This window comes from Lepidochelys kempii, chromosome 24 (genome assembly GCF_965140265.1).
Source record: "Lepidochelys kempii isolate rLepKem1 chromosome 24, rLepKem1.hap2, whole genome shotgun sequence".
Classification (NCBI taxonomy): Eukaryota; Metazoa; Chordata; order Testudines; family Cheloniidae; genus Lepidochelys; species Lepidochelys kempii.
In genome coordinates, this window is record NC_133279.1 from 7,900,709 (window position 1) to 8,039,098 (window position 138,390).

At 55.5% G+C, this 138,390-nt stretch overlaps 4 protein-coding genes across 11 annotated transcripts; all 4 read left to right on the forward strand.

Annotated features, from left to right (window-relative positions):
- Positions 1-1,768: 1,768 nt before the first annotated feature.
- Positions 1,769-5,336, forward strand: C2CD4D (C2 calcium dependent domain containing 4D). The gene has a single exon (XM_073322682.1). The coding sequence runs from the start codon at positions 1,874-1,876 to the stop codon at positions 3,029-3,031; it is 1,158 nt and encodes a 385-aa protein (XP_073178783.1). The 5' UTR covers positions 1,769-1,873; the 3' UTR covers positions 3,032-5,336.
- Positions 5,337-14,705: 9,369 nt separating this feature from the next.
- On the forward strand, positions 14,706-82,006 carry RORC (RAR related orphan receptor C). 2 transcript variants are annotated; one of them, XM_073322962.1, is made up of 11 exons: positions 14,706-14,850; positions 35,373-35,402; positions 66,029-66,114; positions 66,587-66,728; positions 69,366-69,890; positions 70,446-70,567; positions 73,334-73,466; positions 74,287-74,394; positions 75,525-75,635; positions 76,667-76,776; positions 77,580-82,006. In XM_073322962.1, exons 1-11 carry the CDS (start codon positions 14,805-14,807, stop codon positions 77,739-77,741), a joined length of 1,575 nt encoding a protein of 524 aa, XP_073179063.1. In that variant the 5' UTR covers positions 14,706-14,804; the 3' UTR covers positions 77,742-82,006. The 2 variants fall into 2 exon arrangements, with proteins under 2 accessions (XP_073179063.1, XP_073179064.1); XM_073322963.1 differs by lacking the exon at positions 14,706-14,850 and adding an exon at positions 16,188-16,244.
- A 5,527-nt stretch (positions 82,007-87,533) lies between these two features.
- LINGO4 (leucine rich repeat and Ig domain containing 4) lies at positions 87,534-105,704 on the forward strand. 5 transcript variants are annotated; one of them, XM_073322619.1, is made up of 4 exons: positions 87,534-87,687; positions 97,855-98,452; positions 100,609-100,741; positions 102,942-105,704. In XM_073322619.1, the coding sequence occupies exon 4, from the start codon at positions 102,954-102,956 to the stop codon at positions 104,763-104,765; it is 1,812 nt and encodes a 603-aa protein (XP_073178720.1). In that variant the 5' UTR covers positions 87,534-87,687; positions 97,855-98,452; positions 100,609-100,741; positions 102,942-102,953; the 3' UTR covers positions 104,766-105,704. The 5 variants fall into 5 exon arrangements, with proteins under 5 accessions (XP_073178720.1, XP_073178716.1, XP_073178721.1 ...); XM_073322615.1 differs by lacking the exon at positions 97,855-98,452; XM_073322620.1 differs by lacking the exons at positions 87,534-87,687; positions 97,855-98,452 and adding an exon at positions 94,683-94,933.
- A 7,603-nt stretch (positions 105,705-113,307) lies between these two features.
- On the forward strand, positions 113,308-136,798 carry LOC140902489 (semaphorin-7A-like). Of its 3 annotated transcripts, none has more exons than XM_073322613.1 (14): positions 113,308-114,195; positions 116,855-116,994; positions 117,728-117,790; positions 118,470-118,568; positions 118,990-119,098; positions 119,886-119,984; positions 121,117-121,256; positions 121,609-121,784; positions 122,515-122,623; positions 125,166-125,370; positions 126,282-126,397; positions 126,987-127,159; positions 130,044-130,096; positions 131,726-136,798. In XM_073322613.1, exons 1-14 carry the CDS (start codon positions 114,117-114,119, stop codon positions 132,061-132,063), a joined length of 1,899 nt encoding a protein of 632 aa, XP_073178714.1. In that variant the 5' UTR covers positions 113,308-114,116; the 3' UTR covers positions 132,064-136,798. The 3 variants fall into 3 exon arrangements, with proteins under 3 accessions (XP_073178714.1, XP_073178713.1, XP_073178715.1); XM_073322612.1 differs by having other exon boundaries at positions 113,309-114,195; positions 130,041-130,096; XM_073322614.1 differs by lacking the exon at positions 130,044-130,096 and having other exon boundaries at positions 113,309-114,195; positions 131,726-132,056.
- Positions 136,799-138,390: the final 1,592 nt, after the last annotated feature.

The following is a 138,390-nucleotide window of genomic DNA, read 5'->3' on the forward strand; positions in this document are numbered from 1 at the left end:
CGGCCCATTCGGCTGCCAACGGACAAAATCGCAACAGAGGTTTTCCAACGTGGCCGCCTGCCCATGGCGTGGGGGCTGAGACCCGGCAACTTCTTTCCCTGAGCAGCCACCGGCCAGCAGGGCCTTCCCATCGCTGCCAGCCGGGGCCGGATTCAAATCCAGCCGCCAACGGCTCGGCGCGGTGTCTCGTTACGAAGCCAACAAATTCTGCCAAGGAACCGCACTGCCCTGCAGCGCCCTACTGTTTGGCCAGCACCGCCCTCAGCGAGGCAGGATGCAGCTCCCTTTGGTGTGAAACCGGAAGGAGCGGGGCCAGGGGATCAGCCTCAGGTAAACAGGGAACCTTCTCTTTGCTCCTTCCCCAGAGGATTATCCTATTAGTGCAACTAACCACTGCCAGCCGGGATTCAACCCTGAGCCTCCTCAGCCAAAATAAGTTATGTAGAGATTACAGGGATTTAGGCCATTATGTTTGGGGGAAAGGGGGAGATATTCACCACTAACTTCAAAAGCTGGGACAAGTGATGTTAGCATGCGGCTAATGTCAGCATGCGGCTATAGTAGGCTCTTATCCTCTATGAGAGTGTGACGTAACTGAGCCGTGCGCTCCATTCATAAGGGCCGTGGAGCCCTGCGGGGAGGGTCAGGAACGCCGCCTTGTCCGATGGCCTCCACCTTGCAGGAGAAGCGGCATTTCAGGGCATCGGGATTGGAGTGGGGAGATTTGAACCCAGCGCCCTGGCAAGCGCAGCAAGCGACTCCAGCAGGGGGAAGAAAACACCCTTTGTACCGCTCCTCCCAGCCATGTTGCCTGAGGCACCCTTCCCTGGTAACACAGGAGAAACAAACTTGATAAAGTGCTCAGCCACGAACTGGAAACAAAGGCATCTTGCCTGCCGCAAGTGGTATCCGTGCTGAGCCAGGCTGCGGCCAAGGGGCTGCTTCCTTCCTTCCTCAATACATGCGTCATCATAAATATCCAGCGCTTACTCTTTATAAAGGAGCCCCCTGCTGGGGAGTGAATCTGCAAGCACTGGGCTCCTTGTCTTCCTTCCCAGCAGCTGGCTAACTAAGAGAGTGGCGCTGGGAGCCAAGCGCTATAAACCCAGTGGCAAAGGCTGGTGGTTCCCAGCTGCTCTGGCGAGCGTGAAGCTGAGCTCCCTGCTGAGGAGAGCAGGTAAGGACGGGGGATGTAGTTCTGGGCCAAGCTTTGATCCCACTTTGAAGAGGGAGCTGTTTACACCAGCGAACTTTTCCAGCTTGGCTTGTACAGGGGTGGGAGAGAAAACCGGCCAGGATGCAGTGCGGGGCTTTGATGGCGGGTAATTCAGGCCTGGGGTGGCAGGAGAGATGGGGATGGCGGGTGCAGTTTCTAAGCATTTTTTTTTTATATTAGTGACATGACTGATTGCCCTTTGGCGAGGGAGCGCTGGCCGCTCCCCCGGCCAAGGTGTCTGGGGGAGACACACGGCCTTTTAGAGCAGTGCCGCCCCAGGGCTCAGCAGTGCAGAGGACGGAGGGCTCTCCCTGTGGGTTTGGGTTGGGAAACGGAAATCGGGGCCTGCTGGCTTTGCAGATGTGTGTTTGGGGGGGGGGGGGGAGCAGGATGTGTGGTTTAAGAGCTTTTAAAAATCTCTCATTGCTATTGACAAAAACAGCTCTCTAGGGTGAGGAGAGGACAGGGGCCTCCAGGGCTGGCAATCCAGCCCCTTGCCACCCTCCAAGGCTTTAATGTGCTACTTCTGGTTCTCCCTAGGAAGCTTTTGACTCCAGGCCCGGGATCAGGTTTCCTCTGGAGGGGGCAGCTGCCCAGCGACCTGCTCCCCGGTGGCTGACTCTCTGCCCCCGCTCCCTCAGCCCCTGACTCCACCGAATGTTTCTCTCCAGACAGAGGGCCACGAGCAAGAAGCCGGGTCCACTGCCCACCTGTCCCAACGTCCTCACCCCCGACCGGATCCCCAAGTTTTTCATCCCCCCCAAACTCTCCACCTTGTATGGCAGAGCCCCGGGCGGGAGTCCCGGTTCCCAGCAGAGTCCCCAAGGGACCGGGAGCCCAGAGACACACATTGCTCTGATCAGAGCCGCCGATCAGCATGTCATCTACACACAGGGCCGGCAGCAGGACTCTGCGGCCAGGGCAGAGGGTGAGGCTGGCCAGCAGCTCCCCCCTGCCTGCTCCACGCCCCACCTCCTCAGCCCAGGGGGCTTCCCCCTCCTGCCCGAGAGCCCCCACACGCGCCGAAGGGAGTCCATCTTTCACACCGTGTGTCCATCCCACCGCATCTCCCTCGACCTCTCCCCAGAGCCCCACGCCAGGCTCTCGCCCCCGGAGCTGCAGCCCTGGTGGCCCGTCTCCCAGCCTGGCGCCTTGGACAGCGACATGACCTCCTCTGCAGGTGCCTCACCCTTCGGCTCCCCGGTGCTGGGGCACTCGCTCGCCTGCCAGGCCCACTGGGGCCGGCCCCTCTGCAGCCGCACCCCGGATGCCCAGGCGATGGGCCGGGCCAGCTCGCTGTCTGCCGAGGAAGCCAGCTCTACGGACGACAGCCCCAGCTTCCCACGCCGACAGGCCAAGCCCAGCTGGGGGGCAGCGGCCAGGTTGGCCCCGCCACCCTTCTTCCCCTTGTACTTCATCTGCCGCCCCACACCAGTGGCCCAGGAGAACACAGTGGCGCTGAGCCGAGGTGGGCGCCTGCATCTCTCCTCCGAGTACGTCCCGGCCAGCAGGCGCCTGCGTGTCCGGCTGGTCAGCGCCGAAGGCCTTTACCCGCGGCCCTGCGACCCCCGGCACGTCGGCTGCTGCGTGATCCTGCGGCTGCGACCGGGCAAGGCGCAGAAGCAGCGCAGCGCCGTGGTCAAGAGGAGCCGAAGCCCCATCTTCAACGAGGACTTCTTCTTCGAGGGCCTGGCGCCCCATGAGCTGCCCAGCCGCCGCCTCAGGCTCAAGGCGCTCAACGTGGGCTGCGGCGTGAGGCGGGACGCCGTCCTGGGCGAGGCCGAGGTCCCGCTGCCTGCCCTGCTGCCCCCCTAGGGCCCGGCGGGGCCACACGGCCGCAGCCCAAGGCCCGGCACGCTGGCCCTGGCTCCCAGCGGGGGCCTGGGAGGAGGGAGAATGAGAGAGCCAAGGTTCAGGGGGCTGGAGGAGCTACGGCTACGGCCCAGCTGCCCACCCGTCCCTCCCCTCTGCCCCAGCCCCGGCCCTGGATGGACAAGGGCTCGGTGCCCCTGTGCCCCTGGCCCACCAGGCGTGGGGGCGCTCGGCGGGGCTGCACGCTGGCCCGCAGGCTCCCTGTGCAGGGCGCACAGCGAACTGATTGTTTAGTTTTTGATAATGAAAAGGAGCCTGCACTGCATGGGATCCCAGCCGTGGCTGCATGTGGGGCGGGCAGGGGGGGCAGGCTGCAGCGGAGCGAGGGCCAGGGCTTCATGGAGAGAGTGCGTTGCAAGCCACCCCTTGCCCAGCCCCCCAGCCCCTCCCCTCCCTTTCAATTGCCTGCCTCCTTCCCATTCCCCTCCCATTGCCCATCCCCGCCCCATCCCCTCCCCTGCTCTGACTCCAGCGGTTTCTCTCCACCTGGCAATGGGGGGAGGTGTCTCGCTCTGCCCACAACATGCCCCACCTCTGGATCCGCTTCCTGCTGCAGGGAGGGGTGGGGGGGGGGTGGGGAGAAGAGACATGACAGCCGAGTTTGGAAATAGAAGAGAAAGCTGACAGCCAGCAGCCCCCTCCTGCCCCGGGGCTCTGAGCTGGGGGAGAGCACAGCCCCTCCTGGCCGGGGTGTGAACCTGGAGCCTCCAGTACTACACGCAGGAGGCCCGACTGCCCGCGCTGCAGGTGATTCTCTAGCAACAGCTCCCCATAGTAGGTTCTTACCCTCTTCTGTGGATCGGCCACTAGAGGGCGACCTGACTCACGCTGCAGGTGCCACAAGGGTAGAAAGCAACAGCCTCTCTCCCCCCCCGCCCCCCTGGGGTGGCTGAGCCGGACAAGGGAAGAAAAGGGCCCTCAGGCTGCAGGGGGAGAGGCAGGTGCAGGACGATGTGACGTCTGTGACCCCCCCTCCCCCCCACGGGATGTCAGTGTGCCCCACTCCCGCTCGCTGGGCCCAAAGGGAACGCTGTGCCTGGGGGGCACATGTGCACCCCAATGGGCCTGGCTGGCATGAAAGGGCCAGCCCCCCTCGCCCCCCCATGGGGCCTAAGTGAGGTAAATGGAAGGGCTCCAGCAGGCTTTGGCTCAGGCACCAAGGGGCCTGGGGGACCCTGGGGGACCCCCACCCCCCACCACTGAGAGCCACCCCCTCCTTTATTCCCATCAGTGGGTCTGTGGGGGAGGGCGTGTGGGGCTCAGATTGGAGCTGGGCTGGAGGGGATGAGAACCAGGGCGTGGGGAGGCGTGGCCGGTTTTGTCCCATCCTTTCTGGCGCGAGATCCTTGTGCTGCCCCCAAGCAGGGTGCGACTGCGACATACGGGTAGATCTATGGGGCAAGCGAGGCCCCTAAATCCACCCCTGGAGGGGCAGGGCGTTGAATGGGCAAGATGCCAACTGGCTGGGAAGGATGGAGTGGCTCAAAACCCCAGACTACAAGTAGCTGGCCCATGGGCCGGGCCTGGTCTGGCCTGGCCTGGCCACAGGATAGCTGCTGGCCTAAGGGGGGTCTGGTGTGCCAAGCCCCAGTGGAAAAACGGCAAAAACGGCCTTCAGTGGGATGCCCAGCAGAGGGCACTGCTGGGCAAAGGATCGGCCTGGCTGCAGCTCCGTTCGCCACAGTCTGCCTCGGCCCAGCGAAGGGGAATCAGGTGTGGGGGCTCTTCCTTAATCTGCGGGGGGCAGAGTGGGGCACGGGGAGTCAGGACTCCTGGGTTCCATTCCCAGCTCTGCCACCGGTTTTCTGTGTAGTACTGGGGAGGGCGGGAGAAAGACTCTCTGTGCCTCAGTTTCCCCTCGTAGGCGTTTAGGAGCCAGGACAGGTTTCTATTCCTTGTTCTGGGAGGGGAGAGGGGTCTAGTGGTTGGTGGAGGTGACATGGAATCAGGACTCCCATTCCCACTTACTCACTGTGACCTTGGACAAATTGCTTCCCTTCTCTGTGCCTCGGTTTCCCCATCTGTAGAAAGGCATCCTCGTATTGGGGTGATGAGGCTGAATTAATGAAACCCTCCAGTGGAAGATACTAGCAAAGTCAAAGAACACTTGATTGTTTGATTCTCTTTTGAAACCTGTTGAACTGGAAGGAACTGGGCCCCATGAATTCTTGGAATAAACACAGGTAAAGCTGGGGGAATGTTCTCTAACAATGGAGCTAGATCTATTGTGCAATTAGAGAAGAAGAAATCAAGGGAAATAATTTTTAATACCCACTTGTTGCATCTTGTCTTAGCTTGTCTGTGGCTTCTTTGGGGCAGGGACTCTCTCTCAGTCTGTCTGGGCAGCACCCAGCATGACAGGGCCCCGATCTTGGTTACTCTGCATCTGGGCAGCGCCTGGTGCGATGGGGTCCTGATCTTGGTTACTCTGTGTCTGGACAGCGCCTGGCACAACGGGGCCCCGATCTCGGTTACTGTGTGTCTGGGCAGTGCCCAGCACAATGGGGCCCCAATCTCGGTTACTGTGTGACTGGGCAACACCTGACACAACGGGGCCCCGATCTTGGTTACTGTGTGTCTGGGCAGCACCCGGTGCGATGGGACCCTGATCTTGGTTACTGTGTGTCTGGGCAGCACCCGGTGCGATGGGACCCTGATCTTGGTTACTGTGTGTCTGGGCAGTGCCCAGCACAACGGGGCCCCGATCTCAGTTACTGTGTGACTGGGCAACGCCTGGCATGACGGGACCCCGATCTCGGTTACTCTGTGACTGTGCAGTGCCCGTCAGAAGGGGGTCCCTGATCTCAGTTGGGGCATCTCAGCGCTACTGTAATACAAAGGAATAACAATGGAGAGTTGGCTGGAAAGCGCTTGCTTGCTTTCAGCGGTGCCCAGGAGACATACACTCTGCCCCTACCACTGGCTCAGAGGGGTGGGAAGGGGATATGGATCCACCCAGCCCCACAGCATGAGCAGCGCCCGGCTCTGCCACCTGTTCTGGGTGAGGCTCCAGGCTCTTGGGAGTTCCCACGAGACACGGATCGGGAAGACACCCAAGGGGGTGATGGGAAGGAAACAGGGCTGCCCTGACAGGCCAAATCAAGGCAGGGATTGGGAAGGCTCCTCCCTGCCGGATGGCCCCAGGGAGCCCTGCTATCTCCCCATCGCTATGGCAGAGCCTGGAGGACACAAGCACCAAAGGTTGCACCAAGTCAGGAGACGGATTCCAAGAGACGCCGACCTCCAGTGCGACGCATTAACGCCGAGCCTGCACTCTGGGACAGGAAGGCTGAACCTAGAAGAAGACCAGAGAGATTGCTATTATGTGTAGCGGGCAGTACCTGGCTGAGATCAGGGCTCCCTATGGTGCCCAGTGCTGCCCTGACCCCAGGGCCACTCATGCAATTCCATGCTGGCTTGTAAATCTGGCCCACCCATTTCACCTTCTCTTGTTTAGTTGCCCCATGGATGGTTGTTGTCCGACTACAACTGGCCTTTTAACATCTGGTACTAGGCTGGCAGCTGTAGGGGCTATGGGGCCAGGTAAGCTGCCCAGGCAGGGGGAGGGATCCCAGAACTCATGCCAGCACCTGGTTAGCCACTGGCCCCTAAGATCTTCTGTCAGTGAGGAGGGCCAGTGCAGGGCACGGAAGGGAGTGGGAATCATTCTGGCAGGGCTGGAAGCCAGGTTGCTGGATTTAATTGCCTTTAAACACAAATGGGAGCTGGTTTCTAAAGGAGGGTCTGCCCAGCTCACTGCTACCCGGCACTGACCCTCCCAGAGGTAACAGAAGAGATCTGCTGAGCAAGTACAGCTGTGCACATCTGGCTCACACATGCCTCTCCACTTCTAGAATGCTGGCCCCAGCTGGTACGCACATGGCTACACACTGCTGGCCTCTGGGCACAGCTGGGATGCCTGTGCCACATCTGGCACAGGGTTGGAGCCTGTAGCCTGGCCAGGGCTCACCTGGGTGGGTGAGCAGGGAATCCTGTTGCCACAGAGAAGGAGAGAGGCCTTGAGACTGGCTGCAGGAGCTGCCCCGGGCCAGGCAGGAGCTGGGACATTCAGTGACGCCCCCAGGATCACACCAAGAGCCTATGGCCACACTGGTCACAGAAGTGAGAGCTCCTGGAGCCCAGTCCAGGGCCTGACTCACAAACCCACCCTTCCTCCCGGGGGGGTGGGGGAAGTTCAGCTCCCACTCCCCCCAGAGCCACTGCATTTAGCTGGGGCGAGGGAGAGGGAGCAGGGGACCCAGCCCCGCAGGGAGTTGGGAAAGGGGCGTTTAGCAGTGTCTGACTTCAAGTGGTGGCTGTGGTTTCCCACAAGCAGGGCACATGAGCCAGACAGGAGCTTTGCCGAGTGGCCGGCCCGAGATGCCAGGGGCAGATAAAGGTCCAGGGCTGTTCCTGTAACCCTGTGCGTGCCTAACACCATGTGGGCAGCACTTACCGTCAACCCTTATCGCAGCCCTCCTGTGACGTGCCGGAGTCTGGTGCAAAGCATGCACGTGAGATTGCTGCATGGCTCCACTCTGGACCCTGGGGTGTGGAGATGCCCCTCAATCCCCACCCCCCCTGCTATTCCAGCCCTGAAGGTGGGGAGCTGTGGGTCAGGATCAAGGGGTGTCAGGAGATCTGTGAGAGTGTGGGGAGAGGGGAGGGGCTGGGATAGCTGGGGGCTGTGGGTCGGGATTGAGGGACACACCCCTCTGTATATGTCCCCCAGAGCAAAGCTGGTTTGCGTGTTACTGAAGCGTAGCCAGGGAGGAGGAGGGGGTTAGCACATCCCTGCCCCCACAGGCTGGAATCTCTGATTCACGTCCGACCACAGGTTCTCAGCCCCTCTCAGGAGCGTAACAGTCAACACGCAACTTCCTCCACAGCCCCCGCCCCCCACCCTACCGATCAGCCCCAGGCCGTCTTGTTTGCAATCTGCCCTCAGCCTGCCCCCAAACTCAGCCCCATGCCCGAGCCAGCCTGGCAACTGCAATGCCCCTGGGGCTGGCAAGGGAGTAAATAGTAAATCAAGGACCGACAACCCTACTGACACATCTCATTCCCTGCCCCTTCTAGGCCAGGCTCTGGGAGTCATGCTGCCCTTAGCACCTCTGCGGGCAGCACCAGCCAGGGACAATCACTGCCAGTATTTGCAGCCCCATAACGCTGCACAGGGACAGCTGCCCCAGTGCTGAATTGCAGCCACTTCTCGGGGGGAGCCTGGCAGCTGGTTCAAACCCACACTGCACTGCAGCACGGGAGAGTAAGAGAGCGGCAGGGGCTGGGCTCAGATGCCAGCTGTCCAGGGCCAGGGAGTTGCAAGCTGCTAGGATCCCCGGCCACAGGCCCATCACTGCACTCAGCCAGGTAACTCCCCTGTGATACAGCGGCCAGAGCTGGAAGGAGGCAGGGGCAGGGCAGGAGCTGAGCCCTCAAGTTCAGGGCAGTGGGGTATATCAGAGAAAAGACATCAACCTCTGCAGGGCCTTGGGGCCTCTGCTCAGCTCCAGCGCCCCATCCTCCATTACCCAGAATCCCCCGGGGATCCCACAACCAGCAACCCGCTCCTTGTTACTGGGGTGCTCTTGCAGGGCCCCTGTCTCCACCCCTTGCCGGTGGCCCTGCCCTCAGCAGAGCCAGCCCTGTCTGCCACCCCCCCGTGGCACGCCCAGTGCCCGACCTCCTGGGCCTGTTCCGTGCCAGGAGCCAAAGCAGTTTGGCCAGAGCTCTGATGGCCCATTACCAGAGACGTGAACCTCCACGCGGAACCCCACAGGGATATACCACAAACCCACCCCCACCAGTCACAGCCCTCACAACTCCCCCCCCCCGGCCACACCCACCAATCACAAACCCACCCCCGCCCACACCCACCATCACAGCCCTCACAAACCCACCCCCCCAGCCACACCCACCAATCACAGCCCTCACAAACCCACACCCAGCCACACCCACCAATCACAGCCCTCACAAACCCACACTCAGCCACACCCACTAATCACAGCCCTCACAAACCCACACCCAGCCACACCCACCAATCACAGCCCTCACAAACCCACCCCCGCCCACATCCACTAGTCATAGCCCTCACAACTCCCCCCCCGGCCACACCCACCAATCACAAACCCACCCACACCCACCAATCACAGCCCTCACAAACCCCCCCCCAGCCACACCCACCAATCACAGCACCCACAAACCCACCCCTGCCCACACCCACCAATCACAGCCCTCACAAACCCACCCCTGCCCATACCCACCAATCACAGCCCCACAAACCAATCCTGGCCACACTTGCTAATCACACCCCCACAAACCCACCCCCAGCCACACCCACCAATCACAGCCCTCACAAACCCACCCCCTCAGCCACACCCACCAATCACAGCCCTCACAAACCCATCCCCCCCAGCCACACCCACCAATCACAGCACCCACAAACCCACCCCCGCCCACATACACCAATCACAGCCCTCACAAACCCACCCCCCCAGCCACACCCACCAATCACAGCCCTCAGAAACCCACCCCCCAGCCACACCCACCAATCACAGCCCTCACAAACCCACCCCCCCAGCCACACCCACCAATCACAGCACCCACAAACCCACCCCCGCCCACACCCACCAATCACAGCCCTCACAAACCCACCCCTGCCCACACCCACCAATCACAGCCCCACAAACCAATCCTGGCCACACTTGCTAATCACACCCCCACAAACCCACCCCCAACCACACCCACCAATCACAGCCCTCACAAACCCACACCTGGTCACACTCACCAATCACACCCACCAGTCACAGCCCTCACAAACCCGCCCCCAGCCACGCCTACCAATCACACCCCCATAAAGCACTGCTGGCCACACTTGCTAATCACACCCCCACAAACCCACCCCAGCCACACTCACCAATCACACCCCTCCACAAACACACACCCCAGCCACACCTACCAATCACATCCCTCAAAAACTCACCCCAACCACACCTGCCTATTCCACCCCACAAACCCATCCCTACACACCCATCAATCACCCCTCCACAAACCCACCGCAGCCACACCCACCAATCACATCCCTCAGAAACCCACCCTTGGCCACACCTGCCAATGACACCCGCACCCCATGCCACACCCTGCCCCACAGCAATACCCACCAATAACATCCTGCACAAACCCACCCAGCCACACCCATCCACATGGTGATGCCTGGGGAATAGCTTGTAGCTGGGGCTGGTACAGCTTGAGACGAAGAGCCAAGGCCCAGAAAGGGACCCGTCACGCACACTCCCCAGTGGGTGTAGGTGACACCCCCAAACCACACACCCCAGTGCGACACAGCTCACCACAAGGGGACACACAAACACACCTGAGGCCCAGACACAGCCCCTCCGACACACCTCCATACCCCCTAGTCCCCCCAACACCGCCAACCCACGTCTTGCAACCTGGCGCTTGTGGCCACCCCACAGACACCCCCTAAGTCCCACTGAGAGACACCCCCCCCCCACAGCCCAGGCCCTTTCCCTCCTGCTCTGTGCAGCCCTCCCCTCTCTCCCGGGCTGGGTGGTTCAGGGCCAGGAGCCCGCAGCACCGCCCGGCTGGGTGCCAGCTGCGACTCTCGGTGGGCGTAGCTCCGGCAAGCGACTCACCTGACGAGAACCAGGAGACTTGCCCCGACGCCACCTGGCTGGCCCGGCCTGTCCCTGGCTGACTTGGCCCGGGGGAGGGATGCATGGAGAGGTCCAAGTCAGATTCTGCTTAGCCAAACCGTGGGGGCATGCAGGGGCGTGGGACTGGGCAAAGGGCATCGTCCTAAGGGTTGTTCCTGGGAGACCCCCCTTTCCCACTCCTGAAGGAAACAGCAGTGCTTTGTGCGAGCCTGGACTCAGAGACCGTCCGCAGCAGGGAGCCAGAGAGAACCACAGGGTCTGTCTGCGTCCAGCAGCCTCAGTCCAGAATCCCCCTTCGGACCCAGCCCAGCCCTGGCTGTTCAATAACATGAGGGACACTGAGGGAGGCAAGTCGGGATTGAGGAGCATCACAGAGCAGTAGCGAAGCCAAGCACAGGAACAGTGGGGGAGCGAGAGCTGCAGGTTGGGACCGGGGGACGCTGGCAGAGCTGTGGGCTGGGGCTGGGTGGGGGAGAGACCACGGCTGGGGGAGCAGGAGGCTGCAGGTGGCTAGGATAACAGGATAGGGGGTGGCGGATTGAGTCTCCTGAACAGACAGGTGATCCTGATTATTCCAAGCAGCCTGGTGGAGTAGGGCCTGCCCCCCACCCTACCCCAGTCCACACCTGCTGCCCCATGTTACACTGGTTGCTCTTTGGGGCTGAGACAGGGCAAAGGACCATGTCAGCTTTACTGGGACACCTAATTCCCTGGGACTGGGTGCCACGCTGTCTGTGAAGGGGTGGGGCAGTGCAGGACTATTCCCAGCCCTGCACAACCTGGGGCAAATGTCTAAAGTTACATGTCTGTCTGGGAGGGTGGATCCAAGGGCCTTTCCCCAGCCATTTCAGTGCAAATTTTACCCCAAGGAAAAGACAATTAAAACCAAAACAGTAGCGCTAACGTGGGGTAACTTCTGTGGCCTTTTGTGTCACTTCCTAGGGTCCAAATCCTGTTCTCAGTTACCCTAGTGTAAACAAGGTGTAACTTGCTGGAAGGGACGGGAGGGATGTGGTGTAAATCAGGAGTAGCTCCCTGAAAATGAATGGGTAGCTTCATGGAAGTCAATGGAGGGACGTGGTGTAAATCCTGAGTAGCCCATGGCAGGCAATGGGGGACGTGGTGTAAATCCGGAGTAGCCTATGGCAGGCAATGGGGATGTGGTGTAAATCCGGAGTTGCTCATGGCAGGCAATGGGGGACGTGGTGTAAATCCGGAGTAGCCCATGGTAGGCAATGGGGACGTGGTGTAAATCCGGAGTTGCCCATGGCAGGCAATGGGGGACGTGGTGTAAATCCGGAGTAGCCCATGGCAGGCAATGGGGACGTGGTGTAAATCCGGAGTTGCCCATAGCAGGCAATGGGGGACGTGGTGTAAATCCGGAGTAGCCCATGGCAGGCAATGGGGACGTGGTGTAAATCCGCAGTTGCCCATGGCAGGCAATGGGGGAGGCGGTGTAAATCCGGAGCAGCCCTTGCCCACGCTGCCCGCACGTGCCGCCCGGGGGCGGGTCCCGGCTGGGCAGGGCCCGACACGCGGCGGCGGCGTGGCGCGCGGGGGGAGGAGCGGGCGGCTCGCGGGCCGGTCCAGCCTCCTGCACCGGCGGTGGTTGTGTAACAGGGCCGCCCAGGCCCGGCTAATCGAGCCCTGCTCCCGGGAGCCACGCGTGGAAAACAGTCAAGGGGCCTGGTCCCTGGGGAGGATCCCGGGTGCGGGGGCAGGGGAGGCTGTGGGTGCTCAGCCCCTCTGGAAATCAAGGGTGCTGCCGGCGCCTCGGGTCATGGGGGCTGGAAAGGAGAGGGGGCGACCAGAGACATTAACGCCCCCCAGGCCCTCCTCTAGCCAAGGATCTCAAAGCACTTTTAAAACACCCAGGAGCTTCCCCTCCCCCATGCAGGGTGTTACTGTCCCCCCACCTTCACATCTGGGAAACCGAGGCACAGTCAAGGCAAAGTGACTTGCCCCAGGCCATGAGGCTGGGAAGGGAACCCAAATGTCCTGCCATGCAGCCCTTCCAGCGCCCCTCTCTCCCAGCGGCCTGGGGAGTTTGCAGTGGACAGGCCATGAGTGGGAGCACAGCGAGGCCATGGGGCGGGGAGGGGGATTCCCTTGAGGATGTAGGCCCCTATGCCTCTTCCCTTAACTCTGCCCCCTACTAGGTTGCAGTGCCCTGCACTGCCACTGGGGGGGAGTTTCTGTGCCCCCTCCCCGCACCTCTGCCTGGTGAACTGCCACCCCTTTCCCCCTAGTTAGGGGGGCTTTTGCTGTTTTGTCCCAGGAGCATCCCCTTCTGGAGGGGGCCTGGACTCCCTCCCCGCCACGTTCAGAGCTGCGTGCTGCCCTGCACAGGATGGGGGTGACCTCTGAACCCCACCCTCCAGCCCTGTGGGGAGAGGGTGGGAGGATGTCCCTAGGGGAGAGCTATGGCGGGAAAGCGGCAGGGGGGCAAGGGGGAAATGGAGTCGGGGTGAAGCCCTGCCACTCGCGGCATTTACACGTGGGTCCTTCAATGCCCTGGAGAGGTGATTGCAGAGGGCAGGGGCAGCAATGTGGGAACCAATGAGTCGTAGCCCCCATTGCTGCCAGGCAATCACAAGACTCCGGCAGTTTCGCTCCTGTCCCTTCTGCAGGTTGGGCTGGGGCGTGGAGGCTCCTCATGAGTTTTGTCCCACCTCTCAGGGCCATGAGTCAGGGCTCTGCGCAGCATGAGTGCCCAGGCCTGGAAGCTGGGGGTGACTGGCACTAGGGAAGACAGCAAAGTCTGTCAGTGCTTTGCCATTCCCCAGCCCCTCCGCAAGAGGCTGTAAGCAGCAATGTCTCCATGGGGGGGAGGGAGGGGAAACTGAGGCACAGAGCCAGGCTTTCCCCCAAGGTCACATGGAGAGCAAGAAATAGAACCCAGGAGTCCTGACTACCAGCCCCCCCCCCCCGCTTTAACTATTAGACTTTTTTTCTCTTTCCAGAGATTGGACTAAAACCCAGAAGTCCTGACCCCCCCCCCCCCTTCGGTGACCACGAAACCGCAGCTTCCCTAGGAAGCTCACGCAAACCACGTTCCCAGCATGGGCAGCGCCTGCAGCTTTATATCCAGGGAACAGAGAATTGCCGGGGGGGCGGGGGGTGGACTTCCCCTACAAAAAATCTGAGCTGGGGAGGCAGGCAGGAGCCTTTCTCTGAGGGGTTCTTGGGCCACACTCCTGCTCAGCCCCAGGTTCTGCAGGGGATGCGATGGGAGGGTGCAGGGCTGGGCTAAAAGGAAGGCGGCTGTGGGGTGCAGGGGGCAAGAGGAGGGATAGGAGGTTGCGAGGGTCATGCAGGGCTGGGGAGATGCTGGGGTGGGAGGAGGCTGGGATGCAGTGGGGAGACGCTGGGTTGGGGGTGCAGGGGGGTGCTGGGTTGGGGTGCAGGGGGGATGCTGGGATGGGGGGGAAGGGATGCAGCGAAGAGATGCTGGGGTGGAGGATGCGGAGCTGGGGGCAATGCTGGGAGGGACAGGGATGGGAGGATGCAGGGGAATGCTGGGGGTGCAGGATGCAGTGGGGGAGATGCTGGGGTGGGAGTGGTGTAGGGCAAGGCTGAGCTGCGGGGCTGGGCTAAGGAGATGCTGGGCTTGGGGGTGCGGAACTGGGCTGGGGCGCGGGCCTGGGGCAGACGCTGGGCTGGGGGGGGGGGCTGGGGAGTATGGGGCGGGGCGGGGGCAAGGGTCCAGCGGGGAGATGTTGGGGTCGGGGGGCAGGGCTGGGGGGACAGGGCAGGGCTGGGGACGCGGATGGGGGGGGTGCAGGATGCAGCTGGAGACGCTGGGGTGGGAGGGACCTGGGCAGCGCAGGGATGCGGTGGGGCGATGCTGGGGGTGCAGGGGGGCGGGGCTGGGGAGCCGGGGTGCCGGGGGCGGGGCGGGGCGGGGCTATTGCAGCCGCCGCTCCTCGGGGAGCGACTCCTCTCCCCTGCCCGGCGCGTCCCTCCCTCCCCAGCGGCTGCTGCACCCGCCTGCCCGGGCAGAGGCGCCGAGGGTCCGGCCCCAGCGCGCAGCGGAGCCCATGGAGCCCGGCGGCGGCAAGCGGCCGCGGGACGGGGCAGGCAGAGGTGGGGCTCGGGGGAGCTCGGCACGGCGGGCCGGGAGCGCCCGGGGAAGGGGGCATCGGGGCAGCTGGCGAGAGCGGAGCCGGGGGCGGGGGGGTATCGGGGCAGCTGTCAGGAGGGACCCCCCGGGGGGTATCGGGGCAGCTGTCAGGAGGGATCCCCCGGGGGGTATCGGGGCAGCTGTCAGGAGGGACCCCCCGGGGGGTATCGGGGCAGCTGTCAGGAGGGACCCCCCGGGGGGTATCGGGGCAGTTGTCAGCAGGAGCCGGGGGGGAGTATCGGGGCAGCTGTCAGGAGGGATCCCCCGGGGGGTATCGGGGCAGCTGTCAGGAGGGATCCCCCAGGGGGTATCGGGGCAGTTGTCAGGAGGGATCCCCTGGGGGGTATCGGGGCAGCTGTCAGGAGGGACCCCCCCGGGGGTATCGGGGCAGTTGTCAGCAGGAGCCGGGGGGGGGTATCGGGGCAGCTGTCAGGAGGGACCCCCCGGGGGGTATTGGGGCAGCTGTCAGGAGGGACCCCCCGGGGGCTATTGGGGCAGTTGTCAGCAGGAGCCGGGGGGGGGGTATCGGGGCAGCTGTCGTGGGGGAGCGGGGGTATTGGGGCAGTTGGTGAAGGGGAACAGGGGGGTAATGGGGGCAGCTGTCAGGAGGGAACCCCCGGGGGGGGTATCGGGGCAGTTGTCAGAGGAAGCGGGGGGGGGAGTATCGGGGCAGCTGGTGAGGGTGGAGCAGGGGGGTATCGGGGCAGCTGTCACGGGGGGACAGGGGGTGGGAAGGGGCAATGGCTGGTGAGGGCAGTGGGGAGTGAGGGGCAGTTAGGAAGGGGAGCGGGAGATGTCGGGGCAGTTGGTGAAGTGGAATGGGGGGGTATCGGGGCCACCTGTTAGGAGAGAGCGGGGGGGTATTGGGGCAGCTGTCGGGAGGGAGCGGGGGGTATTGGGGGCAGCAGTCAGCAGGGAATGTGGGGTTGGTAAGGGGGTATGACTGGTGAGGGGCAGTTAGGAAGGAGGAGCGGGGGGTGTCAGGAGGGAGCAGGGGGTATTGGGGCAGCTGTCAGGAGGGAGCAGGAGGTATCGGGGGCAGCTGTCAGGAGGGAACGGTGTGTATCGGGGGCAGCTGTCAGGGCGGACAGGGGGGTGGTAAGGGGGTATGACTGGTGAGGGCAGTGAGTGGTGAGGGGCAGTTAGCAAGGGGGAGCAGCGGGGGCCAGTGGACGTCATGGTGGCTGGCAGAGCAGCAAGGGAAGCTGGAGAGCAGTGCCAGCAGGGGGCGTCCCTGGAAGGGGCAGGCAGAGGCCCATGGGCATCATGGCACCCAGCGGGTGTCAGCAGGGCACTGTGGGCATCGGTGGCAGCTGTCAGGGGAGGTGGGCCGAGCAGCGCTGCAGGCATCACGCTGGTAGGTGCATGGGAGTGGGGGAGTGCTGCAAGGAAACTGGGACCACATCTGGCTGTGATGGATGGCTTGAAGGGATCACCCTGCATGCACTTCCCAGCCTGGCCAAGGACCCAGGGGCTGATCCCTCTGCCAGGGGTACCTAGATGGGTGGGGGAAGTTTTTTCCCTCTTGCTCCACTTTGTCCTGTCCCATTTTGCTGACTTGGCAACCTGGTCTCTGGCCTAGTGTTGTTTATTCTGTGTGCTGTGACTTGGTTTTGCTTTATTCCCGTGCCCCTCTGCCCGCCTGGTGCATCAGCTGTAGAGCTGTGCTAGCCAGGACCCTTCCCTGGGTGCTGCAGTGTACGTGTTCTAATGCAACATTGCCCTCTGCCAACAGGGATCAGAACTGTGCAATTGTGTGTCATGTGCCCTATACTGCTCAGCCAGAAGGGAGCGTGTCCTCTAGTCGGGTGGTAGCGGGGCTCTGTGTCTTACTCTCTTGCTTAGGGAGGGAGGATGAGGAAGACACTCTCCTACAGCAGGAGAGATTAGTTCCATTCCTTCCCCTCTCTGGGCCTCAGTTTCCCCATCTGCACAGTGGGGACAATGACTCTTCCTTTGTCTGGCCTGTTTACGTGTGATCTCTGTGGGATAGGGATGGTTTCTCAAAGGAGACCTGATCTCAGCTGGGACCCTCCTAGGTGCTGCCGTAATCCATCTCATAAGGTTTCCTTTTGCCGGGAGGTTCCGAGAGGTGTAAAGTCCCTGCGGATATTTTTTTTAACAGTTCAGGTCTCTCCAGGTTGTGCTGTTCCCTCCCTCTTCTTTTCTCCCCAAGTTGTAAACAACATCAGCTGCTTCTGTCCAGAGCCTTCAGCAAGTGATTTGCACGGTAGCTGCGGCATGGTGCTAGACCAGGGAGCGTCTGACCATAAGCTCATTTCTGCGCCGTGAATATAGATCTTGTGGCGGCCTGTCCGGTTTTCGAGTTACTGTTCTTGGCTCCTCTGCCTTTTAGAGGGAGGCTTCTTAATCGCCTTCCGCATGACTAGCCCCACCACCTGCTGTCCTCGGGGGGCACAGAGCCCAGCACGCTGGGGGGCCAGGGATGCCGGACGGGGGGAACGGCTTGCAGAATTTTGCCTGATGCTTGCAAACTCCCTGCTGCAGGCACCTGTGACAACAGATGCTTCCCCTGTGCAGAGGACAGAGCGAGGGGCTGGGATAGGCAAGGGCCCTGCGGGGCGTTTTCCTTGGTGGCCTATTGCTTGACTCCGAGCTGTGAGGAGGGACCATAGGTCCCAGGCAGGTTTACAGGCAACGCCACCCCGATCCCAGAAAACTGGGGTGGAGGGATATTGCTAGGCCTGGGGTGGGGGGGACCAAACCCTGGCTGGGCTCTGAGTGAAATCCTGGAGAGGCAGGATGGCTTAGTGGTTACGGCCCCGGCCATTTGGGAGACCTGGGTTCACTTCCCTGCTGTGCAGCCGGGCAAGTCACTTAGCCTCTGTGCCTCAGTTTCCCCACTGAGTCAGTGCTACCAGGGCTAAAATCAGTGCTTCTTCACTCTCCTGCATCCCGTTATAGACCTGCTTTAAGTGCAGGCAGCAGTGTTGTCTAGTGGCTAGATCTAGGGACACAGCACCATAGCTGTGTGACCCCATCCGGGAGCTGAGAAGGGGGAGTGTGGTCAAAGGGCTGAGCGTTGGGACCTCTGGGCGCTGGGAAGAGAGCGGGGTCTAGCGGTTGGAGCGGTGGACTGGGTTGTAGGAATCTTTGGTTCTGTTCTGAGCACTGGCCTGGGGAGTGTGTTCTGGTGATTGTGTGTTAGGGCTGCTAGGTTCTGTGCTGGTTGTGGGAGGGAGGGAGGAAGCTCCAGTGGACAGAATTGGGCAGAGACTGGAAGGCAGGACTCCTGGGTTCTATCCCTGGCCCTGGGAGAAAGGGTGACCTTATGATAGAGCAAAGGGGGAGCTGGGGGGTCAGGACTCCTGGGTTCTTTTCCCCAACTCTTCCACTCTCTGTGGGGCTTGAGCAAGTGATTTCTCTGTGCCTCAGTTTACTACTTCCCTTTGTCGCTGTCCGGGAGGGTAGAGGCTGTGTCGTGAGGCTAAGTGAAGGCTGGTGAAGTGCCCGGGGATCTCGGAAGGCAACGCTAGCAGACGTCCAAGTGTTCTGGTACATGTGCTAGCCCCCAGGGCTCCGGCTAATGCCGCCATGCAGGAGCAGCAGGTGGACAGTGGTGGATGCACTGGGAGGTGCCGGGGTTACTGGCAGAGGCTGCTGTTGCCTAACGCCGGGTGAGTTGCTGTCATGCAGACGAGGCTCTTGGTTTCCCTTTGGGTGTGTGTGTCTCCTTGGAAAGGGCCGGCGCTGGCAGGGTAGGTGCCCGCACGCTGGTGGGGGCTGTGGTGGAGGGATATTGCCATAGCTGTTCAGTGCCCAGCCAGGGGACCAAGCCCCAACTGGGATGTGAACATGTTACTGGAGGGGCAGGATGATCCAGTGGTTAGCACGCTAGCCTAGGACTTGGTTTGATTCCACAGACTCCCTGTGTGACCCGGGACTCGTCACTTAGTCGCTCTGTGCCTCAGTTTCCCCAGTGAGGTTGATACTCTGGCCTCACATGGGGGCACTGAGGATAAATATGTTGACAGTGTGTGGTGCTCAAATACTATGTCATGGGGGCCAGGCAAGTGACCACAGATAGATCCCGGCCAATGAGAGATTCAAGTAACCATGAAACCCTGAGCCTAACACCTCCCTTGTCCTCTCCCTCCGCAGGGCCCGGACCTCTCCTGGGGGAAGTAGAAAAGCCTGCCTTGCGTCCCCCTCTGGTGGCTGGTCTGCTAATGCATAATAGCCTACTGCTGCCGGGGGATGGAGTTCCTCCTGCAGTCCCAGTGACAGAGGGGCCTGGGTGGCTGTGTTGGAGACTCTGGGTTCAAGCCGGGGTGGGGTGTCGGGGCGATTGTTATAAAAGCATCAGAGGGATGAAGCCCCTTTCCCATTGGGAGAACAGAGCATCCAGGGTGCACAGATCTCCTCAGGGCAGAGGCTTTGGTGTATGAACGCCCTGAGCCCTTGGGGAGCCCAGCAGACACCTGTGGACTAAGGTTAGCTGCTCTTGGATCCTAGGCTGGTTGTATTTACACAGAAGGAGGTAAAGCGGTTAGAGCGGGGAGGATTGGGAGTCAGGTCATATTCTCTGCTCGGGGAGCAGAGTGTGGTCTAGTGGTTAGAGCAGGGCGGGGTTTGGGAGTCCAGAGTCCTGGGTTCTAATCCCAGCTCTACTGTTGGCTTGCCAAGAGACGCTGGGACTGTGTCTCAGTTTCCCCATCTGTAGGAAGGTCATAACAATACCGGCCAAGCAAATTTTACAAGCAGCATAATGCAGCCTGGATGAAAGGCACTGCAGCATCGTATTAATAACGCCGTGTTATATAAGAGCTAATTGATGTTGTGAGTAGCAGCGAGGACCGGTCAGCTGGCCGAGAGCATGTGTCAGGTGCGATTACTAGCGAGGGCGTCTGTAGCCACCTCTGGGATACACAGTGGCACATACCACTAGGGAATTTGCTAGGGAGGTGCCTCTGTTTCTCATCCCATGCAATACTCAGGGTGGGGTCAGCCCAGCACAGAAGCCTGGGCATCGCCCTCCCATGGGATCACCATTTTCCCATGGCTTTGTTTCAGCAGGGATCCCTGGCATAAACCTCGGTGACTGATCCGTGCCCCCATCCCTCATCTCTGTAGCTCGGCTTCCAGTGTCGCCCTGGGAGGGACAGAGGACCCGGCTTTGGGCCATGCCGCAAAATTTGCAGCCAGGAAAGAGCCAATGTGGTTGATGCCAGCATGACTGAGTGGCTCAGACACTGACGTGTGGGACCTGGGTTCTGTTCCCTGCACAGGCAAATTACTTCCCTCTGTGCCTCAGTTTCCCCTCCCACCCTCTGTCCGTTTAGACTGTCAGCTCTTCGGGACTGCCTCTTGCTCTGTGTCTGTACAGGGCCTGGCGCAGTGGGCCGCACTGGTGCTACTGTAATGCACCTAATAATGCCCGGGACTGCCTCTTGCTCTGTGTCTGTACAGCGCCTGGCGCGGTGGGCCGCGCTGGTGCTACTGTAATGCACCTAATAATGCCCCGGTGGAAACGGAGGGGTACCCCCAGACCCCTTGAGGCTGATTTTGATGGCTTGCTTCACAGACTGGGCCGGTGAGAGTGGCACCGTCCCTTGCAAACTGCACGTACTCATGCACCCCCCACCCGCTTTTATTTTTAACTGGAGGGATGTAAGCTAATTATGTTAATGCACTGGCTGTGGCGTGGGGCAAAGCCGGCTCATGGCGCTCAACCCTGCCTGCTGCATAATCCCTTGGTAATCCCCACCCGGGGGTCACCCCCGTTTCCGCAGCTGGGGCCTAGCTGAGGTGGGAGAAGACGCAGGCAGCCCCAGGGACCCGATCCTGCCAAGTGCAGCGCTCCCCCAATCCATGGAGGGCATTTGGCAGGATTGGGCCCATCTGCACGCTCCCTCTTTGCCGGGGAGAGCCGCCCATTGGGCGAGATGGGCCCCTGCTCTGCTCCAGCCTTGCCAGCCCTACTTCAGCCTGCAGCTGCCGAGTGTCTGCACCCCTCTCTCCGTCCCTGCTAGTCAATCCAGATTTGGCCAGCGCCGCTAGCGATGACCAGCCCCACCGGGGCTACGCTGGCCCAGCTCAGCCAGGTGCCTTGTCCGAGGCACCCCAGGCTAGCGAACGTGGGGGGAGCTGCGCCCCCCGGCTGCTACTGCAGAGCGGCCCTTGCTGCCTTCTGTGCGCCTCTTCCAGCATTCTAGGCTTCGCGCCGCCTTTAATTGGTGTGAATCTGGGCCGGAGCAGCCCATGCCCACCGGGCGGCCTGTTGCAGTCAACGTGTGGGCGCCTCTGGCAGACGGAGCTCTTTGTTTTCCTTCGTACGAGGGGGACATCCTCCCCCGGCCTTTCCAGCCCCCCAGCTGCAGGGGCAAGGGGCTTCTGCATTTTAGCATTAGGCTGGGCCCCGGCATCAGACTCAGGATATCTGGAAAGGGCAGAGACCAGCTCCTTCCATCTTTCAGGCCCAAGAACCCCCTTGTGCCTTCGTCCCACAGAGAGGGGATCCGCAAGTACCCTGGCACCCCTGGGGGCTGAGATGGAGAGATAGCATCTCCTGGCATGAGTGGGTGCAGTTCACAGTGGAGAACTCCAGGGGGTGTTTAGGAGTGGTGGCAGTAGTGGGATAGTGGCTCATAAACTATCAGAGCAAGTTAAAATAAAGAATGTGGTGTAATCAAAGAGGTTCTTCACATGGGGAGGGGGTTGCTAAAGTGGCAAGGGACCACCTGGCCTGGGGTCCCAGTATGGCAATGGGGACCCCAGTGTGGAAGGAGGTCAAGCACCTGTTGGCGTCATGCCTAGAGATCTCACCGTGCTGGTACGACAGGCTGCAATCTGACCCTCTATGCAGATGCTGCTTTGGCTGCTCCTAGTATGGGATGCCGATGCTTTGCTTCTCGCTCCCTTTAGCCTTGTCTCACTCAGTTATCTGTGACTCAGCTCGTGCTAGGGGCTGTACAAGCCCGGGACAAAAGGCTGGTCCCTGCCCCAAGGAATGAAGGGTCCCTCCATCAGATCTAAGCCCCCATGCGAGCCAGTGGGAGCCCTCCCATCCGTTCCCATGGGAGTCGCGCTTGCTGCGGCTGGCTTAGATGGATTTGTGCCCCCTCCAGTGCTGGCTAGTCTCTGTCCTGCTGGTACAGTCTCCTCCCCACACCTGCCCCCCGGCCCCTTGCCCGTAGGGCTAGTGAATAGCAGCCAAGGGGGAGAATTCACAAGTCACAGGCCGATGAGGGCAGGGGTGCCTTCAGCCGATTCTCAGAGCGACGTGGAGTTTTGGAGAGGGGAGTTGGATGCGGAGGAGAAGGCTCTTACGCCCCACAGCGACGGGCTGGCAAAAAGTGGCCGGTGTCGGGGTGGGAGGTGTGGAGGAGAGACTGGCAGGGTGCTTGGATCCCACGATGCTGGGGTGGGGCAGCGGGTGGTTGGGTGCTGTGCTTGGCACAGGAGCGTGAAGTGGTTGGCAGGTGCTGTCCTTTTTGAGGGCTTCTGGGTACATGCTGGGCATGACGTGGGATCTGCATAAGGGCATGGTGAATGCCACGTGGGGCACAGGCCAGCAGGTAGGTGCTGAGCGGCGCTGGGCATGGGCAGACGCCATGCGGGCACAGGCGCTGGCAGGAATGTGAACTGGCAGATGGGGCTACCGGTGGGTGCTGTGCATGGCATGGGTGCGGCATGGGGGCAGAGTGTGTTGTTGCTGCGTGGGGCCGTGGGTCGGCAGGTGGGTGCGGGCATTGTGGGTGGGTGCTGTGTGGCTTGCTGCTGCGTGGGGTGCAGGCTGGCAGGCGAGTGCTGTGTGGGGGCCTGGCGGACAGTTGCTGTACGGGGTGCGGGCTGGTGAACATAAGAACGGCCACACTGGGTCAGAGCAATGGTCCATCTAGCCCATGTCCTGTCTCCTGCCCGTGGCCAATGCGTGACCAGAACTGCCCGCAGTATTGCAGGTGTGGGCGGACAATGCCTTTGAATAGTGGCATTCTGGTATTTCTGTCTTGGTGCCATGCTGTGGCAGGGATGGGCTGGCAGGCGGGCATTGCGTGGGTTCGCTTGCTGCACGGGTGCAGGCGGGCGCTGCGTGGAAGGCAAACGCTGCGTGGGGCACGGTGCAGGCCGATGGGCAGGGACTGGTGACGGGCGTGGGCCTGGCAAGCAGAGGGGCTCGCGCGGCGCCAGGGAACCCGCAGAGATCCGCTGGGGTCAGGGTCTTCCTGCTGCCGTCTGGGATCATGTCTCCATTGCCACTGGCCCACTGGAGGAGCCCGGTGCCCAAGCTGGCCCGGCCAGGTTATGTCACCAGGAGGCTGCTGGGGAGCGGGGCAGAATGCACCTGCCAGCTGGGGTTTAGCACTCCAGAAGCCCCCACCCCGCCACTCAGCTCTGCCCCGCTTCCCCCATCCCACCCTCGCCTGCTCCCACAATGCCCTTTGCCACCCGTGAGCCACCTTCCATGGGTCCCCCCCTCAGATCCAGCTGTGCTGGGCCAAACGCCTCCCTGGGGATTTCAGTTGCCTTGCCTCAGAGTTGGGTTTGGCATGGTGTCCAAGCAGGGGAGTGGGGTCTAGTGGTTGGAGGGGGGTGGGGGTCCTGGGAGTCAGGACTCCTGGGTCCTGTTCTCAGCACTCGGAGGGGATTAATGAGTTAAAGGAAGGAGGGCTGGAGGGTTAGAACTCCTGGGTCCCTTTCTCACCTCTCAGAGAATATATGGTCTGGGGCAGGGGTGGCGTGGCCAACCTGTGGCTCCGGAGCCCTATTCGGCTCTTCAGAAGTTAACATTCGGCTCCTTGTCTTGGCACCGACTCCGGGGCTGGAGCTACAAGCTCCAACTTTCCAATGTGGAGGGGGTGCTCACTGCTCAACTCCTGGCTCTGCCACGGGCCCTGCCCCCACTCCACTCCTTCCTGCCCCCTCCCCTGAGCCAGCCATGCCCTCACTCCTACCCCCCAGAGCCTCCTGCATGCCAGGAAACAGCTGATCAGGAGGGAGGGAGAGGCACTGATAGGCTGCAGGTGGGCAGGAGGTGCTTGGAGCCAGGGGATCTGATGGGGGGGCTGCTGACATATTACTGTGGCTCTTTGGAAATGAACATTGGTAAATTCTGGCTCCTTCTCAGGCTCAGGCTGGCCACCCCGGTCTAGGGCTTGGAGCAGAGGGAATGGGAGCCAGGACTCCTGGGTCCTATTCCCAGCTCTGCCACTGGTTTGCAGTGTAATACAAGGGAAGTCATGTCTCTCCGTGCCTCAGTTTCCCCTTCTGTAGAACAGAGCAGCGCTTAGCTTAGATTCATAAATTCCAAGGCCAGCAGGGACCTGGAGCAGTGACCATCTCGTCTGACCTCCTGAATGATAACCAGCCCGAGAACTGCCCTGAATTAATTCCTCTTTGAACTAGAACAGAGCTTTTAGAAAAGCAGCCAGTTTTGATTTAAGCGGGTTAATTTCTCTTTGTAAAGGACTTGTTAAACCCTTGGCTGCGTAGCTATTGGGCATTTCCCCCTGAGGAGCAGATCAATGTGTGTGTGAGCATGCGGGGAGAGGGGCCTCTGCTTGCCAAGTCGTAACCCTCCGTGCGGGGCCGTTCCAGCCCTGTTTGCTTTGCACTGAGAGGCTCTTTGTGCCAGGGGGCTGTCGCTTCGTCCAGCTGAAATAACAGCCAGCTCTGGGGTGGGACCCAGTCGCTCTTTACCAGCCCACAGCAACAGGCCCGGGAAGCAAAGATCCAGTCAGACCAGCAGGGGCGGCTTGGGGAATGAGGGTGTGCTGGCTTTGGAGAGTCGCCCAGCGTGGTGTCCCGGCGGGGTGCCGGCCGTTTGGGGAACAGGGAGGCTGTGATGTTCCCAACCAGGAGCAGCTGAGTCAGCGCCATGGAATGCGGGGAAAGCTGCCATGGAAATGTTGGCTGTAAAAGCCCTGGCGGGCCACGGCAGCACCTCTGGAATAGCGCCTCCAGGAGCTACTGGCAAGTGCTGTACGGGTGGCAAGCAAAGCAGGGGAGGTTTGGGGAAAGGGCAGCCCCCCTTGACTGTCCCACTCCACCCTCCCCGGGCACCTGCCCCCTTAGGAATTTACAGCACTGGATAACGTTAGAGATTGCGGCCTCACGGCCCCCGAGAAAGGAGGTCCATTCTTTAATGCCCATTTCACAGAAAAGAAAACTGAGGGGTGGGGCTGAGAATAGAACCAAGGAGTCCTGGCTCCCAGTCCCCTGCTGTAACCACTAGGCCTCACTCTGCACCCAGATCTGAAAAGAGAAGTCTGCAGTCCAGGGATGGAGCATGCCTAGGTCACGGGCACAGGGGCCAGGAGTCAAGGCGCATGTGCTCTAGTTCTGCCTCTGCCACTCAAGTCACTCTATTGTTCTGTGCCTCAGTTTCCCCATCTGTGACCATATTCCTGGGGGGGATTGTGAGATTCGCAAAGTTCCTGTCTGCCAAATTCTGGTTCATCCTCCATCCAATGGTGGGGTAGGAGGGCAGAATGCTGTAGTCAGACATGTCCCATCGCGGGTGAGTCGGTGGGATGGGTTCCAAGAGGGGACATTGTGGGTGCAAGATTTCACCCCAGGAAGGGATCAGCGCTGAGTACAATCCCGTGCATGGGTTCAAGGTGTCACGTGTTGCTTGAGCATTTCACAGTGGGGGCTCACCTGCGTGGGGGATCGGAACAGAGGGTCCCCTCTGCAAAGCTGCTCTCTGCATTATTATTCCTGTCGGTTTCCCTGCGTAGACCAGCCCTTTGCCCTCAGTGGGCAGTGTCTCCTGCCCTGGTGGGGTGTGCTGGGAACCTGTGCTTCCTTTGCATTGTAAATCAAACCAGACCTCTCTCCCTGCCCCTTTTACAGCCAGGCCTCCAGGCTCTGTTGCCTTTAGCTCCTTCCCTCTCACCGGCTTGCGCGGCCCTGAGCCGCCCGGCTTGGGGAGAAAGGGGAGCTATTTGTAAAGGGATTTTTGCCGCGAGCTGCTTTGTGACGCCTGGCGAAAACCTTTCTACTTTCAGCCCTCTCGCTTGGCAGCAGGGAATTAGCTCAGAGAAAGGAAAGGAGTTTACTGGGCAGATAAGTGTTCTCCACTCCCTCCCACATCTGCTTCTGCAGGTGGGAGATTATTGCATTGACGTAAGGGAGGCAGGAGGTTAGTGATGGCTAAGCAGTATCCTTTCCCAGGTCGCCTGTCACTCTCCGGAGCCCCGATCGAAGAGCATCGGAGCCATGCTCACTTCCTCGGAGGCAGCAGAACTGGCTGCCGAAGGATGAGGCTTTAGGCTAATGCCGAGAGCGTCCGGTGGTGTCATGTCCCCGGGAGAGCGCCGTCGCTTGAGACACTGCCCTTGCGGAGGGGCCCCACACTGCTCCTCGGGGTGGAGGGGATGCGGTCGTGCCTAGATGGACGGCCCTGCCTCGCAGAGCTCACCATCCAAGCAGAAGGGTCACGATCCCCGTGTTACAGGCGGGGAAACTGAGGCTTGGGGGCGGGGGGACGGGGACACAAAACGATTGGCCAAAGGGAGTGCGCAGCAGAGCCAGGAATCGAAGCCGAATCACCCCAGAGCTGTAACCCCAAAACCCCGCTTCCCTTTCTGCCGGCAATATGCCTAGGCCTCCGTCCCAGCATTCCCTCCTCAAACCAGAGGGGCCTGGGGCGGGTCATATGTCCCTGGCTTTTAATTTCACCATCTGCAGCCGAGTCCTGCTCCTAATAGCCCTGAGCTTCGGGGCGCAGAGCTGGTGACCGGGACCTTGTATTGACCAGCAGTGTCGCTTGGCCTTCCCAGGAGCCCTCAGCAAGGCAACTGCTGCATAGCTGGGCTGTGTCATTGCAAACATCTGGGCCGTGGGACCGCCCCGCCCCTCCCTGGGTGGCCCAGACGCAGCAGCCAGCCCTAGGATGCCAGAATCCAGCCTGTGGCAGTGGGGTGGAGAGGGTATGTGTGGGGGCAGAATGTTGTCGTACTGACTGGCACGTGGTGTTAGCAGCTCCCCAGTAATTTCTCTACAGGGTTTTTAGTTAGTTTTTTGTCCTCCTTGATGTTGGCAGGAATTCGCAGCAGAGCCCGGGGAAGGGTTGGGCTGGAGGAGGCTGCATCTGGCCTGGCGGTGCCATGCAGTGGGCTCAGTCGGGGGTCAGGTTTACACCCCACTGCACATGGTGAACGGCAGGCTTCAGCCTGAAGACCCTCGGCCCGCTATCCCAGCCCAAGGTTCCCCCCACAGCTCTGCCGGTGTCCCTCAATCCTGCTCCCCACCCCCCTGCTCTGCCAGTGCCCCCCAATCATGACCCATAGCCCCCTGTTTTCCAGACCTGCCCGTGCACCCCAATCTGACCCACATTCTCCTCTGCTGTTCCTGCCCTAATCTCAGTTCAGCTCCTGCTGTGTTATACTTGGAGGGAAGCAGCCACTAGTGGGTAGAGCAGAGAGGGGTTGGAGGCAGGACTCCTGGGTTCCCACTCCGCCACTGACTCCATACAAATATAAGATACTGGGCAAGTCACTCCCTCTCTCTGCCCAGCTGTGATGTGGGGTGCAGTTCACATTTGAAAAGCTCCCCGTTATTCTTCCAGGCTGGTTTCTCAGCTCACTGGCGGTTGCCCTGGCGCAAATGACGACTGTTCGCTGGATGGTGTCAGGGATGTGGACATGCACTTCTTGGCAGTGTGAAATCCCCACCATCCATCCCAATTTGCCCTCCTGCATTGCAGCTAATGCTACGTCTGGGTTTAGGTCTCCAAGGTTGAAATCTGCGATCTTTCCGTTGTCTGTCTAGGCTGTGAGGCAGGGACTGTCTCTCATTGTGCGTCTGTGCAGCTCCTGGCACAACAGGACCCTGATCTCAGCTGGGCAGGGACTGTCTCTCGCTGTGTCTGTACAGCGCCTGGCGTGGCGGGGCCCCGATCTCATCTGGGGCAGGGACTGTCTCTCACTGTGTGTCTCTGCAGCACCCGGCGCGGCGGGGCCCCGATCTCAGCGGGGGCAGGGACTGTCTCTCGCTGTGTGTCTCTGCAGTGCCCGACACCACGGTGCGCTGATGGGAGCTGTTTGGGAATTTTTTTGACAAAATGTTTTTTGGCTGAAAAACGCTAATTTTTTTGAAAGTGAAGTTGGCTGAAACGTACTGGGTTTGATGAAACTTTTGCTAGGCAGGTTTCTCAAGTTCGGGGTGGAATTTCTGGAGGGGGAGACCCCAGCAGAGCCAATGGCCTAGTGGTTAGAGCACTCCCCTGGAGCGTACAAGACACAGATTCAAATCCCTTCTGTGCCTGATTCAGAGCAGGGACTGGGCCTTCTGCCCCCCATAACCACTAGGGCATGGGATATTCTGAGGTCTCCCCCTGGGGTTCTGTAGAAGATTCCCAGAGCTCTCTGTGCCCCCCCCCCCCCGTGTGGAATCAAACTGAATGCTACTCATTTTGAGGTTTTGACAAAATTGAATTCTCGTTTTCCGGCCCGGCCCCGGCCCTGATCTTGGCAGGGGCGTTTCTGTGCCTCCATCGAACAACCAGGCAGTACCAGGAATAATCCAGATGCTGAAAGAGCCCATCTGGATCTGAACCGAGGAGTGTCTTGGTTGCTGTCCAACGAGCTGCTCTTGGCTGAGGGACCAGCAAAGCAGCTCTGGGGTCTGCGTCCCACCCCCCCTTCCGGCCATCTGCTGCTGCAGCACCTTGCAGAGCAACAGTTGGCACATCCCCGACTTCCCCGCTCCTACCCAGGGAGAGCTCTGATCCCTGTGCCAGCGAAGCACCGAGAGCCAGCAGGGTGTGTGTGTCGGTCGTTATGTAATAGCTGCCTACTGAGGGCGTGTTGTTTGCCTAGGTGTGAGATTATACAAGACTGTGGGTTCTGGATACTCCCTGTGCAGATCACAGGAGCCAGAGTCCTGAGTGCCGACCATTACGCCATGGGAGCAGCTCTCCTGGGCGGGGAGAGGGTAGCTGGCCCCTGGCCTGGGGTTCTAGAGAGATGGGTTTGAATCCTGGCTCTGCTGCTGACTTCTTGTACGAGCCCTGGCAGGTCCCTTCCTCTCACAGGCATAGTTCCTCCATCTGTAAAATGGGGAGAAATCAGCCTGCCTTTGCGTAGTAGATTGTGAGCTCTGTGGGGCCGGGACTGTCTCTCGCTGGGTGTCTGCAGTGCCTGGCACAATGGGGCCCTGATCTCAGGTGGAACAGGGACTGTCTCTCGCCGTGTGTCTATGCAGCGCCTGGCGCGGCAGAGCCCTGATCTCAGGTGGAACGGGGACTGTCTCTCGCCGTGTGTCTATGCAGCACCTGGCGCGGCAGAGCCCTGATCTCAGGTGGAACGGGGACTGTCTCTCGCCGTGTGTCTATGCAGCACCTGGCGCGGCAGAGCCCTGATCTCAGGTGGAACGGGGACTGTCTCTCGCCGTGTGTCTATGCAGCACCTGGCGCGGCAGAGCCCTGATCTCAGGTGGAACGGGGACTGTCTCTCGCCGTGTGTCTGTGCAGCGCCTGGCGCGGCAGAGCCCTGATCTCAGGTGAAACGGGGACTGTCTCTCGCCGTGTGTCTGTGCAGCGCCTGGCGCGGCAGAGCCCTGATCTCAGGTGGAACAGGGACTGTCTCTCGCCGTGTGTCTATGCAGCGCCTGGCGCGGCAGGGCCCTGGTCTCAGGTGGAACAGGGACTGTCTCTCGCCGTGTGTCTATGCAGCGCCTGGCGCGGCAGGGCCCTGGTCTCAGGTGGAACAGGGACTGTGTCTTGATGTGTGTTTTTGCAGTGCCTGATACAACTCTTCTAAGCGCTGCTGTAATATAAATTATAGTGACCTGGGATGTGGTTCTCTGTGGGCTTTTGCAGGGACCTCGGATCATGGATTTCTGCTGTTTTTTCCCCTCTGCCATGTGGGCAGGGCTTTGGGCTCCCAGCAGTTACTGGCAGTATCCCAGCTGAGCCTGGCTGGGTATGACCCTGGAACCTTCTGTGCTACAAACACCATCTTCTACCCCGGGAGCTAAAGGAGCAACACCATTAGCTGGTAGCTATAGTAGACTCTTATCCTCTTAGACAGAGGAGGGGGGACAGAACCCTACACTCCCCTAGCAAGGCGTTATTATTACTGTCTGCGCTGAGCCCCAGGCATGGACCCAGGGTGCTAGGCGCTGTACAAACCCAGACCAGAGATGGTCCCTGCCCCAAAGAGCTGACAGTCTGAGTAGGGGCATCTGTCCTGTGTTGGTTCTTGGGACTGAGGGAGAGGGGAGATGCCAGATCCTTTAATCCCTAGATTGCGAGTTCACCCCCGGCCCACCTTGTAGGCACGAGGTGACTCAAGGACTGGAGCGGCCGTCGGGAGTGAGCACCCCAGGTGGGGGGGGTCCCTCCAGGTTGGCAGGGGAGCGGTACGAAGTTTGCCTGTTGTCTGCAGAACTGCCAGTCCAGCATGTAAAAAGCCAGGCCAGGTAAGGGGCTGCAGAGGGCTGTGGAGCAGGAATTGCACCCAGGCCAGTTCCCCTCAGCAGCCCAGGCGTGGTTCCAGCGACCACAGGCAGCTCCGGCCCAGGCCCACGAGCTCCCGGCAGCGCTGCTGGCCGACGTGAGGCCGCTTGTGTCAGGAACAAACCCTCTGGCGTTCCCCTGGAAGAGCTGGTGCCGCCAGTCAGCTCCCAGAGGGTGGCTGCATGGCAGGGCCACTCGGCAAGCAAACGGGGCACCAGCCCACGCATCACCAGCCCGGTGGGGGGCAGGCTGAGAGCTGGCGAGCCAAGGGGCACCACGGGGGATGTCTGGGCCTGGCAGCCTCCTTAGAGCGTCGCCCTCTGGGCTCCTGCAGTGCAGGTTGGGTTGGCATCCCCATCACTCAGCCAGAGGGTGGGCCCAGTGCTGCCCCTTCCCCCCTGAGCTTCATGTAGCGTTGCTGTGAGACTGTTGTAAAGCCCCTTTTCCTCACCCCAGAGGTGGCTGCATCTCAGTGCTGGGCAGGGGATCCCTGTATGAACAGCCCCAGCGCCCCACCCCAGAGGTGGCCGCATCTCAGCATGTGCTCCAGACTGGGATAAAAAGCTATCGGGAGGCAGCGTGGCTGCTGGGTATGCAGGCGATGGCTGCTAGGGGTCCCAGGCCCCATGTCTGCTCAGGTGCCTCCCTGCGCTGTGACTCAGACACGTGTGGCTGGCAAGCGGCCAAGGCCCAGGAGCTGGGTTATGTAAGCAGGGAGTTCAGGCAAGGCCAGCGTGGGGGTTGGGCCACGCTCCCCCGCCCTGCCCTGCTTCCCCTTATTCAAACCCCACCCAGCAGGGGGCAGCAGGCAGCTGAGTGGGCACGGGGTGGCGTAGAGGGCCAGACCCTGGGTGGGGCTGACAGTACAGGGGTGCCTAGGGGCCCCGACCAGGATCGGTGTGCTGAGTTCTGCGCCCTGACCTAGAGTGGGGTCCCAGTTGTGTCAGGTGCTGCATAGATCCCACCCACCACACCTGCTCACCCCAAGATCGGGGTCCCCCTTTGTGCCAGGCGCTGCCCAAACCCAGACCAAGATCAGGCTCGCCACAGGAACCCAGGGATTGTACAGGCTCCAGTTCTGAGATCAGGGGCCCCACAGGGATGGGACCCAGGACTGGGCCTTACAGGCCCCAGGACTGAGATCAGGCCCCTCACGCTCCAGAGTGAGACAGTCTCTGTCCCACAGAGCCCACAGCCCAGGGGGGTACAAGGCCGGGGAGAATCTCGTCTCTTTCGGCCTGAGATTTTTCTCCAATTCTTCCCTATCTTGTGCCACTAACTCTCGGCCCCGCATGCGGCCGGTGCTTGAGCCCTTCTGATTGGAGGCTGGCTGGGCTGCCTGATGGGACGAGAGCACCATGGTTCCCGCCACAAATTCAAAACCTGCCCCCCCTCCCCGCCCGCCACACCCACACTGCGAAAGGCCCATGGGTGCTGGCTTAAACTGGGCCAGCTCTGCTTGGGCCTGTGGGGGTGGGAGGCTTGGAAAAGGGAAATAAACTAAAAGCTGCAGGAGTAGACTCTGGGATTCTCTGCCCATCAGGTGCCCGGTGCCATGGCTGACCCGCCCTGAGGGGGATCGGTCCCCCTGTTACTCCCCTGAGGGGGATCAGACCCCTTGATAGTTCCCAGGAACAAGGGTCTGTGCTGGGCCCCGTCTCAGAGCCCCCTACTCCCCCAGGCCCATGGGCCACAGCACTGGCTGCTGCAAAGTGTCTCCGCCCTTGAGTGGGGAGCATGGCCCAGGTGGGGAGAGGGCCGTGAATCGGGGGGCGGGAGGGAGGTCCCCACTTCAAGCTTCAGCACAGCGAGCCGGGACGGTCTCAGCTTCTAGTAGGGCAGGGCCCCCTCCAGCCCCCAAAACCACCCGCTGTTTGGGGGAGAAAGGGCCAGGCCCAAGGCCAGACCCACTTCCCCTGAAGACAGGGCTGGACTCTCCCGGCTGCAGCAGGGGCCACACGGGACCCTGAGTGCACCTAGCAGCCCCGACTGCCCGCCCCGGGTGAGTCCCTCCTGGGGGAGCTCTCTCCACTCGGCCAGCCCCATCCTGGGGTACCGACTCCAGCCCTGCGCAGAGATGGCCCCGGAGCCACGGGGGTTAAGGCAAGGAACGAAAATAGCAAAGCTGCTTAGGAGGGTGGCATGGCGAACGTGCGGCTTTCTCCAGGCTGAGTACTCAGGGACGCTCAGCAAGCTAATCAGATTGATTTTCCCTTTCGGGGGGGTGGGGGTGCAATTAACCCTTTGTTGTAGCCTGCGGGTCGGGATTGAGGGGCACTGACTGAGCTGGAAGGGGCAGGGCTGGGCTAGCAGGGGCTGTGGGTCGGGATTGAGGGGCAGTGGCAGAGCGGGGGCGGGGCTGGGCTAGCAGGGGCTGTGGGTGGGGATAGAGGGGCAGCAGCAGAGCAGGGCTGGGCTAGCAGGGGCTGTGGGTCGGGATAGAGGGGCAGCAGCAGAGCTGGGGAGCAGGGCTGGGCTAGCAGGGGCTGTGGGTCGGGATAGAGGGGCAGCAGCAGAGCTGGGGAGCAGGGCTGGGCTAGCAGGGGCTGCGGGTTAGGATTGAGATGTTTCTCCCAGTATCCCAGCTGTGGGCTCCCTAGATCTGCCGATGCCCCCTCAATCCCAGTCACCACCTCCCCCACCGCCACACACCCAGCTCTGGGATGTACCTTGGTTCCTGGAGTGGGAGGGGAAGTGGAAACTCTCTAAGGAACTTACAAAGCGCAGAGGAGGGGCGGGGGGGGGGTGCTGTGTCTCCCTGGCTCAGTCCCAGGGGGCACGAGGTTTCGTGCTGCCCGGGTCCAGGTACTGTGGGGTGCAGGCAGGCTGGGCAGGGTTGTGCTCTGCCCCACGTGATTCCAAGTAGAACTGACCCCGCAAGGTCCTAGAGCGTAGCCCCTGCCAGGAGCCCCGGGGAGTGCCCACTGCAAGTCCCGCAAAGGGAGAGAGTGGGGTCCAGTGGTTAGAGCAATGGGCCTGGGCGTCAGGACTCCTGGGTTCCATTCCCAACTTTGCCACAGATTCGTTGTGCCCTTGGGCATGTCGGGGGGCTGATCCTGCCCCATGTTCTGTAGTGCGCCCGGAGCCCCTCCAGCGAGATATGTGAGACCTGGGGGTGCCACATCTCACAGGTGCCCCCAGAATCCATCCGGTCCCACATGGGCAGGCAGGCAGCAGGATTTCTGCCCCGATCGCTACGTCCTCCTCTGCCCTGCCCTGAGAGAAAACGAGCCCAAAGGGCTGAGCCAACGCTGACCCTTTCAATAAAAAAGGGCCTTAAAGGGAATTTTGCAGAAGGCTCTCAACGGGACCTGGTGCTCATTGTCCATCAACTCAGAGAATGGCTGTGTTACTGCCCGTTCCCACCATGGGGCAGCGGTCTCTGCCCTGGGGCACAGAGAGCGTCTATCTGCCCAACTGCATACAGCCCCACCTGTCTGTCCATCCATCCCCACACACCCCATCTGTCTACCCATCTATACCTATAACCCCATCTATCTGTCCATCCATCTTCATACACCACCATCTGTCTGTCCATCCACTCCTGTGCACCCCCATCTGTCTAAGGTACTTACCTGCCCCCCCCTTATCTTAGCAACCAAGTGCTTCCCAATCTATAATGGCTTCATCCTCGCAGCCCCCCGGGAGGCAAGTACAGTGTGGTTAGTTTCACTGTACAGGGGGAAACTGAGGCACAGAGAAGCTAAGTGAGTTGCCCAAGGCCACTCAGGAAGTCTGTGGAAGAGCAGGGACTTGAACCCGGGTCTCCCGATTCCCAAGCTTGCCCCCTCACGACTGTGTAAATGCAGGGGGTTCCTGAGATCCGCTGGAACAGTGCGGCATCGTTTATTACTGAGTCACTTATTAATCCGTCTGATAACCCTACCCAGTCACTGAGTTATTAATCAGGGTATTGGGCATGTGCTTATGGGGAGAGATCAATCAATAAGCGATGGCTCCCACTGAAAAATGAAAAGCTCCGGTCTTTCCTCTCGGCTCGCCTCGGCATCTTGCAGCACCCCCCTGCCGCCCCTCTGCTCTGGCCTTGGTGCGTGCAGGCCGCTGCAAGCCAGTACTCCGAGCCTGGGGCTTTGCCATCTCACCCCCCCTTGGCATCCTGTCCCCTCCCTCCCTGCCGTCCTGCATTCGCTCCTCCTCCACTCAGCCCACGGTCCCAGCCTCCAGCGCCCACCTGGTCCGTTCTCTCACCAGCCCCTTGGCGCTCTCTCCTGTTCTCGGGAGGAGGTCACTGTGAATGTCCGCCCAATGAGCTCATCTCCTCCCGCACGGCCCTCCTTACACCTTCAGAACTCCTCCGCCGGGGCTGGCCTGCCACCATGCTGCGAGCCCGGCTCCCCCAGCTGCCTGGGTCCGGCTGGTCTTGCGTTTAGATTGTCAGCACGTTGGGGCTGGGGCCGTCTTTGTTCTGGGTTTGTACAGCGCCTGGCACCAGGGGGACCTGGTTTGTGACTGGGGCGCCTAGGTGCTACCGTAATACACCTAATCGATAATGTACAGCGCCTAGCACCGTGGGGACCTGGCTCACGCATGAGGTGCCTCGGTGCTACCCCAGTGCAAACAGCGATAATAATATTGTTTTGACATACCAAGCGCTGTGTGTGCGTCATTCCCAGATGCTTTGATTGGTCTCTGCTGTAAGGTCTGCGATGGGGCATGTCCCAGGGGCATTTGCCCAGGGGTCACTTGCACTGAAAGGGGGAGGTGCTGGATAAATTGGGGTGGGGAATGGGTTGTAGAGCGTTTCTCCTGGAGGGTCTAGTGATTACAGCAGGGAGGCTGAGAGCCAGGACTCCTGGGTTCTGTTCCCAGCTATGGGAGGGGAGTGGGGGCTAGTGGGCTAGTTGAGGGGAATTTGGGGCCGGGAGGACTGGTAATCAGTCCCCTGGGTTCTATTCTGCGGGGCTGGGAGCCCCGCTTGGTGCTTCAGTTTCCCCATGACGCTCCAGTAGCCATTTGGGAGGGGTGGCAGGCTCTTGGGGGGGATGCCTGCAGGGGTCCTGGTGCAGCTGCCGTCTCACCCCGTCTCTCTTTTGGTTGCAGGCCCGATCGCCATGAAGAAGACGCACACCTGTAAGTACAGTTCCTGCCAACGGGCCTCTCCCCCTTTGCACTGCGCCAGACATCCTGCCCCAGTGCGGATCGCGGGCCCTGCCCCTAATTGTCCATGGGGCACAAGGGAGATCTGCAAAGCCCAGCTTAGACCCTCTCGGTTCATGTGGGGATGTGCTGTAGCAGAGGCAGCATGGTCTAGTGGGCTGAGCAAGGGGACTAGGAAGCCTGATACTGCTGAAATCAAGCCAGGCACCTGCACTGTGCCTCAGTTTCCCTCCTGTACATTGCGAACAGGGATACCTGGCCGACTCTCAGGAGTTGGGCAGTTCTTTGCGCCTGACTATGGTTCTGTTTATAAAGGGCTAATAAGCAAGGGAGAGGTTGGTTAACTAATTATAGAGTCTTGTAATACCCAGGAGCTCAATAGCAGGTTGATATTAGTCTGGGGCCCCTTCTCACAATGTAGATGCAGCCAGCTCACACCTGGAACAGGCTCATGGCGTCTGTTCACCCTTTGTTACAGCAGGGTAGAGTTACCATTGAAACTCGCTTACCACTTAGCAGCTGGCTTTGTCTCAGGGCTCTAAAACCCACCGGCTGGCTTGGATTGCTGTCGGGCCTCGCCAGGGTAGGGGGGCAGGACTGCTGGTCCAAAGTGGGCGTTATTTGATCCAGGGGTTCCCGAGATGCAGCCCCCCTGAAAAGTCACGTGACAGCCAAATGTTAAGGGTTTTAAGGGGAAGGGGGTGATGGGGGATAAAGAGCCCTTGGCATGGGGGGAAGAGGGCACCCAGAGCTCCTGGCATGAGGGAGGAGGGGAAGATGGGGTGCAGGAGAAGGGGAGGGTGAGGGTTGACACGGGGGGGGGAGGGGAGGGGAGGGTGGCGCCCTGGGAACAGGTGGTGAGAATGGAGAGGTGCAATGAGCTTGGCCGACGCAAGCGACTCAAAGCCGGCGTGGGACATTGCTCCAGAGCACCCCGGGTTCCTCCGCACGCAGGGGGTGCCAGCACTGAGCGTGCGTCTTTAGGGACTGTCCCATCCTGCCCCGGGAGGGGTGAGATCTTCAGCAGGTGGTCGAACAGCCTTGTCCCAGCTTTGACCAGCCGGTATGTTGGGGCGCGGGCAGGCGCTGCTGGGAGAAGCAGGATGGAGGCCAAGGACCCTGACACCCCCGCCCCGGCTTGCTCTCAGGAGAGGAGCAGACAGATCTTGCATATATTACACCCAGCTCCTCCTGTATTTGCTGTTCCAGTGCGGCTCCCTGTCTCTTCAGCTGGGCCGACGGAAACGGGGACGCTGGGGATATTTCCAAACATGGCTCGGTAAACACCGTCCTTGCAATATCAGCTTTGCGAGCCTCTTGCATGCCAGATTTCTCTGGCATCTGTGCCTGCCAACCCCCTCAGCAGCAGCCAGTGCTTGGTGCCGCACAGAAAGGCCCCGGGTCCAGCCCTGTGTTGCCGCCCTGTGATTCCTTCCTGACCCTGAAGGCCTGAAGCATGGGAGTTGCCATCGTTAAAGTATCGTCTGGTGTGCTCTGTCTCCTTCTGGTGGCTGGATTATGCAAAGAGGTCGAGTCGGCTGATGCTTTTGGGCTAACAGACGAGCTGCAGCTGAGGCTCGTGAATTCGGAACGAGGGGGCTGTGGGTAGCCCACCCTGCCTTGGCAAGCCCCAGGTCTGGGTGCCCGCCTGTCTGCAGCAGGGCGTCCTGGAGATGCACAGCCCCTGCCTTTCCTTTTCTCGGCGGGCTGCCCTGTTTAACCCCCTGCTGCTGCGGCTGGCTGGGCCTAGCTACGCCTGCCAGTGGGAGGGGAGGGGGGCCTGTTTCTCCCTGGCTCTGCCTGGGGGCTCCCTCTCAGCCAGAGCCCATGCCGTGCACGGTGGGGAGGGGGGGCGAGGTAGAGGCAGGCGCTGCGGTGAGCGGCAGGTTTGGTTTTCACAGTGCTGTGGTTAACTTGTCCCGAGGTGTGAACGCTCCTGGGGGGGCGGGGGAGCAGAAGGAAGCCCAGAGGGGGGGTGTTCTCTCCCCAGCCCACCTGCTGCAGAGGCTGGTCTCCCTCCCCCCACCTCACCACAGGGAGGGAACCAAAGCACAGCTGCCCCGGGGCTGAGCTGGTGGCGGGGGGCCTCACAGGCCACTTCCTCAGGAGGGTCCCAGGGAGGGGCGGGGGATCTGGCTGGGGGCATGGGGACCATGCCAAGGCAGTGGGGGTTGTATCAGCTGAGCCCTTCCCAGTGGGCCGCGCGGCTCCGTTGGTGTCTGCGTCGTGCCTGGGAGGGGGTGGGTGTGGGCGGGCGTTAGCAGGGCCCTGGCTGGCGCAGGGGGTTGTCGTGGGGCTGGAGATCCTGCCGCCTCTCTGGTTCGAGCCCGCTTTCATGAACTGAGGGGGGGCCAATTCCCATCTGGCTCCTAGGGGACCCCTCCCTGCACCTCCTCCAGGACAAGGACTCTGAGCTGAGAGACCAAAGGACTCGGTGAGCCATGGGCACCCGTCTCACCTCTTGCAGGGCCTAGGTATTTCAGGAGGCTTGTACTGCCATGGGGTGCCCCTCGGCCGGGGCCTGCTTTGCTGCTCTTCAGGGACAGCAGGCGTCTGTGCCCCCCGGAGCTGCACACCCTGCCGATGCATCGGGCCCCTGGCACCGGGGTTGTGAACCGTCCGGAAATCTTTCTGTGCAGGTGCAGGGCAAACCGCAAGGGTTTCCACGGCAGGTGCACCAGCGCCCTCCCTCTGCCCAGCCCTTCCTCTGCAGCCAGCGCAGAGTGGGTGTGCACTGAGCTTCGCCACGCTTTCGAATGCACACCATCAGGGAGGCAGCGTTGCCTAGCGGTCAGCTGAAGAGGGCTGGGCGGCAGGACTGCTGGGTTCTAGTCCTGGTTGTAGGAAAGGAGTGCAGTCTAGTGGTTAGAGCAGAGGGTACTATGAGTCAGGACTCCTGAGTTCTATTCCCAGCCCTGTCTGAGACTCGCTGATGGCGGATCTGGTGCCTTGCGGAGTCCGCCGGCAAGCTCAGGGCGAGTGGAAAGCACTGTGCCTGCTTCTGTTGATGGGAGTGCTTGGCGTTTCCCGTGTCGCCGGCGCTCCAGGGTTAGACGTGCTGAGTTGATACCTGCACCGTGCCACGGCCCGGCCAGGATCCGTGCGCTGTGTATGCCAGGCGGCGATGCTGCGGAAGCTTGAGAAGCACAGAGAGGATTGGTATATAAAGAGCCTGTGGCCCAGGAGCTCAGTGTGATTCACTAGGAGAGAACTGGAGGGATTTTAAAGGACTGGGATTGTATTTAGTTGCCCCATTTGAACCAATAGCGGTGTAGATTTGCCTGGCACCCAGGAAAATCCACATTAACCTCCTTGTCTATAAAACCCTGGTTCGTTCCAGTCGGCCCTGCTAATATTCCCTTGCATACAAAATTCTTCTCGTTTCCCTTGTCCCACCCTGTTGTGTTGAACGGCTCCCACGTTCCACACCAGAGGTGGCCGCATTCCAGCGCCGTGACACGCCCCACGTTCCTGAAGTGTGCTGGGCTGCAGGGTGCTGTGGAAAGGGCGGATGCAGTGCTGCCATTCATGTCGGGGTGGCTTTCCCTTTGTCACTGAGGCTTGCACAGCTCCGGGATGCAGAGCTGAGGTGCTGGTGTGTCTCGCACCTGGGGCTTGAGCCACACGTGGGTTACCTTTTCCTCTACTGGTGGAGGAAAGACGCCACACAAACCGCACGGCTGCTCACCGTGGCCCCGCCGGCCTCCACGTCCTCCTACCCTGCCGCACTGCCCATCAGTGTAGCGGCTTCAAGCCTGATGCAGCTAACGACTCACCACATGGCCAAGCCGGGGCCCTGGGAGCAAAGTTGATGATTCTGCCGTCTGGGCTGTGGCTGGAGGGAAAGCAGGTCACTAAATGACACCAGAAGTTGGGTCGGCGGGGGGGGGAATGCGTGTATCTATATACACACATGATTTAGTTGGTATTGGTCCTGCTTTGAGCAGGGGGTTGGACTAGATGACCTCCTGAGGTCTCTTCCAACCCTAATATTCTATGATTCGATGATATAAAAAAGACTTGGTTAAATTCACTGAGGGACTGAGGCACCTGGGTTTTGCTTCTGACTCTGGGAGGGTAGTGCGGCCTAGTGGTTAGAACACGCTGCCAGGAGCCAGAACTCTTGGGTTCTCTCCTCAGCCCTGGAAGGGAAGTGGTTCAAATAGGGTGGCTGGGAACCAGAACTCCTGGATTTGTCTCTTGCCAGCTCTGGGAGGAGAGTCGGGGGCTAGTGGGTAGTGCCAGGGGCGTGGAGTCAGGGTTCCGGCACCCTCTCCCCCGCTCTGTCCAAGGGATGGAGTCTAGAGAGGCTTGAGTGGGGAAGGCTGGAAGAAGACAGGAACACCTGGCCCCACGTGGTGAAGGGCAAGTCACCCTCCCTGTGCCCCCCTGCGCCGCCCCCCCCCCCCCCCACACACACACTTTGTGCAGCGCCTCAGGTTCCCTGGTTGTGAAATTGGGAGCCTGGTGCCCAGTGCTTAATTTGCGCCAGGGTTTGCCAGGGCTGAGCCCCGGCTCCTCTGGGCCGGGCAGGTGGGAGCCCCGGCTCCTCTGTCGTTACGAATCAAACTTTGCTGGTGCTGACCCACTGCCCGGGGGGCTGGGAGTGTGTCGGCAAAGAGCCCTGTGCCGGAGAGGCGGGCGCAGGTTTTAATGCAGGAGAGAGTCACGGGCTGTCGCCGGAGAAGCACAGGCTGGCCGGGCCCAGGGCTTGAACCCCCGGCCGTGCTGCACCCCTCTCCCCCAGCCCATCTCATTCAGCAATGGAAACTCGGCCTCTTGTGGCTTGTGGCTTTGGAACTTTCCAGTCAGCTGCCATTGGTTAGCCCCAGTGCATGGCGGGAGCACTGATTGGCCGGGGGGGACGCCTGTCAACCGGTCTTGCAAAGCCACCTGTGCTGGCGAGGCTGCTTTCAAATGCAAGCAGCCCTGGGCAAAGCATGGCACCCCGGGCCCCGCGCTGAGCTCCCCAGCTGGCAGCCAGAGGCAGGTGCTGCCGGTGCCCTCCCCAGCCGAAGCCGCCCCACAAAGCCGCTCACGCCGCCGGCACCATGAGAGGTGGGTGGTTTTGGGGGGAGATGGGAGATAAAGGGCCACCTGGAGCAGCGAGTTGGAGGGCTCCGAGCTGAATGGCCCTGGTGCGTGGCACAGACGCAGCCCTGTCTGCCTGCCTGTGGCGGCGAGGTGGGGTTACGGCTCAGGGCTGGCAGGCGGGAGGTCTGGGTCTCGCACTCTGGTCTAGCGGGGAGCGGGGTCTAGTGGTTAGAGCAGGGGAGATCGGAGATCAGGACGCCTGGCTTCTCATGCCCTGCTCTAGTGGGGAGCGGGGTCTAGTGGTCAGAGCAGGGGAGATCGGAGATCAGGACTCCTGGCTTCTCGTGCCCTGTTCTAGCGGGGAGCAGGGTCTAGTGGTTAGAGCAGGGGAGATCGGAGATCAGGATGCCTGGCTTCTCGTGCCCTGCTCTAGTGGGGAGCGGGGTCTAGTGGTTAGAGCAGGGGAGATCGGAGATCAGGACTCCTGGGTTCTCATGCCCTGCTCTAGCAGGGCATGGGGTTTAGTGGTTAGAGCAGGGGAGATTGGCAGTCAGGGAGCAGGGTCTAGTACTTAGATCTGGGATGTGGCAGTCATGACTCTGGGTTTCTCTTGCCCCTCTCTAGGAAGGTGTGGGATCTGGTATGTAGCAGACAGGTGGCAGTCAAGTCTCCGGAGCCAAGATTGTCAAAGGGGGCTAGTGATTTTGGGAGCCTGACTTGAGACACTGTGACGGGGCCAGACTCAGACTGTTCAGGACAGCTGCCCCATGTATATCAGGCTCCTTTAAGGGGCTCCTTGAATAAGTAATTGCTTTGGGATGTCTTGGCCCCTTGTTCCTTGCTCTGGGAGGGAAGTAGGGTCTAGCATTAGTGAATTAGACAATGGAGGCTGGGAGTCAGGACACCTGGGTTCTGTCCCTGGCTCTGGGAGGAGAGTGGGGTTTAGTGGTTGGAGCAGAGTGGGGCCAGGGAGTCAGGACACCTGGGTTCTGTCCCTGGTTCTGCTGCTCGCTCACTGTGGGACCTTGAACAAAGCACCCCCCCCGTCCGTGCCTCAGTTTCCCCATCTGTAAAACAGTGATAAAAGTCTGACCAGCTCGCTGGGGGGTTGTTGCGAGGCTAAGTCGATTTACATTGGCAGGCCGTTTTCTGCCCCTCGGACAGAAGGCGCTAAGTACATCCAAAATCTTCCTTCAGGTGGGGAAGGCCTGGCTCGGGGGTGAAGTGGGGGCTGAAGTCCAGCTTCTACCAGCCACGACCCATCCAAATGCAGCTTTTCAGAGCAGCTCATGGTGTTGGGTGCGTGTGGGTGATGGGTCTGTGTGCTGATGTGCATGCTAGGGAATGGTGCCGCTGACTGGGTGGCAGGGCTCTGGCCAGATGTCGAGGGGCCTCCGGGTCACTAGCATCCCAGAGGGGGTCAAGATCCAAATGGACCACGGAGATTGGGCTCCCCGCTCTCTCTAGGGCTGAGGCATGTTGGAGGAGATTTTCTCAGCTCCTGCTTGTTACGTGCACGGACACCAGTCTTGCAGGCTACCGATTCTATGCCTTTCCGCACTGCCTCTCTGGCTGTTTGGCAAACCCCTCTCATTGCAACCACGTCCCTCACGGCCTGATTTCCACGCCGCCCCCTGCAAACCTCACGGTCACCCCCGCGGTGTAAATGTTCTGGCCATCAGTGGGGTCACTCCGCATGGTTGCAGAGAACAGGATCTGGCCCGTCAGGTTCTGAAGCTGAGGTTTGGAAGGCGGAATGTAAACGGGTTCCCAAACTGGGACGTCCTCGCCTCTCAGTTCCGAAAGAGCCACGCCAGCATCACAGCCCGCGCGGGTTCCGGAGGAAATCCCATGGCAAGGAGTTATGGAGCCTTCCTGGGGTTTGCAGCGGGGTTGGAACAGCTGGTCTGCGAGGTTGGAGCTGCACGTTGGCAAGGGGAGCCTGCTTTTTGGTGTGTGTGTGTGAGATAATGTGTCTTGTGTGTGTCTTTCTTTGTCTTTTTTATATGAGTGTGTGTTTGTGTTTTGATGTGTGTGTCTTTGTGTGTGTGTCTAGATTAACAATGTGTGTATTTTGTGTGTGTGTCTCTGGATTAGTCGTGTGTGTGTGTGTCTTTGCTTTTCTGTGTACGTCTCTGTGTTTTGATATATAACATGCCTGTGTGGGTCTGTCTGCCTGTCTGTGTCTTTTTTAAATATGTGCGGGGACCTTGTCTGTGTGTGTGTGTGTGTGTCCGTCCGGATACAGAACGTGTGTGTCTTTGTGAGTGTGTTTATTTAGACATCTTTGCTATTGTGTATATGTGTGTGTCTAGGTTTCACTAGATAATGTCTTTGGGGGTGTGTGTGTATTAATCCTGTGTGTATTTGTGTGTGTGTGTGTGTGTGAGGGCACATCGCAGCAGCTGAAGCCATCTAAAGCTGCCCCATACTACGGAGTTCCTATTGCGTCGATACACCCCTCCTTTCCCTTTTTGTTTTCAACACGGACTGGCTTCCAGTCCCGTTCCCCCCCCCCCCAAAGGGATACGTGTCAATTACATGCATGTCACCCCCGGCTGTGGAACAGGGACGTGCCAGGGTGTAGATCAGCCTGCAGAAGTATCGAGGGTGAGGTGGGGAGCCCGGTGCTAAGCAGGCTTCTGCAGGCCTCACAGCTTTTGCCGGCTCCGAGTGGTGACGGACGAATCCCCGGACACCCACAGCCCTGTGCGCTCTGGCAGAGCTCCTTGTTAGCGAACGAAGAGGCCGAAAGGCCCGGAGAAAGTGGACAAGGACAGTAATAGCGTGATTGCCACCCTGGCAGGAGCGCGGCACCATACACTGGGGCCGCTGCACTTGTGTCCCTGGCCGATGCCCGGGGCTCAGCAGAGCTGAGCCGGCAACCCACGGCTGGGAGCAGGGCTAGATTTTAGAGAGACTGGGGTGGGTGAAGGGGCACAAGGAGCTGGTGTGGCTGGGGTGAGCCATGCAGGGAGCTGTGGGGGGGGCAGGGATGAGGCCCCAGTGTCCAACGGGTGGGGGGCACATGGGAAGCCGCGGGGTGGTGCAGGCACAGGGACCTGGTGTCAGAGGGAGGATCTGAAGGGGGAGTGAGGAGATGGGGGGGCTTGTGGGAAGCAGAGGGCTTACAGGCATGAGGGCATGAGGACCTGGCAAGGGGGGTGGGTAGCCTGGGGCAGGGGCACAAAGGTGTGAGGACCCAGTGTTAGGGGGATCAGAGACTGGGGAGGTGAGGAGCCAGGTCTGGAGGAAGGCTGTGGGAAGCTGGAGGGGGTGGCCACAGGCACCTGGGGAGGTGGGAAACCTGAGGGAGGGGTGTGAGGAGCCAGCGTCGGAGGGGGAGCACCTGGCATTGGGGAGGTGGAAAGCCTGTGGGGGGGGCAGGTGCGAGGAACCAGTGTCTCAGTAAGGCATGTGAGAAGTTGGGGGGGACACAGACACAGGGACCCGGTGTGTGTGGGGGAACGTGTAGGAAGCTGGGGGGGCACAAATGCGAGGACCTGGCCTGGAGGAGGCAGTGTAGGAAGCTTGCGGGGGGGGGGGGGCGCATAGACACGAGGACCCGGCGTGGGGGAAGCTGTATGGGAAGCTGGGGGTGTGTGCAGATGCGAGGACCTGGTGTGGGAAGCTGAGGGGGACACAGACGCGGGGACCTGGTGTGGGGGGATGTGTGGGAAGCTGAGGGGGACACAGACGCGGGGACCTGGTGTGGGGGGATGTGTGGGAAGCTGAGGGGGACACAGACGCGAGGATCTGGTGTGGGGGGAAGCTGAGGAGGGCGCAGATACAAGGACTTGGTGTGGTGGGGATGTGTGGGAAGCTGTGGGGGGTGCAGATGTGAGGATCTGGCCGTGGAGGAGGCACAGACGCGAGGACATGGTGTGGGGGGGACGTGTGGGAAGCTGGGGGGATGTGCAGACGTCAGGACCTGGCTGGGGAGGAGGGTGTGTGGGAAGCAGGGTGGGATACAGATACAAGGACCTGGTGGGGGGAAGTGTGGGAAGCTGGGGGGGGGCGCAGATGCGAGGACCTGGCAAGAGGGGGCACACAGACGCAAGGACATGGTGTGGTGGGGACATGTGGGAAGCTGGGGTGGGCGCAGACGTAAGGACCTGGTGGGGGGGGGCATGTGGAAAGCTGCAGGGGGCGCAGATGCGAGGACCTGGTGTGTGTGTGTGTGGGAAGCTGGGGGGAGGCACAGACGCAAGGACATGGTGTGGTGGGGACGTGTGGGAAGCGGAGGGGATGCAGACGTGAGGACCTGGCTCGGGGGACCGGGGGGGGGGGCGCACAGACACAAGGACATGGTGTGGGGGAGGTGGAAAGCCTGGGGGGCGGGGGCGAGACTGAGGTCAACGTTTTCAGCATGCGGGTGCCTGACTTTGCAGGCCTCAAAGGGCGCTGATTTCCAGGGGGGGCGGGGGCTCATCACTTTCTGAAAATCAGCCCCCTTTATGGTGCCCCAACTGGAGCCCAGAAAACCAGGAGCCACCTTTGTAAACCTTGTCCACATGGTCGCCCAGGGAGACTCTGGGAGAGCCAGGAATTGAGCCCAGCCCCCCCCAGTCCCAGAGCTGCACCCTAACCACTGGGCTGTCCTGCCTCTCCGTTGAATTCCCCGAGGATTTAGGCAGCTGATTTTGGCAGCTCCTTTTGCAAATCCCTAGCTTAGGGTCCTCGAGCCAGATAATTCCCACTCATCCTGGTGCAAACCCAGCGTAACTCCAGTGACTTCACCCCGGAAGGAAGTAACCCATAGATAACAGAGACATGGCGAGTGCCTGTCAGGGTACTGAATCCATTTCCCTGCTGTGCATGCTGGCGCCCAGCTACAGGGGATCCTGCTTCTCTTCCCTTTGTTCTGTGTTTCGGCACACCACCCTGTTTGAACTGGGACCCGCCCCCCCATGTTTCAGATGGGCACTCCCTGCTTCATGCCTTGATGCTGAGTCTAGGCCCAGGATTGGAGATCCCCCCCCACCCGCCCTGAAGGATTAGGCGTTTGGCCCCAGGGGAACAAATATCTCCTCACCTGTAGAACCTTTGAATTCCCACCCAGGCTCCCAGCCTGGTCTTATGTCACTAACTCTTCAGGGATGTTTTAGACTCACTAGGCCAGGTGCTCGGCTGATGTGAATCAGTGTCGTTCCGTCTAAGTCAGCAGCGCGACGTTGATCCACAGTTGGCTGGGATCTGCCCCGTTGGTGTCAATGGGGCGATGCGGATTGACACCAGTTAGGGGGCTGGCCCATTGACGTCAATGGAGCTGTGCTATTTTACTCACGCTGAGGATCTGTTCCATTGACGTCAGTGGAATCAGCTGGGGATGTGGCCCATTGACATCAAAGGAACTACGTCCATTTACGCCAGTTGGGGTTCTGGCCCAGCACATTGTTCCATTTTCTCCCCTGTGCGAGTGGAATAAATGGTCTAATTTAAAACCCCAGTGAAATTGTGTTGAATGTCCGATGTCACACCCCTCTCACAGGCTTTTAGCAGACCCTAAAATCGACAAGGCAAAATAAAAATATACAAAAAAGAAATTAATGAACCTAAAATAGATAAAGGAATGGCCCATGTAGATATAGTGTAGACACCACTGAGAATGCAACCATATTCCTTCAGCCATAGTCTGAGCTCAAAAACACCCCTACACTGCAACCCCCCTGGCAGTGACCTTGAGCAGGAGTCCAGCCCACAGGTACTTAAAGTCCCAATCCAGTACAATCTGTGCTGGGGGACCCCTACACCCGTGCGGGTCTGGCCAATGTTTGTGATCTCGCTAGCCTGGCAATTTGTCACATCCATTCCCTGGCCCTGAAAACTGTTTCTTGCCCATGACGGAGGGAAATCTGATGGTTTGTGTTTCTAACGTTTTTTTTTTTAAAAAAAAAAAACAAACAGCGGACGAATTTAGGGGTTTGGAACAATTGAACTCCTTTGGGGAGGGTGGATATCTTTGTTCCTTTTTGCCCCACGTACACAGCGCTGACCTCTCTTCAGGCTGCAAATACTCTGTAGAGCGCTCATTGATCGTGGGAAACCTGTAACCTTGTCCCACTTCACCACCTATGATGATTATTTATTTATATTTCAATAGCATCTCACGGCCCCAGCTGAGATCTCCGCCCCATTGTGGTAGATGCTCCATGAACACTGAGAGAGAGACAGACCCTGCCCCAAGAGCTCACAGTCTTTAAATAGACAAAACAGGCAAAGTGTGGAAGGAGAAACTGAGGCACTGATCGGGGAAGTGACTCCCCAAGATTGCATAGCAAGTCGAGGGCAAAGCAGGGAATAGAACCCAGGAGTCCTGGCTTCCAGTCTTGCTCTAAGAACAAAGGCCAGGCTGCCTCTCAGAGCCTGGAATAAACCCCACAAATCCTGGCTCCCTTTGTCCCCTTCTAACTCCTAGGCCACACTGTTGCTCAGAGGCAGGAATGGACCCCAGGAATCCTGGCTCCCAGTGTTGTGCCCAGATCATGAAACCTTACCCGCCCCCCCACTCCCTCTGCCCCCGGCTGCCTCCTTGGGTCAGCGCTCGCTCCCGGCACGGAAATTCAGCTGGGTTTGGAGCTTGTGTTAGCTCGTGCCTTCAGCTCAGACTAGCTCAAGGGGAATTTTGTTTAAACAACTTTCTGAACAGTTCCTTTCAAAAGAGCCCACCCCAGCCAGCCACAAACAGCCTCCCGGCCCCTTGTAGAAGTCTAGGTGGGGCTGGGCTTTCTCTCAGCTCCAGGTTCAACCAGCCACCACAGCTCTGACTCGGCTCAGCCCACCTGAGCTGGAGACCCTTTGCCCCTCACCCCCTTGCAGCCACTGCCTGCGGAGGGCCCTGGCAGCAGGCAAAACGGAACCTCGGGGCGGGAAGGGAGGGTTGTGGGTTTTCTGCATTCGATGCCACGCGTACAGGTTAGTGCTGAAGAGGTGGAGGGAAAGTTGCTGATTAAGGTTTTTTTGATCTGCTGAGGGACTCTGTGGTCTGGCTCTCTGTTCACCATCCGTTCGCTCAGTTCATGCGCTACTCCCAGGCTGGGGCGGTCAGAAGTGTCAGTGCCTTTAACTACTCTGGCCAGGAAAGGCAAAGCAAGAGCTGCAGAAATCTCTGATCATCAGCCCAATGGGCTCCTTCCTTCCTTGGTTTGTGGCTAGTGATGCTCGGCAGTCAGTAGCCAGATTCCCCTTTGCAGGGAGGTGCAGTTTCTTCTAAGGCAGTGGAGCCTGGTGGATTTGAACCTCCTCCCCCTGAAAACAGTCACAAAACTACCGCCAGATCCCCAATCTCCATAGCTGGGTTAATTTAATTTTAACTGCCCCAGTTTACGCTGGCTGAGGATCTGGCCTGGGCTGGTTTAGCTAGTGCAGGATCGGAGCCCTATTCACCAGCGCAGTCTTCCTCCCTGCCTGTCTGCATGCCCGGCTGTTGTGGGACTCTCCTGCGTCCCTCTGCCACTTGCGGTCAAAACCGGTTCCAGGCCCACCCTCGCCCGTTGCTGTTCCTTTGATGACATAACTTGCCCCATTCCACCGCGTGTGTCTGTGGGTGGCAGGAGATGGTTTCCTGTAGCCATCTGAGGGCGTGGGAGCAGCAACCCCAAGCAGAGAGGGCCCTAATAACAACTGTGGGCTGCTTTTCAGACCTTGCTCCCAATGAGCAATGAGCAGCCCGAAGCTAGAGATTCCTAGAGGCCAAAGGCAGGGAGACCCCACCGAGCCTCCTACGGTCCACTCTCTCCAGGACTTTGGCCAGTCCTTCCATCAGGCTCCCAGGCTGTCAGACCTTCCCAGCGACTTCCAAGCACTCAGCCCCCAGCAGTGTCCCTGGAGAATAACAGAAGCCGCGCTGCGCTGCGGAGAGGGGGCGCCTCAGAAAATCTGTTTTAGTGGTTTGTTGTTGTTTTCTTCCCTCTAATCTTCTGGTGTGTGTTGTATATACCTGGGCAGAGCGAATACACTACTGTCGGAACCACAGACATAAAATCAACCCACCAAGCAAAGGGATTCAAATGTTTATTCTGTGTCTATACCGCGCCCTGCACGGCAGGGTTGCAGTCTGTGGCTGGGGCTTCTAGTGCTACCGTAGTACACCTAATAAATAATAATGTGCAGCGCCCAGCACAACTGGGTCCTGCTCTATAACTGGGGCTCCTGAGTACAGATAGTATATGGGAAAAATTAGCTTATCAGTTTCTGCTTCTTTACATTTACTATCCCCTATTACTTATCCGATACCTCTGCTGGGCTCCCAGCCCACTTCATTCTTCTCTTAAAAAATGTTCCAATTAATAATTGGCTGTTCCAGTAATTTGTGTGTTTTCAGAATTGGTGAATTTAAAAATGATAAACCTCAAACCCCACGCCCCGAGATACAGGCCTGACTCGGCTTTCCCTAGATGCAGTGACTTACAGGATCTCTGTAAATTTGCGATAGGAAATTTCAGATCCTTTTTTCTTTCCAAGAGCCTTCTGAGAAACAACGGGCCAAATCCTTAGCAGGTGTAGATCAGTGTCATTCCATTGAAATCAAGGTAACAACCTGCTTTATACACTCTGAGGATCTGCCCCAAATCTTTTGCTTCAAGATGTGTTGAGGGTTTTTTTCAATTAATATTTTGTGTTACCAGAAAAAAAAAAAAAGATTGCAACTCATAATACTGTTTCTAAGTGTGTTCCGGGTATTTGTGTAGTTTCAGTAGAATTGCTTTGAGGTTTTACTTGTTGCGTGTGTAGAAAATGGGGAGACATCAGGTGGATTGATTTAAATAGAAGCGATTAAAATCACCACTTTTAATCATGGTTTAAATCAGCAAATAGGAAACCTTAATTTAAATAATCAAGTTTAATTGTGCTTTGTGTTTGTCCCTTTCAGTTATCTTCCTAAAGAAAAATTGATTCTCATTGGTTAGTAACCATTAAAACATTTTGCTTTGCAACTAAATATAGCCTTCACAAAAATGTTGGTGCTGTTTGAGCCAGGAGGCTACACTATATCTACACGCATTTATTTAAGCAATTTATTTATAGCACTTAACTTACTTTTATTCAGATTTTAAATTTTTTATGATGTTAGAAAATGGTGAGTGATGCATTTCTCATTTACTGTATGTGATTAATTTTTTATTCATGATTTGTGTCAAGTTATATATGGATGGAAATTGCAATTCAAACAAAAATGCATAAAAGCAGGGTTTTCCATTTTTTTACAGTTAGTTGAATAAAAATACCTTTAAATGTGCTGTATTCATAAGAAACAAAAATATGTGAATCAAAACATGTTTTGTATTTCAAACTAACTGATTTTCCTGGAAGATTTTAGAACTAATAGAGTTTGTCCTCTCACACCTTAGCTTTTATTCATAGATTGGAAAAGGGAAAACAAGCTTTCCTGCTTTGTCAGCTCCCAGTTGGTTTCTTAACTTTGAATGAACTAGCCATTGAATAAACAGAAATGACGAAAGTGTTCTTTCTGCCTGTGCTCAAGAGGTTGCTGCTGTCAAAAGCTGATTTAGAACGACTTCAAACTCTGGTTGCAGGCGCTTAGCCGGTGACTTACACGAGTTCAGTGGTTTGACTTTCTTTAAAATTTGGCAGCTGCGTACTGCTTAATATTATTTTCTGCATTTCATTGAAATGATTTTAATAGATTATAATGAGTGTAGGTCTTAACATAGGTGCAAATTTATTTTTAAATAGTTCACTTTAAGAAAAAATGTACCTGCTTTAATTTAAATTTAAAAATACAATTTTTTTAAGGTATTTTTTAAGTCATTGATTTTTATCCAGCCTGGGAGGCATGTAGAACTGGAAATCTGATGATAGGGCCTGATTCTGCATAGCGCTGAGTGCCTTTAACTTCCATTGAAGACGTTTTGCAGTCTTTATAATTATGTGTATTGTGGTTGCACCCAGGAGCCCCAGTCACCGTGGTACTAGGTGTGGTACCGAGGCAGAACACAAAGATTATATGAGTTTTGCTACACGTTTTCTGCCTGGGGATTGTAGCGTTTGTGGTGTGGTTTAGCGTGTGTGTAACCCAAGAAGTAGATACAGCTGAATTCTGTCTTAGCTCTGGTAGAATTTCCACTGATCTAAGAATTCAAAGCTCTTAGGATAACCGGTTCCCAGACTGCATCTTCTTTGTTGTGTGGTTTTCTCTCAGTGTTGTGAATCCCAATAACCATTGCAGTTTCCTAAAGGCAATATATAGAAGTGACTAAACTAGCTAGCCGTGCCCCGAATCAGGGTATTTGAAATGTTGTTCTATAGTGAAAGCAATTGTAATAACGTAGTTTGAACTGATTTGCGAAAGTGATTTCATCTCCTGTGATCAGTTAACGCAAATATATTTAACTCTTGGACAAAGTATAGTTTCCTTGTCAGTGATATTCAAGCCTCTTATCTGAGGCACTGAGAATATAATGAAAGTGTATTCATTGGGAGAGTTTTGCTTTGAAGGGAAGCGATAAACAGATACATACAGAGAGAAGAATAAAGGGTGGTAGCAAGAGCTGAGGTTTCAGAGACTATATTGATGCGTTGGGTTCTTAAACCCGAAACTGCTTTTAAAATACATCTCCCTTCCTTTCCCACATTTCAATTAGTGATGCCATAGTCAGAGAAATACTCAGTGTTTTTTTCCAAAGCCCGTCAGTTGTCAGGGTGGGACAGAGAGGAGTGGGGTTCGTAGCAGTAAGTGAAATGCCACTGTTGTCTCTTAATCTGAGCGCATATTTTGTCAAATTTCATCTCCAACTACGTGTATATTTCCAGTAAGATCCAGGGCTACAGCTCTTACAGTAGAAGCCATGTTCAAATCAGATGCAATATGAATTGGATGAATACGGGCTATAAAAGATTTGCAAAAGATTTACAAGGAATACTTCCACTAGCAGTTTGTTCGTTCTTTCTTAGAAATGGTAGCAATTTGGGGCCAGATTCTGCCTCCTGGCTAGACCGGACTAGACCTCCAGCCCCACCAGAATCCAAATGTGCTTGCAGACAAATTTATTTTTGATGCACTATTTTATCTCTGCAAAGAGGAAATAATTATATTCTCCCCTCCGATATAAAATGCTTTGAGATCTATGGATGAAAAGTGCTAAGTAAGATCTAGGAGTATTATTATTTCTTCATATTACACACAGAGGATGTGATGATGTGACTTCTAGAATCAGAGTCCCCTGGGATCTGGTGAAATGATTTAAGGTCTGGTGACCAAATGATTTAGAGGATTGATTAGATCTGGTGATTGAGAAGGGGGATAGTTATAGTGTAAGAGTATACGCAGGGTTATAGTGTAAGAGTAAGGAGTAGAATTACAAGAATGGGTTGAGCTCTGGAAAACTTGCCTGAGAGAGAGAGAGAAACTGAAGAAGCTCAATCTATTCATTTAGCCACAAGAAGGTTAAGAGGTATCTTGATTACGACCAACCTGGAGAAGAGATTTTTGCTTGTAGGTAGTTGGTTAATCTAGCAGAAAAAAAGCAGAATTAAATCCAGTGTCTGCAATCTGAAGCTAGACAAATTCAGACTAGAAATAAGTGCTCATTTTTAGCAGGGAGGGTAACTAACCATTGGATCAGTTTGCCCAGGGCTGTGGTGGCTTCTCCATCTTGTGGAAGTTCTCAAATCAAGACTGGATGCCTTTCTAAACGATAAGGTTGAGTCTTTAAAGTGCCACCAGACTCCTCATTGATTCTAGAAGATAAGGTCCTGCTCAATCAGAAGTGATGCAAAAGGTCAGACCAGAATAGAGGATCATAATGGTCCTTTCTGACATGAACTTTCTGACATGAACTCTTTGTCTACCACAGCCCAGTCTTGTGACTGGGGGAGTCAGCCTGGCCAGGATCTGTGGAACAATTATAGTTTTCTGTGAGTGTGGAGGCTGTGGGGGGCAGAGGGGAAATGCGTTTGCAGTATGGGGTTTGAGCATAGATTGATTGTTGATGCTTCGGCATGGTTCTGAATTCTTTTCAGCAAATAAGGGACCTGATCCTGTGAAGGGCTGAGCTTCCTGATCTCAGAATGATAGGGGCTCAGATATTTTAGTGATTGATCACTCCAAGTCACTAGCGAGAAAGAGCGAAGCAAATCAGTCAGTAATAAAAGAGACAAATTAACTTTCTTAGAGATGTGTCCTAGAGATTGCTGCATTCTCAATCTGAATTCTCTCTGTAGAGGACCTAGTGTGTGTGTGTCTTGCTGGGTCTATTTTGAAATTGACTAAGGTCAGAATTTTCCAAAAGACCCCAGCATCAATTTAATTATTATTATTTATTTCAGTTTAAACCACAATTTTAAAAAATGCCCATGCAAAATGGCTCTAAAATTAATTAGAGTTACAGCCACAAATGATTACTACCCAGAAGAAAAATAAAACAAACTTTGGGCACCAAAAATATTTAGACAGCAAACTAAGTGGCTAGATCTTCAGACAAGGTCACAGCGTCGGGTGCTGAGCCCATGAAAATCTGGTTTTGTGTGTCATAACTTTTTGGGTTTCTTTTTTTAGTGTCTGATTCAATCTGTTACTGAAATAAACCTCTGATCTCGGTCAATTCATCTCTTGCCTTAACTGACTGAAGGTGTTTATATGTGTTCAAAATCCCCAAATTAATAAGATGGAACAAATAAGACTTAAAATCTTTTCACTTCTTTCCAAGAAGTATTTCAAATCTGCATCGATCGGAAAAGTTGGGACAACACAATTAGGTTTTAGACAGTACAAAAATATCCTGAATGTATATCTCAGCCTGTTGCTGTTTAATAACACAGCAGAATGCAAAAGGTTGACTTTGTTAATAAAAGCCACTTGCTATGTTGTGAATAAATTTCATTTTCACAGAATATTTGAGGATCTGTTAGTGGGGAGTGAGATCCTAGTGGTCCTTTTAATTCAATTATAAAGACTAATTAAGTCCTACTCAAATCCAGCTGGTATCAATGCTAAACATTTTTCTAATTAGTGTAGTACTTAATGTAAATTTTTAAAAAATGTTTGAGATGCAAAATAAAAATAAATACTCAGAGGGAAAATGAGACTCCTAAATATGCAGTCAATTTAACAGTAGTGAAGCAGTGTTGTATTCATTAGAATATGCTGATTATTAAAACTTTATTTAAGAATTAAGCAGATCCATATCTTGCGCACAGTTATGCAATTGCTTTCATTTTCACATAAATGAGTTTGACTTTATAGAATAATTATTGTGTGTTAATTAAACACCACATTATGGTGGTTTAGCAAGATACACATCTTTGTCAGCTCTTCACTCCTCCATTGTGTTCAAACATCGGTTTGCTTAACATCAGTTGCTTTTTGATGATACGAGATTATGAACTGTTTGACAATGAAGTTTCATAGTCAAACCAAAACGACTCTTAGACCCTCTGAGCAACGGCTATGGAAAAACAACACGATCTATCAATTATTATGAGCTATGTACATCTTTCTTGTGTATAGTGGGTGTTTAAAAATTCTTCGGACCAAATCCTCAGCTGATGTGATGTCCGCCTCGCTTTATTGGCTCTGGGATCTGGCTCTTAATTTCTAATTTGTGTGGAATTTAGAGCCAGATTTTCAATACAGTTGAGCTCCTGTAGGTGCTGAATTCTGGAAAATCGGGTCTTTATTTTGGTGCCTAAATAAAAGCTGAGGTCTTTTGGGGAAATCTCTCCCCTATTGCGGGTGCAGACCACTTGAGAATCTGCCCCAAACTAAATGCATGATCCTGCAGCGTTGAAACTTGAATTTAGTAAGAGAAACAGCATCATTCTACAATGTTTTTATTTTATATCAGTAAAACATCTTCAGATGCAAAGGCACAACCGAGACTTTTGTCAAAGGGTAATAACTGTGCTGTTCCCTTTGCATGTAAAAGGAACAGAAAGGAATGGTTAAACTTTAGAGCAAGATGCTGGATTGATCAGACTCACGTCCTAAATAAATAAATAAATAAATAAAATAAAAACCCCTCTGTGTCAAAACTTTTGGAAAATACACAATGGAAAGTAGACACTGCTGAGTGCAGCATCTTGCTGCCTATGTTAATTGCACGTTTCTTAAGCTTCTGCTATTTAATTAGCATGCTGCTTCCCTCTTAGCCCAGGTCTACACTTCAAAATTGTCCCAGTATAATTTATGTTGGTTTGGAGTGTGATTGACTGATTTGCTTGCTTGCAGATGTAGTTATATCAATATAACCCGTAGTGTGGGTGCAGTTATGCTGGTACAGTATAAAGGTACCTTAACACTGGGATAGCTTCTTCCCCAAATTGGTACAACTTTTTAGTGCTGACAAACCTGTAAAGTGTCGTCATTTTTTATGTGCAAAATTCACTTGGAAGAATCTTTCAGCTGTTTTCTGTTGTGAATTTAAAAAAGCTTTCGATTGGTTTGTTAATTTTATAGCTAATATATAGAGAAATCTTGCATTGCCTAAGCAGGGACAAAACTGAGACAGACAACAAAAGACCTGTAGACAGTATTTAGTCGATGAATGAGGATTATTTTTGCTAACAGATGACCAGATTTTTTTCAGCACTAGCCCAGTTTGTAGAGGTAGGCAATTGACACACCATTAATATTCACTGGGGAGTCATTTTTCAACTGTAATGTGCTGCCCAATCTCCCCATTATTCATAATTTATCTGGATTCAGCATACCTTCAATTTTTATTTTAAACTCTGTCTGTCTAATCTAGCTTATCTACTTCATCTATCTGTCGATCTGCCTGTCTGCTGGTCTAACCTGTTTTATCTTTGTAACCCCCATTGCCATGATAGCCGGGTGCCTTTCACATAACGTCAATAGCAGATAGCTGGGTCTCAGTGGACTTTCTCCATTTTTCGTCGTCAACATCCTGCTTGTGGCTGGGTTTTGGGGGCTGTTTTTTTTTTTTATTTCAACTTTTAGCTTTGCTGCAATTTTATTTCAAACCTGTCAGTAACAAAGACTTTCAAGAAATAATAGTGGGGATGAGTGACCCACCTGGGGGCCAGATATTTAAAACCAGCTCAGTGCCCACTTAGAGACCAAAATAAATGGCTGAATTTTCAGGAGTGCTCAGTATATTGGGTTTGGAAAACCAGCTGCTTGCAAAACCTGGCTGTAAGCGGGTCAGTGGGAGCTGGGGACTTCAGAGCTGTGCTTTTTGGAGGACCTGGCCCCTGGATATGACAGCGAAAGAGGCTGCCTACCATCAGGGCTATCAATAAACACTGGCCCTAAACTTGTGATTTTTTTGCACAGCCGACCCGTGGGAGGTTCCTTACCCTCAAAAGTGGGGCGGGGGGACGACGCTATTTGCCTTTTTTCTGCAGCCCATCTTGTCTGCCCTGACCAGTTTGGCACCCCCAGAACAACATCTGTCTGAGGCGCTGTCTCAGTCTCCAAACCTAAACTAAAAAAACCCCCAATCTTTTTAAGCTGGGGGGGGCTAGGGGGGGAAACCCAGCCCGAGACACCGCCTCCACGTCTAGACCCTGTGGGCCTGTTTTTGAAGCTGTGGGACTCACAGGGCCCCCAGATCTCAGGATCTGCTTTGTTCTGCAGACACCCAGAAAGCTGAGTAACTAGTTGGGGGCGTGGAATGTGCCTTGACATCGCTGAGAGTTCATAATCGGCTGTTTTCAGTTTGATTAATGTGGGGAAAGTGTTAACAAGTCACCCCGCCCTTGTGGACACTCAAACCCATTCCAATAAGTCACTTTTACTCAAACAGCCCAGCCTGGGCCACGCACTGAGTTAGTTTGCCGAGCAAGAGAAGTAAAAAAACACACCTCTTGATGCTTCCTCACGGGCATCCCCATCGAGGTGTGCGAGGAAGAGCAATTTTGCCTTTCTCTCCAGCCTGGTGACACTGAGAGCCCATGGGTGTCATGGCAGGGCGGCTACGGCACTGGAGAGATGTGCCGGAGGGTATTGCAGGCTGCTTTCTAAAGCCAGTCCAGGTGGCAGAGTCGCAAACAGTGCCTTGTTAGGTCACGGCCTGTCATCTTTGCTGATTTCAAGGAGAAAACAGTAATGATCCCTCCCCATGCACTTAACTAGATAAGAGAGCTCCTGGGGAGAGCTTTCCACCAGTACATCTCAAAGCCCTTTCCAAAGGAGGTCAGGATCATTAACCCCATTTTACATATGGGGAAACTGAGGCACGGGGCAGGGAAATAGCTCGCCTGAGGTCACCCAGCAGTAGAGCTGTGAATAGACCCCAGATCTCTTGAGTCTGAGAATCTGCCTACGCTGCAGTCAGAGGCGTGACTGCATCACATGTAGGCATACCCCTACTGGCTTTGATCTAGCCGGCTCCAGTGCCAACGGCAGGGACGCTGCCATGGGGGGGGGGGGGGTTGTACAAGGACGCTGGGGATCCTGGGGACATCCTCGAGCGGCATCCAGGGCTTCCTGCTGCCACTGGTGTTTGTACTGGCGAGATCAAAGCTAACCCAGGGGTTCTCTCCGCATGCTGCGGTCACAGCTGTGTGTGCAATGTAGGTGGATCCTCGCTCCAGGACTCTGTCCCTTAGGCCATGCTGCCTTCCTGCTTCAGCTTCTGCGCCCACCCTACATAATGGACTCAAGCTACCCCCCTTTAGCTTCGTTAGCATTCTCTGCCCCTGGCCTCTGAGAGTTAAATTCCCCCGAGGGGTCTGTGGGGAGGCCAGGAAGGCTGCGCATGTCAGGCTGCAAGTTCCCCGTGGCAGGAGGGAGTCCCAGGCCTGACCCGCCCGGTGTCGCCTGGCTCCAGGCATGCTGTCTCCTCCTGCCTCGCGGCCGGCACCAGCACTGCGGCTAAGCTCTAGCCGCGGCCTCTCTTTGCAGGGCTCCAACTTGGGCCCCTCCATGGTGAGCAGATGGGGTGGCGGAAGGTGCATGTGGGCAGGGCTCAGCCCTACGGCAGCCGCTGGCTTTGTCCTGTCTTCTTGCGAGGCAGCAGGGAGACGGGGCTACCGGACTGCCCTGGCTCCATGCCACGCGGGCAGCAAGCAGGGAGCTGGCCGGCACAGCAGACGGGCACCTGCCCTCTCTGAACTGGGCCGGGCCCTGCATTCGAGTAGGCAGCCAGCCCTGTCGGAGTCACTCAGCCTTCAGATTGGCAGCTCTTTAGCCCTGGCTGGGGAGCGGGGGACAGAGACTGGACAGGCCTGTTGCGGGTGCGGGGGGTTGCTGGGAAAGAAGAGAGTGTAGTGAGTAGAGCAAGGGATGGGGGAAGGGGAGGGGGAGAGGTAAGAGTCCTGGGTTCTGTTCCAGGCTCTGGAAGGAAGTTTGATCCAGTCTGGTGGTGAGAGCAGAGGGTCAGGACTCCTGGGTTCTATTTGTGACTCCGCCAAGGGCTGCTTTCTATCAACAAACCAGCAGCAATCGCCCTGCCTGTGAAGAGCCTGCAGCTCAGCTTGGTTTCCTCCACCAGGCAGGGAAGCCAGCCCCTGTTCGTGCCAAGTGAGGGGAGGGGCATCTGCTTGCATAGGGGATAACCCTCCTCCACCCCGCCCTGCCCTGCCCCTGGTTTTCCTCCAGGGCGGAGGAGTTGCTCAGTTTTGGTTTACAAGTCTGCCTTGGCCCCGGTTCTGTAACGTTTTGTTAGGACAGATCAGTCACCTGGTATTAACTGAGCCTCGTGTAATACCACCACCCCACGCCCATGTTCCCCTGGCAGCCAGGCATCCTCCCTGCAAACATGGCTAAGGCTGTGCCGCTGAAGGTTACCGTCACCCGTTTCAGGTGGGGAAACCGAGGCACAGGCCGCCGCAGTGACTCATGCGAAGTTACACGGCAAAGTCAGCAGCAGCACTAGGGAGGGGATCCTGGAGTCCTGACTCCTGGACCCATGAGACTTCTCTCCCAGCGCTGACAGTATAACCCAGGAATCCTGACTCCCAGTCTCCTGCTCTAATCACTAGATTTCGCTCCCAGACCTGTGGAAGGAACCCAGGATTCCTGGCCCTGCCCCTTCCGACAGATTCTGCTCGGATGTCGAGGGCGACGTTTCCACCCCTCACATTGGGCGTCCGCATTTCATCCGGAGCCACCGCTGTGTAAGGGGCCTGGTTTGCAAAGGTGCTGAGCTGTTGTGGTTTGCGGCTGTTCATCACCTTCAGCAAAGCAGGTCACGTTGGGCACCAAAATCTGAGATCAAGGAGTTTAATTCTGGCCTTCGGGTGTGAAGGTAAATCTTAGTTTTCAGCAATTAAAGCTATTGACACCATCAGGTTATCTGACATTAAATACACAGAGGGGTCTAATAGAGCAGCCGGCTGGAAGACAGGACTCCTGGGTTCTCTTCCCAGCTCTGCGAAGGGAGCGGCGCCTAGTGGTTAGAGCAGGAGGGAGGCAGGGCAACAGGACTCATGAATTCTATGTCCAGTTTTGTCAATATGTGTGACCTTGGGCAAGTCTCGTGCATGCTCTGTGCCTCAGTTTCCCCACCTGAAGCATTCCCTCCTCATGCAAAGTGCAGTGAGATCCAAGGGCCAAAAAGGGCGTGTGCAGGGCTAGGATTATTTTGCTGGCCATGGCTTTGCTGGTAGGTCCCGAAAGCCCCGTAGGTTCTGCCCAAGACCTGAAGCGCGGCCCGGAGGAGTGGGGAAGGGAAGCACAGCTAGCTCCAAATCAACCTGTGATCTAACCAGCCCCTCCTCCTGGTGGCTGCTGCATGGACGGTTTTCTGTTTCCTATTAATATGTAAATAGGCTGATCTTTCTTGGAACTCAGCGCGGGGATCACCCCTAAACAGCCCTGTGCGCCCCACAGCTCGAAACGTGACCCCCCACGGCCACCTGATTTTGAAAAGTGGGGCAGGGGGAGTGCGTGCTGGGGGTGGGCGGGTTAAACCACCAGTTAAAGTATGGATCCGCCAGGTCTAAAAGCCTCAGCTGCTGACTGGGGGCAAGTAAGCCAGTGGCTGCTCAGCATTATACAGGCCAGGAGTGACCTTCAGCTGGGGATCTCAAAGCACTTTGTAACCCTTATGTGAGTCTCACGAGCCCCATTTTACAGGTGGGGAAGCTGCAGCACAGGGAAGTGGGGAGCGGCTTGCTCAGTAATTTATCGGCCAATGCAACCCAGGTGTCCTGACTCCCACCCTGCTCTAGCTACTCAACCCTGCTGCCTCCCAGAGCTGAGAAAAGAACCCCAGAGTCCTGATTACCAGTCTCCTGATCTAACCACTAGACCCCACTGCCCCCCCAGAGCAGGGACAAGAACCCTGGAGACCCCTGCTCTAACCACTAGTTTCCCCCGCTCCCCAATTAGTGTGAACACCTGAGTAGGCTCTGAGAGTTTTGCAAGGGATCCTCAGAATTTAGTCTACATATTGTGATAGCACCCAGGGGCTCCAGTGTGAGATTGGGGCCCCTTGGGGGCCGGCCGTGTCCTCACGTGTCGCGTCGCTCTCCAGGCCGTGGAGCAGAGGCGACTGAGAGGGCCGTGACCAACCAATTAGCTTATAAGTGGGGACAAAGAATACAGAGAAATCCCTCCACCTGGGCCCATCCCCATAGCATTTGGGCTTGGGCTCCCTCCCCTCCCGAGTGTAAACACGGCACGTTGCACAGCACCACTGGGCAGCAGGCTATTGGCTCGCACCGACAGGGAGCTGACCCGCAGAGGACACCCAGGGAGCGTGTGGTCAAGCTAGGCCCACACCTGGCCTAGTTCCCTAACCACTGGGCCATCCTTCTTCTCCTGTGGGCTGGGGCAGGAGGACTTGGGCCATTTCTGGCCCCTCTACCTCCGTGCCTCTCTAGTGTGCCTGCTCTGCAGGGCATACGCCCCTCAGCTCCGTAGCAGCGCTGAGCATGCCCGAGCTTTCCCGGCAGGCCCCTCAGACAGACGAAGCCAGCATAAGGAGCAGCAAGCACGGGGTGGCTCAGCCTGGCTTCAAGTAGGCTGTGCCGTCCCCAATGGGCCACCCGAGCCTGGGGGGGCAGGAGCAGGTTAAATGGCATCATGGCAGATGCGGGGTTGTGGGCCCAGATTCTCAACGGTCTGTGGGCTCCTCATTTCCACTGGCAGGAGCCTGCGTCCCTTTGAGGACGTGGGCCTTGGAGACTCGGCTAGCCAGCCAAGCTAAAGCTGGGAGCCCCAGTTGGGACTGAGCCTTGTCTACATGGGAGCCGCTGGTCCATGCATGTTACATGGCCACCTTGGGATGTGTCTCATAGCGGCCCTGGCTCTTTAGCTGGAGCTGCAGTGACTCTTGCCTTTGGTTTTGGAGGCCCCTGGAGCTGACGGGGTGGCAGCCGCCACCTGTCACCCGCACACGTGCTGGGTTAATTAACGCTCTGACTTCGGCCGATGGGTGCCTTGAGCCTGCTCCTAATCGATGCAACTTAGGCTGGTTTAAACGGGACCGAGAGCAGCCTCCCCCCGGCCTGTTGCACTAGTTTAGCAGAGTGGGTTGAACGTCACACTCCGCGTTAAACCGCTGTCGCCCGTGTGTCTGGACAAGGCTGTGGAGGGGAGAATTGGCCTCCCGGAGCCCTGCTTTCGTGTCCCACGCTGCATCCGCTTCCCGGCTCCGTTACCCGCATCTCATGACTTAGCGTGTTTTCCCTGCCCCGTTCCCATGTGACCCCCATAAGTTCCACGTGCCCTACCTCACCCCCAGCGCGGGCGCGTGGAACTTCCGTGACGCCACGGGAAGCGTGACACGGACCCGCCTGGTGACGCCCCTCAGTGGTTAAAGTCAGGAACATTGGTCGAGGCCGGTTCCCAGCCAGGTTACGGTGCACTTTTTTGGTATCAAAGGATTTTTGGGGGGGGGGGGGTTGTTGCTTCCTCCCCTCCGAAGTCTTGGCTTCATCCTCTTACTCAGCCACCCGCGGGCATCACACGTCAATCATGGGGCTGCTGTGGGGGAATTCGCCTGAGACCTCACTGACCTTTCTCAGGTCGAATTTACTGGCATCAGCCATCACCTGAAAATGAGAGTTACTGGCAGCTTGCTCTCTGGCTTGTGAATTTTTTGACTAATTCAGGCACTGGGTTCCTGTTTCTGAGTCAAACCCTGAGCCCATTCCCACCGATTTGATTTGCTATAGATAGAAAAGACCAAAAACAAAAAAAAAAATTACAATCATTCTGTTGTGAGGTTAGGGGGGAATCAATTGAAGCTTGTGGTTTTTTCTTCTCGTTGGGTCTGAGCAGTGGGTGGTTGCAGAGAGGAAATGGAATGCGTAGGATAGAGAATGATTGTTATCAGACAAACTTACTAGCCCCCGTGTTGTTTAAGGAAATACAGGAATGTATCAGCACGCAAAAGCGAGCCCTGGCTGCGTTAGGGCAACCTGAAAGAATTCCCTTCCTGACCCCAGGCTTATATGATGCCCTGACACAGGAGAGTCGACATCCCTTCCAGCGCTTACTATTGTAACTCTGGCTATTTTCGTGAGCCCCATAAGAGTCCAGCCCCTTCTGCTATGCTGCGGAGCTCTTGGCTTCAGGGAGATCTTGTCTTGGCGAGTTCCACAAGCTAATTCTGTGCTGGGGGGAGAAGTGGGTCGAGGGGGGTTGAGAGTGTGCAGGTGTGCACGCACCGATGTAAGCACAAAGCAGCAGTCCTGGGACCAAAGGAACCCCTGGCGTAACTGTGCAGAAGTCCCTGGGTTTGGGCTAGTTCTCTGCTCCTTTTCAATGATCTGCAGAGCCCTGTTGTATTCTCTGGGGTGCCGTGGATCGTCTGAGTGTACTTGGTCCTGGTGAATGACACCCGCAGCTTGCCCACAGATCCCACAGGCAGCAGCAGGGTGAGGGTCAGACGCACGGTACCCCCTGCCCACCTGGAGAGGGGAAGTCAGTCTCCATTATGACTCCACCCATGGGAGTTAGGCACCTAAATCCCTTCAAGGATCAGGGCCTTAGTGTCTCGGGTCAGGGCCAACTGCAAATGTTCTCAAACGTGCTCCTTTTTGCATCGGTCTCCTTGCAGCCACGGTCTGGGTCGCTCCTTGCTAATTTAGTTAATAAATCCATCCCGAAAGGGGTAACCTATGAATACCGTTGTCTCTCTAACGAGCTGCGGCCCAGCAGGGGGTATGGTTTATAGAGCGGCTACAAGGGGGCTGCAGGGTGCAAAAGGTGCCTCCGAGGCACAAGTGGCTGAGCCTGGTCATAAAGGTCTGTACAGCTGTGGTCGCAGCAGGCTAGGAGCTCTGGCCCTTTATCGGTGTTGCTGCTTGTGCCAGGCCGAGGGGAAAGGTCTGGGTCAAGCAAGGTTCAGCCCATCTCGCCGCAGCCACACCAGGGCATCTCAGCGCTCCGTCCCGCCTGCTCTCCCAGCTCCCCACCGCACCAGATCAGACCATGGGCCCACCTTGCCCTGACCCCCTCCCCCTGACTGAATAACACCTCAAAAGGCCAAGGGGAGCAGACTAGACAGGGCAGATCAAACATTGTGACCCATCTAAGCCGGGATCCGCTTGCAGCCCCGCCGATTCCATCTAGTCCCATATCCTGCTTTTGGCAGGAGGCTAGGAGAGAAACAACTCTTGAATTCCACAGGTTGGGCCTCCTCCCTTCCTGACCCCTGCCTGTGCAATAGCCCTGGAGCCTGCGATTTGCTAGCCTCACAGGGCCTTTAAAGCCCTGTATCAGCGTGTTTGTGCCGATGGAAAGTTTTGGTGCTTCCCCCGCCCCGTGGCCCCATTAGCTCACTCCTGCCAGGGGGTGATGGGGAGTTGTTTACTGGTACCTGCCTGCAAGCAGCAGGTAGGGGTTTTCACCTGTTGGTGTGTGGTGAGCAGTGGAGGGGAGGCTGTGAGATTTCTCTGCCCTGGAGAAGTTTCTGCCTTCCTGCGCGGTGGGAGGTGCGTCCCAGTTGTGGGTTAGCGTCAGGCGATCTGCTGCCTGCTGAGGTTTCGAAGACGATGGGGGGACGAGTTCTCGGTCCTTATTTAGGGCGCTGATCGCCTGGGTTCATTACGCAGCGGGGTGGGGGAGGAGGAAGGGGACATCGATAAGGGAAGCTCTAGAGAGGAAGAGCAAACCAAATGGGCGCCTGGCGTATCACAGAGCAAACCAGTGCAGGAGCTGGGCCGGTGCCAGGGGGCTGCCTGCGGGGAGGAGATGCTTGGGAAAGCAGCTGTTGGGCCTGGAAGGTGCAGGATGTGGTTACGCGCGGCCCTTCGTGAGGGGCTTTCAACTGAGGGACTTGGAGCTCTTTGATGCTCATGGCTCCCCGTGGCCAGAGGCCCAGGGGGTTCAGGAAGACGCAGAAGCTGCTGTCCTGCTTCTCATCCCTGTTGGATCTGCCCCTCCCAGAGCTCAGCATGGATCCCAGGAGTCCTGATGCCCCGTCGCCCCGTCCTAACCACTAGGCCCCACTTCCCCTCCCAGAGTTGGAGATCCAGGAGTCCTGGTTCCCAGCCCTCCTGCTCTAACCACTAGATCCCACTCCCTGCCCAGAGCTGAGGATGGAATCCAGGAACCAGATTCCCAGTCTTCTGCCTCACATACCCTCTCTCTCCCACTTTCCAGCTTAATTTTGGCATCACATTCCCACTACAAAGCAGCAGAGAACTCAGTGTGTCAGTCCCCATAAACTCCTTGCTGTCAGCAGAGCCCCCAACCCTCTGCTTGGCCCATGGGCCTCGACCTTCGGAGACATGTGGACTTGGTGCCAAACTCTAAGCCCCAGTGACACTGGTTGGATTCCAGGTGTTTACGCATGAGCAGGGCACAATTCCCTGGTTTGCTGTTTATTCACAATCCTGACCCTCCTTTAAAATTGTATGCCAGCCCCTAGCAGTGACAGGCTTGGGGTTTTTGCAGGAGTTATTTCAGTGGTAGATTTTGTTGCCCTTCTTGGAAAAGTTTGCTCTGCACCAGATTCCATGAACTGCAGTCTGGGGCCTGACACATGCACGGCAATACCCCCGTCCCAAACCGCAGCCCCGCCCCTCCTTGGGCCAGCAGTAAGTTGGAGTCCCCAGGAACGAGGCTGTTCACACCTCTCAGAGCTGTTGGTGTAGGCTGTCTGCAGATTCGGGGCCTGTTTTCAAGCTTTTCTGTGCGTCCTTGAGGAGTAACTTTTCTTTTTTAAATGAAAGCTGAATTTCTGCGCTTATCCCCTAGCTCCAGCAGCTGGGGCATTAGGACAGACTATCGTACTTGTGCCTTAATCCAGACTTGATCCCCACAGGACACCCCTGCTTATTACTGCACGATCCTAGGTGTCTCAATGTCTTCTGAGACGGCTTGTCTCTGTCCCAGGTATTTCTCAGCAGTGGTTACAGCAGGGTGTGCCGGGGAGGCTGGGAGCCAGGATTCCTGGGTTCTGTTCCCAGCACTGGGAGGGGAGTGTGGCTGAGTGGTTAGAGCAGGGCGGGTGGGCGCCAGGACTCCTGGGTTCTGTTCCCAGCACTCAGAGGGGAGTGCCCATGCAGATGCAAGCCCAGGGCTGCCAATCCAGTTCCCTAACGAAACCCCCCTGGCGAGCAGAGTGCCCAGGCAGGAGCTGCCTGCGAAGAGGTTAAGGGGGCCCCTGCAGGCCTGGCCGGCCGATGATGAGATGCCCAGGCAGGAGCTGCCTGCGAAGAGATTAAGGGGGCCCCTGCAGGCCTGGCCGGCCGATGATGAGATGCCCAGGCAGGAGCTGCCTGCAAAGAGGTTAAGGGGGCCCCTGCAGGCCTGGCCGGCCGATGATGAGATGATCTCCAGGTTATGTAACCGGCCATCATGTGACAATAATCTCTGAGGGGTGGGTAGGGTGCTTATCAGTGCGGAAGAGCTTTACTCTGGCTGGATAATTAACCCCCGGAAAGAAGAGCTGCTGGGCTGTGCAGTGGGGCACAGGGGTGTGGCTTAGGCCCAGGGGGCAGGCTGGCACAGGGGAGCATGGCCACAGGGTGACCCCACCTGTGACATCAACCCCATTCCTTCTCCCTCCCGAGGCCCCTGGGAGCGTGGCTGGGTCCTGCCCCTCTCTCCCTGCTGAGCCTGGCAGCTGAGTGGAAGGCAGAGGCGGGACTAGCAGAGGTGCGCTGCCTGAGCGACAGCCCCAGCAGGCAGTTGCTGGCCGGGTTACCGCAGCCTGCGATCCCTGCACACTGCTATCCAGCGGGGCGGGCGCCCTGGCCAGTCTCTGGCATCCGGGCATGGGAGGAAATGTGAGACGAGGGTGCCCCTGTGTGGGCAAACTCTGCGTAACACTCAGCACTTTCCTGGGGAGTTGGCAAAATAAATCCTTCCTCGCTGTTGGCGCCAAGCTAGTTTACTCACATAAAGGCTCCACCCACAATCCTGGTGGCTGATTTAGCCACTTAAGGACCCCAACTCTGTCCTCTCTTAAATGGGGTCACCCCACAGGGTTCATTGAGATGGTCTGTGTAATAGAACCCAGGAGTCCTGGCTCCCGGCCTCCCTCCTGCGTTCTAACCCACTAGGCCCCACTCCCCTCCCAAAGCTAGGAATGGAACCCAGGAGTCCTGACTCTCAGCACCTGCTCGCTCTAAGAAGCATTAGACGACAGTGCCAAAGAGCCAAGCGAACACATGCAGGGCATGCCCAGCGCACTCCGGCCCCTGCTCATGATCTCTCTCTCTCTCGCTCTCAATCCTAGCACAAATAGAAGTGATCCCGTGTAAGATCTGTGGGGACAAATCGTCAGGGATTCACTACGGGGTCATCACCTGTGAAGGCTGCAAGGTGAGCAACACCCCAAATCCCCACTCCACTCCCCTGCCCCCGCTTGCCTGATCTCTGCGACCAGGAGCGCCCCGGGTGTGGGATTCCTTTCCAATTCCCTTGGCGCTCCCAAGTACACAGAACCCTGGGACAGCGCCCTTCAGAGGGGGCCGTGGGCCAGTGCTGGAGCAGATGCTGCCCAGGGTCTGCCAGCAGGGCTGTGGGACCATTGGCGTTCCGGCCCTGCTTAGCACCCGCCCAGCAGCTAATCAGCATGCCCTGACCCCTTGGCCCTTTACCACCACACCAGAGTGGAGATCGGCCCATCGTGGCTTGTTCAGCTCTGGGACCAGTCAGCACCAGCCACTGTGTTGATTTTATACCGCAGATGCTCCTCCCCCAGGCGTTGGCACCCCCAGTTCGCTTCACACACAAGCCGCGGAGCTGCCGTGGTCAGTTTGTATGCCTCTCTCTCCCCAACCCGTTGTTTCAGGGGTTTTTCCGCAGAAGCCAGCAGGGCAACGTGACGTACTCCTGCACCCGCCAGCAGAACTGCCAGATTGACCGGACCAGCCGCAACCGCTGCCAGCACTGCAGGCTGCAGAAATGCCTCAGCCTGGGAATGTCCAGAGATGGTAAGATGTTTGAAACAGCTGCCACGCTCCAACCCAGAGGTGGCTGCATTTCAGTGCTGGGTGAGAGATCCCCGTTTAAACAGCTGCCATACCCCATCCCAAAGGTAACTGTATAATAGTACTGGGTGAAGGATCCCTGTTTAAACGGCTGCCAGGCCCCACCCCAGAAGTGGCTGAATTTCAGTGCTGGGTGAATGATCTCTGTTAAAACAGCTGCTGCCTCCCACCCCAGAGGTCCCTGCATTTGACCCATTTCTTATGCCCTGAAGTTAAAAATACCTGGACATTTCTTTTGCTTCTGCCCTTTACTCCATCTAACCCGGTCTCTCATCTCTGACAGTGGCTGGTACCAGCTGCTTTTTGGGGTATTCAACAAAAAAACTAAAAACAGTTTTTGGGGGGGAGGGGTTAAATGTGCTTTTCAGTTAAAAAAAATGGTTTTTGTTAAAAGTAAAAAAAGTAAAACATTTTAACCGAAAAAAAAAAGTTCAGGTTTTGGTTTAAAAAAAACCTGAAAAATGTCATTGGGAAAGATTTTTTTTCTGTAGAAACTTTTCTATTTGACCACAAGCCATTTATCACCAAAAATCAGTGATGATGGACAAACAGCAGCCGGCCCCTATCGCCATCCCACTGGTTCCCAAGTCCTCCAGTTTAAGAGGCTCAGTGGGAGAGAGTCTAAGCTGCACCCCCTGCAGGTGTCGATGAGAACCAGCAGCCCAGGTGTGCACCCTCTTCCTTCTATGCTGCTCTAAGGGTTGAAAGCACCTCCAGTGTAACTTGGAGCAGTCTAGCGTGCTCTATGTCTGGACTAGTATCCCTATTGTGCAGATGGGGAAACTGAGGCACAGCTTGCTCACAGTCTGTAGCAAAGCAGGGAATTGAACCAGTGGGCCAAACTATCTCTACAGAGCTACCTGTGGCTTGTGGCACAGGGCAACTTAGCCAGAGCTGCATGTGCTCTGGCCCCGCCCCCAGCATGCCCCCTACGCCAAGGCTTGAAGTGGGGGCGGGGTCTGCGGAAGGCAGCCAGTGGCAGCCCAGCGCAGCGCCGGAGCCTGCAGAATTCCCCCTCAGCTCCTTGCTGCAGGCTGCAAAGGCCTCTGAATGCCAGCAGAGCGGCGTACAGGAGCTGGGGCGTGAGCAGGGGAACCACCCTCCTTTCCAGCCCAGAGAGGGGTTGAACCTTCATTCTCTTCCGCCCCCCTGGGCATAAAAAGGTTCGGTTCTCGAGACGGCACCAGACTCCTCGGCTAAGGAGGAGTCCTCGGGCTGGGGATTATTAAAGGCGCTAAAAAAGCTACAAGTGGAGGCCAGAGGAAGTGAAAGGGAAGTGCAAATAGTGAGGTTTAGGGCTGGTTAGGTAGCACCGTCAGCGCACAGCTCTGAGCCAGGCCGGGGGGAGGGGGGTTAAAGCAACCAGGAGGAGAGTGAAAGTCACAAAATACTACACAAACAAACACACACACACACACCCCCCACCAACCCAATCCAAAGAGGATGGAAAAAGTAGCTCAAGCCTTTAGCTGGGTGTCTCTCAGTGGTGAGTATGTAGGTCGCTCGAGAGAGCCAAAGAGCCCGACCACGTGGCACATGCGATCAGCCTCCCATTGCGACCGCGGTTCCTCTCTGCAGCTGGGTAGATGAGGCTCCTGCTCAGACACACGACCACATACAGACCCACACGACCACACGCAGAGCACGCACCGTTGTCCCCGCTCCCAAGTGAGTGCGCCGAGATGCTGAGATAGCCGTCCCCACCCCTAGGGCCACATTCAGATCCTGGGCGCTTCCCTAGCGCGAGGGATCTCAGGCTGGGGGTCACGCCCCCTGCCTTTCCCAGATTGCTGGGGGGAGGGAGCAGCTGGCAAGATGGGAGCTTCTGGGGGGAGAAAGTCTGCGAATCGCCGCTCTGGGGCCTTTCATCCCGAAGGATCCCAAAGCATTTTATACCCCCCGTGATCGGCTACCTCTGAAATGCAGCCACCTCTGGGGTGGGCCGTGGGAGCTGTTCAAGCAGCCGCAGAGCAGTGTTGTCCTAGGGCGAGAAGTGAAAAGGATTGGAACTGCGGGGCAGAGTGTAAATGACCCGAATTGGGATACGGCCAGCAGCCCTGCTCCAGGGAAAATGCCCAGGGCTCGCTAGTGATCCAGGTTGCGTCCCATCCGCTTGGCGTGCTTTGCTGCTGGAGGGGAGTGATGGGGGTTTGTTATTGACTTGTTGGGGGGAAAGCACCTCTGTTAGGTAGTCACTTCCCTGCTGAACCACGGTTGGTGTCTCCCCGTCCCATCCAAGTGCTGCCCGGGCCCCACGCTTAACCACCAAGACAAACCTGGTGGGTCTTGATAGGCACAAGGAGCCAGATCCACCGCTGTCGAGCGGGGCAGCTCCATCAGTCACTTGGCAGCTCCTTCTGCCCTTTCCATCCCTGGCAGCTCGCGGCAGGCTCCTTATGGGACCTGCTGCCCCATTATGTCACCTGGATTTCCCAGGAGATGGAGGCCGCTGCTCCAGATCTCCAGGGAAGTGGCTGGGGCCAGCAGAGGGAGCCCAGGGCCCCTCACAACAGCTCCGGCCGCGAACCCAGGGCCAGCCTCAGCCCCAGCTCGACGCATCCCTGCCCCTTTGTTCTCCAGCCGTCAAGTTTGGCCGCATGTCCAAGAAGCAGCGCGACAGCCTCCACGCCGAGGTGCAGAAGCAGCTGCAGCAGCAGCAGCAGCAAGGCGGCGAGGTGGTGGCCCCAGCCTACTCCCTGGGCCTGGCTAACGGGCAACTCAAGCTGGCCTCCCCCGCAGACCTGTTGGAGTCTTCGGCCTGCTCCACGGCCCCCCTGAATGGACAGGCGCGGCTGAGCCAGTCTCCGGACGAGACGGTGGCTCTGGCCTACCCCAACGGACTGGCCAAGGGGCACAGCCGGCTGAGCGACAACCTGCGTGGCCCCTTCGCCAGGGACTACAGCCCCGAGCGGATCAAGATGGAGAGCAGGGCCAGCGTCTTCTACGCCCTGGAGATGCAGGCGTCACCAGACCTCTCCCGGCTGGACATCGGAGGGGGCAAGCGGGGCCAGGCTGGGAGCGACATCGGGGAGACTGTCGACTTCTACACGAGTCCCAACTTCACCAGCATCCTGGAGTCGCCCAATTCCTCGGTGACTGAGATCGGTGAGTCTCTTGGGGCAGGAATGCCCGGCTGGGCAGCCTCGCCCTTCTAGGACCCCCACTCAGGCTGTATTACTGGGGGCTGCAGGCGGGGTTCACCATCCACAGAGGGATTACAGGTCTCATCCAGCTGTCAGCCGCGAGCTTAGTCTCTTAGCTTGAGCTGCTCTTTGTTCTGTTGGTCTTGGATTCGATCCCCGGTGACAGCTCAGATGATGGTTCTTACACTCAGCTCCCATCATTCCATGGGAACATCCTGCTCCATATCAGAGGATAACAGCCTACTGCAGCTACCAGCTAGTGGAGTTACTCCCCCACTGATACAGGAGAGGCCTATGCTTTTAACACTGCAGGTTCAAACCCTGCTAAGTGCCGGGCTGGGGGGGAGGGGGCAGATCGTTACACACAGAGGGGCCTGCGTGCCAAAGCTGGCAGTGCAGAGCGATAGACTCAGGAAACCACAGAAAAAAATGAAGGGAGAATCAGGGCTGCGGCCCAGGGACAGGCCCAACCGTTCCCCACGCTCCCCCTCTGAGCCTCGCCGCCTGCCGTCCACAGAGCACCTGACCCAGAATGTCCTCAAGTCCTACCGGGAGACCTGCCAGCTGCGCCTGGAAGACCTGCAGCTCCTGAGGCTGGAGACGTTCTCGTGGGAGGAGGTCAGGAGCTACCAGAAGAAGGTAAGAAGCGGGATGGGGGACATGGGGGACATGGCTGGGATGCCCGGCACGGGATAATCTGGTAGCCAGATAACGTGGGAAGCCAGCCCACCGGGGTACGAGGCTAGGATAAACACCTCCCTTCCGGCTAGCTAAGGGATCAGTGGGGAATGTGGGCAGAGCAGCGGGAAGGCTTCCAAAGCCCAAGTTCTGTTACCTGGCCCAGTTAAGACTGGACCGGCAACTGGGCAGGAGGTCGCGTCTCTAGTGGTTTGGCCGAGAGAAACGACCAATGTTCTGCTCCTGGTTCTGATTTACTCTCTGGCCTTTGGGCAAGTCCCTTAGGGCCCAACTTGTTCCAGACTGAATCAGTTTTCCCAGGAGCAGAATCAGACTGTCCACCTGGAAATAGCCCGGGGGGATTTAAACAGAGAAGAGAGGGATGGTTTTTCTGCAGACATTCTAGACCAGCCTCCAGGATTTTCTAGCAAGGATATAAATTCTATAAGGTTGGCTTAAAAATTCTCTCCAGAGGATGATCTCTGTTCAGGTCTATGGGACCTTATTAAATTTTGGAGGACTTTTCCATAGTGGCTGCCTGTAAATTGTCTTCCTAAATGACACCAGTTCCAATTCTGGTGTTTCCTCTTGCACCACGGTGGAAGAGAATATAGCAAAGAGTTCTTAGCTGGCACGAAGCCCTAGCAAGCTTGTGGTCAGGGTCCGCTCAGCACTGGCTGCAAGAGGGGACTCGACTGAGTGACCCAGCGCGCGGTGTCTCTGACCTTTTGTGGCACTTTGAGGTTTAACATCGGCTGCATAGAACAGATGCTGCCCCTTTATTGTTTATCGTGACTTCATTCAGCGCACAGGGTTTTGTGTGAGTCACTGCTCGCTCAGTTGGGTTCAGATGAGGACTTCGCAATAAAATCAAGGGATGGGACAGAGGGAAGAAAATGAGTTTGTTTGATTCAGCAGCTAATTAAGATCCATTAACTAAATGGGAACCTCTGTCTGGTTTGCTAAATGCTTCATCAGCTTTCCAGATGAGGCCAAGTTGTTTCGGAGCAATTCATAATGGCCCTGGCATAGGAACATTCGGATCAATACAGACTCCAGCTTTGGGCCCGGTGGAGAGAGCAAAGGAAAATGGCTAATGTATGAGCAACTGCTGGGCTTCTGTCCTCTGGGGAGGAGACTAAGGGTTAACTGCCGCGGCAGGACTCCTGGGGTACAGGTGCAAAGTGCAGTAAAAGGGGCAATGAAAACCCAGAAAGAACTGGGGAAGGCTGCTCGAAATATTCTGTGGTAAATCGTTTGGAGCAGAAACTTGGGGTTTCAGCTCAGTGAAATTTTGCCCAGAAAATGCCCCCTTCTAACGGGAAATTTCAGTTTTTCATCAAAAACCGAATGCCCCCAAAATGGAAAATTTCGGTTGAGAAATGCCCCTGTGGTGACTCATGCCTCTGTTCTCCTCTCTGGTCTGGGATCTCTGGCCGGACTTCATCCCCCACATTCCACCAGGGCCAGGGACACCCATGATGCACTGCATCCCCTCGCCAAGAGGGGAGACCATGGTGCATCATGGGAGATGTAGTCTAACCAGGGAGCCTGGCCTCTTCAGCAGAACGGGAGTGTGAGGCACTGTGGCAAAGTTCCTCCTCTGCCTTGGTGGGTCCTGTGCTTATTGGCCGATTTGCTCACCTCAGAGGTTCAGGGCAGCCCTCAGTGCTCAAATCTGCCGTTCACTCAGTTAGCCTCATCACTGGCCAGCATGGGGAAAAGGAAGAAGAACAATCTCCGCAGTCTCTGCTGATCCACCTAGTGGATCGGGGAACAGGCGAGAGACCTTCCCCTCTGGTGGAACCCACAGTCCAGGTCAACTCCTCTGGTATCAAGTAAGGAGTTGGGGGGATGGAGGGATGGGGGAATCCGGGCCCACCCTCTAGTCCGGGTTCCAGCCCAGGGCCCTGTGGATTGCAGCTGTCTATAGTGGCTCCTGTAACAGCTGCGTGACAGCTACAACTCCCTGGGCTACTTCCCCATGGCCTCCTCCCAACACCTTCTTTATTCTCACCACAGGACCTTCCTCCTGGTGTCTGATAATACTTGTACTTCTCAGTCTTCCAGCAGTACACCTTCTCACTCTCAGCTTCTTGCGCCTCTTGCTCTCAGCTCCTCGCACACACACCACAGACTAAAGTGAGCTTCTTTTTTAAACCCAGGTGCCCTGATTAGCCTGCCTGTCTTAATTGATTCTGGCAGCTTCTTGATTGGCTGCAGGTGTTCTCATCAGCCTGTCTGCCTTAATTGTTTCCAGAAAGTTCCTGATTGTTCTGGAACCTTCCCTGTTACCTTACCTTAAGGGACCTACTTAACCTGGGGCTAATATATCTGCCTTCTATCACTCTCCTGTAGCCATCTGGCTTGACCCTGTCACAGCACCCAGACTACAACTCCTATGAGGCACAGCGGTGGTATTTCCAAATGGAAATATTTCACTTTTTTGATTATTCGCCAACTAGTGGGCTTATGGGGCGGTTGCTCCACATGAGGTAGGGCACACAGGGTGGCTGCACCAGGCATGGCACACAGTTATGGGGCAGCCACGCCATGTGGCATGGGGCACATGGGGTTTTGGGGCAGCCATACTGGGTATGGTGGGTGGGGTAAGGAGCAGCTGTGCTCTATGGGGTGTGGAGGAACCAAGCGTCATGGGACACGGCCCATGGGCCGAGGGGCAGCCAGCCGTACAGTGTGGTGCAACCGCGGGCTTCTCTCTTGCAGTCCATGGAGGAGATGTGGGAACGCTGCGCCTGCCGCATCACGGAAGCCATCCAGTACGTGGTGGAGTTTGCCAAGCGGATGGGCGGCTTCATGGAGCTGTGCCAAAACGACCAGATCGTGCTTCTGAAAGCAGGTACACAGCTGGAACTGCTGCAGCCAGGCCCCGGCAGGGATGCCACCTCCCACAGCTGGGTCAATAACGAGGCCATCCCTTGAGCTCTCATTTGAACAGCCTCCCTGGGAAGCAGACCCCATAGGCTCTGTACTCAGAGGCACAGCCCCCAGCCTGCAGGGGCTGTTTGCACCTGGATCTGTGCTTTGACATTCAGCCCGTCTCCTGCTGCAAGACCCCGTCGTGCAACTGGGGCTGCCATGCCTGTTTCCAAACCGCGAGCATCCTTGGGTGGGAGCATGGGCTCGGCCCACGTCCAGCACGCCCGCTGTCTCTGATCGCACTTCTCGGGGTGGACCGTATCCTGCGAATTTCCCAGCCACTCTGTACGGGACTGCGTGACTCAGGCCACGTCTGTGCTGCAGTCGGAGGGGTACGGTGGGGTGACCGCATCCCTGCGCCAGCTTTAATCTAGCTAAATAGCAGCGAAGACGCGGCAGCGTGGGGGGGTCCCTCGGTATGTGTTTGCATTGCCAGCCCACACCCATGCCACCATATCGTGTCACTGCTATTTTTAGCCATGCTAGCGTGGGTAAAGCTAGCTCAGCCATGCCCACCCAGGCAGCGGGCACCCATTTGATGGCAGTTTAGACGTAACCTCAAAGGCTGTGACACTTGTCCCCTACCCCCCAAATGGGCAGGAGATACCGTGCCGGGGACTAGTTTACTTCCCTGGACCTCCCTGCTCTCGTGCATGAAGGCAGAGATGTTGGGACCTCCAGTGAGTCTGTTTACTGCTTATATTTGCAACTTCTTCACTCCCCCCACTCCGTTTTTGCAGGAGCCATGGAAGTGGTTCTGGTGCGAATGTGCCGTGCCTTTAATTCGGAGAACAGGACAGTCTTCTTCGAGGGCAAATATGCAGGCCCAGAGCTCTTCAAATCGCTCGGTATGATATTGTCAGTATTACGGTAAAGCACAGAGGCCCCACTTTGCACAGGCACAGGGCGAGAGACGGTCTCTGCCCCAGAGAGCTCCCAGGCTAATGAGCCACATGGTCGTCCTCCTTTTACAGATGGGGTCACTGAGGCCCAGAGAGACAGACCAAGATTTTCAGCACTTAGCTCCCATTTAGGTAGTGGAATGAAGCAGCCAGGATCTCAGCAGTGCCCGGCTCCTCCCTTTATTCCCATGCCGGGTTGCTGAGTGTATTTGTAAACACCTTGCCCGGGGTGTCAGCAGCTGAGCCAGGACTCGAACCCGCATTCCCTGAGTCCCCATCCAGTGCCTGAGCCACAAGGCCGCCCTCTATCTCTTGCTCATGGGCCGGCCTCCCCCCCGGCTTTATTACCCCAGCTGTTGGGAAACCTCCTCCCCATTGTAAAGGGATCATCTCAGGAGGGGAGGGTGATGGGTCCTTCCCAGCCAGAGCAGCCAGTGCTGCCTGCTGAGGCCCTGAAGAAGACGCCTGCATTGGCTCGCGTCCAGCGTGATGCCCTGCTGTGTTCAGTCCGGAGCGGTGGCTTTGATTTTTGCCTGGCCGATATCCGAGGGGCTGGTTGGCAACAAGCTGTGGTGCCGTTTCCTTTCTAGGCCCCTGGTTCAAATCTAGCTCATGGCGCTAAGGCCCAGCCAGTGGCCGCTTAGGTTCCTTGGGCCAGCGGGCATCAGTTACTGTGTGTCTGGGGAGCACCTAGTGCCACGGGGTCTGACTGGGCTGAAGCCTCTGGGAATATTAAATAATATCTTCGGTGGCCTCTGACCAGTTCCCGGTGGCCAGGCGTTCACATCGCAGCAAACCCCCGTTCTTGCCAATCTCAGAAGAGATGCAGAGGGTTATATGAGCCCTGGAGATTGGACTTCCCTCCCAGCCCCAGCGGGTGGAGGAGGTTTGTCCTGTGAGGTTCCCCAAAAGGTTTGGATCCCAGGGGAGACAATGCGTAGTCAGCGATGCCTGTAGACCCTGCCGGAGGCTGGTTAGAAAGGAAGGCTAATCCCGCCTCTGGGTGGCGCTGGAGAGGGGGTGGGGCCGCCCAGGAAGAAGCCGCAGGTGACTGACGGCTCTGCTCCGTTTCCCAGGGTGCAACGAGCTGATCAACTCCATCTTCGACTTCGCTCACAGCCTGTGCTTGCTGCGTTTCTCGGAGAACGAGATCGCCCTCTTCACCGCCCTGGTGCTCATCAACTCAAGTGAGCGTCTGCCGCTGCTGCTGCCCCTCTGTCCTAGGGCTGCAGCCCCCATCGTGGGGGGCGGGGGGATACCGGATGTTAATTGCCAAACAGCCACATAAGTAGAGCTGGCCAGAAAATAGGGGCGGGTTGACTTTTTGATGACCCCCCTCCCCGGAAATATTTCACTTCATAATGGCACCGAATAGGGATGTAAAGATCAGTTTAAAAAGTTAACCGGTTAAACGATTAAAATTATATTGTTTAACCAGTTAACTGTTAACTGAGGTAGCCTTGGTGGGCCTGGCACTATGGGGGCCGGGGCTGGGGCTCACTCCGGCCCTGGAGTCCTACCGGCCCAGACGGCGTGGTGTGGCCAGGGCTGGTGTCCCGCCAGTCTAGCACGGCCGCGGCTGGGGTCTCTCATGCTGGCGCGGGGCTGCTGGAGTTGATGCTTAAGGTTGGTTAACCGGTAAGCCTAATGCTTACCCGTTAACCTTTTACATCCCTGGCACTGAGGTGCCTCCTGGAATTTGTAGTTCAAGTGCCTCATGCTCCCATTCTCCTCTATAGGCCATGGTCTCTGGCTGGACTACAACTCCCATGAGGCACCACACTCTCCTCACTTGGTGCAGGGAGGCATTGTGGGAAATGTAGTCCAGCTGGAGAACACAGTCCATAGAGGAAATGAGGCAGCAGAGGCACCGAAACTGCTGCTCCAATGAGGAATTGCGGCACCCTCGTACATTGAATTATTTCCATTTTTGGCCAAAAAATGTTTGGTTTTCGAGCGGTCAGTTTGATCGATGAAATATCACAATTTTAATGACTAAATTCCTACAATCAAACCCCCTCCCCCCCGTTTTCCATCAAAAACCGATGGAATATTTTCAACCAGCCCCTGCCCCCAAACGCTTTCCTTCCTGAATCCAGTGTCCTCTGCTCTCCTGCCAGCACAGGTGGGCAAGCGGCTGGGTTTCACCCCGAGGTGCCCCCCCACCCAAGTCAAGCTTGGGAAATGCTCATCAGTGTCTTCTCCTGTCTCGGTGCAGATCGGCCGTGGCTGCAGGAGAAGGGCAAGGTGGAGAGGCTCCAGAATAACCTGGAACTGGCCTTTAAACACATGTTACGGAAAACCCACCGGGAAGGCATCCTGGCCAAGGTAGGTGCATGGTCCCACAGCCTTACCTGCCTCCTCTGTCACAAGCCACATGCCTGACCGGCATAGGCCACCTCTCGAATGCTGCTGGTGTTGTGAAGCCCAGGACTTGAGGGCCTGCTTTTGGGTCCCTTTACTGTGCCCTGTCTCTGGGGCTAGTGGGCCCCCAGCGCTCCCATGCTGGAAGGAGAAGGCTCAGAGCCAGAGCGCGATGCTTTCACCACACAGCTCTCGTTAATGTTGAGGGAGGGAGGCTTGGGCGGCTGGACCTGTAGCTGGATACACGTGTCCAATGTGGATCGGGGGCTGGGTCACTGAGGGGAGATATCTGCACTGAGCAGACAATACACTCAGGTTGGACATTGGGGACTCTCAGTAGAGGATTCTGGGTAATTATGTAACTGTTCAGTAGAGGTGGAGGGTTCTTCAAATGGGATCACGCTCACAGACCAGCAGCAGAGCACGTGCACACACACGGACACACTCTCACACGCTCGCACGCACATGTGCACCATGCACACACACTTTCACATGCACACACCCGCGCACACCCCCCACCCCTCCCCAGACGTGTTCAGCAGCATCGCAAGAGCTCACAGAAGCCCCAGGTGCTGCCAGACCAGTTACTGCCCTGATCAAGCTGAGACCTTCTGACCTAGTTTCACCCACCAAGGCCCCTGGCTGGCTGTGGAGTGGTGATGGATGGCCGGGTTGGTCTGCGAGGGCTCAGCAGAGGGGCTGGGGCGGCGGGAGCCGGTCCATGCCTGGAGATCCGCCTTTATACCACGTGCCTCTCTCCCCTTTAGCTGCCGCCCAAAGGGAAGCTGCGCAGTCTGTGTTACCAGCACATGGAGAAGCTGCGGTCCTTCCGGCAGATGTACCCCATCATCGTCCACGCTGTCTTCCCCCCGCTCTACAAAGAGCTCTTCAGCTCCGAGTGCGAGCTCCAGGGAGCAGCAGCAGAATGATCCCCATGGGAGGCCGGTGCCCAGAGACCGACTCCCATCTCGCACCGGTCTGTGGCCCCCCGCTGCCCCGGGATGGGAGGTTGGTGGGGGGAGGGTTGGACCACATTAGAACCCGCTCCCTCCCGTCCCCTCCCAAACAGCACAGCAGAGGGGTGCGGTGCAGGAGGGGGTGCGGCCAAGTGATCCGAGCAGACAGCTGGGAGCCAGGACTCCTGGGTTCCATGCCTGCCTCTGCCACCAACCTGAGCAAGTCACTGCCCCCTTCTGTGGGCCTCGTTCCTCTCTCTACAATGCAGCGGGGAGGGAGACACCCTCCCACACACTCCATGGGGGCGGGGGGTGATGCTTAAATAACCGTGTGACGCTCTTTGAGGTCTCAGCTGGCAGGGTGCTACCAAGGCGCAAAGTATTATTGGGGAGACGCCCCGAGCCGAGACCCCAGTGGGACGGAGATCAAGGAGATCACCAGCTTTTGCTGTAACATATTCAGGGCCAAGGAAAACACACTGCCCACCCCATTACTCCAGTGACTAGCATCTAGAGACCGGCCCGGGTAGTTCAAATACCTCATTGAAAACAATTTTTTTTTTTTTTTTTTTGGTCTCCTTACAGTTTTGTGGCAGGAGAATTTTTAACCAAGCTGTTTGAAAATAATAATTGTACATAACATAGAGATCTATTTTTAACCGTTTGCCTTTACGTCCACTCTGCAGCACCAGGGGGCCAGCCCCCACCCGCCCAAGCTCTTGTATTTCTTATTAATGTCTCGCAATTGACCAGACATTGCAGCCGTAGAAAGTTTGGTGCCTGTGTCTGCCACTCTGCTGCCCCCTGCTGGGCAGAATCCCCGTCCCCATGAAATTCTCAGGGTTTCAAACCCAATAATTTGCTTTTACTCACCATAAAATATATAGAGATACTGTATAAAGTTAATATAATAAAAGGCTGTTTTTTAATGTTAAGGCTATTTTTGAAAAGCAACAAATTCTAATTTTCTTAAGTATGGGGCTGTCACGGAGCGGGAGCTGATGGTTGTTTACAAGGGGAATGATTTTCGAAATTGCCTTTTTCTAAAAGAGCTTTTGTAACCCAGTGTGTGTAAAACGATTCGAATTGAAAATAGCTGGGGGTTTGTACAGCTGGGATTCGGAAGGACAGCCACCGTTACAAGAGTCCGTCCGTGGACCTCAGCCGACTTTGGATCAAGCCAGTAGATCACAAAGGCACAATCTTAACTTCAAGGCCACCGTCGGTCCTGCTGATTTCACGGGCCACTGCCCCATAGACGCTGCGTGACATCGCTGTGAGGGGACTGCTTGGTAAAATGAAGCACTGCGGAGGGTTTGCAGAATCAAACCCCACGTTCCTTGTCTAGGCTCTTCCCTTGCGCACGAGCGCCGTGGAGCAAAGCGCAAGGAATGACCTTGGTGTTTGGCCCCTCCCAGCCAAGACCTGCCCGCTAATGCTCACCACGCTTGCACACGCGTCTGACAATGGGACACGACCTCTGGGAGCTGCAAGGGAGAGCCCAGCAGCCGAGGTATTTCACTGAGAGGGCTACGGTGACGTCAGGGCCGGTCTACGCTGCAAGGATAGGGGGTGATTGCAGCTTGTGTGGACATACCTGAGGTAGCTCGGACACAGCCAAGGCAAAGCAGTGCTGTGTTGCTGTGGTACCCCAGTGAGCTCGATCAAAGGTGTGTCTGCACACGCTGCCATCACATATCATACATACAATCATACAATCTCAGGGTTGGAAGGGACCTCAGGAGGTCATCTAGTCCAACCCCTGCTCAAAGCAGGACCAATCCCCAATCTTTGCCCCAGATCCCCTAAATGGCCCCCTCAAGGATTGAACTCACAAGCCTGGGTTTAGCAGGCCAATGCTCAAACCACTGAGCGATCCCTCCCGCCTCCACACCCTGGGATTGCAGGGCAGACACGCCCAAAGTGTCTGAGTTCCAAATGCCCAGCTGTGGCTAGGGGGGTAAAGGGCATCCGTGGGGAGAGGCATCAGCACAGACCAAGGTACTACCCTCAGTTAGTCCCTGCCTCTAACTTGCCTACCTTAGTGTCCTGTTTGCCTCCTCAGCATCTGTCCTGCCCATGTGAATCCTTCGTCCTGCTGGAAGCACTTTGCTTGTATGAAAATCCAGGGATGAGGACACAGCGATAGCTGGCAGGGGAGCAGAATTCTTTGCTGGTCTCCAGTCCCAAAACAATCGGCTTGATGAGCCGTCTCCTCTCAACTTACACTTTTAAAATTATTCAGCAAGAGCTTTACAGAAAGGAAGGTTGCACGTAGTTTGTCACCAGACAGGGTGCGAGTTTAACAGAGGCCTAATTAATGATGGGAAATGTGCATGGACTCCAGGCTTTTTGTCTTGCCGGGTGGGTGCTGGGCTTGGACGGGTCAGAAGTACAGAATTCATGGAGGAGACGGCACAGCTAGCGATGCGGTAATAGCCAAATTAGAGCCGCCTGCGAAGTGCAAGTTATTTATCGTAGGAAATCTGTGGCTGTGGCGGGGAATCATTTCCCACCCCCCCTCTCCTGAAGTTTCTGATCAAAATATCTCCAGTTTTTTGTAGAAAAATCAGCCCCCGGCCCCAACTTAAAAACAAACCCACACAGATGTTCTGGTTCAAAATGATCAACAACAGGGAAAGGGGAAATTTTGATTTTTTAGACAAAAACACTAGAATTTTTTGACCAAAATCTTGGTCAAAAGCCATTTTTTTAATTAAAACCATTGGCCTGGTTCTAAGCGAAGCCAGCTCCGGGTGCAGACTCAGCCCACTGCAGTGCTACCGTCTAACACGGGTTTGGTTTTGAGTCGACCCCTGGATTCATTTGATAATTTCAGCATTCGCCGCACACTGCTGACGCAGCGAATACAACCTAGAAGACACAGCCCCGTCCGCTGCCAGGGGAAGGCTTCTGCAGTGGCTAGAACACACAACTGAGGAGCCCTGGGTTCGAATCCTGCCTCTACCACACTCACAGTCATTGCACACCTGCTGGGGTGGAGCCTGCCCATCTGCTATGGCTGGGCGGCCTCTCGGCAGCAAAGCAGGGGTGGGTTGGCCGGTTCCTTGTTGCGGCGGGCAGGTTCTTTGTTGCTGGATTGGACCCGAGGTGTAGCCATGCTGTAGAAGCCCTGATTTCCGGAAGTCACTGGAAGTCAGTGGGAGCAGAAAGGGCTCCACCTTCCCTGAAAATCTGTTGGGACAACGGTATACACACATGGGGACACTCAGGGAATATTTTGTCTTTCACAAGTGCCCAAGGGCTTGATTTTTAAAGGTGTGTAGGCACCTAACTCCCTTTGAAACCAACAGGAGTTAGGTGCCTAAATACCTTTAAAAACCAGGGCCTCAGGGACGTAGGAGCCTAAGTCCCATTTTCAAAAGGGACTTGGGCACTTAGGCCCAGCACCTCAAAGAGAACTTGGCACCTAAATACCATTGGGGAACTGGGTAAACATCCTTCTGTCCCACTGGTGTGAATCAGGAGTCAATTCTGTTGAAGGCCATGGAGAAACCCCTATGCAAAACTGGTGTAAGCGAGATCAGAACCTGGGTCTTTAAGGGCAGTTCACCCCAGATTTGTAACCAACACCCAACTTCCTAAGCACGTTTGAAGCTTGCACTGTCTGGATTCCAGAGGAATTAAATTCATTGACCCTCGAAACCATCTGCCTCTTTAAGAGCGTCACTCGGACAGTCCTGTTTTCAGCACAATAAAAGACAATCAGACCCTCTCTGGCCTTAGGTCCTTTCTGAACATCTGCTAGCTTGATCCAGAGCCGACTCTTAACCCTGCAACCCAGGGGATCTGCTTCACCGATCCGTTAACCTCTTTCCATTCATGTCTAGTTTACTGTTGCTTTTTGGTTGCATTCTTTTAGTGTAAAATAATAATAATAATTCAATACATCTAACCTGCAATAGTGTCATTTTGTAAAATTGTTTAAAATATTTAAATATTTTGTCATGACAGGTTTGTAAATATGTGAAAGTTGTAATTTTTTTTAATAGAGCAATCATTCTTTAAACAAAAAAAAAGGGTTTTAGTTTTCATTTAAATTAATTAAACTTATGGTGCATTTTTGTTTGTTTGTTTGTTCGTTTGTCGCCCAGGGTTATATGTTTACTTGCAAGGGTTTAAAAAATATATTATTCAGAATGCACATTGTAATGAAAAATTTATTGAAAAGTGTCCAGTTTTCTCTGCTATTTTCAATAAACTAGGTTGCCAAGAAATGGAGCCCGACTGCTTATTTGTGGCTCTGCGGTTATTCATAGGGTTGCAAACTCTTGTGGTTTTATCACGAGTCTAGGGCTGTTTTTGTTATTTACTAAATTTCACCGTCCTCTGGGGCACGGAGCTCGGTTTGCCTGCTGGATATATCTCACCAAGCCAGTTCCCTGCCACTGCAAGCGCATTGGGCATGGATGACACTTCGGTCCCTTCCTGGTCTCTGTCTGTGCTGCACAATGGTTCAGTCTCCTGAGGACCAAAATGCTTTAGTCTAACTAGAATTTTGGGGCTTATATAGGGCTGTTTGAAGGAACATTTATTGGCCTGTGGTACACAAGAAGCCAAGCTAATGGTCCTGGCTGGCCTTAAACTCTTATGAAATCTGCTTGTACTATGGTAGGACCTAGGAGTCACGGCCGCAGATCAGAGCCCCACTGTGCTAGGCGCAGTACAGACATGGCCAGTCCCCTGCCCCAAAGAGCTGATCATCAAAGTGTTTTATTAAAGCCCCAGCTTCTAGAGTCATGGGATGACCGGAGATTTCATTTTTTAACAAAGCTGCTCGCCCTTGTGTGTGCAGAGGAAGGTTTGGAAGGCTCAGGAACAGCCTCCCCCCAATGATTACTTTTAAAATTCTCAGGATTATTAAGCCGCGCCCCTGATTTTCCAAACGCTTGGGGCTGGCGACGGTGGGGGCTCCCCAGGCGGGCTCGGCACCTATTTGCACTAGGTGCCATATACAGTAATAAAAAGGGGACAGTCCCTGCCCCAGAGAGCTCCCAGTCAGGGTTAATGACAAGGGGGGACAGCTGGACAGAAATAGAGTGGTGGGGTGGAGGGTAACGCAGTGGTTTGCCCCTTAGGCTGGGATGGCTGGAGCTAAGCCACCCTCATCACAGAATGAGCCGCATCTGAGTGAAATCAGGGAATTGCCCATAAAGAGCCAGGCTAAAGCCCTGATGCAGGGCAGCTGGGGACAGAGCTGGATGGTGAGCTGGGGTAGGAAAGGAAGCTGAGAGCAGGGACAAGGGGGCCTGCGACAGGACAGACCCTGACTAAATGGGAGAGACTGGGAGACCCAGAGGGGCAACAAGAAACCACAAGGTGGGAAATAGCCCAGGTAAAACCGCAGCCCTGGTAAAGGGGTGGAGTGGAGCTAGCTGTTCAGGGCAGGGCCACAGAGCCGTGCTGTGAGGGGGGAGCTGGGTTTCCCTACCAGCCCGAGCAAAGGGAGCTGCAGGCTGACCCTCGAAGACAACAGCCCCAGAGAGGGCAGAAGGGTCTCATTTGTGTTCAGACATTTCTGGGGACTTTTTAGTTGGTGACTCCCAAAGAAATGGCCTGAGGACTGTGCCCCCGGTTGGAAAACCAGCATAGAGCCTCAGCAGCCATCTGCAGGGGCTGTCCTGCGGCGAGGGGACTCAGTGACCGGGGCAAAAGGGCATGGGCTTTTGTGTGACATTTGTGGTGCTGTAGCACGTGGTGGCCCGGATTGGGGCCCCGCTGCGCCAAGCACAGCACGCACAGACGATGCCCAAACACCGAGGAGCTAACAAAAAATAGAGAGGCGAGTTACAATCTGCTCACGCCTCGGAAGGGCTGGGGCTGCGGAGCACTGGGCCATCAGACCCATCTGCCAGGCTGGTCCCAGTGTCCTGGCTGCACTCTAGGGAACTGTCTAGTCACGTTGCAAAAACCAGAGTCTCTGCTACAGGAGGGTCCCCCGCTTGTGTCAGGCTGTTCCATCATGGGGATGGCTACAGGCTTCCCCCTGACCCGACCTGCAATCCCATAAATTCCTCGCTACAGATCCTCCTGGTTTGCCACCATAGGGGGGTCAAACAGGCCCAGGGCAGGGAACCCCACCAGGGCGAGAGGCAGCCAGTGATCTGTGGGCAGCCCCTGGGTGGGGAGGCAGATGGCATAGGCGGGAGAGTCCCTCACTGGAGTCCAGTGGAGGAGCTAAGAGCTAATGCAGTGTCACCGAGCAATGGTGGGTCTGTCTTTGTCCTGCCAGGCTTGGGGCTCTGCCCCTGCAGTGTGTGGGTTCCTCACAGCACTGCCTAGGGGTGTGATATTGCCAGATCCCACCAGCCAAGCAAGGTTTGGCCAGTTCAAATTGTTGGCATCTTTCCTCCCAAATCTGCCTTAAATCAAGCCACAGTATGCTGGGGTGGCAGGAGGCCTTGCTTTTCTGATGAGGAAGGGTAGTCCAGTGGTTAGAGCATTCGCCTCATGCTTGGGAAAGCTAGGATCACATGCTAGATGTGGGGAAAATATTTACTGGGGAGTCTGGCCTGCTTCCTGCCCCACGTGGTGCCCCCCAGAGAAGGGCATGCTGCACCTCCGAGGAGTTCTCAGTGCAGCATGAGAATGTTCAGCTATTTTGCCAGGCTGCCTGAGGGCATTCACCCTGCTGAGTAGCAAAGGTGTATTGCAAACAATGGAGGTGTACAAGCCCCTCAAAGAAAACATAGCAAGAAGTCATTATAATGGAAAATGTTAGACAACGTAAATATAGGGTGCGCTACCAACTCCCCCCGTGTGTATGTATGCAACATAGGTGAATGCAATGGAGTAGTAACAAAAGCTAACTTAATGCACCATCCTGGTTGAGAATTTAAACACCTGCCCTTTGGAAAATTCAAATCCCAAGACTAAAACCTTGCTTGCGCGCCAAGAACAATGAACTTGGAAGACCATGCATCCCAGCGCCACCTGGTGGCGCCTGCCACAGCAGCGTCATTGTGGCAGCCTTAGACCCCACGTCCAGCACTCCAGCTACACGCTCAGCTCTGCACTTTAGTACACTGCTGACTTCGTGGTAGGAAACATTGTAGCCCAGGGGGTTCAAACCAGTTTTGTGAGCTCTGCACGGAGCATCTTCAGCTCTGCCCAAGGCCCTTGTGCTCGTTAAGGACTAAAGGGCTGGGATATATTCTACAATGAAAATACATCCCAGAGATATCAAAGATTAAGGAGGAAATCAACAGTTCCGAAGTGTCTTATGGGGAGAAAAGCACCATTTTAGTCCTATATTTTTATTACTATTCTCCTCGGGTTCTTATACTGTGCCTAGCACAAGGTATCGAAGTAGCTTATGGCATCACTTAGCCTCCACCGAGATCAGGGTGCTGTTGCGCTAGGTGCGGTACATACATATGCCATAGGAGACTGTTTCCAAAGCTTGCGATCAGCGGTGGAAGAAACATACATTATCCCCATTTTACAGATGGGGAATTGCGGCACGCCGAGATGCAGCGACTTCCCCAGCATCATCCGGTGAGTCGATGGCAGAGCAAAGGGCTGAAGCCAGGTTTTCTGCGCCCTACTCCCCTGGTTTAACCATCTTTTCCCTCTCTGCGCCCAAGAAGTCAAATAGAAATCATTATTTGCCACACAACCCCACTTTGGAGCGAGAACAGCCTAGAGGGTGTTTTTGATTATAATGTTTTAAAGGTTTACAGTTGGGATCCCTTCTCATTCAGAGCATGAAGCTGCTATACACACCAAGGCACTTGTCTTGCTCTGTCCTGAACTTTGACACAGCGTTGCTGTGTGCTGTTAGCGGCTGCGTTCCACCCCGGAGGTGGCTGCATTCCCGTGGAAGTGATTCTTGGGCAGAAAGCCCTCTAGGCTGAAAGGCCCTACAGAATCATGATTGCGTTAGTCACGTATTTTTAACGTCACCCTTTCTATGGGGCACCGACACCCAATCTGGTAGATGTTGACCCTTCCAATCCCTCTCTTCGTACCCTGGCAACTGCAACATGAGTCAGTGCAGTGTTCATAGGCTTTAGCTGCGCTGAGATTCAGTGCTTAATTTGCTATGAAAGAGGTGCCGGGCCCCACACAATTTTTTTTACATTCAGAACGGATGCAGCAAACCCAGAGGTGCCGGGGCTACGAACTGCCAAGCCCAGAGGTGTCGGGGCTCAGCCCTGGCACTGCTGATATTTCATGCCAGGCCAGCAACAACAGAGCTGCAGTGGGAACAAGGAAAAGGTTACAGTCACGTTCTCTTTTGCTACAAGGGAATCCCCCGGCTGACAAGCGGCCGTCTTAGGGTTTAAAAAAGAATTGCTGGCTCACTGAGGCCCGATCTTGCGAGATGCTGAGTACCACAGATCTCAGGGAAGTCTTGGTAAAGGGACTACTAAGTAGGGTTGCTAGGTGTCTGTTTTTCGACCGGATTGCCCAGTCGAAAAGGGACGCTGGCACCTCCGGTCAGTACCGCTGACTGGACTGTTAAAAGTCCGGTTGGCGCGAAGATGGCAGGCTCCCTACCCGGCACCACACGGCTCCCAGAAGCAACCGGCATGTCTCTCTGGCTCCTAGGTGGAGGCACGGAGGAGTCGGGGGAAGGAGGGATGGTTGCATTGCAAGATCCCTTGCAGAGCCAAAAAGACTGGTATCAGTCACGGCATCACTGAAAATTATGGAGAGGGTTAGAAAACACAGAACCCAGCTTGTTCCATGACCTGGGACCCACCTGTCACCGGCATGTCAGACTCAGGGATCACAGCCGTCCCTTCTGAAAAAGATCAGTGAGTGGAACTCCATTGGCAGTGTGCGCAGAGCTGCCTGGTCATGCTTCCGTGAGTCGAAGGGACACATCGCTGCTTCTGGGAGCTGCCTGAGATCTGCACCCCCTCCCACACCCCAACCCCCTGCCCCAGCCATGAGCTCCCTCCCATATCCAAACTCCCTCCCAGAGCCCGCACCCTGTACCCCAACCTCCTGCTCCAGCCCTAAGTCCCCTCCCGGACCCTACACTCCTTCCTGCACCCCTGCCCCAGCTCAGAATCCCCTCCCACACTCCAAACCCCTTGGCCCCAGCCTGGAGCTCCCTCCTGCAGCCCAAACCCCTCCTCCCCAGCCCCACTCCATAGCCAGCACCCCCAGCCGGAGCCCTCACCTCCCCCCCTGCACTCTGCCCCAGCCCCCTGAAAATGAGTGAGTAAATGAGGGTGGGGGAGAGTGAACAACCAAGGGAGGGGGGAATGGAGTGAGCAGGGGTGGGGGCTCAGGGAAGAGGCAGGACAGGGGGCTGGGCAAGGGTGTTCGGTTTTGTGCGATTAGAAAGTTGGCAACCCAACCAATAAGGGCAAAAAAAAGGGGACGGGGGGAAAGTCTACTCCCAGGACTGCAGGCTGGGAACTTGCTGCTTTATTTAACTGCATCACAACAGAGAGTTGTGGGGGGGAATAGGGGGAATCTTTATGCAACTAACCAAACAGGAACTAAGCGGATGTGTGGAGCATGCCTCCCACCCATAATACTCTGCGTAACCCAGTGAACCCTTGATGACCTTACCTACAGAAGTCAATGAGGGTGGCGGGTTCTCTGCCCTGTGCATGCTGCAGGCAAGCCCCAGAGCAGCAGGCCCGTTGCAGCCTCCCTCCCTGTCCCTCCTTCCGTTTTTTGGCACCCTTTCCATTGATATAGGGGAAGGGGCGGGGGCTGATCTCTGTCTGAGTGAGCTTCTGTATGAAGAAATCTTCCCTGCAGGCAGCAGCCATGAGACAAGCGAGCTCGCCTGGCGTGGCACATTGCCTGGGAAAAGTGAGAGCCACGTGGTTGAAAGGCAGCAGCAGAGCAAAGCAGGGATAAGACACACGCTGACGACTGTCATCATGCAACCCAGAAGCATCCTCGCTCCTGCAGGCACCAGATGCTTCAGGTAAGAGGCTGCCGGGTGCCCTCTGCTACCGGTTTGTGATGGACAGAGGCTTGAAGGCGCTGCGTTCTGAGCTGCCCCGAGCTGACCCTGCTAGCAATGGGAGGAAGGCAACTGATTTGCAAAACGGTTCTTTCGCCTCCTGGTCGGGTTTTGCCTTGGGAATGGGGGCAGCAGCATGTCGCTGCGAAGCCTGTGGTGGCAGGGCGTGGGGGTGGGTTCGGGGGTGTCCTTCTCTCTGGAAAAGCCCAGACTTTGGGGAGATTGGTCCTTGGAGCTGATGGCCCGATCCTGCGAGATGCTGAGTACCACAGATCTCAGGGAAGACTTGGTAAAGGGACTACTAAGTAGGGTTGCTAGGTGTCCGTTTTTTGACCGGATTGCCCAGTCGAAAAGGGACGCTGGCAGCTCCGGTCAGTAGCGCTGACCGGACTGTTAAAAGTCCGGTTGGCGTGGAGATGGCAGGCTCCCTACCCGGCACCACACGGCTCCCAGAAGCAACCGGCATGTCTTTCTGGCTCCTAGGTGGAGGCACGGAGGGGTCGGGGGAAGGAGGGATGGTTGCATTGCAAGATCCCTTGCAGAGCCAAAAAGACTGGTATCAGTCACAGCATCACTGAAAATTATGGAGAGGGTTAGAAAACACAGAACCCAGCTTGTTCCATGACCTGGGACCCACCTGTCACTGGCATGTCAGACTCAGGGATCACAGCCGTCCCTTCTGAAAAAGATCAGTGAGTGGAACTCCATTGGCTTAGGAGAGAGATGCCGGCCAAGTCAATATTTTGTAGAAATTGAGATCCTGAAATGGGGCAGCTTGCCATGAGGAAAAGCGATGCAATCTTGTTCCTTCAATGCAGCTGGTTCATTTCACTCATGCAGCCCGATTTTTCAATTCTGCCCTTTCCGGTCCAGCTTTTCCAACACAAAAGGGCTTACCTTAAAACAGAGAGCAGACGCTGGTTCCAGTTGCCTGTCGCCAAACTGCATGCTGGCTAAATTCTCCCGGGAGGCTTGGTCGATGTTTTTGTCTGGCGCTTTGCAGACTGATCACTTTTTCAATACGTTTTTAATATCCAGGGCAAGGATGTTATCAAGTTCGACCTGAGTTAAAATGCTTAGCAGCAACTCTGCAAATAATGGGTCGTTTTGCCTGCTACAATATAGCACAGAGACTTCACAAACACTTCCATGTACTACTGCTTTTAGTCAAATGCCGTTCCGGATGAGAAGCCGGGTGATTTTTCTTTAGCCTCTTGTTAATCAATCTTTTTCTTTTTTGTAAGGGCACACAGCTAAGACCATGTGTGAATATCCTAATTTCTAATGCACATTTCTGAGCTAAATGTCATTGCCAGCTGGAAGAATATATAAGTCTTTAGTGTTAATCCAGAGGACGATAAACCTACCACATTGGGATAGACCCTCAATCTTTGCAAACCAGCACGGCTCCACTCACCTAGTAGTCTGACTTGCCAGTGTACCTCAGCTGAGGGGCTGGCTCGGCGGGTTTTAAAAATAACTGGCATTTACATGTTGATCAGCCACAAATTCAGCTGTGCAGAAGGAAAGGAGGGTGCATTGAGTTAAGATATTTGGTTCTGATGTGTTAAATAAACCCAATTATCTCCTAAAGCCTCATCCAATTGATTTGAACCAGACTATTCATGGAGTAAGGTGTGAGTAAGGATGGGTAGGGCCATCGAGTTCAGTGCCCTGTCTCTGACACTGGCCAGCACCAGCTGCTATCAGCCGTGCCTTAGAGATTGGCTTAAGCTCTGAAGCACAAGGGGTAATATCTCTGCCAAAGGGATTGTTAGCAATAACTACACTAACCCTGGATCTTCTAGTTATCCATATAAATGTCCAGTCCCTCTGTGTATCTTGCTAAGTTCTTGGCTTCAGCCACTTCCTGTGGCAGTGAGTTCCACAGGCTTGTCGCACATTTGTTGAAAAGATCTTTCCTTCTTTTCATTTCGTTAGGCAACCCCTTGTCCCAGCATTGGGACACAGAGAGACCAAAATCTGGGCAGCTGGAGGGTAACTAGTGTCCGGAAATCTTCAACGGGGCGGAGATCTGTGGGAACGCTACAAGTCTTTGGCCACGGGGCCCTTTAAAGGAGTTCAGCCAGTTTCTCCGGGCGCTGCCACAGCTTGTTGAGGGCTGAGTGCAAATAACAAGGTGTTAGCTGGTTTCAAGGCAAAGCCAGGAACTGTCATATGGAGAGCGGCATCATAAAAAGCAGCAAACTCGCTTCGCTTGGGCTATAATTAGCACCGATCAAACTTCATGATGTAAATGCAGCGTCGTGCCAAGGTTGGCTATTTAAAGCAGTCGCTAATGTGCAATCCTGTCTCGGTCAATAATCCTTGGTGGCTCTGTGCTGTCCCTGGATTTTTGGGAGAAATGTGTCCCTCTTGTGCACTGTCATAAACTGCAGTTCGCCAGTTCCAGGAGGTCATTTCCCAGCTGGCTCCTTCTGCTGGGATCTGGGACCCGCCCCCGGAGATGAAAAGGATGCATTAGTGGTTAGGGCGCTAGCTAAGGTCTTCGGAGAACCAGGTACAATTCCTAGCTCTGCTACAGGCTTCCGGGGTGACCTTGAGCAAGTCACTTCGGGCCAGATTCACACAGGGGACTTCCGTCTCCGTGCATTGCATGGGGAGAGTTAGGCGCCGAGGAAAGGCATCTCCAGGCACTGGGGAACTGCATAAGCTAGGAAGCAGTGCAAAGCAGAGGCATGGGGGGCAGAGGAGCTGTGAGAATACGCAACAGCCCCGTGGTTAGGGGTACACCTTTAGCATGTAGGAGACGCTGGGTCCAAGCCCTTGCTCCAAATCAGACGGAGCAGAGATTTGAAGCTGAGTCCCTCCATCAGCTTGGGGGGAGAGACACGTGTCATTGTCTGATCGCCCCCCCCCCCCAGTGGTTTGTGTTCGGCCGAGGGGTGCCCAGCGCTCGCCGACTGGATCGCGCCCCGCAGGGCAGACAGGTGGGGAATCGCCTCGTTTGAAAATCACCCCGGGGGCTGAGCAGTTCGTTAGTTGAGGGGCGGGGTCAGGACTCGGCTTGGCCCAGGCCTGACTGAAGAAATCTTGGGGAGAGGGGACCCTCGCTCTAGCAATGAACGGGTTAATGGGGGCCTGAGAGGCCGGTTCTGCTCCCTGGTTGCACCAGGAGGCTGGGGAAGGGGCTGAGCGAGGGAGAAGCAGCAGGGACCAGGAGGTGCTGCAGGGAAGGAATTCCACAATCCCTCTCTCGGCCTTGGAGGGCGCAGAGGCTGGCCGGGGAGCTGGCCGGGCCCTCCAGGATCTGGGCTTCCAGTGGGCTTGATTGAGGGTCAGGTGGAAGGTCAAGCCCCAGGAGGGCAGTAGCTGGGTTAAGTTTGTACTTCGGGGGTTCCTGGGGGGAGCCCTGTGGGTTCTGGCCCGGAGAGAAGGGTGAACCTAGAGAGGCTGTGGGAGAGGCCAGCTGACAGGCTACGGCAGGGAGGCAGGAGCAGGGGGTCTGACGGGGCAGACATCAGCTGCCGGTTATAGGGTCCCTGGTCTGGAACCCAGTATAGAGCCTGGGCTGGGCTTCCCCCACCAGCCGCTGGGGAAGGTGGCGTGAGGCCTGTGAGCAGGGGATAAGGACGGCGGAAAACCCAGAGGGAAGGGCTGTGAGGCCCATGGGACCGAGGAGCAGACCTCAGGTTGTTGCATCTTTCTCTTGGGCTTCCTGGTCCCCCAAAAGGGGTGGCACCAAACCGTGACCTGGCCGGCGGGCCGAGTCGCCAGATGGGACCTCTGCAGAGCTGGAGCAGCCATTGCCAGGGGGTGCTCGAGAGGACAGCGCTGCTATGCTAAACCCAGCCACGAGGGGGCGCACCAGTCAGATAGTCTACAGGCACGTATGGCGTTAAGCCACAGTGAGGAGCGTGTCGGTGATGCCTAAATCCCTTTGTGTATCTGGCCCGTCTGTGCTCTGTGCCTCAGTTTCCCCATCTGTACAATGGGGATAACAGCACCGCCCAACCTCACAGGGGTGCATGAGGATAAATACAGCAAAGACGGCGAGGCACTTGGATACTCCAGTGAGCCTCATTCACATTGCACCGGCCACCCCTGGGTGGCCGATTGGCCAGATTCGAAAGGCCAGCCGGCAGGGGGCGGCTTTCCAACCCCGCGGCCAGACCGACCATTCAGACAACAGTTGTGTTATGGCAGGAGGATTGTACAGCCCGGGGGAGCTGCTGGCATGGACGCAGTGCATCAGATCCTCTTGTGTGAGGCGGAGGCGGGTATTTGAGGGGTGGCCGAAGTTCTGGGAAATGAAAGAACATTAATAACCTTCCAGAACTTGTGAAGTCACTACTGGCAACTTAGTGACTGGCCGAGAGGTGCTAATTATAAGTGATATAGAAACAGGCGAGCTGTTGAGCGGTCTTCCAATGACATAATGTATCTTATGGTATTTTAATGAGGGAGGCAAGGTTGTAGGGTCAGGATTCCTGGGTTCCTTTCCCCAGCTTTGCTCTTCAAACAATGGTGAGTCATTCTTAATGGGTTGAAATGTGCCCTGTCTGCAAAACGGGGCGAATGAGACCCACTGCGCAGGGGGATCTGTGAGGATCTGAGGATCCCCAGCTGTAAGATCAGACCCTTGGATGTTAACGAGGTGATTGGGTGAGGAGTGGGAGAGTCTGGGATACAGAGTTCAGATCCTGACTCTAGCCTCGGTCCGTTATTAATTCTAATTAATTTGAGCGTATCTAATTAATTGACTAATTCCATCATTAAACAGTCACTCCTGTTTCTGAGTGAATGTGTTGCGTGGGACTGTCGGTGGAGAGGGAGTAAAGCTGTAGGAATGCCACTGACTTGATGGGAATCACCCTGAATTGATACCTGAGCAGGACTGACCCTTCCCCAGCTTCTTGCTTATTTTCCCATTCAAATACCCCTAGTGACAAAAAACTAGTTAACTGGGGTAGGCCGTACCTTCTGGCTCCTCCGGAAAACACCCCCATGTGAAGGGAGGAGGGATAGCTCAGTGGTTTGAGCATTGGCCTGCTAAACCCAGGGTTGTGAGTTCATAGAATATCAGGGTTGGAAGGGACCTCTAGAGGTCATCTAGTCCAAGCCCTTGCTCAAAGCAGGACCAATCCCCGTTTTTGCCCCAGATCCCTAAATGGCCCCTTCAAGGATTGATCTCACAACCCTGGGTTTAGTAGGCCAAAGCTCAAACCACTGAGCTATCCCTCCCCCCAGAGTTCAAGTTCAATCCCTGAGGGGGCCATTTAGGGATCTGGGGCAAAAATTGGGGATTGGTCCTGCTTTGAGCAAGGGATTGGACTAGATGACCTCCTGAGGTCCCTTCCAACCCTGATATTCTATGATCTGCCCTTTTAAGATACAGGCTGTGGCGTGGAGCCAAAACAGGCTGGACTGGGCTATATGAACAAGCAGCTGAACAAGAGAGAGGACTGTGGAACCCACGCTGACTTCAGTGGCTGGGCTCTGGCTCAGACCAGACACAGAGACTTTGTGGACTTTAAGCTTGGGAGCTCTGCACCAGAATCCTGAGCTAAGGCCCTGCCCCGAGATCCTAAAGGGGACGTACTTATTTTGTTAGGTTTCAGAGTAGCAGCCGTGTTAGTCTGTATTCGCGAAAAGAAAAGGAGGACTCGTGGCACCTTAGAGACTAACCAATTTATTTGAGCACAAGCTTTCGTGAGCTACAGCTCACTTCATCGGATGCATTCCGTGGAAAATGCATCCGATGAAGTGAGCTGTCGCTCACGAAAGCTCGTGCTCAAATAAATTGGTTAGTCTCTAAGGTGCCACGAGTCCTCCTGCTCTTATTTTGTTGGTTTGTTTTGGCTTCCCCTTGCCTGGATCCTTTACGTATTGATGACCCAGATGGCAGGAATAACATGCAGTACCCATCTGGCCACAAGGGGGGGTGTACGTGGCACATGCCATGAGTTGCACAATGTTCTGAGGTTTGATAGCCCCAGTTCCTGGAGCTGTGCTTTTTGGGAGCTTTTATTTAAACTTTTTTGAAAAGCAAGTTTCCAGCCCCCTGACTAGGGAGAAAAGCTTGAACACCTGCCCCCAAAAGGCCCACGAAGCAGACCGCAAATCAAAAGCATTCAACATTTATTAAAAAAAAACCAAAAACAACTCGTGCTTTTTAAGCCACTCTTTCCACAGTTTTCAGAGTAACAGCCGTGTTAGTCTGTATTCGCAAAAAGAAAAGGAGGACTTGTGGCACCTTAGAGACTAACCAATTTATTTGAGCATGAGCTTTCGTGAGCTACATGCCGATACTTTCCACAGTATGCATCCGATGAAGTGAGCTGTAGCTCACGAAAGCTTATGCTCAAATAAATTGGTTAGTCTCTAAGATGCCACAAGTCCTCCTTTTCTTTTGATTTTGTTTAAGGGCCTGATTCATGCTTTCTGAACACTGCGGGTGGCACTAGTGGGGTTTTCAGTGGGACCCCATGTGACGAAGCGGGACTGTTCTTAATGTTTCCTCTGAATAGTGTGGGGGTGCCTCAGTTTCCCCTATGCAGTTCTTAAGTATTTAGGTGGTGGGATAAGGGTCTATGATCCTTGCAGAGCCCTAGAGGGCAGGTATGTGCAGGGGTCTGGACACAGAGAATGCCCAATACCCTGTTTCCTGGCAACTGATGGCCTGGGCCCTTCCCCCTGCCAGGTGAGAGCTAAAGGGTTAGAGAACAAAGGAATCAGGTGACCTCCTGGCCCAGGAAAGGGACAAAGCCCAGAGGAGGAGGGGCTGGAGGGAGTTTCAGTTTGGGGCTGGCTGGGACATGGAGTGAAGGGCAGACGTGGTTGTCTGGCTCACTGCCCCCCAGAATGGACCCGGCTGAGGGGTCCTGTTCTCTGCACCTACAAGCTCTGTTTTAGACCATGTTCCTGTCGTCTAATAAACCTTCTGTTTTACTAGCTGGCTGAGAGTCACGTCTGACTGCGGAGCTGGGGGGCAGGACCCGCTGGCTTCCCCAGGAGCCCGCCTGGGCGGACTCGCTGTGGGAAGCGCACAGAGGGGCAGAGGATGCTGAATGCTCCGAGGTCAGACCCAGGAAGGTGGAAGATGTGTGAGCTGTGTGTCCTGAAGACAGGCTGCTCACAGAAAGGAGACTTCCCCATAGTCCTGACTGGCTTCATAGGGAGCAGTTCCAGAGCATAACCCGGGGACTCCGTGACACCCCAACATGTCCATCTATCAGCTTATCTGGTATTGTAGTATAGTGCTCATCAAGGGTTAGTTAACGGGGTTATTCAGAGAATTATGGGTTGGGGCCATATTCATAAATCCCCAGAACTTCTAAGGAATGGCTGCCCCCAGGCAAAGCTCGGTGTACGTGGGATCAGACTAGGGTCATCAGATAGCAAGTTGGAAAGATCAGGACCGGGGGGAGGGAATAAAGTGGGGGAGGGGGTAATAAGGTCCTATATAAGGCAAAGCCCCTAATAATCGGGACAGTTTTGATAACATCGGGACATCTGCTCAGCCTAGATCAGACAGGGAGTAGTTATTTGATAGGGAGGGGGTATCTTTCTACTAGGCAACAATCAGGAGTTGTATTAGATGACTGGAGCTGCTATGTAAAATCAGGTGGGTGGGGGTGGTACTCTTTCCAGGCTCCACCCACTAAATAAGCTCCACCCACACAAGTCACCAAAATGAGACCCCACTCATAACAGAATTTATGCGGATATTCAAAATATGCTTGTGTTGCCACCGACCAGGCTGGGCTTGGCTCATGCTTGGTGGGGCTTGACAGTGTCTCCTTGGGCTCAGCTCCTCCCATGTTGGGGGGGGAAATAAGTGGTGGCCCCTCCTGCACCTTACCCACTTGGGGCACAAAACGAGATGCCGCACACACTAGATGGTCCCGATCTATGTCCCTCGCCCTGCTCTCAAGCCAGGAATGGAAGGGCTGACTGGGCTGATGTTTAAATTCTCATCACTGGGCATCACAGTTTGCTCCTCCCCGAGGTGACCGGGGCAATTCAGACCTCGCCGAGGGATTGTCCCAAGTTCCCCGCAGACCATCGGTGAACCTCCAAAAAAGCGAACAAAGCGTTTCTTCCCAGTCGTGCCTGACCTCTTAAAAAATGAAAGTGGAGACTCTGGAGAACAAGGCTGTGGGCTCAGAGCGGTGGTGGGAGGGTGAATGGGTGCGTGCCAGCCGTTCCTGAGCGCTGGATAAGATCCGTGAAAGCTAAAGGTTGCCTGGATTGATTCAGAGCGCAGGAGGTCTTTGCAGAGCTCTCGTTACTCAAGATGAAATCCAAGGTGGAGCACGACTCCGGACATGCCGAAACCCGCAAATAGGACCACAGCATTGCAGGGCCTTCGTCACAGAGATGAATTCCACCCTCCCCTTGAAGAAAGCTCCTTGCCTGGGTAAGGCAAACAGAGGTTCACCATAGATCCCTGCAGTGTTACCCTGGGTCTGAGCACCTGGGTTAGCCCAGCCCAGGCGTGAGCAGCCGCATGGCAAAGCCCTGCCCAGGTTACTGTGTCCTCACCGGTGCTGCGTTCCCCTGGGGACTTCTGGGGGCGCGTCCCATGGTGCTTTGTGCTGCTCTGAGTGGAGCTGCCCTGTGATTCTTCCCTGGCCAATTGGGGGAGAACTTGTCTGTGCGTCTAGGCACACGGAAGGCAATTGTGGGGAGGCACAGGAAGGCTGTCAGCCCTCGAGGGGTTTAACCCGCATCCTCGCTGCCAAGGGAGCAGGGTCCCCTCACCAGCCAGGCTCTCGCCCACTGAGTCAATGGAGAGCGAGCAGCTCTCTGTCCTTCATTTATGGTTTTAAACACCAGCAGCGACTGGGCTCCGCCTGGCAGGTGAACGTCAGCCTGGCATCGATACTGGCAGTGCGGCTTAAACCCACTGCTGGGCAAATTCTCTCTGTTCCCAACCCAAGAGGCAGCTCAGCGACATGGGTGCAAAGCCTCACGGAGGGCAGAGTCGGGCCCGTCGCGGAATCCCCGGGCAGAGTCGGGCCCGTCGCGGAATCCCCGGGCAGAGTCGGGCCCGCCGCGGAATCCCCGGGCAGAGTCGGGCCCGTCGCAGAATCCCCGGGCAGAGTCGGGCCGCTGGGTCTAAGCCAGTACCAAGTTCTCATTTCTTCCTTTGCACTGCAGTCTCTGCCCCCGTCCGCCCCTCACCCCCTTTTCTCTTTGGCCAACACACCTGCATTAGCCTGATTAAAGCTCCCTCTGCTCAGATCTCTGAATCTAATCACCATCCATCTGCCTCCTGGGGCTACTTAGGAGTTGGCAGCTCTGAGCTTGGACGCTCGGGCTGCGTTTTTACTGAAAAAGGCCTTTTAAAAAAATACTAATTAAACCTGTGTTGCCAGCACAAAATGATCCCGGGGCCAGATCGTGTTTGCAGCGGTTGTTCTCAACCCGTCAGCACTGGCCTTCCGTGTGGCAAAACAAGTAGGCGAGAAATTGACGGCTTCTCTTGGGGGGGGTTTCGACTGGAAAATCCCGTCCGTTCTGGTCTACACTTAGACTTACAGCAGCATGGGTGTGTCGGGCAGGGATGTGAAATAGTCACCTGCTATGGTGACACCCTGTGTTGGTGTAGACACAACTACACCCACAGAAAACGGCTTTGGGCGGCCTAGTTAATGTCGTTCAGGGAGGTAGTGTTCCTACGCCGGCAGAAAAGCTCCCTCTGTCGGTGCACGCTGCATTTATACACTGGGAAGCTATGTGGGCATGCGCTGTGTAGGCCAGGTGTAGCTTAAGCGTCATTCCCCCAGGGTTGGGTGGGTTTGTCGTACTTTGGGAGTTAATTGCTAAGAAAAGATGCAGGATCTCTCTCACTTAGCCTTCACCCCCTCCTGTTGCTCCATCACCCGTTTCCTCTGTGCCACTGCAGTTAGCTGCCGTAAGGGATAATAATTCCCCAGGGTTTCTTTCGCCCTGAAGGATCCAAAAGAGCTTTGCAAACGATGACCAAATCCTGCAGTCCTTACTTAGGCAATTCTACCATTCAAGTCTCCGGAAGTTTTGTCCAAGAATAAAAATGCACTTTGCCTGGCGCCAAAATGCAGTCTGTTCTGGGGTGGAACACGGCAGCACACAACAATGCAACATATTTTATTTGTCATATATATTTCTTTATCCTAAAAGCAAGGAGAGACACTGTCCCGTTCCTACCGTCTGTACAATCTAAACTCAACTTGACACCACAACAAGTGAGGATTGGAAAGAGACTGAGACTAGATCGGAATAAAGTCCCCGCCAGCGTTCTCAGCAGACAGAATGGGCGAGCATTTGGCCACGACATCAGGAGAGATGCCCTTTCTCTTCCAGCAGCTGCAGTTCGAGGGCATTGTCATTGCTCCATGGCTGGAAGACTTCACCAGCATTGAGTGGGACTCGGATCCCGTTGCAAAGGGGATTCTGTACATGGAAATTGTATTGGTAGAAGATTATTGAGCCCTGGGAATCTAAGAGAACTGAACATAGTGTTTTTTAAAAGGAGGCCACCTCTGCTCTCTGAGAACATCTTGTGGAGAGATGCTAAACTCCAGCTGAGCTGTACAGGGGATTTGCAGTCCTCGTTCCTCTCTGAAAACAGGGGACAAAACTGACACCTTTCAATTATACCTACAGCCCAGTCCTGCTCCTCTGGTGTGCCAGGATCTACCCGGAGTAGCCCTGCTGGAGTGATGCTGAGTTTACACCAGCGTCACGGAGGTCAGGATCTGTCTCTGTCCTCTAGCCGGTAAAGAAAGACAACATTAGGAAGCGCCATGCGTGCCAGACCTCATTTCACCAATGACATTCTAGTCGAGTAGGGAAAGGCAACAGCTCCCATTCCAATGAATTCTTGTCCTCCCACCCCTTCCAAGCCTCCCCCCCCACCTCTATGATGAATGTTCTCCCCCTTTTCAATCATCCCTTGCTTTGATGGCTGCGTTTTAATGCATGTGCTGGCAAGATGCCACAGGGGCACTCAAAGGAGATTGCTTTCCTTGGCCTGACTTGAGAGCCACAGCGTCCCGGCCTTTGCAAACAGAGAATTGCCAGCCGGCAGGCTAGGAGGAAGCCAGCCAGGCCTCTGGGTTGGAGATGCGACTATCTCTCAGGGCTTGTACAAGCGTGGGCACGTAACAACCGTCTCTGCATTGCCCTGGCCACTGTTAGACAAGGAGCGCTAAAATCTAGCTTCCAGCCTGAATAATAGTGCCCTGCCTAGAAAGCAGAGGTTCCCAAATGTGGGGCGCGCTCCCCTAGGGGGGCACGGAGTGGAGGAATGTTCGTGGGGGGGGCATGGCAGGATCCAGGCCAGCCCCAGCACCATGGGAGGTGGGGAGGGAGCACCACCCAGCCCTGCTCTGCTCCCAGCTCTTCTCCGGCCCTGCTCACAAGCCGCGGCTCCCAGTCCATGCCCATATCCACCCCCGACTGCGGCCCAGCTGCTGCTCCGTTCTCGGCCCTGGCCCTGCTCCCGCTCCCAGTCTCACCCCCAGTTGAGGCCCCAGCCTCGGCCCCCTTCCCCCTGTCTGCATTCCCCTCCCCCCAGAGCTGGGGCCCTGCTCCCAGCCCTGGCTTCAGGGGGTGAGGGGAGGCTGGATAGAGGTAAGGGGCGGGGCGTGACCCTGAAAAGTTTGGGGACCACTGCTATAGACGGTCTCCTTCTCCTGCCTGTCAGGCTGTTGCTGCATGCTGTTATAGGCTGCCATACCTCACCCCAGAAGAGGCTGCTTGTCAGCAGGTCTAGGTACACTTCTAACGTGCTTTGTGGAAGGTGCTAGCAGAGGGCAAAGTGGCTGGGAAGTATCGGCAGAGGGGGAGGCAGTTGCTTGGGATGGCCCAGGAGGAGGAAGAGTAACGGGATGAAGTTAGGGAGAGGTAAATTTAAGCTGAATAGCCAGGAAGATGAAGATATGGGTTAGGGAGGCAATCATCCCCTGGGGGCCAGTGGTAGATACAGCTGGCGAATATACCATGGGGCAGAGAATGGGCACTAGGCACCATGACCTGGCATTAGAGCGAAATCAGGGTCTTGTGTCTAACCCACTGAGTTCCCTTCCCAGCTCCGCTACAGATCCCAGGTGTGACCTTGGACAAGTCATTTAGTCTCTCTGGACCTCAACTTTTTGTTTTCTTACAGTCCCCCCATTTCCTTCACTCTTGGCCTGTCTTGTCTGTTCGGACAGCAAGTGCCAGGGGCAGGGACTGTCCCTCCCTGTGGCAATGCAGCGCCTGGCACAATGGGGTCTAGATTTCAGTTGGGTTCTCTGATCACAGGGGAAGACAGGGTGTTTCAGGGGATAGAGCACTGGACTGGGACTCAGGAGACCTGCGTTTGAGTCTCAGCTCTGCCACTGGGGGACTGTGGGCAAGTCCCTTAACCTCTCTGTGCCTCGGTTTCCCCATCGGTACAATGGGGATAATGATACTGACCTCCTTTGTAACACACTTGGCGATCTAGGGGGGGAAGAGCTAGGTCGTACTGTTATCTCCATGTACAGAGGGGGGCACGGAGGCTAAGTGATTTGTGCAAGGTCACACAGGCAGTCGGTGGCAGAGCAGGGAGATGAACCCATGTCTCCACAGGCCTAGGCTTGGGCTCTAACCACTGGACCATGCTGCCTCTGTAGTAGCTGTGTTTCTGCAATGCACCCTCCTGCTTGCGGCTATGGTAGCAGCCCTTAAAGCCTGGGGTTTTTAAGGCTGCAGCATCAGATCCCTGCCCGCTTTGTTTCCAGGGGCTCAGCCTCCCGGGGCGCAAGTGACAAACACTCACAGTGGCCTGAGTGTATCTTTGCCCCCGTCCTACAGAACCAGCCAGTTCCCTTGCAGATAGTTCTTACCGACGGGCGTCTCCATCAGTGGGGTGACGAGTCACCGACCATTTTGATTCTCTCTCCCCAGTGGGCCATGACCTGCAAGAAGGACAGCGTGGCCAGCGGGAGCCCTGGGGAAACGGGGGAGTCAAACCGGAATCTCTTTGCTGCGATCTGAACTGGCCGTGCGCACAGACACCCCGCCAGGGTCATGATTAAAGGTAAGTGTGTCTTCCCGGAGCACACCGGATGGTGGCTGGAAAGGCGGGCTGGAATTAAATGACAAAAGCTGCCCATCTCTGGGAAATCGCCTGCAACGTGGCAGGGGCGTGTGTCATGGGAGAGACCTGGGTTCAAGTCTGCACTCTTGCACAGCTGCCTGGTGGCACCTAACCCTGCTGTGAAGGGCTGGGAGAAAGCCAGCTACCCGCTGGAGGAGACCCTTTGCCACGCCCAGCAGCCAAACCCCCTGCCATGGGAATGGGGTGTGTGCGCTGGGACAGAGCATCCCTCTTGGTGCTGCGAATAGAAACCCCTTGTTCAGGGCTTATGCCAACCCTTTGTTGGGGCAGGGGCAGTTATCCCGGCACTACAGGGTTTGTTGCACTGCCCTGTGGCAGACACTAGATGGCGCACTGGTCCGAGGGAGGCTATTTCTGCATTCCTCCAGGAGCTGCAGTGCCCCTGGTCGAGGGCCACGTCCGAGCGAGGGGCAGGGATTTCCCCGCCCGTCTGGGAAAAGCAAGTGCCCGGTTTTTCATTCCCGCCAGATCCAGGCACAGGCTAGCAACGACTCTAGTCCCTGGGGGCGTCTCAACGGCAGCAGCAGGGGTAACTTCCAGCTTGGGCAGACGTTCCAGCCCAGTTCCCCGGCCCTCCCAGCTGGGATTCAGTCTCAGGTCACTCACTTGCCTGACAAGATCCCATGTAGCCTTGGCCAAAAATGAAAGAAGCTGGGACCGGTCCCTGGGGACAGCTCCCTCCCTGGGATCAGACTGATACGGCTGAAAGGCATCTTGCGGCAAGTGACGAGGATGGGTGATGGCGGCCTCTTTGCCAATGCCGGATCCTTTCAAGATGCTTGGTGCGACACCGACAGTGGATAAAACCCATCAGTAAGGCTAAGATTTTGTCACGGATATTTTTAGTAAAAGTCATGGACAGGTCACAGTCAATAAAGAAAATTTCATGGACGCCCGTGACCTGTCTGTGACTTTCTCTAAAAATATGCATGACAACATGAGGAGCTGCGGGGTCCCCAGGGTGGCTGGGCAGCTGCGGGGGCCCTGACTCGGAGCTGCAGGGTCCCCCTGCCCGCAGAAGCTGGGAACTGCGGGGTACCCCCGCCGCCTGCTGTGGCTCGGAGCTCCGATGGACCCCCCCGACCTGGGGCAGTGGGGTACCCCACAGCTCCCTGCCACCACGGGCAGTGGGGACCCTGCAGCTCCTGACTGCCACGGGATGAAGTCACGGAGGTCTCTGGAAGTCCTGGATTCTATGACTTCTGGGACCTCCGGGACTAAATCGTAGCCTCCCCCATCAGTGCTGCAGCAATTTATGCTCTGAAGCCTTCCAAACTTGTCAAACGGCAGCTGTGGAGAACATGGTTTTCTACCCCTTGGGCATTCATTAGAGGGGAACTTGAATTTTAATAAATCATTTGAGGCTGGAAAAGTTCCCGGCATCGTCCTCTGCTTTAAAAATAATACATCATATCCCAGGGCCACTGAATTTCAGTGCTGAGCGAGATCCATTGTCCTTCACCTGCAATGCTAACCGGGACTGCCAACATGGCGGGGACGGCGGGGGGGATAAAATACAGCCTTGGGTGTGCATGTCAGCATGGAGAGGCATTTAAATCACATTGATAGTGCCATCTCTGCTGTGGGTTAGCTGACATTCTCCAGAAGGCAAAGGTTTTATCAGCCGTGGTGCGATCCAGCGGGTAGAAGGCCGGACAGAGACTCAGGAACCTGGGTTCTAGTCCCGGCTCTGCCACTGATGTGCTGCGTGACCTTCGACAAGTCCCTTTCTCCTCCTGGGCCCACGGGGGACTCTCCTCCTTTAAGTGTTTCTGAGGTCAACGGATTGCAAGCGTATCAGGTGCTGTGGAGGAATTGTGAGTTTAGGAGTATCCTTGCAGGGAGAGAGAGTCAAACGCCGACCCTCTCCTGCTACCACGTCAGGAGGCAAATTGGGGCCCAGATTTGGTCCTTGGGAGATAGCCCTGGCCAGACACCATGGTGATGGCGAAAAAACAAAGAGCCAGCCCTGCACCAGTGTTAGGTTCAAGATGCTGTGCTGTCTGGCTCTTAGATAGATGGGCCTGCTGCATGGCTCTCCCAAGGCACCCATGGCCAGCTGCTGTCTAGGTGTAGATCTGCTTTGGTTCTCTAACTATGGGATGTTCTTGTTTTGCAGAAAGCAGGTAAGATGGTGGCTGGGCCTTTCCTAGACTCTCCCTTCTCTTGGGCTTGTTGGCATCCCCTGTTCTTCCTTGCCCTGGAGGCCCTCCTGACGGGATCCAGCTGGAGCTGCCCTTCCAGGTGCCACTGCTCCTCCCAGGACAGGTCTGTCTTCTGCAATCGCCGGCGCCTGACCACCGTGCCGGGCGGGATCCCCCCGGAGTCTGAGCTCCTGGACCTGAGCAAGAACCGGATCAGGACCTTGCACCAGGGCATGTTCTCCCGCCTGCAGCCCTTGAAGGAGCTGGACCTGAGCGAGAACATCATCTCCAACATCGAGCCTGGAGCCTTTAACAGCCTGCAGAAGCTGATGACCCTGCGGCTGAAGAGTAACCAGCTGAAAATTGTCCCGCCTGGAATCTTCACCGGCCTCCCTAACCTCACCATCCTTGACATCAGCGAGAACAAGATCGTCATCTTCCTGGACCACTCCTTCAAAGACCTATTCAACCTTAGGAAGCTGGAGGCCGGGGACAACCACCTGGTCTTCATCTCACCGGAAGCCTTCAGCGGGCTCCTCCGTCTGCAGCAGCTCACCCTGGAGAAGTGCAACTTGACGGGCGTGCCCCAGCTCGCCCTCTCCCAGCTTCCCCACCTGGTGGAGCTCCGGTTCAAGGTGCTCAACATCAGTGTCCTCCACAACTACTCCTTCCGGAGGCTGCACCGTTTGAACGTGCTGGAGATTGACCGCTGGCCTTTCCTGGCGACGCTGGAGCCCCACAGCCTCTCGGGACTGAACTTGACCTCCTTGTCCATCACCAAGTGCAACCTCAGCGCCGTTCCTTACGAGGCGTTCAGGCATTTGGTTTATCTCCGGTACCTGGATCTCTCCCACAACCCCATCTCGGTGATCCATGGGAAGAGGCTGAGTGACCTTTCGCGCCTTCAGGAATTCCACCTCTCCGGAGGCAAGCTGGCCACCATCGCCACCAGTGCCTTCCAAGGACTCAACTACTTCCGGCTGCTCAACGTCTCTGGTAACGCCCTGAGGACCTTGGAAGAAGGGGTCTTCCACTCGGTGGGGAACCTGGAAATCCTGCGGTTAGACAGGAACCCCCTGGCCTGTGACTGCCGGCTCTTATGGATTATCCGAAGGCGACGCAGGCTTAACTTCGGAGGGCAGCAGCCCGCCTGCGCGAGCCCCACAACGGTCAAAGGGAAAGTCTTCAAGGACTTCTCCGACGTCCTCCTGCCCAGTCACTTCACCTGCAGGAAGTCTAAGATCCCAGACAAGACCCCTCAGCAGGTGAGTGTGGAAGAGGGGGGAAAAGCAACCTTGAGCTGCAAGGGCGAAGGGGATCCACATCCAACCGTCTACTGGGTGTCACCTCATAACATCCGCCTGGACTCCAACCACAAGGGGCGGATGAGGGTCTTTGCAGATGGCACCTTGGAGGTTGACTATGCCCTAGCCCAGGACAGCGGCACCTACCACTGCGTTGCCAGCAACGTAGCAGGGAACGACACTTTGCTGGCGCACCTTCTCGTGAGCAAGCCCTCCGCCCAGTTGGGCAACGACTCCTTCCTGTTCTCCAACCGCTCGGAGGCCTTCCAGACATCCCTCATCGACGTGGGCACGCTGGTGGGAGTCTTGGCCATGGGCATCCTGCCATTCCTCAGCTCGGTCACCGTCTGCTTCGTCTTCATCTTCTTCTGGAGCAAGAGCAAAGGGAAGGTCAAGCATCACGCCACCTTCGAGTTCGTCCCTCATTATCCCCATGCGGCCTGGAACAAGCCGCGCAGCAGTGGCGGAGGCAAGTTTGCCATGAAACTCATGTGATGGGGGGGCCATTTTCTCACCTCAGGCCCCCATAGCTTTGTAAACCTGGGAACGAAAAATGCAGAGAACTTACAAAAGTGGTTCATCTTTGTGAGCTGCCGACGCCAGCACCCCGCTTCACCTGTGCAGCAGCGCGGGGGGCCGGGGAGTCTTGTGGTCAGCATGAAGCAGAGATCGTTTATAGTTGACCTTTTTGGCCGACTCTCAGGGACCTGGCAATGATACTGGTGCAGGTTTGGTGTAAAGATAACATGTTAAGGCAGAAGCTAGAGACTATGGACTTGGTGGCGTGGGGAGTTGGGCCTGGACTATGAAGCCTTTCATCTCTAGGTCACTGGTTCTAACCCCGCCTAGGTTGGCAGGGGCTGGAGAGGTGGGGACCTCTGGGGAATGAGGTTAGTGGGGCGTGGTGAAGTTCCCAGGGGGCAGCTGTCACATCTCAATAACTGGATGAGCCATGGTCCTTACTCCAGGAAGTGGTCAGGTTTGAGGTGTGTTGGCTGGGAAGCATGGGGGGGAAACGTAAATGTCCCAGAGCTGTGGAGAGAGGATGTGTCCTAAAGCAGTGAGATAAAGGAGGAAGGATCTTGTGGGACATTGTAAAATCATGGCTCCTTCCCCTGGAGTGGAACAGCTCTCACAACATGGCAGAAAATAATATAACTGTCCGAGTGGGGCAATTTATCAGGGGTTTTGGCAGTTCTGCTATAAAATGATGGGGGTAAACTGGGTAGGGTTAATAATTGGAAGTGTCTTTGCCAGGCCTGGAGTCATCTTTGTCCCTGAAATCACCCAGATCCTTAATGGGCTCCCAGAGGGGAGACAAAATGTTCATCTTTCCCCTCTTCCCGTGACCCTTTTACAACCTCTCAATCTGCAGTGAATTATTCATGTCAGGCAAAAACCAAGCGTGCTGCTAAATGCAATCTATTAAAACCACTGTGGTTGAAAGTCTTGTCTAATGCTTAACCAGATCGTCGAGAGCAATACATAACACTCCGCACTTCTATAGCAACTGCGAGGCAAAGAGCTCAAAGCCCATCACAGTCATTATGGGGTTACACCTCATGACAACCCGTTGATGCAGGTAAATAGCACAATCCCCATGCTACAGATGGGGAAACTGAGGCATGGAGCAGGGCGGCATTGTGTCCTTTGCTCTTTATACTACAACACTATGAACAAGCTACCCAGGCAGAGCTGGGGCCTAAATAACTACGTTCAGTCACTATACAGGAATGTGCCAGGCCTAGTTACACAGAGCAGGTGGCTCTGGCTGGTTTCTGAAAGCTTCTCAGAACGTAGTACACTGTGAGTGCCACTAGAGGGCTCACAAGCTATAGTATTAACACCTAATTGGGGAAACTGAGGCACTGAGAGGGGCCATGATTTGCCTTGAGATCACACAGTGGAGCTGGGAATAGACTAGACCTCCAGGAATTCTGACGTGCATCTCTGCTCTAAATACTAGAGTCTGTTTCTCAAATGTGGCCACCGTGGCTGCATGTAGCCACCAGGGTCTTGTCTTGCGGCCACGGCCTCCTGGGCTGTGACTTGGGGGAGGAATCTAGCAGCCCCTCCGACTCCCTGTTGCTCCCGGATGCACTGCCTTGGTGTTGATTGCTGGGGCCGCCAGCAGGGGTTGGACCCTGCCCTCCTCTGGAGACACCTGGGGTACAATGCTGGAGGAGAAGGCAGCCAGTGAATTTCCCACCTTCCCAGGGGCACTGGGGCTTAAGCTTTGGGCTACAGCAATGGGGTGGCGGGGCAGCAGACTCTGCCCGGGGGCCTCGGGCTCTGGCTGTGCAGTGGCAGGGTCCAGGCTCCAGCTGCCGGGCTTTGGGCTCCTGCCTCCCCTGACCCCCTCTCCAGGGCTGAGTAAGTCTGCTATGAAAAGTGATACTTGTATGTTAGTTAATATCACTTTTCACATCAGACTTACTAGCTAGCACCAAATAAATTACGACAAGTTGGCCATGTATATGTGCGTATTTATTTGTTCTTGCTAAAGCTAATTTCGTATTTTAGGGGAAAGTGTGGGGGCGGCCACCAGCAAGAGTTGGTGGCCACACTCTGAGGCCACCAAAAAAATTGTCCTGAGAACCCCTGCACTGGACAACCCTCCCCAAGACACATGGGCCAGGGAATAATTTATATTCCCCACCAACTTTGCCGGGTGGCCTCCCTGTAACTCCAGACCTGGCCTCACAGCCTAGGGAACCAGAGATGACACGAAGACGCAGGAATTGAACTTTCATTCCTTTGCCCTGGGTTTTGTTGGAAAAATTTCCAAAGATATTGGCTCGTAGCAGCTAAAGCACCGGCGTCTCTGCTACACGATGGCCGCTTTGCCCTAGAGCCCCACATATGACCGCGTTCTCTGTGGGGCTGCGCCGCCGGGTCAAGAGCAGCCCTCCTTGGGCAAACAGCACCTGCGTTGCAATGGCAGATCTCCAGGCCCCCTGGCACAATCCGAGCCGGGCATGTTTATGGTCCATCTGTCCCTTCCAAATCGCTTTCCCTCCTTGGTGCAGTAAACCAAAACCGCTCCGGGAATCCAGGGGGCAAAGAAATTTCGGGCATAGACGATATTTTTGTGGCAAGTTACCGGGCATGACGCTGGGAGCCACGCTCGCTCAGGGGTGGCGTTCAGGGTCCCTCGAGGGGCGGCATTGGTCACACAGCGAGGTTGATGAGTCAGTTCCTGGACTTGCGCTAAAGGGGTCTATTTTAGCAGACAGCCCAGGTTTCATCCCTCCTGCCTACGATTAGCCCGGTGCTTTGCATTAGCAATGTGGGTACTGAAGGAGCCCCGTAGTCCCCCCGGCCCCGGCGCTAGGTGCTGTATGCACACGGTCCCTTTCTCCTCCTGGTAGCCCAGCTACAAGCCACGGGCTTGGTCCATCACGCTGCTCCTGGCCGTCGGCCCAGCTTGTGAAACGCGTGCATCTCCTGAGTCATTTTTCCTCAACTGCAGTTTTCCGCTACCTCCTTGGAGAAGTTGGAGCCTGGCCGGGGCCCCCTGGGGGATTTTGTCCCCTGCATTTTATACCAGCTTGGCTGAGGTTTGAATTTAGCCCTAACTGCATCCTAAAAGAATTCTGTCACTTGTGTGCTTGGGTGGGAGGCTAATTGTCTAAGGGGGAAATTGACTCCCGGGCCTGGGTGCCAGCACACAGCAGAAGCCCTCAGACCATGATTCTCAGTTGCTCCGTTCCCACACCAGGGACAGGGATGAAAGGCCGGGAGTGGGGAGAGGAGGCACGACGGTAGCTGTGAACTTTAAGCCATCTTTCTGCTCCCTGTATCCTGGAGCTGTGCTCTGCCCGATCCCTGCGGGGGCATACAACACAGAGAATAGCTGCAGCCCAGAGCACTCCAGCTCCCTCTCTGACATGATCCCTGCAACAGGGATGGAGGCCAGCTTGGCTCACTGGACATGTCTGCGAACAGCCCTCATCCTCCAGCTTGAAACTCCCCAGCTGGATTCTCTCTCTTCAGCAGGCCCAAATCCACAAGCCCTTGGACTGGGGGCAGGGTGTTCAGAGATGGAGTGTGACGACTGTTCTTGGCGATCTCTCAGGAGCTCAAGGCTCGTCAGAGGTGATAACCCTCCCCACGCTCCCCCTGCGAGGGGAAAACTGAGGCACAGAGATTTGCTTCCAAGTTATACTGTAAGTCATTCAAACTGGGCTAGAGCACAGGACATGCCCGAGTCCCAGGCCCTGCTTTAAATCTCTACCCCTCTGCCACAGCCGGGAATTGAACCCAGGAGTTCTGACTCCCAGTCCCCCCTGCTCTGACCACTAGGCCCAACTCCCCTCCCAGAGCTGGGAATTGAACCTGGGAATCCTGACTTTCCTTCCTCCTCCCTGCTCTCACCTCTGCCCCCCAATATGCTGTAGCAGCCATACCCAGCCCAGGAACAACTGGGCTGATTCCCACAGGGCCTGCAGTGTTCCCAGCATTTCCCTGGGGCAGGCTGGGGTGCAGAGTGCGAGAGGGGGCTCAGGGCGGGGGGTTGGGGTGCAGGGTGCAGGAGGGGCTCAGGGCAGGGAGTTGGGGTGCAGAGTACAGCAGAGGGCTCAGGCCCCCTCCCTCAGGGGCCACAGGGACGTGGTGCTGACCGCTTCCGGGAGTGGCGTGGGGCCAGGGCAGGCAGGGAACTTGTATTAGCCCCACTGCACCACAGGGCTGGCAATTCCGCAGGCCGGATCCAAAGCCCTGACGGGCCGGATCCAGCCCACGGGCCGTAGTAGGCCAAAGACTCGGAAAGCCAGTTTTAACCCAGATATATTTAACTAGCTCACTGAAAATGCATTGAAGAGTGCCATACAGTCTGTGTGTTATTCTCTGCACCATGCAATGGGAAAAGGTTTTACGTGCATCTCAGCAAAGCACAATTCACGCTATCGAGCAAAGGATCGATAGTTTCTTCCCTCTACTCCCAATCCCCCCACCCCATGGGCTTCCTGACAATCAATTAGAACCTTTGCTACTCAGTACCAGGCCAGGACGCCGGGGTTCTCTTTCCAAAGCTGCCATGTGATTTGTGACCTGGAACCGCTCTGCAGGCCTCAGTTTCCCTGCCTGTACAACAGGAGGTAGGTGGGTCTCATTCCTCCAGGTGGGGCTGCGAGGCCTCCTTGTTAGCAAAAATCTTGGCTGACAAGGGGCTGGAGGGATTTTAGGGTTTGTTATTCTTTAGTCTTCCCTGTCATTTTCTGTCCCCAGCGTTACAGCCAGGCAGGACAAATCAGCGCAAATGAAAAGAGGAAGCTGTTTCTTGAGCCTCAGCCTAAATCCAAGACCCAAGCAGTGATTTGGAACTTGCAGAGGGAGAGAGATGCCAGAGTACCTGTGTGATGGCATGACACTGCAAAACACAGATCTCTCATAAAGGCAGGGTGCGCAGGCTGTCAGACGAGGGAGCCCATGTTCACAAATGGCCCAGGCTGCAGGGAATAAAAGAGAAATAGCGGAGGGAGCCTAGGCTGGGCTTAGAGAAGAAATCAGGACTGGAGGGAGTTGGGGGGAGAGTCAGCCCAGTGGGAAGGGAGCAAACTGTCAGCATACGAGATGCTGCTGCCCAGGGTTTAAACACTGAACAATTCCCGAGCCAAGCGTTGGTTCCCCAGAAATCAAAGCAGGATGAGGAATGGACTAACTATGGATTGCACAGTGAGTCAGTGCTGGGGCTGGGAATAGCACCCAGGAGTCCCAGCTCCCATTCTCCCCCCTTGCTCCAACCACTAGACCCCACTCCCCTCCCAGAGCTGGGAATAGCGCCCAGGAATCCTTTGTCCCAGCCCCCCTGCTCTAAGCACTAGACCCCACTCCCCTCCCAGAGCTGGGAATAGCGCCCAGGAATCCTTTGTCCCAGCCCCCCTGCTCTAAGCACTAGACACAGCTCCCCTCCCAGAGCTGGGAATAGCGCCCAGGAATCCTGACTCCTCATCCCCATGTTCTAACCACATCCCTCCCCTCCTAGCTCCGAACCCACCCCCAACCGCTAAGAAGACCCCTCCCCTCCCTGAGCTGGGATTAGAACCCAGGAGTCCTGGTGCCCCTTTCCCATGCACTAACCACTAGCCAGGAGTGCTGATGCCTAGCCTGAGTCCCTGCCCTGCCCTGCCCTCCATAATGCAGCAAAAAGAGCAGGGAGCGGCTGTAGATTTGCAATCGCTAAAGCCCTGAAGAGCTCCATTCCCCATGCCCCAAACACACCCAGCAGCACAGACTGAGCTCCCCGCCCCCTCCAGGGCAGGGGGAGGCCCCGAGCTGGGTCAGCTCCCCATGCCAGGCAGGAAGAAATGAAAGAGTCTTGCTGGGCGCTGTGGACCCCGACCCAGCCCACCCATGGCGCTTATCCAGCCTGGAGATGGGTGGGGCTTAGAAGGGAGGATCCCGGCTCAGTTTGGCGGGGGTGGGGAGGGGAGTGTCCTGGAGGAGAGGGGTACAGGAGCCCCGGGAAGAAGGGGGTTTCTGCTTGGGGAACCTGCTTGAAAGCCTTGGCTGCCCAGACCCTTGGAGAGAGGGAGGGGGGCTGGTTCTTGTCTGGGGCTCGGCCTTGGCATGTTGGGGATGCCCCCGACTCTCTGTGGCTGAATTACGTTACCCCCATCAGGGGGGCAGATGCTATGAGCAGCAGGGCTGGACTCTGGCAGGAACCATGCCCGCCCTTTCCTCATGGGGGCTAGAGGGATATAACCCTTTACAGGCTCAGTGCTGGGGCAGTCACCCGTCTCCCTAAATTCCCCCTTTGCTCCAGTTCAATAACAGGTTTTAAATGGCTGCTGTGCTCCACCCAGAGGCAGCTGCATGTCAGCACCGGAGAAGTCTTTCTAATATACAGACTCAAGCACTTTCAGCCCCCCATGGCGAAGGGGAGAGGTACAGGCAGTGACATGAGACATGGGGAGTGCCGGGGGGCGGGAGAGGAGCTTATTCAGTGTAATGCTACTGAAAATGCAGAAGACAGGCTGTGAAAGCATTCGAACCCGTAGTCACTTCCAGCAGAACCGACCCGGGTTGGGGAGCACAGCCAGGGGGTCGGAGAAGCTGAAATTCTGTCTGCAAAGGGGCAGAGGAAGGCAGTGAAAATGATTAGAGGATGGAAGACCCGCCGTTCGAGGGGAGATTGAGAAGACTGGGGCTGTTCCGCTTGGAAAAGAGGTGACTACGGGGGGAAAGGACAGAGGTCCATAAAATCATGACCGGTGTGGAGAAAGTGACGAGGGACGTGTTAGTTACCCCTTCACAGACCACAGGAACCGGGGCCACTCACTGAAATTAATAGGCAATGGCTTTTAAACAAGCATACGGTATTCTTCACAGTCAACCTGTGGAACTCACCGCCAGGGTACGCTGTGAAGGCCAAAAGTATAACTAGGTTCAAAAAGGAAAAGTTCCTGAAGGATAAGTCCATCAATGGACATTAGCCAAGATGGTCGGGGGGACGCAACCCCTAGCCTCAGACTGCCAGAAATTGGACTGGACAACAATTGATCATTCAAAATTGCCCCGTTCTGTTCATTCCCCCTGAAGCAGCTGGCCCCTGGCCACTGTCGGAAGACAGGATACTGGCTAGGTGGGCCATTGGTCTGACCCAGTGTGTTCTTATCCTCGTCTTGCGTGGCTAGGGCTCACTCGGGCATTCAGAATGCAACGCCTTCATGGCTTCGCTCCATGCTCCATTGTCCTGGGCAAGGCCCAGCAGGAATAACCCTTTGGGAAAGTGCAAAGATAAAGAGCTCCACGCATCGTTTGCAAAGCTGGTCTAGCCCAAAATTAGACCCCGAACAGCGACAGGTGAGCGCTCTCTTCTGTGGAGAGGTTGGCAGGCGAGGCTTGGATATCGGCAGTTCTAGTCCCCAACCCACTGACTCCCACAACTGACCTCTTCAACCCAATCTGAGACATCTAGAGCCTGATCTTCAGAGATCATAGAATATCAGGGTTGGAAGGGACTTCAGGAGGTCATCTAGTCCAACCCCCTGCTCAAAGCAGGACCTATCCCCAATTTTTGCCCCAGATCCCTAAATGGCCCCCTCAAGGATTGAACTCACAACCCTGGGTTTAGCAGGCCAATGCTCAAACCACTGAGCTATCCCTCCCCCAATGGGTGACCCACCAAACCAGCTGATGGCCAGGGGAGCCGCATCTCTGAAAACCAGGCCCTGAGCATCTCAAACTGGGGCCCCCCAAAGTGGAGGCGTCGAAAGCTGAGTGGCCATTTTGGAGGTTTTGCACTTGGCCTCCTTGTGCCATCAGTGGGGCAGCTAAACGGGAAGCGAGCGAAGGTCGCGGGCCTGGTTTTAGAGTCGGGTTTGTGGGCCCAGTTGGGCTCACGTAGACACCCGCCCAATTTTGCTTGCCAACCAGGTAGTCAGTCCTTGAAGTCACAGCAGCTGAGCCCATGTTTGGTTCTGGCCCCAGAGCTGGGCGCGGCACCTGGGAAAGGCAGCAGTCACACAGCGGGAGGAGTGCTTGTAACCCCTCCGCTGTGTGTATGCCCAGATTTTAAATGGCTTTAGGGCCATGGGCCTGCCTCTGTTCCTGCACTCAGGGGAGAGACAAATCCAGTGTTACCCCCACACCCCTGAGTGGGTCACCAGCAGCCCTGACTGAACCTGGGATTTCTGGATCTGTACACAGGCACCTTCACTGCCCGAGCTAAGCAACTTGGGTCTGTTAGGTGCAGCAGCCGATCAACCCCAATATGTGAGGGACAGAGTGTTGCATACGGTGGGTGCGGGTAAGGCTGGCTTTGCCTTGAAGCCACCTTTCTGCTCCCAGTATTCTGGGGCTGTGCAAGGCCCTGCCTCGGCCACAGCGCCCATTAGAGCAGCCCTGAGGCTGCTCGATTTTACGCTTTACTCCCCACGGAAGCAGGGGCTGGGCGCAAGGCAAGTGCAGAGGCTAACCTCAGCTCCAGAGAGGTCCCCTGCACAGGGGAGAGTCTTAGGGGGGGCACAATTTCAGCCCCTTGTATAGCCCACCAGAGCAGCCTCAAGGGGCCCTGGTGTAGCCAAGAACTAGGTCCCTTCTGTCTAGCACTGGGCCCATCACCATGGCAACCTGTTCCTTTGGCAGAGGCCTTTTAACTAGGGGAACTAAAGTCCCTCCTCGGCTTTACAACTCACCTGCTGTCTGGGTTAGCATCAGCTCCTGCCAGCTTCAGAGCTCCCCCGATCCAGTGAGCATCATTTACTAGGCAACCCTCCTGGAGTCCTCCCGGACGATATATGCTAGGGACCGACCTTCCGGCCTCAAGTGATCCTGCTTAGGCAGTTACACTGGGGGGAGAGGGGGCACTGATTGGGCTCAAGGGTAGGGGGACGTGGCCTTTCTGCACTAAAAGAGGTTTCATGCTGAAACCAGGACAAAATGCGGAGCCTGGCGTCTGCATTTCCAGTGCAGGGCTGATGCTTGGGCTAGAAAATCCCAGGGGCAGGGCGTCCCCACTGACCGATGAGCAACCCCTGAACGGGTGGCCTTTAAAACCACTTCGCTAGATCGCTGCAGCTCGCTCCTGCACCTTGTGATTTTCCCATCTTCCCCACAAGAGCAATTTCTTGCTGAAGCTGTTTTCTGGAGCTCCATTTTGTGGAGCTCGGAGGGGGTTATTTTCTCCTCCGTCTCCTCTCCTTTGAAGGAAGTTATGCTGACGTTACATCTCCTGGCTCAGGATGGCAGGTATAAAATGTGAAACTGCAGACGAGCCCACCAGAGAAAGCCCAAGGCTCAGAACTATACAGACAGCACCGAGCCAGCCCTGCCAGAGTCTTAGTGACAGTAGTTAACATCAGAAAGAAAATTCTCTCCAGAGGCGTGTGGACAGGCACAAATATGAGATCTCTATATTTATTCCTCCTGTCAGCGTTCTGTTCAGCCCAAAAGATACCAAGACTGAAGTTTACCCTTAAAGGTGAGATAAGATCTGATGCGTCTGTTGGTGCCATATTCCTGACCCACTCGGTATGTTTCATTTCATATTGTTTTTGCTGTTTGCTTGACTTGGCTTGTATGACGCGGGGATTAATTTCCTATCGGCCTCCTGCGGATCTAACCATCTGATGATAGGAAATGAAAGGTGGGAGTGTTTAATGGGGGGCAAAGAGGGGATGGCATGGTGGGTTTAGAAAGCAGCTTTTGAGGTGGGGAGGGGAGTTTTGCTGGGGGAATATTTTACTTAAAGACTGATCCATACATTAATTTGATTTGATTAAAGAGATGACAAGAAGGAAACTTTTATTTATTTTTTGGCTGCCAGTGGCAGATAACCGTCAATCTGGGCTGTTGGTCTGACAGGTGTTACAACTGCAGCCTGATCAGTGATTTCATTTGGAGTCACTTCCCATCTGATTCAAAACTGACAGGCTCAGGGTTAACTCCTAGCTGTTGAAAGAGCCAGCTGGTGCCTCCGTTACTGAAAGAGGGACTACGGATGTTATAGACAAGTCTCTGCACCCTCTGCAATGCAGATAAGTGCCCCCAGCTGCAGCATGATCCATGCCTTACTCTCCAAAATTGCCTCTACCAGGAGACCAATTCCTCAGCACAATCCAGTCTGACCCTCCCTCGTGAAAAAGCCCCTGCCCCTTGACCCGCATTCATTGTGAAGTGTTGGTGGCTTGCCAGGGGGAGAAAAACAACATCTGTGTAATGCAGCCGCTGCAGTTTTCTGATGGCTCTGCGGTTTCCCGGAGCAGAGTGGTGTCTTTTTTTCCCTTTGCCACTCAACGCACAGAGAATGAAAAAGCCACATTGCACACACCGTGGCCTGTTCCAGCTCTGCCCCCTTGCTCCGGTGGGAAACCAAAGCCCGTCTTTGCTTGGCAGCAAAAGCACCAAGGGGTGTCTCGTGCAGGGCGTGGCTGAAAACGTTTGCCCTGAAAGAGGCGCTAGGAGGGAAGGAAGATCCATTGCTTTGGTAGTGACATGGAAGTGGTATGGGCCAGGGAGGCAATAAAGGTAAAGGGGCGTCCATTACTGTACCCCTTGGGCTAGCCTGAGAGGCAATCCCATAGCAGGAAGTCGTTGCAGGGTAGTTGCCAGCGATGGGACCTAAGAATCAGTTTCCCCCCGTTTCCCCCAAATCCTCCCCTATAAGAGTCCCCACCTGGCAGCCTGGTGGGAGGCTGTCTGTCAGAATCAGAGGCAGGGCCTGCTCCCCTGAGCTCAGCAGGGGGCAGAATTGAGCCCCCAGGTCTGCTCTCTCTCTCTCAGTGCCTGCAACCCCCACCCACTGATGGTGGAGGAGAATTTTTGCTGCTGGTGAGGGTGCTCTCCTTGTCAAAGCCAGAGATGACTTAACCCTCTGTACCCTGATGCCCAGCCAACAGCCACTCCCCATCCCTGGGTGGGTGCATCATGATGCCCCCCTCTCCCTGATCCTTAGTACCAGGACCAGAAACTCCTACATGCCCACACCCATCCCATGGTCACTACTCTAGTGAAAACATAATGGCGCTCCCTCCTGCATGATAAGCCTGTGCCAATGGGAGGCCAAGAGGGCGGGTCACTGCACAACCAAGAGAGCCAGAATCCCAGGCTGGGGGCAGGTACCAGCTCCAAGAGCCAGCCGCACCTGGTCTGGCTTCTTCGCTGGCCGCAAGATGACCACAGCAAGGAGCAGCCCATGGCTGTGTGCTGTCCCTACGGGGCAGGGACCAGCTTTCTGCATTGGCTTGTACAGGACCTGGCGCCATCCTGGTTACAGGGCAGGGTGTGTAGGTGCCTGGATCAGCGACCGTGGGCATGCCGCACAAGAGCTGTGTGCTTGTCTGCCGGTGCCCCCTACTGGAGCCCTGTGGACCTGCCTGTGTGCGAAATAAGCTGGGTGCCTGCTTCCAGAGCAGCATTTCTCAACCTTTGTGGTACCAGGGGCAAGCTTCCTGCCTTCCTGAACTGCGTCAGGGAAATCTCAGACACCGGCGCCAGTCCACGGACCAGTTTTCAAGAAACCCTGCTCTGGACTATTGCCCTGCTGGGGCAGATTTGGCCTGCGTAAGGCTGAGGTTTTCATGCTACCCATGGACAGGCTGAGGTCCAGGAACAATGTGCACTGGGGCGCGTTCATAAAATGTGGATTGGGCCGGCCGGAGCTAGCTTTTCCCTCTTCCCCTGTAGCAGGAACCGACAGCGTCTCTTTAAGCCTTCGATAGGCAAGGGGTGGGTTTGGCAGGTCTCAGTCCAGTCTCTAGTGTCCACACTATAAAGAAGCTGCCATCCAGTTTGGCACCGAGTGTCCGGAAAGAGAGACTGAGCATCAGAATGGGCCCTGAATTGTTGCCTCAGGGAGAGTCTGGCGACCCCAAGAGACGCTGTGCGGTCTAGCGAACTGTGCTGCCAGCTGGGCTCTCTTCCCAGCACTGCAGCTTGCCCACCGTGGGTCCCAAACTATGGCCCTGCTGTGTGCCTCAGTTTCCCCATCTGAAAACGGGAGGAGGCTGATCGCAAGATATTTGCCTTAGAGAGGAAAGAAGCCAGCTGGGAAGGATGGGCTGGGGGTAGAGTCTGGATTTCAGCCTTCAGCAAACTTTATCCTCTCCTTTCTCGTCCTGCCCCCTCACTGTCCCCCCCAGACTCTCCTGTGCTAAGCTTTGAGAATGGGGAGAAGTCCACAGTCCTCTTCCATGATGCCGGATCTGAGCAGCTGTACGTTGGGGGCAGGGGAGCGCTGCGCATCTTGACATTTAAGGAGGCGGAGGTCAACCAGACCCAGGTAAGAGGTGGGGTGTGTGGGGGTCCCTCGCCCCTCTCATTGGGTTTATTCTGGCCCCTGCCATCCCCTCCCTCCCGGGCCTGCAATGATGGTGTATGATCAGCTGGAGGCCCCAGAGCTGACAAGCCAATGAAGAGATCTGGCAGCTTTTAGAGGAGACTGGCTCAGGCACCAGGAAGAGACTCCCAGCAAGGACAGGCTCCATCAGATCCTACTGGCGAGTTTCCTTTCCTTGGGCCATCAGCCAACCCCAGCTCAGCCTAAGGAAGGCAGCTCCCAGCCGAGACCAGGCTGGGCTTTGAAAGGAGAGTCCCTTTGAGAGTCACTTGCCGGGCTCAGGGGCCACCTGCCAGCTGGCCAGGTACCCACGGGACGGCCACCTGCCATCCCACAGCAGGGCTTTCCTCTCTCGAGGCCGCACGGCCAGAGAGATCTCGGGCTGTCTCCATTTGCAGCAGGTCCCCCTGGGAGCACAAAGAGGTGCTGCGTGAGGGGCTCCGATAAACACGAGGTTAATGCCACATCTCCCCACTCCCCTTGCATAGTCGATGGGGGCGGCTCGGGGCTGTGAGGTCTGTGGGAAGATGGGGTATGGCCAGGGTCAGAGACCCCTCCTGTGGCGGATCAGAAGCACCATCCCCTTGAGGGCTACCCCACTGGCCCTTTCCACCTGTGGCCAGGGGCATGGGGCGGATCAGGGTCTGATCAGCATTCCTCCCCGTCTGCCTCCCAGGTTCCCCTGCGGGCTGATGAGAAGGTGGAGAAGAACTGCAGGAGCAAGCCTGGGGTGGTGCAGGTGAGAGGGGACCCTGGCGAGGGATGGGCCTGAGCCGTGAGCTACTGACACCCCCAGCAGCATGTTGAGCCCCCCAGAGACGGCTAATGGAGCTTAGAGACGCCCCCACAGTGCTGAGCATGGAGGGACCCCTTGCCTCTGCTCCGGGCAGGGCCGGTGGTCCCTTCACCATGCCAGGGCTTGGCTCCAAGGAGCTGGGCAGTTGCTTTGAGCTTCCTTCCCCGCCATAGTTTCTCCATTTCCTGAGCGCGTCCCGCTACCCACTGAACAGACAGCATTGCATGGTGGGGGGGGGTCTAGTAGGTAGAGCAAAGGGGGGCTGGGAGGCAGGACTCCTGGGTTCTGTTCCCAGCTGTGGGAGGGGAATGGGGCTTCTAAGTAGAGCAAACGTGGAGTCTGGGAGGCAGGACTCCTGGGTTCTGTTTCCAGCTCTGGGACGGGACTGGGGTCTAGTGGTGGGAGCAGAGGCCAGGGACTCAGAACTCGTGGGTTCTATCCCAGCTGTGCCCCTGACTCTGTCACCCATCAGGGCTCTATCGTGGGTGTATAATCACACACAGAGGACGTCTCAGATCTACCTGCTCAGTGAAATGCCGAGGGCTGGGTCTGTTCCTGCCATTAATGCCGGGTACGTGTAACGAGCACTAACCACAGTGCTTCGGGGCTGGTTCTCCCACAGGCCGAGTGTGACAACTACATCCGGGTGATCCAGAGGCTGAACAGCAGCTCCATCATCGTCTGCGGCACCAACGCTGGTTCCCCCAAATGCTGGTTCCTGGTGAGCATGGCAGGCTGGGGGAATGCATAGAGAATGGCCCATGGGCATAGGGGGCACTAGTCACCTCACTCATAACTGGGACATTTCCATCCCCGGGTCTATAATATTGCCCTGTGACCTGTCAAATCTGGGTTCATTTTCCTAAGACATCGCTTAAGGAAGTGTGAGTCCAGTGGGTTAAAGTAGGGGGTTGGGTGCCAGGACTCCTGGGTTCCATTCCCAGCTCTGCAGTGGACTCCCGCGGCCCCTGCCCTGTCTCCATGTGTGTAAGATGGGCACTGCCTCGCAGGGAAAATAGAATCAGAGAAATGTCAGACTGCAAGAGGCCAGTTGGGCTGAGGTCTGTGAAGCTTCTTGGGTAAGAAGATCTATAGAAACAATTAAAACTGTTGGCTTGGGTTTACCCCCACTCCCCTCCCAGACCAATGACACGACACTGCAGCAGGACAAACGGGGCCAAGCCCTTGCCATCAGCGGGGAGAGCCTCGCCCCGGCATCACCGTCTCAGCCGGCTGCAGCCATCGCTGTGGGTAAGGAGATCCACCTCTGTCCATCCCCAGATAGAGTGGGGGGCGGGGATCCACCTAGGGTCCCCCTGGGCCTCGCCCTGGGTGTGTTCTCTGCCTCTTGCTCTCTGGATCCCAAGCCCCAGAGGAGCGGTGCCGGAGAGGGAGGTGGCATTGGACCCATGCAGTGGGCTTCCCCACTGCAGCCTGTAATATCCCAAGATGAGCCAGGCCCATGGGAAGGTCCAGTGGACAGGGGAGGTTGGGAGCAGGGCTGGTGCCAATAAAGGAGTTTCCTTCTTTGGAGGAGATCCCACTGCAGCCTAGATGGGCTTTGGAACTCTGCTGAGAGGTGATGGGGACCAGGACTCCTGGGTTCTATTCCCAGCAAGGGTTCTACTGGTTGGCGCAGGGGATGAGGAGCCTGGACTCCTGGGTTCTATTCCCAGTGAGGAGTCTACTGGTTGGGGATGGGGAACCAAGACTCCTGGGTTCTGTTCCCAGCTCTGGAAGGGAATGTGGGCTAGTGGTTAGAGCAGGCAACTGGGAGCCAGGATATGTGGGTTCTAGTCCCGCCTCTACTCCTGTCTCCCAGTGTGACCTGCAGCTGGCCATGAAGAACAAGGTTTGTTCTTTGTTGCCCATGGACCAGGGTCCTCTGTTGTCTTGAAAGTGGATATTGGCATACTGGATAATGGCCATACTCCACAGGAGGCTGGTGGGGCTTCCCCCCAGAAGGTGGGAGGGGGCTAGGGCTCCCGCCCCCCCATGGAGAACACCCATCCTCTTTTGTCTTGGGTTAATATTGCAGAGGGCAGCCTGTACTCGGCATTGTCCCAGGACAGAAGCACCATCCAGAGGAGCTATGGCCCAAGGAAGCTGCTGAGGACAGAAGATAAATGGCTCACCAGTAAGACAGACTTTTCCTATTGGCCTGCCCCAAGGCGGGTCAGAGCAGCCAGGCTGGGCCCGACGCTTTCCCCAAAGATCCATCACCTCCAGTAGCAGCCAGTCCCTGATGCTGCTGGATCTCACCCCAAGGCAACGCACTGGGTCAAACCTTGCATGTGCCAGGGGTTGTTTGCCAATCCATCCTGCTGGAGTGATCATCTGGTTCCTTTAGCATCAAACTCCATTACCCCAGTCTCAGCTGAAACAGCTATGTGTTATATTGGCCATAGAACTGTCCAGCCCCCACAGTGTTTGCCTTGCTGAACCCCTGCAGCAGGGAGTTCCATAGGTTGGCATTTCAGAACCCTTCAGCTCTAGCAATCTAGGCTGGAAAGGTAATAAGAAGAAGGTTGAAAGACACATTTGCAAGCATGGCAGATGGCATCCAGAAAAAGCTGGCACTTCAGAGAATGGGTACACTGCCCCTTACTGCAGAGATGATACAGATTCTCTGCCAGTAGAAGCTCTGATTCCCAAAACAAAATGTGGTCATGGGGATAGAGCACTGAAGTGGGGAACAGGAGACCAAGATTCTGTTCCTGGTTCTGCTGCTGGGTGACCTTGGGCAAGTTCCTTTCTGTGCCTCAGTTTCCCATCTGCAAAATGGGGATAGTGATACTGACCTCCTTTGGGGAGAGCTAGGGATGATGACTATTATTCTATGAAACAGATGCAATCCAGGAGAGTCAATTCACACAACAGTCTTGCAAGCCTCACAGTAGTTAAAAGTCCTTCTTAAAGCCCCAGCTCATTTAGTCCCGGCATTGCAAGAGAATCTCAGCTTGCTTTAAAATATAAATTATTTAGCTCTCCTGGTTGCAGAGAAAAGCTGGAAAATGTGATTCCTAAAGGCTCAGAATAACCAGAACCCCACATTTATTTATTTATTTATTTATTTTCAATCTCTTGATTTTAAAGCCAGTCTCATTGTTTTGAGGGGCCTGGGGTTGGCGACACGCATGACCCCCTCCAGGCCCGTATCTTGACTTGGCCAAGGAGTTAGTGGTGGTGCTGACACACACATGGCTCCAGCCAAATTTCTTTACACACTTCGATCTCTTTTCCCACCCCATCCCCCTTTCCTCCCGCAGAGGCAGAGTTCGTCAGCGCCGCCTTGGTGCCGGAAAAGGAGTCCAACCTGGATGAAATCTACTTCTTCTATAACGAAGTCAACAAGACGGCGGGGCTGGACGAAGAGCCGGTCAAAGCCCGGCTGGGCCGCATGTGTAAGGTACGGAGACCCCGCGGGCCGAGAGCTGGCAGTGAAAGGCAAATGTCTGTCATTCTTACACCTGACACGGGTGCGAGGGTGATGTCACAGTGTGAGCAGCAGGCCCTGGAAGCATGAAGTAGTCGGAGCTAAAAAGACCAGTTTTGTGAGCCATGTCTGTGAGCCACATGAGTTCTCAATGCGTAGTTATAACAACTCTCGCTGTTGTTATAACGGGCCGTGGCCGTGCGCTTTGGCCAGCATGGTTCAGGCCACGCGTGGATCTGGTGGCAGGGGCAGGGGGCGTTGTGGTGGAACGTTCGTGCTCTAGGCCTGAAGAGCTCTGGGATTTTTCCTCTGTCACCCTGCTTAGGTGGATGAAGGTGGGAAGAGCCTCCTGGTCGATTTCTGGACCACGTTCCTCCAGGCCAGGCTGGTGTGCGGCGGTCCCACCCATCCCCAGCGCTTCAACGAGCTGCGCGATGCTGTGGTCCTGGGCAAGGGGCAGACAGGCCGAGGGATGCTGTACGGGATCTTCGCCAGTGCCTGGTGAGCAGGGGCCGCAGCCGGAGCCGGGCAGGGCTGGGGCCACGCTGCAGGCTGAAGTCACACAGACTCCTTGCCCCACGGCTGGTGAAGGGGGCAGAACGTTGCCTGGGGGTGCAGGGAGGAGGCAGGGCCATGGTAGGGGGGGCTCTCGCCCACCCTGTTGTCCCTCTCCCATGGAGTATGCCTGCTGCTCTCATGAGGCAGGTGGGAATCACGGTGCCCCTTCGCCAGGAGAACCTCCCCCCATGACCAGGGGAATAGCATAGGCGTGGTTTGACGTATATATTTGGGGGGCAGGGGCAGCTCCAGTCAGGCCAATGGGGCCAAGCGTAGAGGGGGAAATTCCATGCCTGCCCCAGACTTGCAGTTTGGGGGAGCAACATCCCCCCCTCATCCCCGGCTCCATCCCCAAACTCTGCCCGTGAAGAATAGGGCAGGAAGCTGCCCAGCCCGGAGCGGCTTAGACAGGCAGGACATCCATTGGGCAAAGAGGCAGAAGACAATGACAAGGCGTCTGAGCTCCCTGGCCAGTCTCCCCCTCCCCGAGCAGGGAAAGTAACTCGGCGCTGGCTCCCCGGTTCGACTCCAGCACAGGCCCGCCGCGCCTGCCATTCATTTCCGTCGAGTGGGCCTCAGAGCCCAGGTCCTAGCACAAAGCATCCAGTGCCAGTGGTAACCAGCTCTGCCTTGCCAGCTGCCAAAGCCTGAAGGGAGCATTTTCCCCCTGCAGGGGCACGACTGCCGTGTGCGCCTACTCCATGGACACGGTGACCCACACCTTCCGAACCTCCAAGCTCAAGGGCTACACCAGCGTCCTGCCAGCGCACCGACCCGGCACGGTGAGGCCTGCATGGGGCGGGGTTTGCGTCCCAAAACAGCTCCCCAGGAGTAACGAAGGGACCCCCATTTCTGACAGCGAACGGAGGTGTTGGGGGATGGACTCCGAGCTTCTGTGGCTTGCAGGGAATTACCAGAGAGCTGCCCGGGGCAGTCAGTAGCCACAAAGGGCCCGCTGTCACAGGGGCCTACAAGTGGCTGTGGAGTCATTTCGAAAGTGCAGCTTTGCCCTTCTGCTTTCTGGGAGCTGCATGATTAGGCGGGAGGGGCCCAGGCCAAGCACTGAGCACCCCTTTAAATGCTTGCAAATAAAAGTAACCCAGAGCTCTTCCTCCTTTCCATGGGAATTTGTAAACAACAAATTATCTCCACAGGGCCAAGCTTCCTGTGCAACCCCACTCATCCCTCTATCCACAGCCCCCCATCCCTCCAAAGGAAAGCCAGCCATCTCTTCCCTGCTGCCCTCAGCACCTCCCAGTCGCTGTCTCTCCTCCACTCTCTGCCAGCTCCTTCTCCACGGGACCCCTAGCACCAGACGCCTGGGTCCTGTCACATCTTTAGGAGCAAACTGAACCTGTGGCAGGGAGAGGGTTAGTAGCTGCAGTGAGCGCTCTGGAGGGAGGACTGGGAAGGAGATGGGACTGGCCCAAGGTCACCCAGCAGATCAGTGGCAAAGCTAGGGATGGAACCTGGTCCCCCTGAGTCCCACGTGGGTGCCCGAAGGGGGCAGGTGCACATGAATAGGGAAGCGTTTAGGGAGGACAAACAGGTGAGCACAGAGACTGTTGCAATCTCATGGATACAAGAGTGGGGCGAATAACACATTGTTCGGTTCACTGGCAAGTCCGGAAAATCGGGGGAAGAATCATTTGGGGCAACCCAAAATTGAAATTAAAAGAAAATGGGCAAATCAAAAAGTCAAACATTTTCATTTTGGGGCGAACAAAGTTTCATTTCAGTTCGGGGCTTTTGCCTCCTTTTTTAAAAACGAAATTAAAGGGAATTTCAAAACAAAAAGTGGTTTGAATCGAAACATTTTTTGACATTTTTGAAAAAAAATGTAGGGTTTTTCCCCAACCCCGAACAATTTGCCGAAACCAACACGAATTCACAAAATATTGCAACTGAGCCGATCCTGCATTGTTTCTTGGTTAGAAAAAAGTGTCGTATGAAACATTTCGCTCAACTCCCATAGCAGCATTTAGGTCCAGATCCTCAAAGGTATTTCGGTGCCTAACTCCCTGTGACCAGGGAGCCACACTGCGGTTACTTAATTAGGGCAAACTGCAAAGAATGGGGCAGACCGTCCCCAAAGCTGGTGGTCATTCCAGTGCTTAGATCCACCAAGCTAGCCTCAAAACAGCTTCTACAACACCTCACTGGCTACCCAGAAGCCAAAACTCAGTTCTCTTAAAGCAAGCCAGCCTTAGGCCTCCAGCCAGACACCCAGGTCAAATAGGATGAGGATTGCTGAACACATTATTCATCATAGAAGATAGTTCTACCAATCCCAAAGGATCGGACACATTACCTCCCAGGTTAATGAATATTTCAGATCTTACCCAAACACACGCATACAGCCAACTCTTATTAACTAAGCTACAAATTATTTAAAAAGAAAAGAGAGTATGGTTAAAAGATCAGTATACATACAGACATGAGCCCAGTTCTGAGATCAGATTCACTGTAGAGATGGTGAGTTTTGTAGTTGAAAAGAGTTCTTTCAGAATTAGTCCATAGGTTATAGTCCAATGTTCATATTCAGGGTGATCCAGATGGGACTGGAGATCTCAGTCTTATGACTCAAGTTTCCCCTGCATAAAGTATCAAGCAGATCTGAGATGAAAGGATCAGGTGCCAAGAGTCTTTTATACAGTTTTCTAGCAGCCTCTTGACCATACAGTCCTGGTTGAACAATAGGCTTTTGATGTAACCTTCTGTTTCCCAAAAATCACCAGTAATCAAGTACATGGATTAACATAAAGTAATTTTATCCGTTAAGCAGTTCATATACAGTTTACCACAAACTTTAAAGAGACGTAGAGACAATGACATTATTTCACCCAAAATTTGTCTAAATGTTAATATTCCCTTTTGATCTCTGAATCAATAGCTATAATAATAGACAGGAACTGTCCGTTTACATGGCTAACATCTAAAAAGATGTAAGTCAACACATACAATTAGTATTACCTCTAGTTTTCTAACAATACAGGTTTTTATTTCAAAGTTCTAGCCTATCTAACATAGAATGGCCCTAATCACCATTTACATACTTTTCTACATGTCTCTAAAGGTTGACTCTGAGTCATTTAGCGATGAGCTGCTTAACCCTTTCTGGCCATGTGTCACACTCCCATTAATTCTAGTAGGAGTTAGGTGCCTAACTCTCTTTGACACTCTGCTGGTTAACCCCCAAAATGAGCTCTGCGTTGGGTGGCTCCTCGAAGACATCACTGGAGCAGCCTGAGGGTGCAGGGTCTGTCTGTGCAGAAATTGGCCTCCCTCTTTGTTACCCCCCTTCCTCTTCGGTTCTTTCCATAGTGCGTCCCCTACAATTCCCCCAGCGCCCCCTCCAAAGCAGTCCTCAGCATCATCAAAGATTACCCCGAGATCGAGACCGTCATCTACCCCGAGGGGCAGCGCCCCCTGTATGTGCTGCAGACCAATGACACCTACACCAAGGTGGTGGCTGACAGGGTCCTGGACGCCAGCAACACTTCTCGCACTGTCCTCTACCTTGGGACGGGTAGGTGTGGAGGGAGCTGGGGATGTTCCTTCTGGGACTCAGCCTTTGTGGAGCCACGTCTGGGTGTTTAGGTTTTGTCAGTGTGGGGACGCAAAGTGGCCTAGGCCACACAGTAGAGCCAAGAATAGCACCCAGGAATTCCCAGCCCTCCTGCTCTAACCACTAGACACCCCTCCCCTCCCAGAGCCAGGATCCAGGAGTCTTGACTCCCAGCTGCCTGCTCTAAGCACTAGCCCCCACTCCCCCAAGAAGTCAGGCAGCTGAAGATCCCAGGGCGAGATGCCTGCCGCATCCGCCCCATGCCAGCCACTGGTCAGGTGGGGTCTGTGCCTCCTCAGAGGGCCTGGTCGTTGTTGAGCAGACACTGGCCCTGGTGATTCCTCCCCCAGGAGAGTCTCTTCTACCCGACGGCGCTGTGTGCTTGCCCTGTGTGGTGAAGTGTAGGCCAGGACGCAGCTGGCTCAGGGCTCGGCTCGCCTCCAGGTCACCAGTTCGACTCCAGCGCTGGCTGGGGATGGCTTTGTGCCATTCTGGTCTGACAGCTGCTCACTGGCCTTTGTGTTATGAGCTGGGGGGGGCCAAAGGGGGGGATACCCAGGTGTCCACATCACAAACCTGGGAGCACCGCAGACAGCATGTTGACCCCTTTCTGGGCAGCCCCAGCAAAGGCCAAGGGCTTGCCTGGGCCCCGGAGACGGCGCTCCCCTCCAGTGGGTCCCTCCAGGGCAGAGCTGGGGCACGGGGGCAGGCCCACTGAGGGCAACTAGCCCTGTCCCTGCTCGGACTCTCCCTGTCCTGGGCATGCAGGGAGGCCTCTGGCTGTTTGCAGGTGAAACCCTGGCCAAGCTCCCATCGCCTTCGAGGGGGCTGGGCTCCTTCTTCTGAGCTCCCTATGTCTCTGGCTGCTGCAGATAAAGGGAAGATCCACAAAGTCCTGCAGAGTGGAGGGCAGACGGTCATCATCTCTGAGCTAAGCCCTTTCCAGAGAGACGCGCCCATCTCTGGGATGGCCCTGGATGCCGCCACAGTAAGCGCCCTTCCCCCCTCTCTATCTTTGCTCTGTATTTAACATTGGTTAATTTAGAGCTGTCTCTAAATGCTGTGGGGTTTTCTTGGTCCTGCTCCAGGCTAGGGGGCTCGGTAAGAGGAGCCCACGATCTGGGTCTAGCAGCCATTAGTCTGCAGAGAGGCAGCCTTGAGTAAGGTGGAGTGGGTTGTGCCTCACTGTTTTAGGGAGCAGCCTGCTTTGTCTCTCACTGCTTTGGGGTTCTTCTGTGTCAGGGTTCTGGATTCTAAGCAGGGAGGTCGTGTTACACTGCAGCCTTCCAGCAAGAGTATTTGGTTTTGTCTAACGTCTCAGTGTGTATGCCATGAACAGAACACCTGTTTCTAAGACAGACCTCACCCCCTCCCCCCTCACCAAGTGCTTTTGCTTGTGAAGTCCATTATGGGCATAATCCTGCTGCCAATGGAGATTTCAATGGGAATTTGGCCAACGCTTCTACTTGGAAAGGAATTGGCCCCAGTTTGCATCGCACCAGTAAGTTCCAGAGCATGCGGCCTCCTTTCTCGCTTGTTTGTTTGAACCTTTGACTAACCCAGCCCCTCCTTGGCAGGGGCACCTCTATGCAGCCACTGAGTTCGAGGTGACGCGCCTGCCACTGGCAGACTGCGGGCAGTACAGGGAGACCTGCTGGAAGTGTGTCCTCGCCAAGGACCCATACTGCGGATGGGATCCAGACAGCAAAAAATGCTCAACCATATCCCAAGAGGCAAACGACACTGCCAGGTGTGCTCGGGCTTAAAGGCGGAATGCTTTGCTCCCAATCCGCCATCCTTTCAATGGTCTTGTCAAGTCGGGGAGAGAGGGAGGAAAGAAAAGGAGCTGGTAGCTGTAAACGTACACACAGCAATATGGAGGCAGCATGGTCTATTGGTTAGAGCATCTGTCACACAGGGAGATTTCAGGATGCCTGGGTTCTATTCCCAGCTGTGGGAGGGAGAGATGTTTACTGGTTAGAGCATGAGGACGGCAGCTAGGACACCTGGGTTCTATTCCCAGCTATGCCACTGATTCGCTGTATAACCGTGGCCAAATCACTTCCCCGTGCCTCGGTTTGCCCATCTGTATAATTTCTTCACGTTCACATTTTTGGAACACAACTTTAGGGCACCTCCTGTATTCCAAACATAGACAAAGGCTGCCCATAAACAGATCCACCCGAGCTCATGCCTGCCCCAACCATAGCCTTGACAAAGGGGGAAACTTAAAGCTGAGCTTTGCCAGGAGCTGGGAGGGTTACAAATCTGGGCTCTGGTGGAACATGCAGGGAGGAGAGGAGCAAGTTCCAAAATCGAGGACCCTGCTCAGAGAAGGCCCTCTGGTTTATCCTGAGGGAGCTCCAGGTGAGGCTGATTTCAACTTTGCTACCAATCACAGGGGAAGAGGCTAACCGTCTCATGGGGTTAATTCTTTCCCACCCTTGCAAATCACTCGATGATGTCTACACTGCAGAGCCTAGTCTAGCCACAGAGTACAGCAGCAGGAGTTCTTCTGCTGGCATAGCTCCACCGCCTCCCTGAACGACGTTAGCTATGCTGAAAGCAGCATTCTTCTGCCTGCATAGCTACATCTACACTGCGGGGCGGGGAGGGTCTCTTGTTGGCACAGCTCTGACACCAGGACATGTGGGGTTTTGTCACACCCCTGACCAACAAAGCTATGCCGCTATACTTTTTCAGTATAGATCAGGCCTCAGATTCGTGGGTGAAAGGCATTTTGTATAGAGAATTGGCAGGAAAATTTGCATTGAAAAAGTTTTCTGTTTCGACAAAACAATACGTGTCTATTTCAGTTACATTTTCTTTCGGAAAAAAAATGAAAACAAACCCATGTTGGGAATGGTGCGATGTCCTATTCTGACTTTTTCAGAAGGAAAAGTTCTGAGTTTTCATTTTAAAAAGACTTTTTTGGTTTAGAAATTTATTTTATAGAGAATTAAAAAAAAAATAAAACGGGCTGAAATGTTTCAATTGACGGAAGCGAAACTGGTGGAATTTGGTTCTGTGAAAAAGTTTGAAATTTTGGTTTTAAATATTCATTTTCAGACCAGCTGTAATGAATGTATTATTATTATTATTATTATTATTATTATATATATATATGGGGGGGAGGGATAGCTCAGTGGTTTGAGCATTGGCCTGCTAAACCCAGGGTTGTGAGTTCAATCCTTGAGGGGGCCATTTAGGGATTTGGGGCAAAAATTGGGGATTGGTCCTGCTTTGAGCAGGGGGTTGGACTAGATGACCTCGTGAGGTCCCTTCCAATCCTGATATTCTAAAAAGAAATAAACCTGAATATGCTTGCTTGGGACTTCTAAACCTAGGCTAGACAAAACCCTAGAGCAGTGTTTCTCAATCTGCCGCCCACTTGCTGCTTTTGGCCCAAGCAGCACACAGCTGGGGCCCGTGTGACATCCTCAGGGCCATACAAGGTAGTATCTATATTGTGTGGATGCAGCCTACATAACACACAGGGAGCTGCATGTGCAATTCACAAGGGTAAATAGGTTGAGAACCACTGCCCTAGAGACTGTCCCCGACTGCACAACCCTGGCAGGGGAATGGCTTGGCTGTAGAGTTGGTCAGGAAATGGGATTTTTTTCCCTATGGAAAACTTAGATTTTTTGGGCAAAAATTCAAATAATGGAAAAATTCAGAAGTGCTACCATGGTGCCTCATGGGAGTTGTAGTTCATGCACCTCAAGCTCCAGTTCTCCTCCCTAGGCTGTGGTCCACCCCTGAGCTACAACTCCCATGATGCACCTTGGTCCTGCCTCTTGGAGAGACAGTGCATCATGGGAGTTTTTGGCCGTAGTGCATCATGGTAGTGCAGCTCGGGAGCTCAGTCTGTGGAGGAGAATGGGGACATGAAACAATCAACCTACATCTCTCCCGTGAGGCACTGTGCTATTTCGGTGTTTCAACAAACCAATGAATTTTGCTAGAGAAAGCAGACCCTTTTTGTGAAAGGATACTAACTTCTGTTTATATAGTCATCCACCGTGAAGGGTAAATAAGAAATGCAGCTACCTCTAGGCTAGAGCAAGAGAACTAGAACAGGGCCCGGCAGTGCTGCACAGTAGGAGCCAGAATCCTGTATCCTGGCAGGAGGTCTGACTAGACCCCCGCAACTCACCTTATGCTTTTGTATGTAGCGCGAGCTCCTCACCTCTGTGTTGCAAGATGTTGGAGCCACAGAGTGAGCAACGGGGGGGGGGGGGGGGGGTCCTCACGCCAGGGGCTGCAGCTCAGCAGTGAGGAAAGAGTAACGTTAGGCTCTCGCTAAGGCACTAGAGTTTTGGGGCCGTGTCCCTCCATTGCACCAGCACTGAGCCCTGCTGGTAGTGAGAGTGGGCATGCTATATCCCTGGCACTTTAATGGCCTTGCCAGCTAAGCTCGGTGCAGAGTAGGAAAATCCCATTGCTGTGAAAATCCCAGTAGTTATCATGGGGGGAGCACAGGGGGTGCTGTGCCTTCCTCGGGGGCTGGGGCTAAGCATTGGCCCTTGTTAAAATGACAATCACTTTTCTGGATGAGGATGCAATAGTTGCGTGTCCCTTGCCCCCCTCCTGAATGATTTCCTCTCTCTCTCTGCCTTTCCTTGCAGCAGCTTCCTGCAGAGCCTGGACCCAGAGGCTGAGGACGTGTGTGAAGGTGCAGCAGGTAGGTGCCTCGGCCTTTGTGGACCCCTGGTTGCACACAGGTGTTGCTGCCTCGGCTGAGGAGACCCTCCCTGAAAAGCAGATGGCAAAAGGCCCATCTGCCTGAGGGAATCTCGCTGGTGCCTCCGTGGGCATGGAAAAAACAAGCTGCGTCTCTCAGGACTGCGAGGCCGTGTCTAAGCTAGACCCGTCTGCCTTCAGTCTCCCACTGGAGCTGCTGCCCGTGCCGCTCCAGTAATGGGATTTTCCTACTCTGCACCAAGCTTAGCTGGCAAGGCCATTAAAGTGCCAGGGATATAGCATGCCCACTCTCACTACCAGCAGGGCTCAGTGCTGGTGCAATGGAGGGACACGGCCCCAAAACTCTAGTGCCTTAGCGAGAGCCTAATGTTACTCTTTCCCCACTGCTGAGCTGCAGCACCTGGCGTGAGGACCCCCCTGTTGCTGGCAAAGTGCCTCCCCCCTCCGTCTGAATTCGTGCATTTCCAGCTTCAAAAGCTGAGACCAAGGTACTGCAGGAAAATGGTTCGGTCGAGACCGTGCCATAAATCCAGGGTTGTGCTAGCCGTCGGCAGGAGTCAATCTGTGGTAATGGTTCAAACACCCCAGTAATAAGGTGCGGAGTGGTAGAATGGTTGGAGCAGGGGGACCCAGGAGCCAGGTCTCCTGGGTTCTCATCCCAGCCCTGGGCCAGGGGCCAGCATGGAATTTTCAGAATGGCTCCAGGTCAGATTGGCACGTGCTCATCACTCCCAATGGGGATTAGATTTTCCCAACGAATTCAGGTCCCCTTTAGGGCATGTCTAGACTGCAATCCTGGGGTGTGAGTGACGGCAATTCGAGTGGATGTACCCGACCTAGCTTTCATTTAGCTAGCTCGGGTATCAAAGCAGTGAAGCTGCGATAGTCTGTGCTCCTGTGAGCGAGTACCCAGGGGCCGGGCTTGTACAGCTTGTGCGTGCGGCCATGGCGTCCTCCTGCAGCTAAGAGAGCTAGATTGAAGCTGGCTCAGGTATGTCCACACCATCTGGAATCACAGCCCGGGACTGCAGTGTAGACATACCCAGAGGCGCCTAAATAAGGGCTGAATTTTCCAAAGTTCTTAGCAGCTGCCACTGCGACCCTCAGAGCCAGACTGTCAGCAGAGTTCAGCTCCCGGCCTGCACCCAGTGTGCTGAGAGCTGCTGATAATTCCCGCCTCCTGCCCAGAAGAGGGAAACTAGAACTCCTGGGTTCTCCTGCCAGCCCTGCCCAGGAATCCTGAGCAAAGTCCTTCAGCCAGAGCATTGGCTTCCTCTTCTGCAAAAAAAAATGGCAACCATCACATTAACCTCTGTGGGACATGCAAGCTGGGACACGCAAGCTCCTGCAGGTATTCACAGCACTTTGAGATATTTGGATGGGGTTCTACATACAGCAGATTGCGGCTGTTTCATTTCAATACGGGCTTTTCTTAGCCTCACTGTCGAGGCCCAGTGTGTCCGTGTGCTCAGAGGCTGGGGCTGCATTTGGTTGGGATTTTGTGCCTCCAAATTATGGCTCTCATTCTTTCCCCTGTTCAGTCTCCTCTCCCCCACCACCTTTCCCTTTATGATTGCTCTGCTCTAACCCCTGATCCCTCTGTTCAAAGAACAAGTAGCGCAGGAAGCTCTGAAAAAGGTGAGCGTGGACTCGACCAGCTACATCTACCTCCCGTGCCCTCTGCGCTCCCACCACGCCATCTACACCTGGGTCAAAGACGGCACCAAGCAGTACCCCTGTGCCATGGACGGGCACTCCTGCACGCTGCGCTTTGGGAAGAACGCCCCCATGGACCAGGGGCTGTTCAAATGCACAGCCACGGAGGACGGCTACCTAGAGGAGATTACTGCCTATAAACTCACGCTCAACGCTGCCTGCATCCCACAGCTCTCCGTGACAGTGGCCGCTGGTGTTTTATTCCTGGTCATCACCACCCTCTTGCTCTAGACTTTGCCATCCAAGTGAAGATCTCATTACACTGCCAACGCCCTCTCTTTCTTTTTCTTCTTGTAACCCTCCCTCCTGATGATTCTCCCTTTAAACCCCAAACAAAACATGTGACGCTCTAGGGACAAAATTCCAGGGGGCTCTTCCTAACGCTCCAATTTGGGCATCCCATCAGCAACCACAGCCGTTGCGGTGGGGGTTTTGCTAGCCATCGATAATTACCCAGGAGCCTCCTTCTCAAAATGTAAAGCACGACTAAACTTGGCAGAGCTGGGGCGCGGGAGAAGTTAGAGTAGAGGCCAGGAGGGTAAATGGACTATTTATTTTGCTGCTCAGTGAGCTAGTGAATTTGTTCAGCACAAGACCTGCTGCATGCTGATCCCAGTTTAGCATCCAGCTTGTCTGATAGGCACTGGTCCAGACTGGGGGTTTGCTTGTTCCAAGGCTGCTGGGCTATAGGATTTTGCTGGTTTCCATGATGTGGCTTTCTAATGCTTCTTTAAGGAACAAGCCTCCCAAGGTGCTGCTGGGGGAAAGAAGATGCATGAGTGGGTCTCTTCCAACTCTAGCTGCTAGGAGCTAAATCCTTTTAGCATCCATGTTGTTTAAAGGGAAAACTCCCCTGCTGATGCCCCAAGTCTGACCTGTTCGGAGTCATGATCCAGGCTGTTCTCACTCCTGTCTTTTATGCACAGTTACCCTGATTACCAGCCTGGCCTGTGTTTTCAAGGGAAGGGAGAGTGATCATCCAGACACCCACACTCTGAGCTTACACTGGGGTAAATGCAGAGTCACTGTGCTGACTTGGCGCTTCCTGTGATGGATCCGCCTTCAAGCAACCATCTTCAGCTACCACCTTGCAGTGGTTTCAGTCGGCACCATGCAGTGGCCGTGGGAGGGACCTCAGGCTTGATTCCGCACGACTGACTCAAATCCACCACTCTGAGCAACTGCGCTGAAAAGGGACAGATGGAGAAGGGCTTCCAGCTAGAGGGGATTTCAAATCGAAAAGCAAAAGAGAGGGAGGGAAAGTTAGCAGCTGAGCTCAGTCGTACCTATGTAAATCTGGATGGCACTCACATGAAGAGGTGCGGTAGCTGAGTGGTGAAGACACTGTCCTACCAGCCTGAAGGTTGTGGGATGAGTCTTGCTCGCTCTCATGCTAGGATGCTCTCTCCCCTGCGAAATGGGAACCTGCTCCATCAGGTTAGGGCAGTCAGGGTCCACATCAATTCCTTATGTCCCGTTGGCTCTGAAAGTGATGTGCCTTAACTGTGTCAGCCCAATGAGCCATTGGCTTGGGGAAGCTTTGCCTTTGCCTCATGAGAATGACTCCAGTCTGACACTGCTGCAATGGAGATCAGAATCTGGCCCAGAGACCAGGAGAGATGGATTCAAAACTGGCTTTCAATCTTGCCCCATTGCTCATTTCCCACAGGATTACCAAACCAGTGCTTTAGGTGCTTGTGCAATGGTACGGAAAGAGTTAATCATGTCACCTTTCTCCACCTTCTGTGTCCAGAGGATACTGACCAAGCCAGTGCCCTGGACGTTAAACTACATTGGCTAAATTTGCAAGCAAACCTAAAAAAACAAAGAACATAAGAACGGTCGTACTGGGTCAGACCAATGGTCCATCTAGCTCAGTATCCTGTCTTCTGACAGTGGCCAGGGCCAGATGCTTCAGAAGGATTGAACAGAGCAGGGCAATTTATTGAGTGATCCATCCCCTGTCATCCAGTCCCAGCTTCTGACAGTCAGTGGTTTAGGGACACCCTGAACAGGGGGTTGTGTCCCAGACCATCTTGGCTAATAGCCATTGATGGACCTATCTGCCAAGAACTTATCTCATTCTTTTTTGAACCCACCCCCAGTTATACTTTTGGCCTTCGCAACATCCCCAGGCAATGAGTTCCACAGGTTAATTGTGCATTGTGTGAAGAAGTGCTTCCTTATGTTTGTTTTAAACCTGCTGCCTGTTAATTTCAGTGCATGACCCCTGGTTTGTGTAAAATTCTGGTGATTTTGAGCCAGAAACCAAAGCCCTCCTTTCAGCAGGTTAGCGGCTCTGCTGAGTGCCAAAACAGCTGTCCGCATCTGGTTACCGCACCTCTACCAGAATCCAGCTGCTTCCTTCTCCTGATTTTCAGCAAAATAATTTTTTTATCTTTGTATAAAATAGATATGAAAGTTTTTGCAAAAAAAAAAAAAAGATGAGGATAAAAATTTCCCAGTCCCTAAACTAGCTATAGTCAGCAGCTGTATGAATGTAGCTAATGGCCCATGTAGTTTAAAAAACCCAACCAAACAGGTAGGATGTTAGAGTAACTCCCTTTGCTTGTATTTATCAGCTCTGCGTATTTATTTGGTGTTATTAAAGAGGTATTGTCTACTGAGCATAAGGCGCAGCCCCAGGCACTCCTGGGTTCCAATCCTAGCTCTGTTACCGAGTCTCTGTGCGACACTGTGCCTCAATTTCCCCATCTGTGACATGGGGCTAATGACAGTGCTGAACCTCACAGGGTTGTCACCATTCATGTTTGAAAAGCACAACAGAAGGGCTGCGTTTTACTTTAAAGCGATGGGAACGTAGGATGGGGTATCGGGAGTCTCCGAATCCCACTCTGTTACAGTCGGGGCTGTCCCCAGATAGCCTCACCTGCTGTTCTAGGTCTGCCCTTAGATTGGCTGGGAAGGATTTCACTGCCTAGGAAAACAAGCATGTGTAGGAGAAGGAGATGTGTGGGTCGTAAATTACAGTGACTGGCCACCACTACCCCTATGCTCCCGGCGGTGTGTGTGAGCAGAATAATGTCTCATTATGGGGAACTCAGAGGTATGCAGATCTTCTTTTTATAGCTCATCCGTGGTTTTATTTTTTACCCATCCCTACAGCCTACCTCTGCTCTTCTCCCCACCCATGCCCTGGGCCAGCATGTCCTGAAGGCAGTGCCCAAGCTGCCAGTGAATGCCAGCACGTGTGTGTTTTGCAATCCCTGGAGAGGAAGCAGAGAGATTTCTGCTGCTGTGTCCAGCCAGACTTCGGTCATGGGGGAGTAGCGCAATTTAGAGTAACTCTCAGACAAATGCCAGGGATGCCATTAGGCTGCGCCATTAAATGGAAAGTACAAAAGTGCCAGATTGTCAGGACTGGATGCTAAAGGGTTAATCTCTTAATCCAAGAGCAAGCAGGGCAGCTTTGCCCCATGCTGTGTTCTCTGCTAGCAGGACCTCGGGCTATTTTTTAACACCAGGAGGAGGCGACAGGTTGCCTGGACAATCCACTTCATAGGCCAAGTGATGGCTAGAAATAAGGTAATTTACTAGATGCACACAAAGCAGATTGGTAGCATTTAACACTAAATTCAGCAGGGAGGCTGGGGTCCCAGAAAGGCTGCAGGGTTATTGGAGGGGCAACACAAATCTGTCTTGAAGCAGTAGGGGCCCCCATTGCTTTAATCGGTGTAGTTATATAGGCGGCAGCATGGTCTAGTGGCTAGCGCAGCAGCCGCCCATATCCTGCCCCTGACTGGCAGTGTGACCTGGACACATGATGCTGCTGCTCTGTGCCTCAGTTTCCCCATCTGTGACAGGGGAGCTGATACTAGAGCTCTGTTAATATATCTATATATTTTATTACACGCACCACTGTTTGGAAGTCAAATGGGGCTGGGGTCCTGGCTGCCACTCCACCAGGGAGGAGGGAAAGAAGAGAACCTAAAAATGGCAAAGAATGACCCAGGACTATTAAACCAACAGCTGAGGTCCATAAAAACAATGAGGAGTCCAGTGGCAACAGATTTATTTGGGCATAAGCTTTCGTGGGTAAAAATCCCACTTCTTCAGATGCATGGAGGTCCGTGTTTCTGATGCCCAGCCCCACTCCACTTTTTGGCTCTGTGCTGTCTGTTTCCCTTATTACCCCACGATGACTCTGAAGAGTGGATGTAAAACTGGTCTCATGGCGCAAGTATCTCCCAGCGAGATGGGGTGGGGGCCTGTTAAGGAAGAGGTTTATATTAATATTCGGATAGGAAACCTGAATGAATTTCTTGGAGCATGATCGCAGGAAGTCCCAATGTCGCTATTGTCATATCTGGTGTTTTCCTTAAAACTCCAGCTCCTGGAGTCCTGTGATTGCAGGAGAATCTCAGCTGTCATTTAAAAAATATAGGTGTCTAGTGCAGAAAAGCTTGAAAACGCAACCCCTGGAGGCTCAAAACCCAGAAGGCAAATGAGACAAATGCCACAGTTATTGTTTTTTAAAAAACAATCTCGAGATTTTTTTAGAGGCCTGAGCTGATTTTTGCATATTTGAGGCTGGCGATGCTGGCAGTCCCATGTTTGCACCAAGTCGGGGCGCTGTATATTGGAAAAACACAAGTTTGTTTTTTTTCCCTTTCCTGTTTGATACTCTAGAACTTCCGTTGCTGGAGGAATGCAAAAAGCGACCAGAAGCTGCCTTTAGCTGCCTCTTAGTAAACAATCCTCTGCCCTCTCTTTCTGAAAGAAACAGAGCAATGTTGTCTGGCTCCCTCCCATGGCATATGCTTCCACTCCTGCAGGACCCCGCTTTGCTGTGTAGCCATCTGAATATCTGTGTGTTCCGCCCCTTTGTAACAGGTGACTCCCCCCGCGCCCCCTCCGAAAAAACAACCTATGTTCCGTTCTCTTCTGAGTCGAAAGAAAGTGTAATGTGTGCTGGGGAAAGGAATAAATGCGTGCATTCGCCAAACGCTAAGTGTCTGATGGCTGAATCTCTCTCTCTCTCTAATGATATGGCCCTATGGCAGGGGTGGCCAACTTGAGCCTGAAAAGGAGCCAGAATTTACCAATGTACATTGCCAAAAAGCCACAGTAATACGTCAGCAGCCCCACATCAGCTCCCCCCCAGCCCCTGCTCCCAGCACCTCCCACCCACCGGCAGCCCCGCGGATCAGCGCCACCCCCTCCCTCCCCACACCTCCCGATCAGCTGTTTCATGGCATGCAGGAGGCTCTTTGGGGAGGAGGGGGAAGCGAGGGCATGGCCGACTTAGGGAAGGGGTGGAGTGGGGGCAGGGCCTGTGGCAGAGCCAGGGGTTGAGCAGTGAGCACCCCCCGGCACATTGGAAAGTTGGCACGTGTAGCTCCAGCCACGGAGTCGGTGCCTAGACAAGGAGCCGCATATTAACCTCTGAAGAGCCGCATGGGGCTCTGGAGACACAGGTTGGCCACCCCGGCCCTATGGTGCATAGCAGCCCATCGTCACTGTGTGAGAAAGATGCTGCTGCCCCAGTAATGTGCTTTCAGCCATGCTGCCTGCCTTTTGGCACTATGTAGGGTTAGGGGTGTTAGTACTTGGGAGCGGGAACCCAGATGTTTCAGGAATTGGGTTTGGTAACTCGCTATGGGGTGTTCTTGACTCTGAGTAACTACTGCAGCCAACATGGAGTAGGGGGACATAATAGACTTAAAATGAATGCCTTGACCTCCTATGGCCATTGAACATCCCAATGGCATTGTTAGCAAGAGTAAGGATAGTAACCCCAATGTCCTGGCTAAGTTCATACTTGGGTGGTTACATTCTTCCTGCCTTAACTGCCCCTGCAGTTCCACCGGATGATGTTGTGTGCTGTTAAACAGCTGCCGTTGTTTGATAGCAGAGGTGGCTGCATTTCAGTGGTAGATGAACTGGTGACCCATATAATCTGTAAAGTGCTTTGTCGTGATAGGTGCCCTGGAAATGTCAATTGCCATCCTTATTCTCTCCTGCATCTTGCTTTCAGCCACATGCCCTTGGGTTATTTGGAAATCCCTAACATGGGCCAGAAACTTGGAATGTTACCTTTGTAGCAGGCTCATTCTCTGAGATCTCATGTCTTGCCCAGGTGGAGATCACCCCTTAGCAGTAGCTGGGGGGGGGGGTGCCTGTGGGCGAGAACTGGCTGGGGGGGCGGTACTGGCAGGTGAGAGCTGCACAGAGCTGCTTGCGCGCCTCCGACTAGGAGCCGGACCTGCTGCTGGTCGCTTCTGGGGCACAGCACGGTCCGCGGTGCCAGGACAGGCAGGAAACCTGCCTCTGCACCCCCGCTGTGCTGCTGACCAGGAGCCGCCCGAGGTAAGCCCACGCCCCAATCCCCTGCAGCAGCCCTGAGCCCCCCAAACCCGGAGCCCCCTCCTGCAACCCAAACCCCTCATCCCTGGCCCCACCCCAGAGCCTGCATCCCCAGCCCAGAGCCCTGACCCCCTCCCGCACCTCTGCCCAAGCCCAGAGCCCCCTCCCACACCCTGAACCTCTCATTCCTGGCCCTACCCTGCAGCCCTCATCCCCGCACCCAAACCCTCT

Excerpts from the sequence above, each read along its gene's own strand:
- C2CD4D (XM_073322682.1), top strand. The coding sequence starts at position 1,874 with ATGTTTCTCTCCAGACAGAGGGCCACGAGCAAGAAGCCGGGTCCACTG.
- RORC (XM_073322962.1), top strand. The coding sequence starts at position 14,805 with ATGGAGCCCGGCGGCGGCAAGCGGCCGCGGGACGGGGCAGGCAGAG. Across the intron at positions 70,568-73,333 it reads TCAGGAGCTACCAGAAGAAG|TCCATGGAGGAGATGTGGGA; the intron begins GTAAGAAGCGGG and ends TCTCTCTTGCAG. Across the intron at positions 73,467-74,286 it reads GATCGTGCTTCTGAAAGCAG|GAGCCATGGAAGTGGTTCTG; the intron begins GTACACAGCTGG and ends CCGTTTTTGCAG.
- LINGO4 (XM_073322619.1), top strand. The coding sequence starts at position 102,954 with ATGGTGGCTGGGCCTTTCCTAGACTCTCCCTTCTCTTGGGCTTGTTGG.
- LOC140902489 (XM_073322612.1), top strand. The coding sequence starts at position 114,117 with ATGAGATCTCTATATTTATTCCTCCTGTCAGCGTTCTGTTCAGCCCAA. Across the intron at positions 116,995-117,727 it reads CGGAGGTCAACCAGACCCAG|GTTCCCCTGCGGGCTGATGA; the intron begins GTAAGAGGTGGG and ends TCTGCCTCCCAG. Across the intron at positions 127,160-130,040 it reads GAGGCAAACGACACTGCCAG|CAGCTTCCTGCAGAGCCTGG; the intron begins GTGTGCTCGGGC and ends CTTTCCTTGCAG.